Below are 143,946 nucleotides of genomic sequence, written 5' to 3' on the forward strand. Positions count from 1 at the left end.
AAATACTAAGTATTGAATAATTTTGTAAAATTTTTCTTAACACTTGTTATTTACTCTCTTAGATGAGATAAAGGATAGTTAAGTTAAATTAATAAATATTTTATTATAATTTATGTAATTTAATTACTTTTAAAAAAGTGGAAAGTGAAAGTATTTGATTAGAATTTAAATTTGAAATATCATAAACATGGAAAAATAATTTTAATATCATTAAATTATTATTTATTAATATTTAATGCATTAATTTAATTCTGCATTAATTATAAAAGTTATTTTCGTAATTTCATTTTTTTAAAAATAATAATATATAAATTAAATATTTACATATAAATTTGTGTATTATATATATATATATATTAATTAATTATGTACAAATCTTGATATAAATATTTAATCTAATTATTATTAAACTCATTCTTATACGGGTTCAAACTTATAATGCTAAAGAATATATATTTCTTAAAGTTTATTTTATGTATATATGTAATATATAAATAAAATTATTTATATATTATTAATTTTACATTGAATCATAAATATTACATAGAAATATGTAATATTATATATATTTTAACAATTTTACTAATTAAAATTAATTTACTTCTTAAATTTTTGTCAATATCTAATCAGGACTAATTATTGGGCCTAATGAGAACACGATTTTTATTTTTTGGTTAAAATAATACTAATATCTAACATTAATGATAAAACTTATTCTTCTAAATTCCCCCTAATAAAAAAATTAACTGTCAAATCAAAGTTATAAAAATTAAAATTCCTAATAATAAACGAACCCACACGATATTCATTTTAATTACACAGGGAATGCCATATTGCCGATTAAAAATTCTTGTGAAACGCCGATATTGCCTTGTGACATTATAAATGGCAATGCTTGTGCTCATATTTCTCATCTCCACTTCCGTTTCATAATTTCCTTCAAAGAAAATGGGTTCGCTTGCTCGCTTTCTCAGCTTCCTTTTATTTCACTTGTATTTTCATGCTTCTTCTTCTCTATCTTTTTCTTTCAATTCCTCATTTTCAGCAATGTTGTGCCAACATGACCAGAGTCTTGCCTTGCTCCAATTCAAGAAAACCTTTTCCATTAGAAGTGATGCCTCTCCCCGGGAATCGGATTTCCCTTATCACCCTAAGCCTTATCCCAAGACAGAGTCTTGGAAAGAGGGCACAGATTGCTGCTCGTGGGATGGGATCACCTGTGACTTTGAAACTGGTAATGTAATTGGCCTTCACCTTTCTAATAGCTTGCTTTTTGGTACCATCTATTCTAACAATCCTCTTTTCTTCCTTCTTCATCTCCAAAGCCTCGACCTCTCCTACAATGATTTCAACAATTCTCACCTTTCACCTCAGTTTGGCCAGTTTTTGAATTTGACGTATCTTAACCTTAGCTCTTCTAATTTTGGGGGCGAATTCCCTTTCGAAATTTCTTATTTGTCAGGTTTGGTGTCTCTTGATCTTTCTCGGAACGATTTTTTGATACTAGAAACCACTATTTTCAACAAGCTTGCTCAAAACCTAACCCAATTGCAAGAATTGGACTTGAATTTTGTAAACATGTCTTTGGTCGCACCTAGTTCCTTGATGAATTTGTCTTCTTCTTTGACATCACTCAGACTTATCGATTGTGGATTGCACGGAAAATTCCCAGATATCAGTCATCTATCCAAATTGGTTACAATTGATCTGTCTTGGAATTTTGGTATTGATTCTTATGGTGGTTTTATAGAACCAATGATTTTTGAAAAGCTTGTTAGAAATCTAACCATGGTAAGAGACCTTGACTTGAGCATGGTAAACATGTCCATAGTTGCACCTAGTTCTTTGATGAATCTCTCTTCTTCTTTATCATCACTTGCTCTCGGGTTTTGTGAATTGCAAGGGAAATTCCCAGACAACATAATTCAACGACCAAACCTCCAATTGCTCGATTTATGGGGCAATGAACATCTCACTGGCTCCTTAACTCGGCATAATTGGAAAAATTCCCTCCGGCACTTGGATCTTTCATGGACAAAAATTCCAGTATATTTAGACTGATTTTATCGGAAATTTAAAGTCTTTAGAAACTTTGGGTCTCAGCGGCTGCAACTTTAGAGTTTCAAATTTGGAACTGCTAGGTGAGTTGACTCAACTCACTGAGCTGTACCTTTCCCATAATAGTTTCACTGGTCAAATTTCATCCTCATTTGGAAGCCTTAAGCAACTCTCCTCATTGTACCTCTCCTACAACAATTTTAATGGTCAGATTCCCTCTTCATTTGAAAACTTTAAACAACTTCGTTCCTTGCACCTCGATAACAACAATCTCAGTGGTGAAATTCCTAATTATTTTACGAACTTCACACAACTTTTATCGTTATCTTTATCAAATAATCGGTTTACAGGCCCCATCCCTGTCCAATTAGGCAGGCTTTCATGTCTAGATAACATGGATTTGTCCAATAACAAGTTGCATGTCCCAATTCCAAATTCAATTTTCAAACTTGTGGACTTGACTGTTCTCATTCTTTCATCCAATAACTTGACAGGAGAAGCCTCACCTGCAACTTGCAAGCTAAAATCTCTTCAAATTCTTGACTTGTCAAACAATATTTTGAACGGCTTCATCCCACAGTGTTTGGGAAATTTTAGCAACAATCTTTCAGTGTTGCATTTGGGCATGAACAAGTTTCATGGAACCATCCCCGAAACATTTTCAGTAGGCAGCAGCTTGAGATATTTGAACTTCAATGGCAATCAATTACAGAGGAAAATCCCTCTGTCCATCTCCAACTCAACTCAACTCAACTAAGCTTTTATCTCAAATTTTTTTGGTCGGCTATATGGATTCGCTTTTTCCACTCTGAACGATTAAATCCTCAGAAATTTGGAAATATTAGATCTTGGAAACAATAATATAGATGACTCATTCCCTCATTTTCTAGGAACTCTTTCGAAGCTGCAAATTCTAATTCTAAAATCTAATAAACTCCATGGTTTGGTGAAAGGGTCCACTGCCAATTATTCGTTCTCAAAGCTACGAATTTTTGATCTCTCCAGTAACATGTTTAGCGGACCTTTACCTGCAGAGTATTTCGATAATTTCAAAGCAATGGTGAACTCTGATGTGAAAATGGAATACATGCGGGATCCAAATAATTCTTATGATTATTCTGTGAGTCTGACACTCAAAGGATTGGAAATTGAGTTGGTGAAAATCCAAACGCTTCTTACAACCATTGATTTGTCTGGTAATAAATTCACAGGAAAAATCCCACAGTTGATTGGAAAGCTTAAAGCACTTAAGCAACTCAACTTATCTCACAATCAACTCACAGGCAATATTCAACCATCATTGGGCTATTTGAGCAATTTGGAATCACTAGACCTCTCTTCAAATCTTCTTGTTGGAAGGATTCCCATGCAATTGGTAGATTTGACCTTTCTACAAGTATTTCGGGTTTCACATAATCGACTTGAAGGATTCATACCTGAAGGAAATCAATTCAACACATTCGACAACACTTCATATGAAGGAAATTTGGGATTATGTGGATTTCCGCTAGAAAACTGTAACAGCAGGGAGAGCCAACAATCAGCAGCATCAAAAGAAGATGATTCTGAGTCTAAAATCGGATTTGGGTGGAAAGCTGTATTGGCAGGGTATGGATGTGGGGTAATATTTGGTATAGCAATGGGATATGTTGTGTTTAAAACAAGAAATCCTGCATGGTTTGTGGGGATGGTTGAAGGGATTCAAAAGCCAAGAAGGTTCAAAAATTAAAATAGTTCATACAAGAAAAACTTACTAATGGAATTAGCGTTTTCAGGTAATAGTTCATGATATTTCTTTTTTCATAATCTCTGCTTCATATATCAACATAATTTTTTCTTAATTATTCATATTAATTGTTAATTGGCACTATACTTGACCTTATTTTTCTGTTAAGAAGTAGAACTATGAGCTTGTGTCAATATAATTGTAAGTAATTATCCATTTGGCATAAAATTTATACATTTTTTATTTCTCTTGTGGTGAATTATCTACCTTGTCAGGTACGTGAAGAATAATTAGATGATGGACTTACTGCCAAATGGAGATGCAGTCTGAGATGAATTGTGCAGGAAGTCTATTTATAGCAATAGCATGGATCAGAATAGCAGCTCTGGAGTCAAGGACAAATCTGGAGTCAGAATTATTGATTGAAGTTTTTGTTGTTACTTCTTCCTTTCTGTTGTTTTCGTGATAAATAAAGATTTTCCACAATTATATTCCTTGGGAATTGGTGTGGAAACTCTGTCTAATTTGATGTTGTAATGTTTAGACTGAGTTCCTTTCAAAATTGGCCTAATGTATGGAAGTTTATTAGTAATCTTTTCTATTTAAATAATAATTAAACATGGCATAACTGAAAAATTAGAAATTAATTATCATTTCATTTAACTAATAAATATCTTTTCTTTTTTTCGCCACTTGGGTGGATAGGTTCGAATCAAAACCAAACCATTCCAAGATTTTTGCCTCAACCACTTGTCTTTACAGAAGCAATCAACTATATTATGTGCTTGTATACATTTGGTTGTTTTTGCGGACCCTTCGGGAAGTGATATTCCCAAACATTACATTCATGTTTGGTCTGAGTTCCATTTCCCATTGGCCTTAATTATATGTTGTTGATTATTTTTATACATTTCTTTTAGATTTACACATGGTGAGGCCGCAGAGCATTAGCAAGTGTCTTGAGTTTGTTGGGCTTGGCATGTTCTTGACCCTTTGGGGGTGTGCCTGAGAGTCCAACAGAGTCCAGCCTGTGTAGTTTAAATTGAAGGCTTCAATTGAAAATTGAGAGAGCCCAGACCATGTTTTGGTTTGGGGACAGCACTTTAAAAAGACATATTTTTCATCAATTGGAGCCCAGAATAGTTTGTTACTTACATAATTTGTTAATATTTTACTGATTCTCAATTCCCTCAATTAAGATCAATTTATTAATTTTAATACCATACTATAGTAAACCATTAGTTTTCTTTACTTTATAGTTATGGAGAAGATTAAAGAATTCTAAGTAGTACGAACTCTATACACATTTCTTTATGCATTACAAAGGTTTAAGCAACAGTATAATACCTATTAATTACTTTATTAAATTAAACATTATTTCTCTTCAAAAACATGACTTTATTACAAAACAGCCAATACATGGCTGTATGACATGAAATAATCAATTGCTTAAACTATATAATAAGCAGTATAAATGAGTGAAGTCATTGTTATTAGAATAGACGAGTCAAGAAATTGTTTAAAGGAAAAGAAAGACTAGAAACTAACATCTGATAATATGCAAATTCATCCATGGGATTATAAATAGCAATACTCAAACACATCTTTCTCATCTCAATTTTAAAATTTAGCTTTCCACTTCCACTTCTAAATTTCTCCACGAAAACGAGAAGTCTACCATGGCTTGCTCACTTTCTCAGCTTCCTTTTGTTTCAATTTCATTTTCATGCTTCTTTCTTCTCTATCTTTTTCTTTCAATTCCTCATCTTCAGCAATGTTGTGCCAACATGACCAGAGTCTTGCCTTGCTCCAATTCAAGAAAACCTTTTCCATTAGAACTGATGCCTCTCCCTGGGTATCGGATTTCCCTTACACCAAGCCATATCCCAAGACAGAGTCTTGGAAAGAGGGCACAGATTGCTGCTCGTGGGATGAGATCACCTGCGACTTTGAAACAGGTAATGTAATTAGCCTTCACCTTTCTCATAGCTTGCTCTATGGTACCATCTATTCTAACGATATAATAAGCACGCAAATCTAAGGCACACATAAATTGCATAATTACACAGTATAGAAAAGCAAAGAAAAATACACAGGATTTAACATGGTTCAACTGTAAGGTCCACATCCATGGGTAAAATAAGAGAAAAAGTTGCACCATGATAAAAAGAGCAAGATCCAATCACTCGAAACTCTCAAACCCTAACCTTGGTATGTTTCCCGAATATCTTATAACTCTACTGTAAATGGTAGAATATTACAATATTTATACTGGTCCATTTGGCCCTTTCCCTCTGCTACCACCACAGATCTCATTTTTTATGACAATCGGGTCGCAACACGAAACTTTTAGGTCATGTCACAATTCGAGTCCATGAAGACATATCTAAAATTCAAGCCACATAAAAATAACAATTCTTTCACTGGGCTTGAATTTCCCCCATTACCAACAAAATAACTATAAAACTCTCTGTCTTGCCATATGCCATCGCAAGGGCACTACTGAGTACTGCAAACACCTACCATGCCTAAACTTGCTGACTAGGACTCCCTTAATCATCATATTTGTTGGATTATCATGTGTAGAGACTTTTTGCTAACTACAGTCCCCTGAGATATAATATCTCGAATGAAGTGATATCTGACATCAATGTACTTAATTTGCTCATGGTACATCTGATTTTTTGTGAGATGTATTGTACTCTGGCTGTCACAAAACACTATTAGTTTGTTTTGTATCAATCCAAGATCACCCGCTGATGTTACTGTGAAATAGCTTTCGCAAGTGCACGAGTCACAGTAATATAGTTTTAAAAATATCGTTCCCACAGAGAATTGTGCTTAAATTGGAATTAAAGGAATAAGCTAATTAGAATTGTCAAAATTTAAAGATATTGGTAATTAAATTCAAAATTAAAATTGGTACTTGAGGAATTTAAGCCAAATCAAACAATTAATTAAACTAATTAAACTATATGACTAAAATTTGAATTGAAATTACTAATTATCAAATTGGGAGTAATTAAATCTAACTTCAATAAAAATTAAAGTGATTCTAGAAATAGGGTTTTCAATATTGTTTGCATGTGGTTTATCTTCAATTTAGCCAAACACATGAGAATTGCAATATTGAAGGAAATCAATTCTTAGTTCTTTGAAACCTTTCTCAAGCATTTCAAAGTTGGTATTCATCAAATCAAACCATGTTTTCACGTATTTCAAACTTGACAAAAACCCAATTAAAGCTCTAATTGATTTTAAAAGTCTCCTTAATCCTCTTAGCTTATCTCTAACACCAAGAAAACTAAGTTTATTGCAAGATTATCTATCTCAATTATTCACTTTTCAGTCCATTTGTTAAGGATTAAAACTTAACTTAATGAGGGCCCTTTCATCAAGTAAGGCAACAAGCTCATAAGCAATAAATGAAAATTCAGCAAATCTCATTTAAATGACTAAATCAGTTCAAAAATCACAATACATAGTAATATTTATAGACCCATCTCTAGAATCTCAAAGTTCTACTCACAAATCATGATTTCAAGACAAACTCAAGTAGAGAAATGAAGAAGAAATGAAAATCTAAGTTAAAGGACAGAAAACTCAGTGAAAATGGTGAAGAAACTGCTACTGCAACGTTGAAGGAGGCGTCCCCTTCAGCTGCTGCAACCCATTCTCACGTGCTCCTCTTTCTTCTTCTCTCTCTTACAAAATTTCCTAATTTTCTTCTTGTGGTAAGAGAGAGAAAAAGATGTTTATATATGGTTCAAAGGACTGCCCTATAATGGGTTAAAAGACAAAAGATTCTCGAGAAAATGATGTATTAAATCAGAGAGCAAAAGTGCCACATCAACAGTTTTCATTAAAACGTCACAAGCTGAATCGGTTGTGTTACGCCTTGTGTTGCAAATTGTGTAACTTTTTGCCTAAGAAAAGCTTCATATCTGACAACGACACAACTTGCGACACAGGTTGTGCCATAGGCTGTGCAACTTTCTATTTCTTTAACTCAACTTTAAAATTTTGCAATTCAATTCTAATTTCCTCCAAATGGCTGCTCTGATCAAAATATTATCAGAATTCTCTAAATTTAACCTATAAAACAAATAAATCCCAAAAATTAAACTAAGTGTTAAAAGACAAAATTAACTAAATATAGGTTAATATCTACAGTAAAAGCTATAAATAAGAGTAAATTAGGTGCAAAATTATACCTAAATGATGATATAAAATACATGCATCAAATTTCCCCATACTCAAACTCTTGCTTATTCCCAAGCAAAATTACATTAAAACTCATTTGGAAGGGAATAGAATCAGTGTAACGATCCGATCCTTCTCCAGTTAGTATTGTCCGCTTTGGCCCATGGGCCTCACGGATTTGTCCCTTGGGAGGTTTCATTCCCAAAAGCGCGCTGACCAGGTGAGGAAGGCTCCCACATATATGGCCCAAATCTTTTCTTCCGTTTAGATGTGGGACACGAAGTTTCCACCCCAGTGCGTAGCTGGTTGAACAAGCACGTCCCAACCCCATCCCTGGGTCGTGACAAGCCCACCAACTTCCGCTTGGTGCGTCCTCGCACCACACACCGTACTAGAGGGAGTCCAGCTCTGATACCAAATGTAACGATCCGATCCTTCTCCAGTTAGTATTGTCCGCTTTGGCCCATGGGCCTCACGGATTTGTCCCTTGGGAGGTTTCATTCCCAAAAGCGCGCTGACCAGGTGAGGAAGGCTCCCACATATATGGCCCAAATCTTTTCTTCCCGTTTCCGATGTGGGACACGAAGTTTCCACCCCAGTGCGTAGCTGGTTGAACAAGCACGTCCCAACCCCATCCCTGGGTCGTGACAAGCATTGTCACACCCCGGCTTAGGGGGCCCCAGCTCAAGCCCCTCTATGGGTGGCCTTCTTGCCAGCGTACCCTTCTAGAGGCCGGACCTGCGACTCACAAGGTACTGTCCGCTTTGTGGAATTAAATCCCTTCGCCCTGCAGAGCTAGGATTCGAACCCTTATCACTCACGGGTTTGCTTCGCCTCTCACCAATAAGGGTTCGAATCCTAGCTCTGCAGGGCGAAGGGATTTAATTCCACAAAGCGGATAGTACCTTGTGAGTCGCAGTCCACCTCTAGAAGGGCACGCTGCAAGAAGGCCACCCATAGAGGGGCTTGAGCTGGGCCTGGTGTGACAATAAAAAGGCGCAGCTCAATTGGTGAGAGGCGAAGCAAACCCGTGAGTGATAAGGGTTCGAATCCTAGCTCTGCAGGGCGAAGGGATTTAATTCCACAAAGCGGACAGTACCTTGTGAGTCAGTCAGGCCTCTAGAAGGGCACGGCAAGAAGGCCACCCATAGAGGGGCTTGGTGGGGCCCCTGCCGGTGTGACAATAAAAGGCGCCTTTTTGTTGTCACACCGGCAAGGCGCTCAAGCCTCTGGGTGACTTCTTCTGGTCTGAGTCTTGTCGCTGTGGATTAAATCCTTCGCCTGCTGAGATTCGAACCTTATCACTCGCGAGCTTCTCACCAATTGCTCAATTGGTGAGAGGCGAAGCAAACCCGTGAGTGATAAGGGTTCGAATCCTAGCTCTGCAGGGCGAAGGGATTTAATTCCACAAAGCGGACAGTACCTTGTGAGTCGCAGGTCCGGCCTCTAGAAGGGTACGCTGGCAAGAAGGCCACCCATAGAGGGGCTTGAGCTGGGGCCCCCTAAGCCGGGGTGTGACAATCAGTCTTTGAAAACACAAAAATCACTAATTCAAACCACTAACTTACTTCTAGCCACTAACATTCCAAATTCCCACAAGCAAAGCACAAAGAATGAAGCAATCACTCTAAATAATTACAGAAAAGCTAAAAATTAACCAATCATCCCAAGCAACAAATACCAACCAGCTACAAGAGTCAATTGTGCCTAAACAAACCTAAAAGAAATAGATAGCCAATATGTCTCAAATAGACGGTGAGTAATATATGGAGGATTATATTGCCAAACCCATATGCAAGCATAAAAGATCTAACTCCACTAATATAACAAGCATTTTTCAAAGAATCATTAGGTCTTTTTAAGGGTTGTAATGGGGTCAAATAGGGTAAAATTGTGGTTAACAAAGAAAGAGAATAAGGAAAATAAAATATGAGAATAATAATACTAATCATGAAACTTAAAGTGCATTAAATATTCTCTTTTTCTTCTTTTTTTATTTCAATTTTTTTTATATATAAATTTTTTAATAATATTTTTTTTAACTCAAGAGAAAAGAAATTCACGGTGAATATCAAGTGCTAGCTTACTTCTATGATTATATAGAGGGACTACTTTTTTTTTTTATTTTGTACTTATCCCTATTTCATGTCACACCCAAAATTACCTTTGGAATAATTTGGTGACTTTTTTTTTTAAATCAGCTTTTCACAATTACTCTAGCATTTTTCAAGATGTTTCAATCTTCTAAGTTTTTTTTTATCATATTTTATTTTTTATCTATCATCTTCAAAAAAAATTTTAAATGCACTTAATTGCTAAAATATTATTCTCATAAATGGGTGGTAGTGTTTAGGTTTATGGCTAGGTAAATGATTTGGGTTTCAAAGAAATTAGGGAATTAAGGTTCAAGGGGGTTTGCAAGGGTTGAAATGAAATTAAGGTAGGTTAAGGCTAAATATGAGATTTAAAATATAAAGGAATGCCTAAATCATATTCTTATCAAATGCAAGTTAAAAATTTCTTTTTGAAAGATCTAAGATGTTTGTTCTAGGAATGGTAAGATAGCAATAACCATTTTCTTCCTTAAAGAATTATTCAGACACTTAAGAACTCAAAATAACTAATTAGAATCTGGATACCTAGATGAATATATTAATTTTTAGCTATTAAATAAGAGAAAGAATAATGCTTAAGACTTTGTACCTAGCTGAAAACTTTCATTCCACTAACCATCTAGAGGCAAGTTAGATTGCTTGAATAAGCAACTTCTGAAATTCTAAAAACTAGTTTAAATCCAAAAATTTTTTTTAAATGAATAAATGAAATGCATGAATGTATGAATGTATAATGAACCTATATGCAACTAAGTGTGTATAGTTAAGTATATGAAGCTATATGCAGTGAATATGTATGAGTATGTACAAGTATGAATTAATGAATGAGTATGTCACTATATGCAAATGAAAAGGAAAAATAATTTTTGTAAAAAATTTACCCTCTCTCCCATACTCAGAATGGACATTGTCCTCAATGTCAAAAGAATGCAAGGAATGGGATAATTTGGCCATAAAATAAATTCAAGAGGCTCACTCAAATGCTGTTATTGGACTTAAGATGACACAGATTGGGATAGGGAGTGTTACCTCAGTGAAGATACAACCAATTTAATTAAATAAAATTTAGACAGCTGCTGCACTCATTGCAAAAGAAACAGGGGAATGGAATCCATGAAAGCAATTAAACTCAAAAGGTTGAAATATGGAGGTTAAGCTCAAAAATATAACCATGAGATATCCATTCATCAAGTGAAATTTCAAAGTAGCATATCAAAAGCGAGCAAAGCATTAAAGATTCAAAATAAAAAAGAAAAATGTACTTATAAGCAACTAAAAATACTGAATAAGCAAATATTTCAAATAAAAACACAAGCAAAATACTAACTAAACAAGTCGCTAAAAACACTAATTAATTAAGCATCTAAATAAAAACATGGAATATGTAAACTAAAACTAAAAGTTGTTCAGTCACGAATGACAACTCCTTTGCCCTTGCCATTTGGTAGAGGTGGTGGTTGCTGTGGGGAAATGATGCTCAGAATGAGTACCTAGTTAGTTTCTATCTGCTCTAGCTTAACTGACATGGCTTTCAACTCATCTTGCATTTCAGCACTCCTGTCCAAATAGATATCTGCTAAATCCCTTAATGTCTGAAAAGATACATCTATCATCTGGCGAAAGGAGTATATCTCATCATTGAGATTTTCTATGAATGTCAGGAGGATTGCCATGGAAGGACCATAAGCTGCTGATGAAGTAGATTGTGCAGCTGGTGGAGCTTGACGTGGAGGTTATGTAGAGGGCTGCTCAGTAGGTTGCTCAGATGGTGTAGAGGAACTAATTACAGTAGGGGAACCTGGTGGTGTTGCTGCTGGTGTTAGAATCTCATAAAGCTATGTGGTCTCATTTTAACAAAAATTTTTTGGTTGGCCAAGTGAGGTCCATCCAAATATAGCAATCTAGTTGTGATAGCGGCACACCTATGAACTTGAGGGTTAAAACCAAAATAGTGTGCAATGGGTGTGATCAAACCTCCAAACACAATCTTACCAGTACCCCTAGTAGCTTGGTGTAGCACATGGCAGCAAAAATAATAACCAGGTGAGACTTTTCTACCAGTTTTGGCACACCACAAGAAAAATAGGTCATCATAGGACATTGTGCCAACACTAACTCCTCTTCCTAAAATTGTGTTTGCAATTAACCTCTGAAGCAACCTCAAAGAGTGATTCTCAATTTTACAGGCCTTACTGTGCCCAAGTCTGAAAATTCCTCCTAAAGGGGCAATTTGTTTCCAGAATTCATGGCCATTATACTCCTGTTTACTGGTAGGCATTCTAATCAAACCATCAGTAGGGAACCCGAATATATGATGAAAGTCATCAATTGACAGTACCCTATCTTGACCCATACATCTAAAGTTCATTATCAACTTATGATCCAATTCATATTTATGTGCATTTGTAGACAATGAACACAAATTCTTGCACTAATGTGGGGTACACTAATTCCTGCTTGTGAACAAATCTGACCCAACCTAAAGTATCTAACAAAGTTTGCATTTCATCATAGATATTCAGATACTTAAGTGTATAAACATCCAAATACCGAGTCTGAATAATTTTTTTACTTTCAATTCTTTTCTTAATTTTCTTCATCTCAGCAGAAGGTAACACCCATTGTTTATCAGTAGTGACAGAGGAAGGAACAGAGTGTATACCTAAGAACTTCCCTAGTCGCTTTACAGCTAATTTCGGGATACCAATTCAAGCATCGGAGATGACAGAAGTAGGCTGCTGGGTTGATTGAGGTTGGGTGGTGGGTTCGGGTTCCTTTCTCTTCGTGCTACTTATGGTTTTGTGTGGCTTTATATTTTCATCTTTCTTCTTCTGGTACGTAGCAAGAGTAAGGGCAGAAGCGGCATCACCAGAATGGGCTGTCAGTGCGTCACCTGTTCCCATTGAGTGGGTGGGTGGAGGTTGTGGTGCGGGGTGGGAAGAATGGGGAGGTGAGTCTTTGAAAGATAATGGTGAATCAGCCATGGTGGAGAATAGGAATAGGGCATAGAAGAAAAGAAGTTAATAATAGAAAAGAAGAATGTGAAGAAGGAGGAGAAGAAATAATGGAAGAATGGTGGTCATGGGTGGCGGAGATTGTGGCATGAGGGAAGGAAAGGGAGTGGCGTGGGTTGTGTCGCCGGTTATAGTGAGAGAAAGAAGGGGGTAGTAGGGATTATGGGTGTCCGGTATGGGTTTCGGGTTAGGGATTAAAATTGAGGGGCTTTGGATATGGGTTATGGGGTTGGGCTTTGTTAATTAGGTGTAGGCTTTTGGTAAAAAAATGGTAATGGGCTTTGGGCTCTATTTTAGTAAGTATGGGTAAGGCCTTAAAATGAAAAGTAAAAATGGCTTAGAAATCAGGTGGGCTGAAGAGTTTAGACACGGGCTCATTCTGGTGAATTGGGTTGTCAACTTGCAAAACCCATTAAATAACACAAGTTAGAATATAGGTATGCAAGTTATGCAACTTTCTGTCCAAAATTGCGCCCAGTGAACATAAGCTGCGACATAAGCCAAAATCAATTATGCTGCAAGTTGTGAAACTTTTTGTCCAAATTGGTGTCCAGTAAACACAAGCTACGACACAAACCAAAATTGGTTGTGTTGGGGGTTGTGTAACTTTCTGTCCAAATTTGACAAAGTTGCACAATACCTGGAAAATTGAGACAAATTAAAGTTCAAGTGATCAGACCTTCATAACATGAGTTCTAATTCCTCAACCTGCTGTATTCATCAAACATTCATTAAAAATTTACAAAGCACCAATTCACACATCCACATTCAATTGATTTTCTTTTTAAACCAAGATGACAGAGTTTAGAAAAACTTCCTCTTAAGATCAATAAAATGAGCAATGAATCCTGCAAAACCAACCAGTAAATATTCAACCATAGAAAGATAAAAAGTACAAAGAAACAAATTTAAAACTAAAATTTAAAATTGAAATTTAAAACTAGAACAAAAACAGAATGACAAGTGCTTATTTGCTTGCAATGAATTGTATCCCATCTGCATAAGAAAATCAGAACAATGTCAAAATTTGAATAAAGAGTATAGAAAACTCAAAACAAAAATATGAAAGAAATAAAGAATCAATAAAAAATCGTGGGTTACACCTAGAAATGCTAAGTTTAGGACTTTAGCTTGACTTTACTCAACCAAAATCTCATGGAGAATGAGAAAGATAGCAGGTTGTTATCTTCTCAATTGATTCACCAACTGAATAATGCCTCAACCTTTGCCAATTTACTTTGAAATTAATAGATTTTTTACCAAAAATTTCCACAGCACCATGAGGGAAAACATTCACAACTTTAAATGCTCCTGACCACCTTGATTTTAGTTTTCCTAGAAAAAATTTCAACACCTTGAATTGAATAAGAGCACCGAATCTCCTTCTTTAAAGTATTTTTTCTTGATATGCTTATCATGCCATTTTTAGTTTTTTCTTTATATATCCTAGCATTTTCATAAGCATCAAGTCTCAATTCTTCTAACTCATCAAGTTGCAATAACTTTTTCTGTCCAGCAATTTATAAATCAAAATTGATTGCTCTTATGGCCCAATAAGCTTTATGTTCTAACTCTATGGGCAAATGGCATGATTTTCCAAAAACTAACCTATAAGGTGTAGTTCCTATGGGAGTTTTAAAGGTTGTTCTATATGCCCAAAGAGTGTCATCTAACTTAAAGGACCAACCTTTTTTAGACTTGCTGACAGTTTTCTCCAAGATTTGCTTAAGTTCTCTATTTGTAACTTCTACTTGGCCATTTGTTTGAGGATGATATGGTGTGGTAATCCTATGCTTTACCCCATACTTTCTCATTAGCTTTTCAAATTGGTGGTTGCAAAATGGCTACTACCATCACTGATTATGGCACGTGGGGCACCAAATCTAGTTAAAACAAATTTTTTCAGAAATTTCACCACAACTTTTGCATTATTGGTAGGTGTAGCAATAGCTTCTACCCATTTAGACACATAGTCTACCTCTACTAAGATATATTTATTTCCATATGTGGATGGAAATGGCCCCATGAAATCAATTCCCCACACATCAAATAATTCAACTTCTAATATGGATTGTTGGGGCATCTCATCTCTCTTTGAAATATTGCCTACCCTTTGACACCTATCATGTCACACCTTAACCCTCTGTAAGGCATAACATGATCCTGTAGTATACCTAATGAATTACCGACTCCATCTACCGATAACCCATTAAATATATTACAAGGGATTTTAAAACAATTTTTACTTTTTGGAAGTGGTGAGCATTTTTTGTAGGAATTAAAAACATTTAATTGAAGTTGAAAAGCTATGTAAAATTTTTAACCAATTTTATTTTTCTGCAAATTCTGAAAAAATTTCGGCAGAGTGCCGGCAGTATTTGTAAAAAAACGAAAATTTTACTTATAGAAAAACACTCCCAATAATGATACACTTCACCAATTCAACCACCAAAACTTTTAATCAATACAAGTCCATTCAATCTCCACAATTCGTAACATTTTCTAGTAGTATAGTTGAAAATAGCTTCCACAAGTGCACAGATCATAGTAGTATAGTTTTAAAAATATCATTCCCACAGGGAATTGTGCTTAACTTGGAATTAAAGGAATAAGCTAATTAGAATTGTTAAATTTCAAAGATATTGGTAATGAAATTCAAAATTAAAATTGGTACTTGAGGAATTTAAGCCAAATCAAATAATTAATTAAACTAGATGACTAAAATTTGAATTGAAATTACTAATTATCAAATTGGGAGGAATTAAATCTAACTTCAATAAAAATTAAAGTGATTCTAGAGATAAGGTTTTCAATATTGTTTGCATGTGGTTTATCCCCAATTTAGCCAAACACATAAGAATTGCAATATTGAGGGAAATCAATTCTTAGTTCTTTGAAACCTTTCTCAAACATTTCAAAGTTGGTATTCATCAAATCAAACCATATTTTCATGGTATTTCAAACTTCACAAAAATCCAATTAAAGCTCTAATTGATTTTAAAAGTCCCTTTAATCCTCTTAGCTTATCTCTAACACCAAGAAAACTAAGTTTATTGTAAGATTATCTATCCCAAATATTCACTTTTCAATCCATCTGTTAAGGATTAAAACTTAACTTAATGAGGACCCTTTTCATCAAGTAAGGCAACAAGCTCACAAGCAATAAATCAAAATATAGCAAATCTCATTTAAATGACTAAATCAGTTCAAAAACCACAATACCAAGCAATATTTATAGACCCATCTTTAGAATCTCAAAGTTCTACTCACAAATTATGATTTCAAGACAAACCCAAGCAGAGAAATGATGAAGAAATGAAAATTTAAGTTAAAGGATGGAAAACTTAGTGAAAATGGCATAGAAACTACTGCTGGAACATTGAAGAAGGCATCCCCTTCAGCTGCTGCAACCCGTTCTCACGTGCTCCTCTTTCTTCTTCTCTCTCTTGCAAAATTTCCTAATTTTCTTCTTGTGGTAAGAGAGAGAAAAAGATGTGTATATATGGTTCAGAGGTCTGCCCTAGAATGCGTTAAAAGACAGAAGATTCTGGAGAAATGATGTATTAAATCAAAGAAGCAAAAGTGCCACATCAACAGTTTTCATTAAAACGTCACAAGCTGAATCGGTTATGTTACGCCTTGTGTTGCATGTTGTGTAACTTTCTGCCTAAAAAAAGCTTCATATCTGACAATGACACAACCTGTGACACAGGTTGTGTCATAGGTTGTGCAACTTTCTGTTTCTTTAACTCAATTTCAAAATTTTGCAATTCAACCCTAATTTCCTTCAAATGGCTGTTCTGATCAAAATATCACCAGAATTCTCCAAATTTAACCTATAAAATAAATAAATCTCAAAAATTAAACTAAGAAGTGTAAAAAACCAAAATTAACTAAATATAGACTAATATCTACAGTAATTAATTAAACTAACTAAACTAGATGACTAAAATTTGAATTGAAATTACTAATTATCAAATTGGGAGGAATTAAATCTAACTTCAATAAAAATTAAAGTGATTCTAGAGATAGGGTTTTCAATATTGTTTGCATGTGGTTTATCCCCAATTTAGCCAAACACATGAGAATTGCAATATTGAGGGAAATCAATTCTTAGTTCTTTGAAACCTTTCTCAAGCATTTCAAAGTTGGTATTCATCAAATCAAACCCTATTTTCATGGTATTTCAAACTTCACAAAAATCCAATTAAAGCTCTAATTGATTTTAAAAGTCCCTTTAATCCTCTTAGCTTATCTCTAACACCAAGAAAACTAAGTTTATTGTAAGATTATCTATCCCAAATATTCACTTTTCAATCCATCTGTTAAGGATTAAAACTTAACTTAATGAGGACCCTTTCATCAAGTAAGGCAACAAGCTCACAAGCAATAAATAAAAATATAGCAAATCTCATTTAAATGATTAAATCAGTTCAAAAACCACAATACAAAGCAATATTTACAGACCCATCTTTAGAATCTCAAAGTTCTACTCACAAATCATGATTTCAAGACAAACCCAAGCAGAGAAATGATGAAGAAATGAAAATCTAAGTTAAAGGATGGAAAACTTAGTGAAAATGGCATAGAAACTGCTGCTGGAACATTGAAAAAGGCATCCCGTTCAGCTGCTGCAACCCGTTCTCACGTGCTCCTCTTTCTTCTTCTCTCTCTTGCAAAATTTCCTAATTTTCTTCTTGTGGTAAGAGAGAGAAAAAGATGTGTATATATAGTTCAGAGGTCTGCCCTAGAATGCGTTAAAAGACAGAAGATTCTGGAGAAATGATGTATTAAATCAAAGAAGCAAAAGTGCCACATCAATAGTTTTCGTTAAAATGTCACAAGCTGAATCGGTTATGTTACGCCTTGTGTTACATGTTGTGTAACTTTCTGCTTAAGAAAAGCTTCATATTTGACAATGACACAACCTGTGACACAGGTTGTGTCATAGGTTGTGCAACTTTCTATTTCTTTAACTCAACTTCAAAATTTTGCAATTCAACCCTAATTTCCTCCAAATGGCTGCTCTGATCAAAATATCACCAGAATTCTCCAAATTTAACCTATAAAATAAATAAATCTCAAAAATTAAACTAAGAAGTGTAAAAAACCAAAATTAACTAAATATAGACTAATATCTACAGTAAAAGATATAAACAAGAGTAAATTAGGTGCAAAATTATACCTAAATGATGATATAAAATGCATGCATCACCCGCCAAACCCTATAACCAGAAAACTTCCTTTACTGTCTTCACTAAAGCCATATATTTAGCCTCTATAGTAGACAAAGCAATTGTAGCTTGCAATGTTGCCTTCCAACTGAGAGCACTTCCAGAGAGAGTAAATAAATAACCTGTTAGAGATCTCCTCTTGTCTAAGTTCCCAGCAAAATCTAATTCATACAGCCAATAACTGAATCACTCATCTTGGCCCTATCAAATATCAAACCAACATCTGTAGTACCCTTTAAATACCTTAGAATCTATTTTACTGCTTGCCAATGCTCTTTCGTAGGACACGCCATATATCTACTCACAACACTAATTGCATGTGAAATGTCAGGTCGGGTGCAAACCATAACATACATGATGCTACCAACAGCACTTGAATAGGAAACACTGGACATGAGATCTATCTTCTTATCCGTTTTTGGTGACATATCTGTAGATAACTTGAAATGGATAGCAAACGAAATAGTCACAGGCTTAGCATTATTCATGTTGAAACGCTTAAGCACTTTCTCAATATAGGCCTGTTGAAACAAGAAAAGCTTCCTAACACTTTTATCTTTGGTAATTTTCATTTTCAATATCTTCTTTGCAGCACTCAAATCCTTTATCTCAAACTCATCACTCAACTACTTTTTCATAATGTTAATTTGTGACATGCTTTTAGCAGCAATAAGCATGTCATCCACATACGATAGTAAATAAACAAAGGAATCATTTGAAAGCTTCTTATGATACACACTATTGTCATATAAACTACAAATAAAACCATTACGAATCATGAATGTATCAAATCTTTTGTACCACTGCTTAAGGGACTGTTTCAGACCATACAAAGACTTCTTAAGCAAGCAAACATGGTTTTCCATTCCTGGAATGAAAAATTCCTCAGGCTAACTCATATAAATTTGCTCCTCCAACTCACCATGCAAAAATGTTGTCTTCACATCTAGTTGCTCAAGCTCTAAATCATGAAGAGTAACCATAACAAGTAAGAATCTGATAGAACTACACTTCATAACTAGAGAAAACACTTTATTAAAGTTAATCCCCTCCCTCTGAGTAAAGTTTTTTGCTACCAACCATGCCTTATATTGAGGCACTTCAACCCCTGGAGTGCCTTTTTCTTGAATACCCATTTGTAGCCTACCACTTTCTATCCCTTAGGCAATGTTACAAGCTTTTAAGTTTGATTCTTGTAAAGAGATTCAATTTCTTCACCCATAGCATTGACCCACTGATTTGCATTTAAACAAGAAATAGCTTCTCTATAATTGTTGGGTTCATGCACATCAACTGTCTCAGCAACTGACAAGGAAAACGCAACTAAATCTGTATATGCATATCTCTGTGGGGGTCTAATCTGTCTTCTTTATCTACCAGTTGCGATGCTATATGGTTCTTGTTGCTGTTGCTATGGTGCATCCTCTTGTTGATCAGGATCTTGCACCTCATCCTCTGAATCACTAGACTAAATTGATGAAGTATCAATGTCAAGCTCCACCTGTTCTCTAACACTGTGATCTAATTCTGCTATTTACTTCTCCCTCTGACTATCCAATAAAGCAGACTCATTAAATGTCACATCCCTGCTAATAATTAATAATGGAGACTTTGGATCATTGCACCACAACTTGTAGTGTTTCACTTCATATGCATACCCTAGAAATATGCATTTTCTTGCCCTCGGCTCAAGTTTACCATCTCTCACATAAGCATAAGTGGCAACCAAATACTCTTAACTGAGAGTAATCAACAGGTGAACCAGACTAAATCTCAAAAGGAGTTTTGCACTCAATAGCTGTAAATGGAGATCTATTAATCAAGAAATAGGCTGTATTAATTACTTCGATCCAAAAATCTTTTTCTAATCTTGAATATGAGAGCATGCTTTGTGCTTTGTCACAAAGTGTTATGTTCATACATTCTACAATACCATTCTGTTGTGGTGTCCCTACATAAGTGCGATGTCTTACTATTCCTTCATTGTTATAGAATGCATCAAACTCACAATTGTAACATTCCAACCCATTATTAGTTCTAAGACACTTGACCTTCTTTTTTATCTGTTTCTCAATCATCGTCTTCCACTTTACAAAGGTTGAAAATGCCTCTTTTTTTGTTTTCAGAAAATACACCCACACCATCCAAGAGTAATCCTCAATTAAAGTCATGAAGTACCTAGCACTGCTCTTGGAAGGGATTCTGTTAGGACCCCATAGATCTGAATGGATATAATCCACCATACCTCTAGTTTTATGCACTGCCTTTTTGTTGAACTTTACCCTAATCTATTTGCCAAATACATAGTGTTCACAAAAGCCCATAGATTCTATTTTTTACCCTTCCAACAAATCCTGCTTGCTCAATACAGATAATCCTCTTTCGCTCATATGACCAAGATACAGATGCCATAATTGAGTCTGATTCTGATTATTACTTCTAGATACTATTGCAGCTTTTCCTAAAACCGTACTGCCCTGAAGAAAATATAATCCTAAAACTAAACTACTTTTTATGAGTACCATAAAGCCCTTGCACACTTTGAGAACTCCATTCTCTGCATGGTATCTGAATCCATGAGAGTCAAGTATCCTAAGAGAAATTAGGTTCCTCTTCAGTCCTGAAACATGCAAACACTCTATAGTTCTGACAATGCCATAAAACAGCCTCAATCTGATGTTACCAATTCCTTCTATAGATAATGCACGATCATTGCCTACAAACACCTTACCACTCATCTTTTTGTAAGTGACAAACTAGTTTTTGTGTGGACACATGTTATAAATAGCACCAGTATCAAGAATTTAAGAATTTTGTCTATGATCTGAACTCACGAATAAAATTTCCCCAACATTGTTATCACCATCAGAATCGATAAAACTATCAACAACATTTGCAAAACTTTCTGGTTGCTTTCCCTTTTTATTTTTTAATTTGGGACAGTCTCTCTTGTAGTGACCTTGCTCCCCGCACTCAAAATAGTTAGCATTTTTCATTCTTGACTTAGATCTGGTCTTAGATTTCTTTCTGCTGGAAGAACCCTCCCTTGCATGTGTTCTTCCCCTGCTTACCAAACCTTCCCCCTGAAATCTTTCTCTATTATCTGGAAAATTTCTTTTTTAACTCTTTCGATTTTAGAGAATTACTAACATTGTATAGTGAAATACTGTCTTTTCTATACAACAGAGTATCAACAAAAGTCTCATAGAAGGGTGGCAAAGAACATAACACAATAAGGACCTGATCCTCACTATTAATCTCAATGTCAATATTCTTTAGGTCTATAATGATTGAATTAAATTCATCCAGATATTCTTTAATTGGCATACCTTCACTCATTCTCATATTGTAAAGCCTTTTCTTCATATACAAGTAGTTGGTCAGCGATTTGGCAGAGTACAACTCCTCCAATTTCTTTCACGCCGCAGACGTTGAGCTTTTACCAACAATTTCGCATAGGACATTATCAGTTACGCTCATGAAAATCACACTCAAGGCTCTTTCCTTCAGATCAACCTTCTCTGTCTCTTTCATAATCTCTGAAAAGTTATCATCGATTGCCTTTTATAGACTTTGTAGGATCAAGGAAGATTTGATTTTAATCTTACATATACTGAAACTCGATCCACCATCAAACTTCTCCATCTCGTCTTCATTAAAGACGACCCCAACTGTAAACCCCAGGTTTTACGCACAAAGCTCTAATACCAGTTTGTTATAAGAATTACGCAAATCTAAGATACACACACAAATCTCATAATCACACAGTATAAAAAAGAGAAGAAGAATAACACAGGATTTAACGTAGTTCAACTGTAAGATCTACGTCCACGGGCAAAATAAGAGAAAAAAAGTTTTACTATGATAAAAAGAGCAAGATGCAATTACTCAGAACTCTCAAACCCTAACCCCAGTGTATTTCCCGAATATCTCATAACTCTACCACAAAGGGCATATTATTACAATATTTATCTCAATCGGGTAGCAACATAAAACTTTTAGGTTGGGTCACAATTCGAGTCCATAAAGACATATCCAAAATTTAAGCCACATAAGAATAACACTAACAATCCTCTTTTCTTCCTTCATCATCTCCAAAGCCTCGACCTCTCCTACAATGATTTCAACAATTCTCAAGTTTCACCTCAGTTTGGCCAATTTTTGAATTTAACATATCTTAACCTTAGCTCTTCTAATTTTGTGGGCCAATTTCCTTTAGAAATTTCTTATCTTCAGGTTTGGTATCTCTTGCTCTTTCTTGGAATGATGATTTGACACTAGAAACCACTATTTTTAATAAGCTTGCTCAAAACCTAAGCCAATTGCAGGAATTGGACATGACTAGGTCGCACCTAGTTCCTTGATGAATTTGTCTTCTTCTTTGACATCACTCAAACCTTTCTATTATGGATTGCAAGGAAAAATGCCAGATATCAGTCATCTATCCATATTGGTTACACTTTATCTGTTCCCTTTGAATTCCTATGGTGGTTTGATGATAGAACCAATGACCTTTGACCGGCTTGATAGAAATCTTACCAAGATAAGAGACTTTCAATTGCGCGGAGTAAACCTGTCTATGGTGGCACCTAGTTCTTTGATGAATCTCTCTTCTTCTTTATCATCACTCCCTCTCAAGTTTTGTGAATTGAAAGGCAAATTCCCAGACAACATAATTTAATGACCGAACCTCCAATTGCTCAATTTATGGGGCAATGAAGATCTCACTGGTTCCTTACCTCAGTATAATTAGAATAACTCCCTCCAGTACTTGGATCTTTCTAGGACAAAAATTCCAGTATATTTAGACTATGATTTTATCAGAATGTGAAGTCGTTAGAAACTCTGTATCTCCGTGGCTGCAACTTTAGAGTTTCAAATTTGGAATTGGTAGGTGAGTTGGCTCAACTCACTAGGTTGGACCTTTCCAATAATAGTTTCGGTGGTCAAATTTCATCCTCATTTGGAAGCCTTAAGCAACTCTTCATTTTGGACCTCTCCTACAACAATTTCAATGATCATATTCCCTCTTCATTTTAAAACCTTAAACAACTTCGTCTTTTGTTCCTCGATACCAATAATCTCAGTGGTCAAATTCCCATCTATTTTATGAACTTCACACAACTTTCGTATTTATCTTTATCAAATAATCGGTTTATAGGCCCCATCCCCTTCCAATTAGGTAGGCTTTCAAGTCTACACGATCCGGATTTGTCCAATAACTTATTAAATGCAACAATACCATCCTCTCTATTTACCTTACCTTAATTCCAGGATAATCTGACGAGTTATATTGATTTGAGCAATAACAGGTTACATGGCCTAATGCCAAGTTCAATTTCTAAACTCGTGAACTTGAAAGTTCTCATTCTTTCATCCAATGAATTGATAGGAGAAGTCTCTTCTGCAGCTTGCAAACTAGAATCTCTTTAAATTCTTGACTTGTCAAATATTTTTGAATGGTTCCATCCCACAATGTTTGGCAAATTTTAGCAACTATCTTTCAGTGTTGCATTTGGGTATGAACAAGTTCCATGGAACCATCCCTGAAAAATTTTCACTAGGCTTCAGCTTGAGATATTTTAACTTCAATGGCAATCGATTGCAAAGGAGAATCCCACCGTCCATCTCCAACTGTAGAAATTTGGAAATTTTAGATCTTGGAAACAATAATATGGATGACTTGCTCCCCCATTTTCTAGGAACTCTCCCGTAGTTGCAAATTCTAGTGCTAGAATCCAACAAACTCCATGGTTTGTTGAAAGGGTCCATTGCCAATTATTCGTTCTCAAAGCTAAGAATTTTTTATCTCTCCAACAACATGTTTAGCGGACCTTTACCTATGGAGTATTTTAATAATTTCAAAGCAATGGTGAACTGTGATGTGAAAATGGAATACATGAGGGATCTAGCTAATTCTTATGATTATTCTGTGAGTTTGACACTCAAAGGATTGGAGATTGAGTTCGTGAAAATCCAAAGACTTTTTACAACTATTAATTTGTCTTGCAATAAATTCACTGGAAAAATCCCACGGTTGATTGGAAAGCTTAAATCACTAAAGCAACTCAACTTATCTCACAATCAACTCACAGGCAATATTCAACAATCATTGGGGAATTTGAGCAATTTGGAGTCACTAAACCTATCTTCAAATCTTCTTGTGGGACGGATTCCCATGCAGTTAGTAGATTTGACTTTTATACAAGTATTTTGGGTTTCACATAATCAACTTGAAGTACCCATACCTGAAGGAAATCAATTCAAAACATTCGACAAATCTTCATATGAAGGAAAATTGGGAAATCTGTGGATTTCCACTAGAAAAATGTAATAGCAGGGAGAGCCAACAATCAGCAGCATCAAAAGAAGATGATTCTGAGTCTAAAAATCGGATTTGGGTGTATATTGGCAGGGTATAGATGTGGGGTAATATTTGGTATAGCAATGGAGCATGACGCGTTTAAAACAAGAAATCCTGTATGGTTTGAAAGGATGGTTGAAGGGTATCAAAAGCCAAAAAGGTTCAAAAATTAAGACAGTTCATATAAGCGAAACTTACTAATGGAAATAGCGTTTTCAGGGAATATTTCATGATATTTCTTGTTTCATAATCTCTGCTTAATTCGTATATCAACATAATTTTTTTCCAAATTATTCATATTGGTTGTTAATTGGCACTATACTTGATCATATTTTCCTGCTAAGAAGTAGAACTATGAGCTTGCGTGATTATAATTGTAAGTAAGTATCCATATGGCATAAAATTTATACAGTTTTTATTTCATTTGTGGTGAAATTATCTACCTTGTTGAAGAATAATTAGAAGATAGAGTTGCAGCCAAATGGAGATGCGGTCCGAGATGTATTGTGCCGGAAGTCCATACATAGCAATAGCATGGATAAGAATAGCAGCTCAGGAGTTAGGGACAAATCTCTAGTCAGAATTATAGATTAAAGTTTCTGTTGTTACTTCTTTCTTTCTGTTTTTTGGGTGACAAATAAAGATTTTCCACAATTATATTCCTTGGGAATTGGTGTGGAAACTCTGTATAATTTGATGTTGTAATGTTTAGACCGAGTTCCTTTCAAAATTGGCCTAATGTATGGAAGCTTATTAGTAATCTTTTCTATTTAAATAATAATTAAACATGGCATAACTAAAAAATTAGAAATTAATTATCATTTCATTTAACTAATAATTATCTTTCCTTTTTTTCACCACTTGGGTGGATAGGTTCGAATCAGAACCAAGCCACCCCACGATTTCTGCCTCAACCACTTGGCTTTATAGAAGCAAACAACTTTATTGGCCTTAGTTATATGTTGTTAGTTATTTTTATACAATTTTTTTTTCAATAATCTCCAAAATAATCAATTTATTTAAACTCTTATTTATAGATACTTACGATCAGAGACATTGGCCTTAACTCTTGTGCATTCAAACTGATGTCTGGATGATTTTAAAAATTCACATTATTTTAACAAATTTACTAATTTAAAATAACAAAATATTTTAAACTTGGCAAAAAAAAAAATTCCCCTAATGAAAAAAAAATTAACTGTCAAATCAAAAATTAAAATTAAAATCCCTAAACTTGAAAAATCATTTCAAATTTCATGAATACCTTGTCATTGTTAAATAGTATAGGATGGCATATTCATAGTGAGGCTGCAGAGCATTAGCATTGAAATTTATTTGTGCTAAACTCAAGTAAGATGATCATCTGTGAAATTTCCCAAATTTTATTTAGTTTTTTCTATACATCACATTATTTCACTGTCATGTTTGTTGGCTTTGGAAAAATAGAATGCAATTCCTTGACAAATAGAAGTTCTTTATTTGTTAATTTAATGGACAAGATTAAAGAATTCTAAGAAGTATGAACCCCAAACACATTTCTTTATGTATTCCAAAGGTTTAAGCAATAGTATAATACTTGCTAATTGTCAAAATCATTGACTACTGAAGACTAATCCTTAATTAAAAATACTAGTTGAATTGTCTTCATTCTTGATCAACTTGTGGAAGAAGTAAATTAAATATAAATTAAACATTTGTCTCTTCAAAAACATTACTTTATTACAAAACAACAAATACATACGAGCTATGTGACATGATAATCAATTGCTCAAACTATATAATAACTGAAATAAATGAGTCAAGCCATTGTTATTAGAAATTTAATGTTTTCTCATTTTCAGCATTATAGTATATATATTATATTATATTATTATTGTTGTTTTACTTTTTATAAGATTAGCATTGAAATTTATTTGTGCTAAACTCAAATAAGATGATCATCTGTGAAATTTCCCAAATTTTATTTAGTTTTTTCTATACATCACATTATTTCACTGTCATGTTTGTTGGCTTTGGAAAAATAGAATGCAATTCCTTGACAAATAGAAGTTCTTTACTTGTTAATTTAATGGACAAGATTAAAGAATTCTAAGAAGTATGAACCCCATACACATTTCTTTATGTATTCCAATGGTTTAAGCAATAGTATAATACTTATTAATTATCAAAATCATTGACTGCTGAAGACTAATCCTTAATTAAAAATACTAATAAGATTGTCTTCATTCTTGATCAACTTGTGGAAGAAGCAGTTTAAATATAAATTAAACATTATTTCTCTTCAAAAGCATGACTTTATTACAAAACAGCTAATACATGGCTATATGACATGAAATAATCAATTGCTTAAACTATATAATAACCAGTATAAATGAGTCAAGTCATTGTTAGTAGAATGGACGAGTCAAGAAATTGTTTTGAGGAAAAGAAAGACTAGAAACTAACATCTGATAATATGCAAATTCATTCATGGGATTATAAATAGCAATACTCATACACATCTTTCTTATCTCAACTTTTAAATTTAGCTTTCCACTTCTGCTTCTAAATATCTTCACAAAAATGGGGAGTCTACCATGGCTTGCTCACTTTCTCTGCTTCCTTCTGTTTCACTTGCATTTTCAAGCTTCTTCCTCACTATCTTTTTCTTTCAATTCCTCTACTTCAATGTTGTGCCAACATGACCAGAGTCTTGCCTTACTCCAGTTCAAGAAAACCTTTTCCAATTGGAATTCCCCTTATACCAAAACAAAGTCTTGGAAAGAGGGCACAGATTGCTGTTGGTGGGATGGGGTCATTTGTGACATAGGAACAGGTAATGTAATTGGCCTTAACCTTTCTGCCAGCTTGCTCTATGGTACCATCCATTCTAATAATAGTCTTTTCTCCCTTCATCATCTCCAAAAGCTTGACCTCTCTTTCAATGATTTTAACAACTCTCAAATTGTATCTCAATTTGGCCATTTTTCAAATTTAACATATCTTAGCCTATGTTCCTCGGATTTCGTGGGCCGAATTCCTTTAGAAATTTCTTATCTGTCTAAACTGGTATTTCTTGATCTTTCTGGGAACTATGATTTGATATTAGAAACCACTTCTTTTAAGAAGCTTCTTCAAAACATAACCCAGTTACAGGAGTTGGACTTGAGTTTTGTAAACATGTCTTTGGTCGCACCTAGTTCCTTGATGAATTTGTCTTCTTCTTTGGCATTTCTCAAACTCGTGTCATGTAAGTTGCAAGGGAAAATCCCAGATATGAGTCATTTATCTAAGTTGGCTTTGCTTGATCTCTCTAATAATCATCTGACACTAGAAACAATGACTTTTGAGAAGCTTTTTCAAAACCTATCCAAGCTGAGAGAAGTTAACTTGAATGATGTAAACATGTCTTTAGTTGCACCCAGTTCTTTGATGAATTTGTCTTCTTCTTTGGCATCTCTCAAACTTGAGCACTGTGGTCTGCAAGGAAAAATCCCAGACAACGTATTTCAACAACCAAACCTCCAATTGCTCGATTTATTGGGAAATGAAGGTCTCAATGGTTCCTTACCTAGGCATGATTGGAATAATTCTTTGCAGTCCCTATCTCTTTCTAGAACAAAGATTCAAATACATTTAGAACACGACTTTATCAATAATTTAAGGTCTGTGGAAACTTTGGATCTCAGTGCCTGCAACTTTGAAGGTTCAAATTTGGAATTGTTTGGTAGGTTGACTCAACTCATTGAGTTGCGCCTCTCTCATAATAATTTCAGCGGTCAAATTCCATCTTCACTTCAAAATCTTAAGAAACTCTTGGAATTAGACCTCTCTTATAACAATTTCAATGGTCAGATTCCCTCTTCATTTGAAAACCTCCAACAACTTCATGTTTTGTACCTTCAAAATAACAATCTCAGCGGTCAAATTCCAAATTACTTTTCAAACTTCACACAACTTTCTCTTTTCTCCTTAGCAAATAATCTGTTTACCGGCCCCATGTTCCAAGTAGACAGGCTTTTAAGTCTATACTACCTTGATTTGTCCAATAACTTATTAAACGCAACAATACCACCCTCTCTGTTTACCCTTCCTCAACTGTACACCTTAGTCCTCAACAATAACCAACTCACTGGTCATTTTGGTCCATTCAAGGATAATCAATTGGGTTACATTGATTTAGGAAATAACAAGTTGCATGGCCGAATACCAAGTTCAATTTCCAAACTTGTGTACTTGAGTTTTCTCATTCTTTCATCCAATAAATTGGTAGGAGAAGTTCCTTCTACAATTTGCAAGCTGAAATCTCTCCAAATTCTTGACTTGTCAAACAATAGTTTGAATGGTGTCATCCCACAATGTTTGGGAAATTTTAGCAATGCCCTTTCGGTATTGCATTTGGGCATGAACAATTTCCAAGGAACCATTCCTGAACCATTTTCAGTAGGCTGCAGCTTAAGATATTTGAATTTCAATGGCAATCAATTGCGAAGGAGAGTCCCACCGTCCATCTCTAATTGCAAAATTTTGGAAATCTTAGATCTTGGCAACAATAATATAGATGACACATTTCCTCATTTTCTGGAAACCCTTCCTGAGTTGCAAGTTCTAGTGCTCCAATCCAATAAACTCCATGGTTTGGTGAAAGGATCCTCTACCAATTATTCGTTCTCAAAGCTACGAATTTTTGACCTCTCCAATAACATGTTTAGTGGGCCTCTACCTGCAGAGTATTTCAATAATTTCAAAGCAATGATGAATGTTGGTGTGAATATGAAATACATGGGTTCACCAAACTATAATTATGATTATTCAGCGAGTCTGACGTTCAAAGGATTGGAGATTGAATTGGTGAAAATTCAAACACTTCTCACAACCATTGATTTGTCAAGCAACAAATTCACAGGGATAATTCCACAGTCAATTGGAAAGCTTAAATCACTTAAGCTGCTCAACTTATCTCACAATCGTCTCACAGGCAATATTCAACCTTCATTGGGGAATTTGAACAACTTGGAATCACTAGACCTCTCTTCAAATCTTCTTGTTGGAAGGATTCCTACGCAATTGGCAAATATGACATTTCTGCAAATATTTCAAGTTTCACATAATCGACTGGAAGGACCCATACCTGAAGGAAAGCAATTCAACACATTTGACTCCAGTTCATATGAAGCAAATTTGGGACTTTGTGGATTTCCGCTGAAAAATTGTAACAGTGAGAAGAGGCAACAACCAACAGCATCAAAAGAAGGTGATTCCGAATCTAAAATTGGATTTGGGTGGAAACCTGTTGTGGCAGGGTATGGATGTGGAGTAATATTTGGTGTTGCAATGGGATATGTTGTGTTCAAAACTAGAAAACCTATGTGGTTGGTGAGGATGGTTGAAGGTAAGAGACGTCGAAAGCCAAGAAGATCCAACAACTAAAGATTATTCACACAATAGAGACTTCTGAATGTGCACAAATGGTGTTTATAGGTAATATTTCCTGCCTCGCATATAATCTCATCATAATCAAGTTTCCTTTTTTTTTTTCTCTCTCTCTTTTTATTCAAATATTGTTTTTTAGAATATAAATTATTTTCATCTTTAATTAGCACTATTTTTGATGTCATTGTTGCAAGATTGTATTAATTTTGCGTAAATTTCTTACATATATTTTGGTGAATTTTCTACCTTGGTAGGCAGTGAGAATAAGTAAGGAGGTCCATAGTTGTTGGCAAATGAAGATACAGTTCGGCATATGAATGCAGGGGCAAATCTTGCACACTTGTCATGCTTCTTTCTTTCTTTCTGTTATTTAATAAAGAAAGTTTTTGTATGTCAAAAGTTGGAGTTGGTGTGGTGTCTGTATCTGTTTGATACTTCAATTTAATTTTCTGTCTTGTTTGGGCTGAGTTCCTTTCCTAATTGTCCTTAATTATATGTGGTTGCTATATATATATATACACTTGAAAACTCATTTCAAAATCCATGAGTTGTTGCCAATTTTTAGACATTTTAATAAGATTTTTCCCATAAGGTATATTCTATGTAATTTTCACTTTTTTCACTTAACAAAAAGAACCAATTACCGGAAACACTTCAAATGAAGTTCTTAACGGGAAAAAAAATTCTTAATGGCACAGGCTTACTAGAATTTCTCTGTGTTTGTACAAGAATCATTCCAGAAAATATGCAACAGGATGGTGCATCTGATATGGCTCACTCACTATTTCAGCTTCCTTTTTTTTCACTTGCATTTTCAAGCTGCTTCTTTATTTGCTAAGTTTTTCTCTGAATTCCTCCTCTTCAGCATCGTCGTGCAATCATGATCAGAATCTTGCCTTGCTCGAATTCAAGAAAACCTTTCCATTAAAAGTGCTCCTTCTAATTGGAATTCCCCTCACCACAAGACATAGCCTGAAAGGGAAAGAGAACGTCGTTTGGTATTTAAAAAATTAGCAGGTCACCTGCCTTGATTTCCCTGGCTAGCAGCCTATGATACATTTTTACTATCCAAAATTCATCATAGCATGAGAAGAAATTTAAGGACATTAATCGAATTACTTTAATCCCTTGCCATGGTCATCACTTCCATGGATAGGGGTGTCAATTGAAGGCCCTGCTATGATAAAGACAACCGACTAATTCATGTTTTACATGGTCCAAGATTCTACTAGCTAGGATAAAATTGTAAAGTAAAGCACTGCACTTTAGAAAAAAGATCTACAAGTTGACGTATTTGTGAAAATCCGTCATATTTTGATGCGTTTTGTTCGTTTTACAGAGATTTATATTATTTTAATCAGTTTATAAAATTCACACTAAATCTTACTTTCCAATTTGATTCTTCGTTAGATTTATAACTCAAAATTCTAATAAAATTTATGGAGATATCTTTTTCTAATTAGAAAATATTCCTCGAGTTGCAAAAAAATCCTCATTGATGAGGGGCTTGGTCCATTGTAATCTTAAAAAAAGCTTCGATAAATAGTGAAAAATAACATGCTAGTAGATGCACGTAAATAGTAATATTTTTGTGTGCACAACAATTCTCAACTCATAAAAGGAAGATTATTCAAATTTTGGTTTGAAAATTATGGTCTTAATATTGATACACATCTTATCCACAACTTTGTCACTGAAACAATAGGTCAGTGGTTGAACATGTTAAAACAGAAGTTTAAAGCAAAAAGGAAAGAAATCCAGCTCATTTTTATTCAAGGAAATTTCAAAATTTATACAAGAAGAGAATAACAAACTTTCCTATCTAGCTACCACTTACAAAGTGGGCAAAAACTGAAATGAGAATAATCAGTCACTAAAAGCTACTAACTTCAAAAAAATAAGCAACTATTTTTGGACGTGATTTTTTGCTTAAAAATAGGAAACAATAAATTGAAATAACAAAGAAACAATGAGCTAGAACTGAAATGCCAGCTTTCTAGCACTCCTCCTTGGCATTTCACTGACAAACACCAATTTTTTATCTCAAATCTTTGAACCTTTCTTTTGGTAGAGACTTAGTAAAAATGTCTGCTAACTGATTCTCAGATGAGCAATGAACAAGTAACACTTCATTAGATTGTTAAACTTCTCCAATAAAATGGAATTTGATCTTGATGTGCTTGGTCCGGCCATGAAACACTGGATTTTTTGAGATTGACACTGCTGAAATGTTGTCACATATAATTTTGGTAGCCTCTGTTTGTTCACACCCCAAGTCCTTCATCATCTTCCTTAGCCAGATAGCCTAGTTTACAGCAGAGGCAGTAGCAATATACTCTGCTTCTGTTGTTGATTGAGCTGTTGTTTCTTATTTCGTTGAACTCCAGCTGAAAAAACTTGAGCCTAAGGAAAATACATATCCAGAAGTGCTTTTTGAGTCTTCAACGCAGCCACCCCAATCACTGTCAGAGTAACCAACCAGCTTCAAGGTCTTTCCTGCAGATGCTGGAAAGAAAATCCCAAGTGTGTTGGTTCCTTTGATATACCTTAACACCCTTTTAGCAGCTGTAAGATGAGTTTCTTTAGTTGAATACATGAATCTAGAGAGCAAACTTACAGCAAATAGAATGTTAGGTTTGCTTGCTGTAAGATACAGAAGGCAGCCAATTAAACTTCTATAGATGCTTTCATCCACTTTTTCAGCATTCTCATCCTTGCCAAGCTTCAAACCAGTGGAGATTGGAGTGCTCACAGGTTTACAATCTTGCATTTTGAACCTGTGTAAAATATCAGACATGTATTTCTGCTGACATATAAAAAAACCATCATTAGGCTGCATCACTTCCATCCCAAGAAAGTACTTCATGACTCCAAGATCAGTCATTTCAAAGACTTTCTCCATTTCATACTTGAACTTTTGAATTAGTTCAATTTTGCTGCCTGTCACAAGCATGTCATCAACATAAATTGAAACGACTAAGGACTCACCATTTATGTTTTTCACATACAAGGTAGCTTTACTCTGACTTTTGCTAAAGCCAAGTTGGATGAGATGGCTGTCCATCCTTTCATACCAAGCTCTTGGAGCTTATTTTAAGCCATACAAGGCCTTCTTTAGACAATAAACTTGATCCTCTTTACCAAGAATTAAAAAACCATCAGGCTGTTCTACAAAAATCTCTTCAGTGAGCAAGCCATTCAAGAAGGTAGATTTGACATCAAGTTGATGAATCTGCCATGAGTTGTGAGCTGCAAGTGCAAGAAGAAGTTTGATTGTGTCATACCTTGCTACTGGAGCAAATGTTTCCTGGTAGTCCACACCATATTGTTATGCATAGCCTTTCACCACCAATCTAGCTTTGTGTTTGTATATCGAGCCATCAGGATTGAGTTTTGTCTTGAAAACCCATTTTACACCAATCACCTTGTGATTTGCTGGCCTATCCACCAGCTGTCAGGTCTCATTCTTGTTGATCATGTCTAGTTCAGCTTGCATAGCTCTCCTCCATGGTTGAGAGTCTTGTGCTTCAGCATAGCTTGTTGGTTCATTGACAACCAAGCTGCACCTCTGATAAATGTCCTCCAAGGTTCTGGTACCCTTCAAAGGAAAATCATCCCCCAATTCATCTGCTGCAAGTTGAGGCAGCACTTTTGGATAGAGAGGAGTATGAGCATCCTTTTGATTCTCCCAATCCCAAGCAACTACCTCATCAAACTTCACATCTCTACTCAAAATTATTTTTTCTATTCTCAAACAGAAAATCTTGTAGCCTTTGGATGATGAACCATAGCCCATGAAAATACCTTTTTGGGCCTTATTGTCTAGCTTGCTTCTTTTGGGTTCTGGTACTTGATAATAACATATACATCTAAGATTCTGAGATGGTGTATTGATGGTTTGCTGTCATACCAAGCTTCATATGGAGTCTTGTCTTGTAAATCCTTTGTGGGTAGTCTATTTAATAAATAGACAGATGTATTAACTGCCTCTACCCAGAATTGGTTTGGCATTTATTTTTCAATCAAAAGACACCTGGCCATCTTTATTATTGTCCTATTCTTCCTTTCAGACACCCCATTTTGTTGTGGGGTGTATGGTAAGGTCAATTGATGTTCAACGCCTGCACTTTTACAAAATTCAACAAACTGACAAGAAGTATATTCTCCACCATTGTCAGATCTTAAAGCTTTAATTTTAAGATTACATTGATTCTCTACTAAAGCTTTAAATTGTTTAAAAACATCAAAGACTTCACTTTTGAGTTTAATGAAATAAACCCAACACATCTTGGTGCAGTCATCAATAAATAGGAGAAAATAATTGTTACCATTCAAGGACTTGGTTTTCATTGGGCCACACACATCAATGTGGATGAGTTGAAGTTTCTGGTTGGCTCTCCATGCTTGATTAGTTTGAAATGGTAGCTTTGTTTGCTTACCCTGCCGACAGATCTCACAAACTTGAGCATCATAAGAAATTTCAGGCATATTTTCCACTAGCCCCTTCTTGTTCATCTCATCAATGCTTCTCTGATTGACATGACCAAGCCTTCTGTGCCACAAGTTTGTAACTGATTGTGAAGCACTTATATAGGCCTGCTCAGTTGCTTTTTCAAAATTTACCACAAACTTATGTTATTCATCTTGACATAGAATAGTTCTATTCCAGAAGGATCAAAAATAGAGCATGTTCGATCCTTAAAAAATAGTGAGTAGTTCTTTTCAAGCATCTGTCCAACACTCAACAAATTTTGGCTAATACCAGGTATTTACAAAACATCTGGAATAGTTTTGATACTTGAGATTGTTGAAACAGCCACTGACCCTCTTCCTTTGACTTTCAGGAACTCTCCATTTCCCACCTTTACTCGAGAATTGTAAGTATCATCAAGGATCCTGAAAATCTCAGCATTATTGCACAAATGATGTGTGCAACCACTGTCAATGAGCCAAGCATCAGAGGGGTCATTCGTTGAGAAGCAAAAAACTGCAAAGAGTTGCTCCTCCTGTGCCTCAGTTGCATCTACCAATTGAGCTTGTGAAGATTTGGAGGCTTTGTTTTTGGATTTGCAGACCTTGGATATGTGCTCCATCTGCTTATAATTGCCACATACGGCATCAGGCCTCCACCAACAGTACTTTTCCAGGTGTGTTATTTTTTTGCAGTATTTGCAAGGAGGGAATGACTTCTTTGACCCTTCACTAACGTTTCCTCCATCATGCTTGCTCTTATTTTTTTGGTTAGGCAGCTGCTTTCCCTTACCAGAATATTGCTTTTGCATAGAAAAAGCTCCTTCAGTGATCCTCTCCTATCTCATAGTCCTTCTTTGTTCTTGTGCTTGAAGAGCACTCATCAGCTCACCTAATGAGATTTTGTTTAGGTCCTTGGACTCTTCAAGAGAGGAGATCTTGGATTTAAACCTCTCAGGAAGAGTTACAAGAACTTTCTCTAAAATCCTTTAGTCTGCAAATTCCTCACCAAGCAGTCTAATGTTATTAACAATTAAGGAGATTCGATCAACATACTTACCAATTGTTTCATCCTCCTGCATATTTAGGGACTCAAATTCTCTTTTCAGATTCAACACTTGCATTTGGCGTGCTCTATCACTGCCTTGGTATTCTTCTTTCAGCCTCTCCCAAGCCTCCTTTGCTGTGTTGCAAGCCATGATCCTGTAAAACACAGAATCAAACACTGAATTCTGAATGAGTGACTTGGCCCTGGATTTCTTTGCATTTTCTTCACTGTTGAATTTAATCTAGGCTAAGGTGGGGTTTGCTGGTAGAGGAGGTATTGGTTTCTCTTCAATCACAGTTTCCCAGAGGTCATAGGCTTCCAAAAAAGCTTGCATCTTTACTGACCAAATGTGATAATTTTGACCGGTGAAGATGATAGGTGGGTTTAAAGATTGGCTGCTGGATGCCATTTGATTTTTGGGTTGAAAAGCTTTTGTTTTTGGTCCTGTAAGATCAAATAGTGCTCTAATACCACTATTAAAACAGAAGTTTAAAGCAAAAAGGAAAGAAATCCAGCTCATTTTTATTCAAGGAAATTTCAGAATTTATACAAGAAGAGAATAACAAACTTTCCTATCTAGCTGCCACTTATAAAGTGGGCAAAAACTGAAATGAGAATAATCAGCCACTAACAACTACTAACTTCAGAAAAATAAGTAACTGGACGTGATTTTTTGCTTAAAAATAGGAAACAATAAATTGAAATAACAAAGAAACAATGAGCTGGAACTGAAATGCCAGCTTTCTAGCAGGACAATTAGAAAAACAAATATCCCTACAAATAAACCTTGAGTTGTACTGTTATTTTGATTTGCTTATGTAGTTTAAGTTTGTGAACCTTTCCCTTCTACAGGGCAGGTCTATCAATGAAAAAGAAATTTCTCTCTTGATTTTGTCTGGGAAATATATTGCAATTGCTTTAGTGTGTTAATGCCAACTTATATTGCTCCCTTGACTTTTGTGCATTTCTCCTATTTTCCTTATTTATTTGTGTGATTTAAACTAAAGTGTAATGCATGACTTCTTATATTGTAACAATAGCATACTATTTTCTGTTTCTGGTAAAATTTCATGTCAGTCAATCTTGGATGGATATGATGTTATCTTATCAGGCTTGAATGGCAGCAACTCAAACTCTACTGGTGAGCAGCAGATTTTTTTTTTTCTCTTTCTTTTTCTCATTTGTTGTTTTCATCTGATCATAATAGAGGATGACTTTCGTGTAATGTTAAAATTACTTATTATTTCATCTGTGACATAAAGGTCATGGGAATGCTTCAAACTATATTGTTACTTGGATTGGGGTGCAAATACCCAAATGGGTACATTAGTTTTCTTATAAAAAAAAATCCATAGTTTCTCCCATCAATTTATAGTGTCAAGTGGAAATCCAAGTCCAGGTTTCCTTATCCAACACTGGTGATTAAGGATAAGATGAAGAGTTCAACAACTCTTGCAAGAAAATGTATAACCTCAACAAAGAATTATAATGTGTAAATTCATGCTGGAGTAATATACTGAATGATTTGTTGATGATCTTCAAACCAGACTGCAAAAGTATAAGATTCTTCTAACTGTTAGTGGGCTTCCATCCATCAGAAATTTCATCTCTTGTGCATGTCTAGCGCGCCATGGTTAACTTGTGCTATCCTTGACTAGTTTAACATTATTGACTCTGATTGATATCAGGTCACTGGTTAACTTGAGTTTTAGTTCAAATGTTGCAAAAATTTGCAATTTTATTGTGCTCTTGTTGTTGGGAATATTTGGTTATTGAAGATCAAACTTCCCTTCTTTTATAGGCATGCTAACTGAGATTTACAAATTAAGTTTTACTCTGTAGTGGAAGAATGAATTTTGGGGAAAATGCAGGAAAAGTCAAGAGGATCTCATTAAAATGCCTAGAAGAAGCACTCGAATCCTTTGGTACTGACGAAGATCTTATATATCCTGGTGTACTAGTACTTTCGCTTGTAATATTGCATCAAAATATACCAACCACAAAACTTCATTTGAAGATATGGATGCAATTAGTTAATTCTTATTCATCAGCAGCTCTTCTAACTATCACCTTTTGGTTTCAATGTGTAAATGCAGATATCTCTGAAGAAGAGTGGCAAGCAAAACAGCTGTTCAGTGCAACCATCACCAAATGTCAATGTTTCTCCTTGACATCATACTTCAATCAAGCACAGCTTGTCTTTGCATGATTCATTTGCATATAATTGTGCGTAATATGTTTAAAGGTAATAATATTCTGCTGTTGACAACATGCATTGGTTCATAAATAGTTCAAGCCATATTTTCATTTTCAGCTTTTGCATACATCCTTTGCTTCAGCTTGCTCTTTATCTGCTAGTTGTAAAATTGCATGTCCAGCTACTTGGAATTATATGTGGTGATGAATTAGTGATTGATTTCAAAAACAGTGTGCAGAGAGCATTATGATCCAAGATTCAATACCTAATTCTAGAAATTGGAGGCAAGTAGGGTCTCAAACAGTTTGAAATAGGAATGGGGAGCTCCCAAGTGGTCCCTATACTTTGATGAAGCTTTGATTTTTAGTTCATGAGTTTTTGTATAGGAAATTAAATGTAAGCTTCTACATAGTCAAAACCCAGAATAGAAGCTGTCAAGCTGGGAGTCATTTTGGTGGGGACTTCAGGACTAGAACTCTGAAGACCTTAAGTTTTATTTCTGTGTGTAAAGCCCGTGAAAAGGCTTAAATGCATCATCTGTACATGTTTGCAACTGGCAAGTTTCTGGTGCAATGTCTTAATATTGAGTTATAGTCACAGGCTTGTAATATCATTGTAATTGGAGGATAGTGCTTACAATAGGAAAGCATAAACATTCACAAGAGCCGCTTACAATTAGACATGGGCCGGTTCAGGTGGGGACTGGAACTGAAGCCAGTCAAATACAGAACCGGAATTGGTCACCGGTTCTTGGGATCAAACTCGTAGTAACACAAGGTTGGTTCTAGTTTGATGGGTTCTCTGAACCTTGAATCAGACTGAAATCATCAGTTTAACTTGCCGATTCGATCAAATTCACACCAAAAAATTGAAAAAAAAAAAAAGTTGAATCATAAAAAATGGAGGGGCCATGTGACACCAAGATCATATCAGACCAAAATCATTCAAATTCGAAACTGCATAAAACCAAACCTATAAAATTCAATTTCCATTTAACTTAAAAGAATAAACCAAAACTTGACTGGAACCCGGCCGGACTCGCGTCTGTTTTTTCGCCAACAAAAAATGAGAGATTTCTAATGAGATAAAGAAAAAATACAAAATTTGTCCTGCTATTACAAGCAAAATAATCATTTCAGAGTATCTTTCTAATAAAAATATGAACACAACTGTTACAAAAACGATATATATAAGTAAAGAAATATCAGTTAAAAGAGAATTATTTACCAAAATAGTATTATCATTCGCTACACGAATAACTAATTGAGCATCACCTCGTCTCTACCTACTATTACCCAATATTCTATGATACTGGATTAAATATTTTGACATTTTTCTTAATTTTATTATTATTTATTTTATATATATATATATATATATATATATATATATATATATATATATATATATATATATATCAATTATGGCTCGAAATCACAACCTCACAACTCTAAGTACTACTTTAACATCATTAAGTTAAAACTCCTTGATATCTTTCAATTATATTTGATAAAATGTAATAAAATATAATGTAATTAAATATTGTATTATGTGTTTTCAAATATAAATTTTTAAATTTCTTTCAAACAGAAAACATATGACTGATTAAGAAATCTTTTTTATATTGATAAGCATATTAAAATATCATTAATACATTAAAAATAGTGTTTTCATTTATATTATGCACATCTAGATAATATCTACTGTGGAAGATAAGAAAGTAGATATATCATAATTTTGATTTAAAGGTTCGAAAGATATAAACATTTTTTGAGTTGAAATACTAACAAAATGTAGCCAAAGGAAATGCAACAACTTTACTTAAACATAGATTAATCATTTTTTTGTTTAATTTTTCCTTAGTTTTCATTTAAATAATGGAAGGATTAGTAAATCTTTACAAACATATTAATGATGAATTTCTTTTTACATATTACAAAATAAACTTGTAATTCAAATAAAAATTATTATAATCGACAAAAATTAGCATTAAAATTGATTTTTTTTTTATTTTAAAAGAATGAAGACTTGAACTATCATTGTATCAAGCTAAGTTAGGCTCTAAAATTGATAGTTAATCAACCCAATAAATGAAAGGAAATAAAATGGCTCAACTATTAATCTAATGCCCAAAGCCCTAATCTAGGCCAACAAGCTTTAGTTGATTTTATTGTTATCTTAAGACTGAAGAAGTTGGATGAAGGTTGATGGTGGTGACATGGAGGAAGGTATCAAGTCAAAAGTGATGACAAAGAGAAGCAAAAGTAGTGGAAGGCAAGTTCGAAGAATCTCCCCAAACAAGGCATTATCCGACACATTAAACTCCTTTCTCGCAGAACAATGAAACATGTCTCTCCTCCATTCCTTCTTCTAGTATGTATCATGCCTTGTTATTGCATCATTATTTTGTCTTTTTTCTTGCTTTTTCTTTCCTTGTTTTCTTGCTTTTTCTTTCCATTTACAAGGTTTTCTTGCACTTTCTCTGTTGCCAATCGCAAGAACATCTTTTTCTCTCTTTTTTTTATATATTTAATTTGGTAGGAAATTTATTCTTTCTGCGTCAGTATTTGATATGAATCGAACAATCTTTTGTCTTTCTATCTTCTTAGCGTTTCTTTTGAGGTCGCTTTTTTGGTTTTTACATGGAGGATTAATCAAGAGATCTTGAGTTCTTATATAATCTAATCTTGCTTCCAAATTACTATTATTATATCATGAATTAAAAGATTATAAAATTAATTTTATTTGTAAAATTTTTATTGATAAAATGATTTGTAATATCATCTCATTTATGAAGACACAAAATTATACTTTTTTTTTTTACAACAAAATTACACTTTCTAAATTTTTTGAATTTTCAAAAGAATTAATAAATTTAATTTTATAAATTTGCTTTGCAAAATTTATTTATTATTTTTTAAAAATATTATTCTGCATTTATTTGAAATAAGATATTGAGGAATACTAACTACAATCACTTAAAAAATTGACTATCCAACGATCTCTTCCTTATTGATAGAAGAGTATTTATTAAATTTTTAGGCAACCTGTTACTTATCATCAAGATAATCAAAAAATCATTAATTCTTTTTTTTTTCTTTTTCTTTTAGTTAATTATTCTTTCTCTCTCTTTAATTAATTACTTTCTATGACTCTAATTTTTTCATTCTTTTTTTTTAATTAGACCTTTCAAATCTTAATTTAAATTAAATTAATACAATGTGTTTATTAAAGTTCAAACAGATCACAAATTATTGCACTCTATTTTGAGATTTTTTTTTATGAGTTTAAAATTTTATAGAAATTAAGAGGATTAAGCGTATTTATTATTAAAAAAAAAAACAAATTGCCCAATAAATTTTTGCCTAAATTTACAATATACAATGGATTTAAAATTCATTATGAGTTTTTTCAAATTACAGACATTTATAAATTGTATACAAGTAACTGTGGATATACAACAGTGCCTAGAATAATCAATTTAAAAAAAAAATGCCCAACATAATTCATTAGGAGTTCTTTAAAAAAAATCAATTTATACCCAGAATAATCAATTAAAAAAAAGAGTATAAATTATATATGTACCTATCAAAAAGTTTTTTTTATTAAAATCCTTACCCTTTAGCAAAAGAATAGCCCCTAAAACAAAAAAAATTGATGGTAAAAGACTAGCACAACAGATGAAAATGGTAAAATATTTTAAGAAAAAAGAAAATGAAACAAAAGAAACGAGAACAATGGGAGAAAAAAAAAAAGTGCAACGTTTTGTTTTGTATGAGGTGAACGGAAAGTGAATAAATTAGAGATTAGGATAGAGAGAATAATAATTAATTATAGAAAAGAGAAAAAAAAATAATTTGTGATAATAAATAACAAATTACCTAAAATTTATAAAATACTCTTCTGATCAATAAGAAAAGTCGTTGGATAGTCACTTTTTTAATTAACTGTAGCTATCATTTCTAACAAAATATTTGTGCTAAATATAATAATTTGGACAAATCTTTTTTTTGTCTTATAAGTTAAACTTGACTCATTTTAAAATAAAGTAGAATCTATTCGTTTCAATGTTGGATATCCATAAATATACAAAATAAATAAAAAGAAGTGATAAAACATAATTTTTTAAAAGTGTTGATGGGTCATTCATTCTGAAGTAACATGTATAATCTTTTGATTTCAATTGAATAAAAATGAATATTGAGATAATTAATTATCCAAACTATAATAGTCTTCCATAGAAAATTAAGAAGAGAGAAAGACCAAAACTCCTTCAATCATACAGCATAATCATAGTATGTTAGCGCATAGTATTTTGTTCTTACATTCCTCACAAACCTATTCAAAGATTATCATATGCTTCTTCCAATCCATTTGGCAGCAAACCCCTATCCATAAAATTTGCATGTAAAAAAGGTACAAAAAACAACATGGGTGGCATGTGAATCCATATTTAATCCTAGTGCATGCCCATGAGAGCTATTAATCAATTAAAAAGGCTGAAAGCATCTTTTGCTCTTTGAATATCATGGCTTTATTTGATTAAGTAAATGATTTAGAAAATTTTAAGTTTTTATAAAGTCATTTGACACATTCACATTAAGTTACATTTTTGTGTTTATCAATTACAATAGCTAGATGATTACACCTTTATAATGTTAAGTGTTAAATTGAATGCAACTGAAGGTGAAATACTAAGGGACTTTTCAAATGATGATCGTAAAAAGATGCTTTTAACTAATTGAAAAAAATTGCTCATAAAATATTAAATACTGTTAAAATTAAACAGTAGAAAAAATATTTAATTATTTTAATATTTTAAAATTAAGATGTGTTAATTAATTTAATTTTAAATTAATTTTAATATTCTCTAATTAACATATTTAAAGATTTTTTTTTTAATAACTCTAACAATAATATTATAAAAAAAAAATCTTAAAATGGATAGCATGTGTATCCATTCGGAATCCTAATGCATGCCCATGACAGCCACATAGAACATTTCATAAATATATAATAAATCAAATTTCCATCTACATATGGTTTTGATTGAACATTACATAACATAGTGTTACAAAACGTGGAGACATATTGATGTTCTTCTAATAACCTAATCAATTAGCCTACTCTAATTTGATTCAATAACGGAAAGCATATAATTCATCTAACAGAGTAAGATTCGAGTCTCCAACTCCTTAATATCCTATTCAAAAATAAATGAATAAATAAACTAAGAGAGATTTATTTTTATTTTTTTTTTTTTTTATCTATGGATGATGTGCATGTTCTTTGTGTATGGTCCAAAATCTAATTAGGGTCAAGGTCTGGGTCACCAAATTTGGATCTGTTAATCACATGGATAAGCTTATTATAAATAAAGATCAATTATCTTTATTGGATGTTTAATTTGTAGTCCTAGGAATCTTATTATTGCTTTTGCAGATAAGATTCTAAGTTTTATTATTGTAATATTTTGGAGTGTATATTTGATGGCATATTATAATTAAATACTTTCTAATACAATCTAACTTTATATCTTAAATAACAAAGAAAGATTTTTTTATTATTAAATTCAATAAAATATGAAATAAATAAAAAGAATTAAATAAAAGCATTTTCTCCTTTTTTTAATATTTTTTATTATATTCATCAATATAAAAACACTTAATATCGTTTGTGAAACTTCCAAAGTATATATGTCATGAATTTTATTGTGTAAATATGAAATAATGCCTTTTTTTCACATGAAAAGGAATATTATCGATGAAAATTTTAATAATTGATAAAACTTTAATTTTTTATATTTATCTTTATTTTATTATTAAATTAATAAGGCGACATTACATAGATTAAATCACTAATTTTAATTTTTTATGCTTGTAATATATTTTATTCGTTGATTTTTATCTATCTCATTTTGAATTTTTCTTAAAAAATTATTTATCATATTTGAAAATTAAAAATATTAATTATTTATTTTTAATTTTACCCTTTATTTTTATTAAATACAATAAATATTTATAAAAAAAATTAATTTCTCTATTTATCATTAAATTGAAATATTTTAATGGGAATTTTTTTTGCCCCCTTTTGTTGCAAGATGTTCAGCATCCAAATTAACACACCAACATGTAAGCATGTCTTGTGAATAGACTGCCAATTGTCTGACAAATAAAAAAAAAAATCCATTTTTGGGTATATAAAAATATTGCATGAAGAATGTCACGACCCAACCTATGGGCCGGACCGGCACTAGGACCTGGGCCAGCCTAAAGCCCCCGAGGCCCGTAGTAAATCTAACTATTCATTAATTCAACTCTAAGGCCCATTTGGGCCCAATTTCAAGAAATCAACTGGACAGAGTCCGGCCATAAAGTGGACCTTTCAACGGGGAGTTTTTGACTCACCCGACCTGTAAACAAAATATATCATCAGTTGGGGAGCTCAGCTCACCCTCCACATACTCAAATCAACATAAAGATAAATAGGAGCTCAGCTCCCTCATCCAGTCCATCAAACATGCATATAATAATTTTACAGGTCCACATGATAATTTATATTACAGACCCGAATCATTTAAATATTTCTAACACATGCGGAAATTCTAGGAGTAAATAAAATTACACAAATATTGATAAAACAACCTGTGAAGGAGAAAAGCAGGTTAACCACAATAAAATCCTCCTGTAGCCTGAAAAAATATTGAACAGGAGTGAGCGTTCGACTCAGAGAGTAAAATATCAATTTTAACCATAATCTCTATAACTATCTAAAACTAATGCACCCTGTAGAGTGAAATGCAACATCAATAAAATTTTCACATCATAACATCAAAAAGATAATTTGGAGCACTCACACACCCAGTAATATCAATCATAATATATGGGAGCTGGTCCCCTGTCTCACTTAAATCCAACCTGTGCCAGTGAAGAACTCAAGCTGGACTTTCGCTTAATAAACCAAATCGGGGTCCCAAATGAAGAACTCAAGCGTGACTACGCCGAAGGATCGGGTCAATGAAAATCTCAAGCCGTGACTACCCGTCCTATCCATAGTCCACACCACATCACACGCACGCCAACGCACGCTGCTGCTCCAAATTACCACAACAACATCCATGGCACTTTACTTGATTATGAATGCAACATAAATCATGCCTAGAGTTTAACTACATAAATATATGCATATAAGTGATGCATGGGCATGCTTGAACATATAATAATATCGAAATTACAATTAAAATTAATATTTTACTCACAGACTTGACGGCAATCACTGTGGCGCCTGGGCGGACGAAGAAGGCTGTCCCGGCTCACTTGACAATTACATTACAATTATTTAATACAAATGACTCAATACAAATCAAGAAAAGACTAAATACGTCCTAAGTCGTGTCGAAAATCCGGCAGAGTCTCCCCTATACCTAAGACCTATCCAACCTGCAAAAGGGCTCAAAACACACTTTTATATTCACAATCTATATATCAACAACTCAATCACATCACACAGCCCCTCCTGGGTCCATCAAATCAGTCATTCATCACAATATGTAAAATTTCAATTTAGTCCTTATAATTGATCATTTTTGCAAAAACTGCCCAAATAAGCTCTAAAAATTCTAAAACTTTTCCCCGCGGTCCTTAGCAATATTACTAGGCTATTGCAAAAAGAATCATAATTTTATGAGCTACCACGAATATTTTATGAATTTTTAATCCTATTTAAGCACTAGAAAATTACGAAAAAGCAAGGTTCGGGTTTACCTTTGCCGATTCCGACTTCGGGGACGCCTCGGGACGTCTGACAATGGTGGGGTAGCCAAAACCTCAATCCAATTCGAAGACTTTTCTGGTAGCCGGTCTGTCGGGCCGGAAATTCACAGACCCGGACAACTGTCGAATTTCCGCGAATTGAGGATACCTACACGAAGCCCACAACACGGGGGTTAGTATAAAATTTTTACGAAATTTTCTAAGCTCATTTAATGCTCGGAAAACACTGCGAAGTTCCGTGGGACCCACCGAAAACGGTGTCGGAAAATTTTGAAATTTATATCCCCGCGAAGCTCTCGACGAGTGGAGCGCTCTGGTACTCTCGGTTTTCTCGTGGGGTTCACGGTTTGCCAGAAATCTAGCCCAAAAGTCGAAATGGGCTAAAAACTTCCCGGGCACAAATTGGACAAACCACTTGACGGATTTCGGTATTCTTGGTGTCTATGGAAAGCTCTCGACGAGTAGATGAGTTTAGACACAAGACCCAGTCCGATTGGTGGCCGGATCGGCCGGATTTTGGCCGGGAATACGAACGGTCGCGCTGCGTCTTGTGTCGCGAGGCCGTTCCGGCGTTCAGGCGTGGGGCCGTGGGAGAGGTGAGGCGGCCGGTGAGTGGCAGGGGAGGTGGCGGTGCGGCAAGGGGAGGAGGGAGGAGAGAGAAAAAGAAAGAGAAGGGGAGGAAGGTCGGGACGCGCGGAAGAAAAGAGAAGAATAAAAAGGAGCCGGTCCGGTTCGATTCGGCCTGTTCGATTCGAAATACAAAATTTTGAATTTTTACTCTGCATTGGGACCGAAAACGAGGTCCAAAAATTCCGAAAAAATTTCAGAAAACTCAGAAAATTTCATAGACTCCAAATATATTTTTAGTTTTGCCACGTGGTCTTTAAATTAATTTTTAAAAATATCAAAGTTTATGTTTTCGGAAAATCGAACCCGATTTCTAAAATTCGAAAAATTTCAAATAATTTTCTTAAAATTTAAATAAAATTAAAATATCAATAATACTCATAAAATAATAAAATTTAAAATTTTGGGTGTTACAAAGAGTTAATAATCAAATAATGAAAAATTATGTAATTACTTGATTTCTAGCTAACAAAAAAATAAATAAAAGAAATTAAAAGATAAAATAATATAAAAGCCATCTTCAATAATAATAATAATAATATATCTATTAATTTAAAATTAATTTTTAGACAATATATATATATATATATATATATATATATATATATATATATATATATATATATATATATATATATATATATATATATATTCATGAAAATTTAATTGTTAAAAAATAAAAATTAATAGTATATGAAATAAATTAATAATAGTCGATTATAAAGTAATAAAGAATAAATAAAATAATTATATAATATAAAGTGCATAATATAAAGTGTCTTTTATATAAATTTAATTTCATATAAAAATTAGTTTATTAATTCTTAAATAAAATAAATGTATTGATATTTGTAGAAAGTTACTCTGTTTATCGTTTTTATATTTTTATATTTTATATGGTGATTAAAAATAATTAAATAAATTTATTTTTATAAAAATATATTAATAATTAAGTAAATTACTTTTAGCTAATTACTATTTATGTAAATATATGTTGTACTTAGAAGATAAAGGATAAAATTAAAAAAAAAATAATACTCTTCAATTTTTTAAATATAATGAATAATTTTAAATAAAAAATAAATACAATATTTTAGATGAATAAAATATATAAAAATTATTTATTTAATAATTATTAAATTTATTTTTTATCAAAATTAATAAATTTTTTAAAAGTGTAACATTACACTTATTAATATTTATTAAATATTTTTATTTTATTATTTATGTGTCCTTTTCAATGGAATATTATACATTCTATATAATATTAATAATTTCTAATATAAATTTTATAGTAAATGAATATATTTACTTATTAAAAAAATCGTAAAATTAATTTTGTAATAGGTGGAGATACAACCTTAAACCATAAATTAATTCTTAATTAATTAAAAAAGTTAAAATTAACTATGCATAAATGAATCATAAGAGCACTTGTTCCAAGATGTTGACCGTTGACCACTTCATTTATGATGATGGGTTGCCCGTTGTCCCATGTGATGAGTCTGTTGTAGGACGAGCTACCCTACATGCACCTAAATCCAATGGTATCCTATGTACGTGTCAGAGGGACCCACCCCTCAAATCTTGAAAAATTCTGAAATTAGGTGGCATGGCAAAATCTCAAAGACGAAATCACGGCTAAAGGTTCTATAAGATCACTGGTCACCTTTTCAGGTTGTAAAATCAGTGGAATAAACCCAGCACTACCAGATTAGATAATCTTTTAAGTTTTATTTATTATGTGCTTATTATATTAAATGTTTATAATTAAATTTGAGTATTTATTATATAAATTTTAATTAATTTTGTATATATTTTAATATAAATATTTAATTTAATAAATAATAATTTTATTTTTATATAATTGAATGCTTTTTTTTTTAATATTATAGGTCCCACCATAAAATCAAAGGGATTCCTAGGAAATCCACAAAAGTCATTTGGTTGGGTAAAAGGAAGGTGACCTAACAAGAAGACAGTAGAGACTACACACGAAAAATATTTATAATGGAAAGTAACTTGAGACCTACTCAATTTTCTCATGTCCCATTCACCACCTTCGCTTTCCTCTATGTTTTTAAAAAATAATAAAAAAATAATATGGCTTTTTTTATAATAATTTCTGTACAAAAAAAATTAAATAAGCTATTGTATTTTCAATTAAAGGCTATATAAGATTAAAATCAAAATTTTGAATTAAATAAGTGAAAAATCAATTTTTAGTTAAATAAAAATATAATTTTTTAATTAAAGTCAAATAGACTCTTTTTAAAAATATCTATTTTTTAATTTTAATAATAAAATATTAAAATGATAATTTTAATATTAAATAATTTTTATTTATCATGTTTTTTATTTTTTTTAAATTTCTTTTAATTTAAAATAATAAATAATTTTTATTATTTAAAATTAAGAAAAATAATATTTAAATTATTAAAAAAATAATATTTTATTAAATATTGACTTAATTTTACCTAAGTTTATTTATCCAAACCTTAATTTTAAATTTGTTTTGCTCTCGAGTAAAAGTGTAAGGGTTTATTTGATATGTTTCTATTTTTTTAATTAAGTCACAATTATAACTTATCAAAAATATATTTCCTTAAATGATTTATTCACATTATTTCCTTAAACTTTATTTTCTTCAATTATTTAAAGCCTAACTACCATTAATTATATATAAATTTAATTAATTTAAATGAGCTAAATTTTTTCCATTTAAAATTGAATAGAATTTTTTGTTTTGATTCGATTTTCACTTAAATTTATACAAATAAAAAAATATATTAAAAATCATAAAATCTTTGATTGATTTTGAGCCAAAAACGATTAATGGCTAAGCCTATATAAGTTTAAAGAAAATTTATCTAAATATACTTGGGATTTCCACGATTAATCAAATGAGTTTCACTCTTAATTTTTATCTTTTAGAGTTCTAAATTTGAATTCATCGTATTTATTTATTGAAAAATTTTTAAATTTCAACTAATAAATATATTAGTTTGAGCAATATTACAAAATTCAATTTCAGTGATTAACCGTAAAAACTCTATTTTCCTTCTATTGCTAATTGTTAGCCATTAAAAATTAATAATTTAATTAATTACCAATCATCTATATCCTACAAAGGATATTTTTTTTTTTTTAGTTTTGATTTGAACATAATTTTTTTTGCATTTGTTATGAGAGATAAATTAATAAATAATAAGAGTCTGTTTGGTAATACTAATTATTTTAGGGTCTATTTGGTAATATTAATGTTATAATAGTTATTAATTGTTCTAATAACTGTTAACTATTTTATTAATAATTAACTGTTAAATATTAGCCGTTAATAGTTAATTATTTTTATGGTGATTTAAATCAGAAGTGTTCAATAAAATAATTGCTGGATTAACTGTTAAATATAAAAATAATAGTATTATCTTTTTAACCTTAGTCAAAACGCTCTCTTAATATCTTAAAGTGGGCTAATGTTTCACGAATCACTTTATCAACCTTTAAACGTTAGTATAAATACCATGCCATTAAATAGTATAAATAAGAGGGATAATATTTTTATTAATGTCAAAATACTAAACGTTATTTTAAAAATTATTGCCGAATATGTCCCTAATAGTAAATAGCTATTCTAATAGCTGTTAGATGTTTAACTAGCTATTAATTATTAATAATTAATTATTTATATGGTGATTTAAAGTAAAATTATTTAATAAAAATAATTATTGAATTAGCTATTAAATATAAAAATAATAATATTATATTTTTTATCATAGTTAAAACACAAAATTTTATATTAAAAACTAAAAAATTGAGATGTCTAACTTTTTATGATCCACTTATTTAACTTTTAGTATTAATATAAATATCTGTGCCATCTAATAATATAAATAAAAAATATAGCATTTTGATTATGATTAAAAATACTAAGTGGGATTTTATGAAATGGGTTTGACAAGTCAGTCACAAAAATCGTAAACTAAGCTGAAGGAACCTATATAATTGAAAGTGTCACACTACGAAGACCAAAATTCAAATGTGATATAAAATATAGCTTAGTGGGGCTTCGATACGAGAACCAATTTGACCTAATGAAATCAAATGTGGCATACCATAGTGGGGCTTGGACACAAGAACCAATTTGACTTAATGAAATCAAATGTAGCTTTAGGTTGCAACTCAATTACTTGCATGAATATATATAGGGTTGACATAAACATCAAGTTATATCAATCAATTGTTTTATTTCCAATGACATTCAAATTTATTAATTAAAAAGATTTTAATATTATTAAATTATAATTTACTAATCATTAAATTCTTACAGACAAGTAGGAGTTTTAACTTTTCAAAATATTATGGTATATGTTCAATTAAATAAGTAAAAATTTTATTATTTTTTAAAATTTGAAATTATTGAATTGAATTATCTCTAACTAAACAAGATGGGCTAGAAATTGTGACCGTTGAGTTCAAATTTCGAACGGGGGAGAAGGGGAAGGAGAAGGACACCGTTGATGGTTGATTTTTTTGAAAAATAAAATGCAGTTTGATGAGATATGTGGAAAACGACACTTGAAATAAGAGATGGGTCAGTCCGTGCCTTTCGGCGGGAATTTTGAAAGGAAATTTGCGGGAAACTGAAGCAAAAGTAAACCCCAAAACCCAAGGCCCCAGTAGTAGGATAGCACTGGTAGCCCACTCTTTTTATCTATTGTTTATTCATTATTCTTTTAAATTTGATTCTACGGCTAACAACTGGAGAAGTGGAAGTAGTTTGTGCAGGCTGGCCTGCAGACAAAGACCCCACTCTTCTCATCATCCAAATTGCTGTTTGTGTCCGCATCTGCATGTGTTGCCCCTCCGCCCTTCATTTTGCTCTCCATTCAATCTCCTATAATTTATTTTTAAATTTGACCATTTACTAGTAGCTTAGTCAGTCACGGATCCATTTCAATCCCTATACAATCTTTTTCTTTTTTTAGCAGAAGAATACAAGTAATTCCATTTAAATTGCTTTCTAACTAGAGAAGCTAGGCGTAGCCATAATAATAATAATATCACTATAAGCTATAAAAGAAAGGCACGCTCGAACTCGATTGAGTGAGGAAGAAGAGATATCTCCTTTCATGCTTTATTTTGACCACCCCAAGCAAATGATCTCTACCACCGCTAAAAATTCACATCATTTTCAATTGACTATTCTACCCTCCCTAACACTCTCTATTTCCATCTCCCACCTTATCATATACACACCAATTTTGGATTTTCTCACTACCCCTACAGGAAAATTAAAAGAATTCGGCATATATTTAACATGACATTCCCATCAAATCAACTTATATCAAAATCATATCAAAGTTTCTAATTTTTCTTTTTTGCTTTTTGATTTTTTTTTTAATTTTCTTAAAACAACTTTTATTTTTTATTATTATTTTTAATTTCCTGACATTTTTTGACCAAATGGTGTGGTGGGTCCCTTTCTACTGGTGAATTGTGAGTCACGTCCCCACCACATATCCTCTTTTGCTTCCCTCCCGAAATTTCTTCAAATCTTATATTATATACATTTTTATTTTGTTTTATCCACGTCATCATTATTTTTAATAAATTTAATATTCACTTCCCTTTTGGCGGGAAAATTATCAATTCTAGTTCATAGTGGTCGTTGGGTCCGGGCCCCATTTTTTTTTTTTTTAAAGCCAACGGCCTTCAAATAAAGTTTAGCGGACGGCCGTTTGAAGTTCTAACACTTGTACAAATTCTGCATTTTTATATTTTAACAAATTCTAAGAGTTTAAAAAAACGGAGGATAACGGCGTTATAACGGCAAAAAGAAACGGAGAGGATCAGGCATTAAAAAAGGCGGGGAGAGTGGAGAGAGAGAGAGAGAGAGAGAGAGAGAGAGAGTAAAAGACAAACGACAGTTAAGCTGCCGAATCTGTACTATAGCCACGTAAGCAAAGATTCAGATTCCAAGGCAGGCAAAGATATTACACGGAGGATAAAGATAAGGTCACAATACAAATCACGGGATTTCTATGACAACGGAGGAGAAATTATATGGTACCCCGCTATTCCATGTAGGGAGGGTAAGCTAAGCCAAGCTGTGCTGTATCTGCTGTAACCATACACTATTATTAAGGCTTCTTGTAGCAATTTTGGCCAAGCAAAGCCTGTCCACCGCATCCAATTTTGGAACCTTCACTGCTTTTAGCTTTCTTTCTTTGATTTTACGTAACCATGCTTTTACCAAATCTCATCAAAATTATTATTATTATTATTATTATTATTATTAATTAAAAAAAATTATTAATTAATCACCCAAAATCTCATCACTGGCCTCTAAGTTTAGATGTGATACACCTTGTGCTGATTTATAGCTTTCAGTTTAAATGTTGCATTTGTATCGTAATCACAGTGATATGTCAAATTTGATTTATTAGTTTAATTTCATTTCATCGGTCATTAATTTTCTGTTTTTTTTTTTTAATTTTGATTTGATTAATATCTAATTAATCAAGTCTATGATTATTAAAATTGAAATTCCTATAAAAAAGAGTTGAATAATTCTTCATTAAAAGATTTATTTGGATGGTTATTGGTATGAATGGTTTTTTAATTATTACTTTAGTCGTGATTTTTTGAATAATTACAATATTATTGAATTAAAATTATTTTAATAACTAAAATTAGTTAGATATATTTATGGATTTTGATATATTTATTTGAAAGCCAAATATATCATTTCACATTTAAACTTTACAAAAAAAAAATAATCTCATAGCATCTTAAACTTTTAAAACGTATTATTATATATCTCAACTCCTATAAAATATAATTAAAATATTTTTAAGATTCCCAAATTAAATAGTGTAAACTTCAATCGCACTGACGTGATGATTTGTTGATTAAGATCTGCATGATAACTTAGTTATATTTTTACAATAATTGAAATATACTATGAAACGTTTTAAAAGTTAATTATAGAACGGATATGTTTTTGATAAAATTTATAGGTGAAATTATGTATTCAACCTCTATTTGAAAATATATATATATATACCCGCGAATGATAGGTTCAACGGTTAAGAATTCAACTCTTAATGCATCCATTTTAATTTTGCATTTGTTGAAGTTCTTGGTAAGTGGATAATGCATAAATCCAATTGTAAATCTCTAGTGGTTCGTAGACTCTTTTTGACTTAGAGTTATGATACTACTCTCTTATCTCCAAACTTTTCCTTTAAGAAAAAAAAAATTAAAAGAGGTTGATTTTGTAGAAGGTGTGAATTGGTAGAACAAGGCTGGAAATAAGAAAGAATAGAGTAGAAAGTGTGAGTGAGTGGGTGGTGGAAGTGTTTGACCAAAGGCATTAGGGATGCAAGGAAACCAAGCAACAATGATAACAAATAATGCAAGAGATGTCCCAAATGATTATGTCTTTGCTTTAATCACTGAGACAAAGGTAATTAAAGCAGTTGTTAATGTTCTCAGAATGTGCTGCCATTTCTGCGCTATTATGCAAACCAATTTCAATAAGTGCCTTCCATGCACTAATAATCTCTCTTTATGCACAGCAAAAACAATTATATGCAACTTCAAAACCATTTTCTTTTATTTTATCCAACATATTTTCAAATATATTTCATAATTTTAACCAATAATTGACTAATGTTTTTGGTTGTTGGGTATGACCAAATTTAGGATTAATTATATTATGTAGTACTCTTGTAATTTTACATTATATAAATCATTTTACCATTAATTGGAATTAGATTTTTAGTAAAATAATTTTGAAGGATACAAATATAAAGAATGGTTGAGTTAATTTTTTATTAAAAAAAAATTAACCATTGATTCACTCCTAACCATTAATTGAAATTATTATTACCCTCACATTTTTCTTTAAGTTTTAACCGTTAATAATTATTAATATATTTTATTTATCAAAAACATCATTAATTTAATTATTAAGATTTTGCTAATCAGGATAACTCTATATAAAAAGTGGGGAGATTTAAAGTTCGAATCTTTTTATCTACTTATTTAGAAATTATTCATTTTTACACTAAAAAAAAGAAAATAATTACATTTCATTATATATTCTATTAATTATTACTCAACTTATTATATACTAATTGAATAAAAAAAGGATATCAAGATTGAAATTGTTATTAACTAGTTAACAATATCTAAAGCAATTTAAAAGTTTTTTTTTATGACATTTTAAATTTAGATACTTTAAGGTATTGATATATGTCATTTATCACTTATATCATGCATTATATTACATTATCATTTGCTTCAACTCTAATTTACAATTCCCATTTGAGATAAAATACTACTTAAGGCTTTTAAACCTCTCTTTTGCACCTTTCACCCCATTCATCTTAGTTGGTTCATGATATTGACACCATAGCCAACCATATAGAGGTATAGTTGGGGTAACCACTTGTAATTTTTCCATGATTAAACTAAACACATCTATTAACCTCAATATAAATAATAAACATTAGAAAAAAAAAGGATGCAAATAATTAAAATTTGAAACCATGTGTTTGTTATTGTTTTGTGAGAGTTTAGAATTTAAAACTTCAATATTTTTATATCATATATGTCTTTTTTTTTTTATTAAATTATTATTAGGATTCAAATTTGAAATTATTATAATATTATTAAATTAAGATTTTTTATTATATTTACTATAAAATTAAAATATAAAAATATAAATCTAAAAACAAAGCCATTTGGCTATTACAGATTTTTGAGACCCACTATATATATTTTTGTTTATTGTTATTAGTTTGTCATTTGATGTAAAACAACTGATATAATATATAATTTTTCTACTCATGATAGTCTAAAATTTTGACATACAAAAGGTCACATGTTCTAAAATTAACTCTTGAATTTTATAGATAATTCTTATTAACTTCTTACAATATAACACTTAATCTAATTTAATATTTAATTTCGTATTCAAGTTAATAAGAAGCTCTAATACCATATTACGATTGAAAAATATTTGAATTATTAGTCTAATAATTCAAACGAAATTAAAGCTAATTGCATTATTCAAAAATCAACACTTGAAAATATTAATAATAATTTGTTAAAAGGTTTTTTCTTTTTGATGGGAGACTTAATTAAAGATGTTACATAATCCTAATAATTGTTACCATTTGACTTAGAAACAAAACTTTATATTAATCTAGGCAAAGTAACATGGGCATGCTTAAACATATATTGGTAAATAAATTATATCTAGTGCTTGTTGCATAATTTTTTAATTGCATAAGATCATAATAGTGGGACCATTGTTCATTATGATAAAATGGTAAAAGTTGCAACATAATTGGGTGGATTACCACCCTTTAAATCCTCAATAATGATAGACATATGTAAAATTTTATGAGAATTTAATTTAATTAAATTTTTATTTTTTTATTTTATAATAAATGAAATCAAGGATAATATTTTTAAAATTTAATTAATTTTTTTTTAATATAAATAATTTATTCCAAAGAAAATCAATGAAATCTCAATACATTTTGTATGATTTTCTAAATATATTGGTCATGCGGATGGGACCGTCATACTAAAATGTTTTTATTTTTACAATGAGATTGAAGGAGCGAATACTAAAACCTAATACCTGTTAGGTGAGTGATATATTTTTAACCACTATATTAAAATACTAATAGTAACTATAGACCCTTATTTTGTGATGAGTATGTGCATTGAGGCCGTGGAAAACCCGATGATAAAAAATTGTATGACTGTAAGATATAATTGAAGGCATGAAACTGAATTATTAATTCCGTGGCATGATCTTAAAAAAAAATAATAATAATAATATGCTTTTTGGGAAATTAATTTAATTTAAATAAAATTTTATTTTGTTTAAATTTAATACGAGTAGTTCTTAAATAGACCTAATTGAGTTTAATTGGGCGCCATGGGCCTAAGAAAGCCTAGTTATGAATTTTAAATAAGACATATTTAATTTATTTTTTGAAAATTAAAATAAGAAAATATCTTTTTCTCTATCCTTCTCTTTCTATTGGTTTGAACACCTCACCCATATCACAGTCTCACCCAAATTCCTCGATCCTAGTTGTTTGAGTTATATCACACTAGGACTTCAAACCCTATCACACATCTTCCTCACTCTCTACTGTTGCCTTCCCCTTTCCTTCTCTTCCCATTGGTTGAAACACCCCATCCATATTTCAGTCTCAACCAAATTTTGCAATTCGAGTTGTTTAAGTTATCTGAACTTTATCACGCTAGGACTCCAAACCCTATTACATCTCTCTCCAAAAACCCTATAAATACCCCATTGATAAAAAAAAAAAAAGGAAAATGAGAAAAAAAAAAGAAAGGAAAAAAAAAGGGTGGAGGAGAAGACAAAAAAAAAGAAAAAAAAATTAAAGAGAGGAATAGCAAAAATTCTTTCAGTTCTTCTTTTTTATAGCGATATTTCTTAAAGGTTAATTCTTTTATTTTCTTTTCAAGATCTATGCCATGTAATGTTTAATTTTATGTTCCTTATTTTTAATTTATTTGATATGTTCATATAGATCATGTAATCATGTTTAATTTGAGAGGATACACAACTCTGCATATATTCAGTTTGCTGTCTCTTGTATTTTTATTATTTTTCATTATTTTCTGAATCTGTAAAAAATTTGTAAAAATTATATTTATATTATACACGAAAATCTATTAATTTTAGGCTCAAGAATAACTAAAAAAGCTTTAATATTTTATAAGTTATACCTATTTGAAGTTAGGGTTTCTGTAAAATCCGATTTGTAGGATACCCGACTTGTGGAGCCCATATCTCCCTTGTTTCTTAATATTTTTGTGTAAATCTAGTGTCTAAAATTAATTTCAGAATCTCATGAATCTTTTCCAATTGGTTTTGCATTCATATCTGTTGTGTTTAATTGGTTATGAATTTTACAAAAAAATAGTATGATTATGTCACTTATAAAAGTTATGATTTATGTAGACCATTTGGCTAGAATTTTGTTTGATTTATAAATTTTACGATCTCGTATGATATGTAGGTTGTCTTCTGTAATTTTTTTTAGGATTTTTAGGCATGTTTAATTATTTTTAAAAAATCGGATTTCTTGCTACCGTTAATCTGTCAAAATTTAGAAATTATATATTTATGCATGTTCTTGTATTTTCTTGGGTTTTAATTGATATTTGATCTATTTTTCTTTGTTCTTTTAGTTCAATAAGTGTTATGAAGTGTTTGGATAATGTTAGAAGACTTATACCATTAGGTAGTTGTAACTAATTAGGAATTTTAATCATTTAGGAGACTAGAGTTATAATACAATGTAAATTGTTATTAATATTTTCTTTATTTCTTTTATTTTCTTTAGTTTCTTTATTTTTTTATTACAAACAAAATTGGTAAGTAGCTCTAAGGTAAGTACAAAATAGGACATTTGCGTGGAGTTTATGTGGAGCTAAATGGGAGTAAGTCAAGGATATCATTGCCATACTAGAAGAGAAGACCCTTTTTTAAGGGTAGCTTGCCCAAATGTCAACTGCATTTATTAACAGGTAAGTAGCTCTAAACTCCTCGAATAACCATTGGCATGAAATTATAGTAATAATAGAAATTTTATTTGGTAAATTAAAATTAACTTTGTTTTTAATTTAACTGACTTTTGCATGTAATTAATTTAAATAAATATTTTGTAAATTAAAATTAATTTTGTTTGTAAATTAAACTAACATTGGCATGTAAAATAAATTTAATTTAACACTTGGTAATTATAAAATAAATTTGCATGATAGATGTAACACCCCAAATTTTATTATTTATGAGTATTTTTGATATTTTAATTTTATTTAAATTTTAGGAATTTTTTTGAGATTTTTCGGATTTTAAAAATCGGGTTCGATTTTCCGAAAATATAAACTTTGATGATTTTTAAAAATTAATTTAAAGACCACGTGGCAAAACTAAAAATATATTTGGAGTCTACGTATTTTTCTGAGTTTTACGGAATTTTTTCGGAATTTTTGGACCTCGTTTTCGGTCCCGAGGCAGAGTAAAAATTCAAAATTTTATATTTCGAATCGAACCGGCCGAATCGAACCGGACCGGATCGGACCGGTCGAATCGAACCGGCTCCTTTCCTTTTTCTTCTCCGCGCCGTCCCTCTCTTTTCTCTTTCTTTTCTCTCTCCTCCTCCGCTGCCGCTTCCAGTTTCTCCGGCCAACCGCCGATCCGCCACCGATTGGACCGGTCTTGTGTCCAAAATCATCTACTCGCGAGAGCTTTCCATAGACACCAAGAACGCCAAATCCATCGAGCGGATTGTCCAATTTTTGCTCGGGAAGATTTTAGCCCATTTCGACTTTTGGGCTAGATTTCAAAACCGTGAATTCCACGAGGAAACCGAGGCCACCAAAGACGCTCCATTCGCCGAGAGCTTCGCAACGACATAAATTTCGAATTTTTCAGACACCGCTTTTTGGTGGGTCCCACGAACTTCGCAGTTGTAATTTCGAGCATTAAATGAGCTTAGAAAATTCTGAAAAATTTATGTGCTAACCCCGTGTTATGGGCTTCGTAGGTATCCTCGATTCGCGAAATTCGGCGATTGACCGGTTTGCAAATTTCGCCGCATGCACTGCGGACCTAAAAGTTCCGAATTGGGCCGAGGTTTTGGCTAGCCCCATTGTCGATCGTCGGCGCGTCCCGAAGTCGGAATCGGCAAAGGTAAACCCAACCTAGTTTTTACGTAATTTTCTAGTGCTTAAATAGGATTAAAAATCCATAAAATATTCGTGGTAGCTTAGAAAATTACGATTCTTTTGCAATAGCTTAGTAATATTGCTAAGGACCGCGGCAAAGTTTTATAATTTTTAGAGCTTGTTTGGCGCTTTTGCAAAAATGATCAATAATAAGGACTAAATTGAAATTTTGCGTATTGTGATGGATGATTGATTTGATGGGCCCAGAGGGGCCGTGTGTGATATGATTGAACTGTTGATGTATGGATTGTGAGTATAGAAGTGCGTTTTTAGCCCTTTGCGAGTTGGGTAGGTCCTAGGTATAGAGGAGACTCACGGATTTTCTGCACGACTTAGGGACGTAATTGGTCTCTTTTCTTTATTTGTATTGAGTCGATTGTATTAAATAAATGTAATATGATTGTCGGTGAGCCGATGCCTTTCTTCCTCTCGCTACCGCCACAAGTAATTTGTCGTCAAGTCCGTGAGTAAAATATTAATTTTAATTATAATTTCGATATTATTATATGTTCAGATGCCCATGCATCACTTATATGCATATATTTATGTAGTTAAACTCTAGGCACGATTTATGTTGCATTCATAATCGTTAACGTGCCATGAGTGTTGTTGTGGTAATTTGGAGCGGTGTCGTGAGTTTGCGTCGCGTGTGATGTGGTGTGGACTATGGACGGGGCCAGGCGATCCACGCTTGAGTAATTGGGACCCGATCCTTCGAGGGGTAGTCACGGCTTGAGTAATTCAGGGACCCTCGATTTGGTTATTAAGTGGAAGTCCGAGCTTGAGTAATTCACGGCACGAGTTGGATTTAAGAGAGTCAGATAGGGATCAGCTCCCATATGTTATGATTGATACTACAGGTGTGTGAGTGCTCCAAATTACCTTTTGATGTTATGATGTGAAAATGTTGTGTATGTTGCATTTCACTCTACAAAGTTGCATTAGTTTGAGATAGTTATAGAGATTATAGTTAAGATTGATATTTTACTCTCTGAGTCGAACGCTCACTCTGTTCAAAAATTTTTACAAAGCCACAGGAGGATATTTTGTTCAGGTTAACTCGCTTTTTACCTCGCAGTTGTTTATCAATATTGTGTAATTTTAATTACTCCTAGAATTTCCGCATGTGTTAGCGAGAATTATTTGAAATTGGTCTGTAATATTATATTCATGTTGGACCTGTAAACTTAATATTTTAAGTCTGTTTGATGGATTGGATGAGGGAGCTGAGCTCCCATTTATTATTATGTTGATGAGTATGTGGAGGGTGAGCTGAGCTCCCCAATGGATTGTTTATTGTGTTTACAGGTCGGGTGAGTCGAAAACTCCCCGTTGGAAAGTCCATTTTATGGCCGGACTCTGTCCGTTTGTTTTCTTGATATTGGGCCCAAATGGGCCTTAGAGTTGGGTTAATGAATAGTTAAGGCTTACTACGGGCCTCGGGGGCTTTAGGCTGGCCCAGGTCCTAGTGCCGGTCCGGCCCATAGGTTGGGTCGTGACAAATGTGGTATCAGAGCTTAGGCTCCAGATTCCTAGGGAAAAGTTGTCTAAAGTGTTGGGAAAAGTCTAATAGGAGTCACATGCGGAAAAATAGGGTCCATATTCGTCTTGCATTGTCGTCTTTGCTTCTAGTTTCTGCTTCATATATTATGTATAAATATGAGTCTATAGAGCTATGTAATGAGCAGTTTTCAATTTTTGTGGGCTAATGCTGCTGAATTTCAGGAAAATGCGTAGAAGGTGAGAGCCGCCATCGCACTGCAACTGCATGTGACTGACGAGGTGTCGGCACAGGATGAGGCGCCTGTCCCGAGGAGGCGGGGTAGGAGGCCTAGAGCTGCTCAAGTAGAAGAGCAGCTACCCACAGTTCAAGAACAGTCTTTCATGGCACAGGGTCCCATGGACCCCATGGCAGCTACTCTAGCTGGTCTACAGAGAACCATCGACATGATGGCGCAGTATATGGTCCACCCTCCACAGCAGCAGCAGTCCACCGCACCAAGAGGGGAACCTTACAAACAGATCATAAATTTTAAGAAGTTGGTGCCTGGTACCTATGATGTGTCAGACGATGCATATCGGTTTTGGATTCTGCGCAGACAGCAGAATCTGATTGGACTGATAGAAGATTGAGAGAATGTATGCAGCACGTCATGGGGCCCATGCCTAGGCAATGGATGAATGACTACGTGTTACCCCGGATGGAGGGTTTGACATGGGCTCGATTTGTAGAACTTTTATCAATCGGTTTGTGCGTAAAGCTTCAGAGATCGAAGCGGTGGGCCTTTGAGGCCTTAAGACAGAATGGCAGTGTCCAGAGATGAATATGCTCTGCAATTTACGAATTGAGCAGATATGCCCCTACAGCAGTATCTACAGAGACTATGAAGGTGAAAAGATTCCTAAAGGGGCTTGACAGGAGGTATGCGAACCTGGCCATGATGTCGGATCAGTCTTTTGATGTGGTGGTTGATCGAGCCAGACAGATTGAGATTAGCTATGCTGTGGATGACAGCGGAAGAGCAAAGAAAAACAGAGCAGAGGGTTCTCGTGTGCCCCTTCCATGGGTACTCCGGACGGTGGTGGCGTGGTAATTACAGAGGAAAGGGTAGGAGCAAGAGAAGTGGTTTGATACACCGACCACGAGGATTCGCACTGTGGTACGGATCCAAAGCAGGGTAACAGCCGGGTACGAGTTCTGGTCCGTTCAGATCCTCCTTGGCACCTTGTGCATAGTGTGGAAGAGGACATTTAGGACCTTGTTTGATGGGATCGAGTATGCTTGAGTGTGGCCAACCGGTCACTTTGCTAGAGAATGCCCCATGTTCAATGAGCCACGATGGGGTCACGTGGTTCTCATGCGAATGTTCCTCGGCTTGTATCCGGCGCTTCCAACATGGCAGTGGCCAACAGGGCCGAGGACCAGGGGGACGTGGAGTTGGAGGCGGTCAGAGGTAGAAGTCGATCGTGGTTCGCCACTCGGTAGGGGTCAAGCTCGGGTTTTCACCACGACCCACCGGGATGCTCAAGCTTCAAATGCGGTTGTGGCGTGTATTCTTACAGTCCGCATTCTTATGAGGCTCGTGTTTTGATAGATCCGGGTGCTACGCACTCATTTGTCTCCCCTGTGTTTGCCATGAGGTTGGGTAGAAACCCTACAACCTTAGAATGCCCTTTGTCGGTAGCTACCCCACTTAGTGACAACATAGATGTAGACATGGTATTTCCGGGTAGCCCAGTGGTAGTGGATGGAAAGATCCTCCCAGCAGACTTGGTTCCTCTACCAGTAATGGATTTCGATGTAATCCTGGGGATGGACTGGTTGGCAACTCATTATGCCACCTTAGACTGCAGGAACAAAAAGGTATACTTCCACATACCTGGTGTGGAAGAGTTTAGCTTTGATGGTGACAGGAGCGTGGCTCCATATAATTTGGTGTCAGCAATTAGTTCTAGAAAAATGTTGAGGCGTGGATGCCAAGGGTATTTGGCATTGGTGAGAGATACATCTGTAGAAGGTGTCGAGATGGAAAATGTTCTGTTGTCGAGAATACATGGATGTCTTCCTGAAGAGCTTCCAGGTTGCCACCGTAAAGGGAATAGAGTTCTGCATTGTTTTTATTCCGTGTACAAACCCCATATCAATGCCAGCTTACATGATGGCACGAGCATATTTGACAGAGCTGAAGGAGCAACTAGAGGAGCTTTTTGACTAGGTTTTCAGTCGTCCGAGCACTTCACCACAGGGTGCTCTGCTCTATTCGTGAGAAAGAAGGATGGGTCATTAAGGTTGTGTATCGACTACGAATTTGAACAAGGTGATCGTGAAGAACAAGTATCCACTTCCTCGGATCGATGATTTGTTTGATCACCCAAGGAGCTAGATTCTTTTCAAGATAGACTGCGGTCGCTACCATCAATTGAGAATCGGGAATGAGGACGTGTCCAAAACGGCTTCGTGACAAGATATGGTCATTATGAGTTCTTGGTGATGTCTTTTGGACTCACTAATGCACCAAAGACCTTCATGGACTTGATGAACAGGGTGTTCAAGCCATTTTTGGACCGTTTTGTCATCGTATTCATAGATGACATTCTGGTATACTCTCGGACCGAGGAAGAACACGTGTGGCACTTGAGGATGGTGTTGCAGACTTTGAGGGAGCACCAGCTATACGCCAAATTTTCGAAATGTGAATTTTGGCTAGAAAGCATCTCATTCTTGGGACACGTGGTTTCTAGTGACGGTATTCAAGTGGATCCCAAGAAAATTGAAGCTGTAACTGATTGGCTTAGGCCTACAACAGTCACTGAGGTGCGAAGTTTTCTGGGTTTAGCTGGTTACTACAGGCGTTTTGTACAAGATTTATCCAGGATAGCGGCTCCCCTAACTAAGTTGACCAGGAAGAATGTTCCATTCATTTGGACAGATGACTGTGAGGTGAGTTTCCAGAAGCTTAAGGATTATCTAACCACTGCCCCTGTGTTGACACTACCTGTGAGTGGTGAAGGATACACCGTGTATTGTGACGCCTCCAGAGTTGGCCTAGGGTGTGTTTTGATGCAGAATGGAAAGGTAGTGGCTTATGCTTCAAGGCAGCTGAAGAGGCATGAGCAGAACTACCCCACCCATGATTTGGAAATGGCGGCTGTAGTCTTTGCACTTAAAATCTGGAGACACTACATGTACGGTGAAGTGTGCGACATATACACCGACCACAAGAGTTTAAAGTACATCTTCCAACAGAGGGATTTAAACTTGAGACAGAGGAGATGGATGGAGCTTCTGAAAGACTATGATTGCACCATCCAGTACCACCCTGGGAAGGCCAATGTTGTGGCAGATGCCTTGAGCAGAAAATCTTCTGGCAGTTTGGCGCACATTTCAGCAGAGAAAAGATCATTGATTTAGGAAGTACATGAGTTGATGGATCAAGGTTTAATCCTAGATCTTTCAGATGAGGGGGTATTGTTGGCTCACTTTTCAGTGAGGCCAGACTTGAGGGACAGAGTTAGAGTTTCCCAGCACAGAGACCAACAATTGATGAAGATCATAGAAAGAGTACAGCAAGGTGAAGGTGGTGAGTTTGGATTTGCCAATGATGGAGCCCTAGTGCAAGGTTCTAGGATATGTGTGCCCGATGTGGACAACCTCAGGAATGAAATCATGCAAGAGGCACACTATACATCGTCAAGATCCACCTGTGTTCCACCAAGATGTACCATGATGTGAAAGATAGCTACTGGTGGAATGGCATGAAGAGAGACATAGCAGACTTTGTGTCCAAGTGCTTGACTTGTCAGAAGGTGAAGTTTGAACACCAGAGACCGTCGTGAAGCTGCAAGAGCTCCCTATCCCGTAATGGAAGTGGGAAATGATTACTATGGATTTTGTGGATCAAGGTTGCCTCGTACCACGCGAGGATATGACTCGATATGGGTAATTATAGACCGCCTAACCAATCAGCTCACTTCTTGCCTGTGAAGACTACATATTCTGTGGCACAGTATGCCCGGCTCTACATTCGAGAAATAGTCAGATTGCATGGAGTTCCGGCTTCCATAATATCTGACAGAGGGCCCCAGTTCATTTCTGCTTTGGAGAAAGTTGCAGGAGGCACTTGGCACACGATTGAACTTCAAGACGGCTTTCCACCCTCGACAGACGGACAAATTAAAGGACAATCCAAACATCGAAGACATGCTTCGCATGAGTGTTTTGGATTTTGGAGGTCAATGGGATGAGCGGCTAGCTTTGGTGGAGTTTGCCTACAACAGATTATCACTCCAAAGATAGGATGCCACCCTATGAGGCACTATATGGAAGAAAGTGTAGGTCTCCTCCGTGTTGGACGGAAATGGGGAAGCGAAGGTGCATGATGTAGACCTAGTGCAAGACACTTGAGGTAGTTCCTTTAATCGAGAACGATCAAAACAATTTTCGAGGCAGAAGAGTTATGCAGACCCCAGACGGAGGGATGTGGAGTTTGCAGTGGGCGACTATGTATTCCTGAAGGTTTCTCCAATGAAGGGAGTCATGAGATTTGGAAAGAAGGGCAAGTTGGCACCTCGGTATATCGTACCTTTTGAGGTTACTGATAGAGCTGGAGCAGTTGCCTACCGGTTGGAGCTACCACCCAACCTTTCTCACGTTCATCCCGTGTTTCACATCTCCATGCTCCGGAAATACATTCCCGATCCTTCTCATGTACTGCAGCCGGATGTGATAGAGATAAAAGAGAACTTGACATTTGAGGAGCAACCTGTAGCCATAGTGGACTACCAAGTAAGACAGCTAAGATCAAAACAGATCCCTATGGTTAAGGTTTTGTGGAGGAGTCAGTCAGTGGAAGAGTGCACCTGGGAGTCAGAACGGGACATGCGTAGCAAGTACCCTTACTTGTTCAATGCATAATCATGTGTTTTATTCTGCCTTGTGTAAAAAATTCGAGGACGAATTTTCTGTAAGGGGGGAAGAATGTAACACCCCAAATTTTATTATTTATGAGTATTTTTGATATTTTAATTTTATTTAAATTTTAGGAATTTTTTTGAGATTTTTCGGATTTTAAAAATCGGGTTCGATTTTCCGAAAATATAAACTTTGATGATTTTTAAAAATTAATTTAAAGACCACGTGGCAAAACTAAAAATATATTTGGAGTCTACGTATTTTTCTGAGTTTTACGAAATTTTTCGAATTTTTGGACCTCGCTTTTGGTCCCGAGGCGAGTAAAAATTCAAAATTTTGTATTTCGAATCGAACCAGACCGAATCAGATCGGATCGGACGGTCGAATCGAACCGCTCCCTTTCCTTTTTCTTCTCCGCGCGTCGTCCCTCTCTTTCTCTTTTCTTTCTCTCTCCTCCTCCCTGCTGCCGCTTTCTCCGGCCAACCGCCGATCCGCCACCGATTGGACCGGTCTTGTGTCCAAAATCATCTACTCGGCGAGAGCTTTCCATAGACACCAAGAACGCCAAATCCATCGAGCGGATTGTCCGATTTTTGCTCGGGAAGATTTTAGCCCATTTCGACTTTTGGGCTAGATTTCTAAAATCGCGAATCCCACGAGGAATCCGAGGCCACCAAAGACGCTCCATTCGCCGAGAGCTTCGCAACGACATAAATTTCGAATTTTTCCGACACCGCTTTTGGTGGGTCCCACTAACCGCAGTTGTAATTTCGAGCATTAAATGAGCTTAGAAAATTCTCAAAATTTATGTGCTAACCCCGTGTTATGGGCTTCGTAGGTATCCTCGATTCACGGAAATTCGGCGATTGACCGGTTCGCAAATTTCGCCGCATGGACTGTGACCGAAAAGTCTCCGAATTGGGCCGAGGTTTTGGCTAGCCCCATTGTCGACGCCCCGAGCGCCCTCAAGTCGGAATCGCAAAGGTAAACCCAACCTAGTTTTTACGTAATTTTCTAGTGCTTAAATAGGATTAAAAATCCATAAAATATTCGTGGTAGCTTAGAAAATAACGATTCTTTTGCAATAGCTTAGTAATATTGCTCAGGACCGCGGGGCAAAGAATAATAATTTTTAGAGCTTGTTTGAGCAGTTTTTGTAAAAATGATCAATAATAAGGACTAAATTGAAATTTTGCGTATTGTGATGGATGATTGATTTGATGGGCCGGGAGGGGGTGTGTGATATGATTGAACCGTTGATGTATGGATAGTGAGTATAGAAGTGCGTTTTTAGCCCTTTTGCGAGTTGGGTAGGTCCTAGGTATAGGGAGACTCTACGGATTTTCTACGACTTATGACGTAATTGGTCTTTTTCTTTATTTGTATTGAGTCGATTGTATTAAATAAATGTAATATGATTGTCGTGAGCCGATGACCTTCTTCCTCCGCCACCGCCACAAGAATTTATCGTCAAGTCCGTGAGTAAAATATTAATTTTAATTATAATTTCGATATTATTATATGTTCGGATGTCCATGCATCACTTATATGCATATATTTATGTAGTTAAACTCTAGGCACGATTTATGTTGCATTCATAATCATAACGTGCCATGAGTGTTGTTGTGGTAATTTGGAGCGCAGCGTGAGTTTGCGTGCGTGTGATGTGGTGTGGACTATGGATGGACAGGCGATCCACGCTTGAGTAATTCGGGACCCGATCCTTCGAGGGGTAGTCACGGCTTGAGTAATTCTGGGACCTCGATTTGGTTATTAAGTGGAAGTCCGAGCTTGAGTAATTGGCACCAAAGTTGGATTTAAGAGAGTCAGATAGGGATCGGCTCCCATATGTTATGATTGATACTACAGGGTGTGTGAGTGCTCCAAATTACCTTTTTAATGTTATGATGTGAAAATGTTGTGTATGTTGCATTTCACTCTACAGGTTGCATTAGTTTCAGATAGTTATAGAGATTATAGTTAAGATTGATATTTTACTCTCTGAGTCGAACGCCACTCTGTTCAAAAATTTTTACAGCCACAGGAGGATATTTTGTTCAGGTTAACTCGCTTTTTACCTCGCAGGTTGTTTATCAATATTGTGTAATTTTAATTACTCCTAGAATTTCCGCATGTGTTAGCAGTAATTATTTGAAATTGGTCTGTAATATTATATTCATGTTGGACCTGTAAACTTAATATTTTAAGTTTGTTTGATGGATTGGATGAGGGAGCTGAGCTCCCATTTATTATTATGTTGATGAGTATGTGGAGGGTGAGCTGAGCTCCCCAATGGATTGTTTATTGTGTTTACAGGTCGGGTGAGTCGAAAACTCCTCGTTGGAAAGTCCATTTTATGGCCGGACTCTGTCCGTTTGTTTTCTTGATATTGGGCCCAAATGGGCCTTAGAGTTGGGTTAATGAATAGTTAAGGCTTACTACGGGCCTCGGGGGCTTTAGGCTGGCCCAGGTCCTAGTGCCGGTTCGGCCCATAGGTTGGGTCGTGACAATAGAAATCTTTATTAAGTTGTAATTGTTTGGGCCTCATGTGATATTAGAATAAATTACACATGTACATAATTAACTAAGTTCAATTATTCTTAGGGTAACTTGGTGAAAATTAATTAATTAGGTTAAATAGAAACGTAGAGTTATTTAAAATTGAATTTATTTGTAAATTAAATTCTCAATAATAAATTAATTTTAGTCATTTGGTAAATATCATTTAAATAATTAGCAACCCCATAGATAGAAATTACTTGTGTATGAAAATTGTGTGTAAACAACAACAATTTTGTGAATTACTTGCGTGTGTAGGATTAGAATTGCATTCTTTATGATGAAGTTTAATAAAGGAATAATAAACAATACTTTTAGAAACATTAGTAGAGGACCGACACTTGAATTAACGAGGTTAAACCAGGCGTAAGGAGTGCCTAATACCTTCCCGTTACGTACCCACTATCCCGAACCTAGACATTGGGCTATGATAATGACGGTTGCAAGGAGTAAGTTGCCATCCATGACCCTCGAAAGAAACATTGAATATGTCCCGGTTATTACCCGGGTGGCGACTCCTGTCTATCTATGCCTTCGTGGCATAAATCCTTAGTACCGTGGTAGTGTCATGGGAAGACGTTGTTTACCAGTGGTTTGATTCTATTAGGATTGTATGAAGTGCATGTCTAGAAAATGCTGTCTAAGGAGGTGGTACTTAAGTGAGACTATTGTGACTCCACCATCTTTCCTAAGTATTAGCTGGTGTATTTTATATCATTTTAATGGATGATATTTCGTCTCATGCCCCTTCTATGGTAACATATTATGATGAATTTGGAATTGTTGCTTTAAAAAAATAACGTAGATGAATTTTTTTCCTTTGCTTTGTGAATTCACATGTGATTTACGATCAATCCATTTTTTTAATGAAATATAAATTTAGAAAAATAAAATGAAATTGATTCCAAATACCCTAAATAATATACATATGGCCCTAATATTTGCTCACCATGGATTATGATTATATTTGATTATGACCCCTTTGTATAGAATATTACAGATTTATGAGTGTTATATTTACTTTGCATTGTCTATGGTAATTGATTATAATTTACAATTAGAGATTGTTCAAATAAATTTACACAATAAAATTTAAAAAATAAATAAATAATTAAATATATTAATATAATAATTTAATAATAGTAAAAATAAAATATGATATCTCTTATTTTTCAAGATCTTAACAAGTCCTTTTGTTGATAGATCTCATTAATCATATCAATGAAGTTTGAGAAGTAGCAATGAAGTTTCTCAAAAATAAATGATTTAGGCTAAATAATTTTGGCTTAATTAAAAATGTTTTCAAAATTATAAGATATTAACTTAAATACTATTTGAAATTCAATAAATTATAAATAATAAAGAATTTACAAGAAAATAAAAAATTTATTTGAAAACAAAAATTGTTAAGTGACAAGATTTTTAAATATATTATAATGATGTAATTCAAATGGATGAATTTGAAATTTCAATTTAAAAAAAAAAAATTCAATTATTAGATTTTAAAGAGATGGTTTAGAAAATTTAAGTTTAAATATTCAAAGCTTCAATCATTGGACTATCACAAACAACAATTTATCAAGTGGTTAATAATTTGTTATAAATTATAACGAAATATAATTTTTGTGTTTGCCCTCCTTCATACATTATCCAATTTTCACATTGTGAAAGGTAAGATTTAATAAGTATTAAGTGTAATGGTAAGATTTATTACACTTTTAATAAGAATATTTAAGTTTAATCATTACAAAATACATTATTATAAAGAATAGTTAAGAATTCCAAAAAGAATTCATATTTTGTGTTTAAAAAACTAAATAGAATTTGAACTTAAAAGGAAATTAAATAGAATTTGATTAAAAAATAAGGTACCCAAAATAGGAGAAAGAGACAAAAGTGGGGATGAGGAAAGAAAATTCCACAATTCCCCAATTTGGTATTATTTGTTATTACAAATACAAACTCAAAATCATCCATATGATTAACAAAAGAATCTACAGAGTTACATTAACCCACTGAACCAGTTAAAAACCCCAATATCCCCAAAAAAAACCAAAGGCCAATCCCATATATTGCTCCGCATCATTTATTTTTAACACTTATTATTTTATTGGTTCACATAATTTATTTTTAAAATTTTTTTCTCTACTATTTATTATTAAAAAATAAATTATAATTATTCTTTCTCTGCCTATCACTTATTTATATGCCTATTTATAATTAACTATTAAAAAAATAAATAATATGAACTAATATTATAATAAAAAAGTAATTATTATTATAAATGCTATAACTATAAAGAATTTGAATTCACATACGAATAAAACTAAATAAAATATTTATATATAAATTTATATATTATATATATATATTTTAATTATTTATATATATATTTGAATTTATAAATTTAATTTAAATATTTATGCAAACTCAACATACTATTAAAATTATGATCAATTTTAATATAATTTTTATTTATATATAATTCATATAGTATATATATCTCGTGTATATATATGTATACTTTATAATAATTTGTTCTTATTATTAATTCATATATATAAGTATTTTATTTAAAAAAAAATATAAATGCAATATTATAGTAAATGCAATATATTGAAAATGGTGGCTATCATTTATATGAGGTATATTACCGCTAAGTTAAAATAACAACCAAACATTAGCACATAATTATGTACCAATAGCTCAAGTTATGGACAAATGGCAGGTGGGCTGCACAGCAGGACAATGGTTTCCAACCACTGGCCCTTTCCTCCAGTTGTTTGCATATCCTTCCAATTTATATTTATATTTTCATTTATTTATTTATTTTATTCTTTGAAAATCTTGTCTCAATGAGGCCCTGAAACCTTAATAAAGGCATGTTGTCTTCTACATTCTCTACTGACCCTCTCCCTCTCTCTCTCCCTCTCTCTCTCACACTTCTTTTTCACTTTCCCTTCTTCCCTGGTTGGTCCCATCAGCCTGCAAATCTAGCAAACTCTTCTGGGTCATTATTAAATCTTCCTCTACCAGCAACTTTCATTTCCATCTCTACCTCTTCTTTCTTTCTTCTTCTTTCTTCCTCTGAAGCTTTCTTTTTATATATACATATCATGGCTGTGTTTCTTCAAGACGTAGAATCTTGGCTTCCTACTGAGTTTCTTTCTGAGAAAGAGCTGCTCATGGATAAAGAGAACTTTAACAATAATGGGTTGAGCTCTGAGTTCAAGCCTGGCTTCAGTTTTCCTACTGAGTTTCCTTATGAATTTGAGTCCTTTGGCTCCTCTGCTTCTCTTAGCTCGCCAGATGAGTCCGTTGTTGGCTCTATTGAAACAGAGAGCATTGACGAGGACGATTTTCTAGCTGGGTTGACTCGCCGACTCACTCAACAACTCACTGTCAAACCCGAGGTACGGTTTCCAGTTTCGCTTTCTTTTCTGTTTTTATGTATTATTCGTACAAGATTCTCTGCTTTTCAGTTGTAGCGATTGGATCGAAGTAGGTTTTTGACGTTTTCCTTTGTGCTTTTTGCCTTTTCTTTTACTCAATAGACGTGGGTCATAACCGGGTCGCCCGAGTCGACACTTAGTGGAATCGGAAGCTGGTCGTTCTCGAGCAACGGGAGCCCTAATGGTGTTCTGTCGCCGCCAACGACGCCTTTCAGGACCAAAAATGATACGTGGGATCTCATATACGCGGCCGCCGGGCAAGTCGCTAGGTTGAAGATGAGCAATGAAGGCAACAAGTACCATAACCATCAAGAGAGGGGGTTACTGGGTCCTGTAAGGAGCCAAAATCCAGGCACTACCCTTAAAAATCAGAATCCTGGGCTCTATTCGAGCCAGAGCTTTAGCCACTCTGTTTCACAAATGAATCAGGTAATATACACGGGTGAAAACAGGGGAAATGCTCTGTTTCAATTTCTAGAGCAGGAGGCGAAAATGAATAGAGGGATTTGTATTTTTCTTGGCATGAAAAAAAAGATGAAATGTGAATCTTATTTAGCTTGGCTTTTCAAGTGGGTAGTAGCTAAGCAATTGGATTTGCTCTGTTTGGTTACCAAGAAAATAAGAAAATGGAAGTATCAGCTCATATTTTTGTGCTAGGCTCTAAGCTTACTCGAGTGAAGTGGGTTTTTGATTTGTAACCAAAATAGAGTATTTGGTTCTTCTTAACTCTTTGGGTGGGCTAATGGGTCTTACTATCTCTGTTTACTGCAGTACCATTCTCCAGTGAGACAAGAGCAGCAGCTAAAGCCGCGGTGCCCCTCAGTCTGGGGAAGACAGCAAGTGAAGGTGGAGTGGCAAGCTCAGCCACAAACCCAGCTCCAGCAGCACCATCCTCAACCTCAGATCCAGACGCAGTCCCAGTCCCACTACCAGCACCAGCAACAACAGATCCAGAGCAGAGGCAGAAGTCTAGTTGGCTATGAAAATGGGAGGTGCATGCGTCCTCTGGGTCTACCACAGTCTGCCTGGCCACCTCTTCAAGTTCAATCAAATCAAAACGATCAACCACAGCAGCACTCCAGCACAGGCATGAGAGCTGTTTTTCTTGGTGGATCTGGTGTTAAAAGAGAATGTGCTGGTACTGGTGTTTTCTTACCTCGAAGATATGGCAACCCTCCTGACTCCAAGAAGAAGTCAGGTACTTTCTACTACTACAACAAACACAATCCTCTTTTCCAATTCATTTTATCATTTTTTTGAACCTTAATCTGAAACCCTTTTTGGCTTCTCAGCTTGCTCAACTGTACTACTCCCAGCAAAGGTGGTTCATGCTCTAAATTTGAGTTTTGAGGACATGAACATGAACGGCCAAGTCCAGCCACGCATTAAATGTTCTTTTGCCTCTGATTATGGTAAGCAAGCCCTTTTAATTAATTCAATAAATCAATGTGATAAATTAACTAGCAGTCCTCAAATCTAAGCTTGGAGGATCTTGTTCTTCTGCAGATGTTTTAATGGCAAGAAGGAATGCTCTTTTGGCACAGCAGAAGAGAAATTTGAGAGCTGAGGGTGTCCTCAACCATGAAGTAGGCTTGCCTCAAGAGTGGACATACTGATCCAAGAATTAATCCTTCTCATGATATATAGTGTTGTTTTTGTTGGACAAAAAGAAAGCAGGTATAGAGGTAGAAGTATCAATTAGGGTTTTTATGGGATATTTGGTTTTTACATAGGAAAAGGAATTGAAGAAGGGAAATAAGAAATTAAGACAGCTAGGGTTTTTTTTTTTTTGAGGAAAGTTTGCAGTCAGCTTTTTAGATGAAAAGCAGCGAAAGGAATGAAGCAATAGACTAGTAGAAAAGGTATTTTATTTTTATTTTTATTATAATAAATGGGTTATGTCTTGAAATTGAGGTTCTTTTGTAAGGGACAGGGATGGATTAGGTCTTGTGTTTTGATTTTCTAGGCATAATCTGTGCTTGTGTTATTTATTTAGGGGAAGATTTTGCTGGGAAATAGAAGGTTGGGCATGAGCTTTTTGAGGGATTCATCCGCAAACCTTCAAGTCTTGTAATGTCCCTTTGCAGCTAAAAGATTCTATAATAAGAACAGCTCTTGTTAATATTCTTGCAGTATTTATTATTATTATTATTTTTAACAATTTTCCTGTTATTTAATTAAAAATAAGAATTTTAAATTAAAATATATTAAATGTAATTTTGAAATAAATTTTAATATTTTTCAAATAATATATTAATAACAGCTGTAACATCATTAACAAAGTGGACTCCAAACGGATAAGTGAACTTGATTCATCTGTGCAAAGGCTATGGGACGAGAGACGGTTGTAGCGCATCAACTGTAGGTGGTGTTCCTTCAAGAAATGTGTCAATTTTGAACTTATAATTTCTAAATGGCAAATCTAATTTTAAAAATAACTATAATAAAAAAATTAAATTAAATTTAAAACATAAAGAACACATGGATATTTAATAGTCACTATTACCTCAATGATTTTATTACTTTAATTGAGTTTTTATTCAAATTTAAATTGTTAAATTTTTTTTGTGATAAAATGAATTGAATCTAATACATTTTGAAAGGAGCATAACATAATTAAAATCTTTCTATCAATAAATAAATTTATTTAATTTATTAAATGAATATAAAAAATTGGATGATTCAAATAATATTATTATTTTTTTCTTATTTAAATTTGGTATATCATAAATTTTAGAAAAAAAAAAACAATATGTTTCAATTATATAGTCACATTATAATAAAATAAAAAATAGAATTTTAGATAATAATATGTCTCATTATGTTATTGTCAGGTAATTTGAACAGATCTTTTCAGTATAATAAAATAAAAAATAGAATTTTAGATAATAATAATAAAATTTTAAACAATAATTTTAAATTTTTTTTAAGAATAAATTAAAGAATAATAATATTAATAAATTTTTGTTCAAATTATTATTTTTAAAGAGTTGGAATCTTTTTCAAACAGATGCAATAGTTCACTTTATATCTATTCTATCTGTTCATTTACTCCTTTTAGAATAGATATAACTATTCACTTTATGTCTTTTAGAATAATTACATCTATTCACTTATATCTCTTAGAATGATTATATCTATTTACTTATATCTTTTAGAACAGATATAATTATTGATAATAAATAATTTATTTTGATATCTTTTAATAAATAAATATAATTTTTTCAATACAAGATAATTTTGTTTTATCACTAATTATTTAATAATAAATTTAATATAATATATATAATAAAATTTATTTATTAAATATATAAATTTTATATATTTATATTTTAAATTAATAATTATCTTATCTACATAAGGATTATTTTAAATAAGAGAGAAAACACCATGCATGCATGGTCTCAAATACAGAAAAGCAGAAAATATGACGTGCCTCCCACATGAACATACGTGGACTTCCACAATAAAATTTTTAACTAATTTTTTTATTCACTTTCTTTTGCTTCTTTGGGCCGCCGTCCTGCAAAACCCAGCAAGGCTCAGCCGGAGCAAATTATTATATATCTACCACCGTTCACAACCCCCTTGTTTCCCCTCTCTCTATATATCTACCTGTGTGCTTGTGCTTGCATCTAATGCTTCAACACCTATAGGTCTATTGGTTTCCAACTGAGTTTTCTTATACAGAGGCGAAGAAGAACTACCATGGACAAAGAAAACGCCTATAGTACTGATTTTAATTCCAGTTTCTGTTTCCCCGCTGAGTTCCCTTATGAGTTTGATTCGTTTGGTTCTTGTGCTTTAAGCTTCCCGGTTGAATCCGTTGAGGGTTCCACCGAGACGGAGAGCAGTGACGAGGATGATTTCCTAGTTGGCTTGACTCGACGCATGACTCAGCAACTCGCTGTTGAGCCTAACAAGGTAGTTATCGAAACAGATTTACTTTGCTTTTGAGATTTATAAGGCAAAGAAGAATTGGGTTTGATGTGTTTTTGTTTGTATAACTCAATAGAAAAAGTGGGTCATGGCCGGGTCACCTGAATCTACACTCGGTGGAATTGGAAGTTGGTCGCTTTCAAGCAACGGCAGTTCAAACGGTGAGATTTCCCCTCCGAAGACGCCCTTTGGGGTGAAAGGTGATCTGGGGGACCTGATATATGCGGCTGCTGGTCCTGTATCGAGGTTAAAGATGACTAATGAAAGCATCAGGAACAGTTGTTATCAAGGGAGGGAATTGCTGGGTCCTGCAAGGCGCCAAAATCCAGATACTGTAGGGGAAAATAGGAGTACTGGGTTTTTGTCGAGCCAAAGTTTTGGTCACAGTATTTGGGCGTTGAATCAGGTAAAATAGCATACCGTGTTTGGCTACCAAGAAAGGAAAAGAGAAGACAATCCTAATTGGGGAAATTTTGAAATTTAGTCAAATAGAGAAGTCATTTTAATGTGTAGGCTAATGGGTCTTCTTGTTTTCTCTTTTTTCAGTATCAATTGAAGCAAGAACAAGTGCCAAAGCCCTTGTGCCCCGCAGTTTGGGGAAGGCAGCAAGTGAAGGAAGGCTGGCAAGATGAGCATCAGCACCAGCAACAATACCAAATCCAGAGGACAGGGAGAAGCATTATGGGCTATGACAATGAGAGACGTATGTGTCCTCTGGGTCTGCCTCAGTCTGCTTGGCCTCCTCTTCAAGTGCGATCAAATCAGCACCCACACCAACACCATCAGCAATCACAGTATGGTTCAGGCAAGAGAGCTGTTTTTCTCAGTGGCTCTAATGCTACAAGAGAATGTGCTGGTACTGGTGTTTTCTTGCCTCGCGGATACACCAATCCCTCTGCTTGTAAGAAGAAATCAGGTATAACTAGCAACTGCTATCTTCTTGTTGCATATTTGGGGGATTTTTTTGGGGCATCTATAGTTTAATTATACCATTTGACATCATTTTAGACCTACATTTGATTCTATTTTGGAATCCTACGTTACCTTGTAGGCTTTTGGTGGTTTTTGAATTTTGAATTCCATATATTGACATCAAGTGTCTAACTTTTCTTGTATCCTCAGCTTGCTCCACAGTTCTGGTCCCAACCAAGGTTGCTCAGTCTCTAGATGTGAGCCTTGAGGACTTGAAGAAGCATGGTCATACCAAGCCACGCTTTAATGGTGCTTTTGGCTCTGATTGTGGTATGCAAAGAAAAGTCCTTGAATTTGATCCTTTAACATGTTGATTTTCTATATTTGAAAGTTCATGTACGACATTTTTTTGGTGTTGTTTTGCAGATGCTTTGATGGAAAGAAATGGCCTATTGGCACCGCAGAAGGGAAATTTAGGCGCAGAGAGTGTTCGCGATCATGAAATATGCCTGCCTCAAGAGTGGATGTATTGACCCAAGAATTCAACTCACAGAAGCTTACAAGAAACAAGAATTGTTATAGAGGTAGCAGATTCAATTAAAGAAATTCAAGATTGCAAGTTTAAAAGAAATAAAAGCAATAAGAAATCCTGGTATTTTTTCAAGGGAGAAGTCTGCAGCAATTACTGGGCATAGTGTGTTAGATAAGAAAATAGCAGCAAGAAAGAAAAGTAGCAATAGAAGAAGAAATTATATTTTAATCCTCAAAAATACTAAAAAGAACAGGTTATGGTTATTGTTATTGGTGGGTATTTTATTTTATTGAAATTATGGTGAATAATATGTATTTATTTTTATTTATTTTGGGGGATCTTATTAAGGATTTGTTTTTTCTTAGAAAAAGAATTGTGATGCTATAGATTCAATGGGTTTTCAACACTTATTTTAATATAGTGATGAACTTATTTAAATTATTTCTGTATTGAGCTTTTTATTTTAGAGGGTGTTTGTCTTTATTTATAATATTGTCTTTAATTTTTTATTTTAATTTTTATAAATTTTATTTATTTTTTTTTAAATTTTATTATAAATTCTATTTAATATCTTGTTTATTAAATATATTAATTAATTATAAACACTTTTGACTTAAAATCATAGTTTAAAGTAAAACACCTTAATCTTGCAATGCTAATAGTATAATAGTATGTTTTAAATAGTTTATAATTAAGATGAGTGGTTGAGAATGAGTTATGAAAATTGATTTCATCCACTAATTGATCTGCTTGGTAAAATTGTAATCAAAATGTTGTTTGGTTAAAAGATTTAAATATCAAATATTTTATTTAATTTTTTTTTTAAAAGCCTATAGATTTGACAAATGGCATGTTACAGTTGTGAGCCACTAGAGTAGACTTTAAAGAAAGGATAAAAATTTGCAACTACCAAATTGAACATGTGGAGTGCACAAATTGGCTGACACTTGTAGAGTTTCAATTTGTCCTTCGATATCTTAAATTTATTTTTAAAACTTAAATTCAATTAAAATTTGTTTTCAAAATATGAATATATTTTAAATTTCATTATTATTATCTGAAAATATTTATTTATTTAAATTTATACACTTTAATTAATAATTTTTATAAAAATTATTTTTATTAATAATTCATATTTAAAAATTTAATAATTTTATAAAATATTTAAATTTAATATGTTTGATAAATATAACTTTTAATTAATAAACTTTTAAATTTATATTATTAATTTTAATCACTAATAATATGATAAATATTTAATGGTTGATAAGATTATAGAAGCTGAATCAAACATATCTTAAATTAAACATGCTATTATATCTGTTAAGTGGTATGAATTATTATCTTTTATCAATATTATTATAAAAAAAAAATAGAGAAAAGTGAAAAACACTAATGTTGCTTTGCTTTATTCAAGAAAGTTGAAAGTGGCAGCACTGCTGCCGGTGGTGGTGGTGTGACAGGATAAAAATAGTTATTTTTTTAAAATTTATTTATTAAATATATAAATTTTATATATTTATATTTATATTTATAATGAATGGTTCCTTAGTTAAATTTGGTAATGCCTTTAATTGGGTTTTATTTTTTTAAATTTTTTTAATAAATTATAAGATGAACACTCAACTTTAACTTTATTTAAAAAATATAATATTTTATCATTTATTTTAATATGTAAATTATTATTTTGTGTTAAAAAAATATAAAATGGTGTTTAAGATTTAAAAGCATAATATTATCTTTTTTCATTAAAAAAAAGAAAAAAAGTAAAATTAAGGATTCATTTGAGATTATTATTGGAGACTGAAAAAATTAAAATTATATTTAAATCAATATTTTTTAATGTTTTTAGAAAATAATTCTGAAAAATTATGATTAAAATATATTAAATCAAAATTAAAATTCAAATTTATCATAAAAGTTATTACTTTATTACGTAAAAAGTATTATGAGAGTTTCAAACAAATACATCCTGCCAAAGCAAAGACCAAACCTTCAAAAGACAAACTCATGCACGCTTTCTTACACATCCTCTGCATGTGAGCTGAGTTGGCATCCATCATTCCATCGCATGAAAATAAAACAATTTCCCCTTTTTTTTTAATACTAAAAATATTATTTATTTTTAAAAAAATTAATTTTATAGATTTAATTTTAGCAAAAATACGCATTAATTAAATAGTTTAAATGAATTAATTTTTTATATTTTGCATTTATATATAAAATTTTTTTTTTTTTTATTAATGGATGAAGGTTGATATTTTCCACAAGCAAACAACAGAGAGACTGTTGGGATTTGGCGCGCAAACTAAAAATCTTTGTCCTATTTCTCAAACTGAGGCAGGCTTTATCACGAGGCCTAATTTTGATTTCTTATTTGCTAAGGATTTCAATAACATTAAACTTACACAAGCAAACAATTAAAAAATGTTCATAATTTTACCCCCCAAGGGATAAGAAGGAATGATAAAGATTCATTTTATCTTAAGTATGAGTTTTTAAAACTTAGGAGGGAGTGTTGTGTCTTTCTTTATAGGCCTACCCGGCGTGAATTCGAATTAATCAGGCCAATAGATTTTAGATACTAAGTGATTTAAAAAAAAATATTCACAATTTTTGTTATCATTCTTAATTAAAATTCTACTAATTAATTTACATCCTTTTTATAAAGAGATTTTTAAATACAAAATTTCTATAAATGTGCATGAAATTATTTGATATTCGAAACTTAATTGCATTATGAAAGACCTTCGAATCAAACAATGGTAGATTTTCATCGAGTGAAGTGTATTTTTTATTGACTAACTTAAATGTTATATGCAATACGATTAGATCATTTAAATTAAAATAATTGCTAATATATTTTGTATAAGTAAATTATAAAATTTCGTATTTTAGATTTAGATTATGTTTTATGATTTTTTTTAAGAAAAATAAAAATGACACTTAATTATCAGATAATTAACTCAATAATGAAAAAAATATATATTTTAATATTTTTTTTACATTTAATAATGATAGAAAAAGCTAGAGATTTCTTCATCAAATCAATTGAACATGTCATGCAGTGCGCTCTCATCTTCAATTATTGCAAGACTAATTACAATTAGAAAAACCTTAGTGGTTATCACTTCATGAACAAGTATGAATTTAGAAAAATAAATAAATAAATAAAATTAGTGAGAGTAGGTAGATGGTTGTTAAATAATTAATGGGTTCCAATTAAAATGTGAAGTCAGCTACATTTTCATTGGTTTATTTAGTAAGAGAGGAAGCCTTTATTTATTATCTAAGGAAGTGAAATCTTTCTGTCTATGTATTACATGAAATTGGGGTTCTAATTAAGCAAGAAAAATTAATTAATTACCAATTAATCAAGAATTAATTAATGGCAGCACATGGGTGCTCTCAAAATTCTTTAAAACAGTCATGACCTCATGAATGATGGTTGCAGAGATTCTTTCTTCCAAGTTTTTATTGTTGTTCTGCTGCATCAATCTTGATTTTAGGTTGTTGTTGTTATGATCTTCTAATCAATGAACTGAAATTCACATGTTGTACTTTGTGCAATTGCACGTTACATTCATTTCTTCCTTGTAGCTGTTGGTCCCCTTATTCTTTAATTGAATTCTCTTAAACTTAAGTTCTGTTTGTTTTGTGAAATTTCATATCTTTTAGTAATTGAAATAATTTAAAAATAAATTAATAGAAAATATTTTCTAATTAAAAAAAATTAAGTTATTTAAAAAAATAATTTTTTTTTAAAATTTTAATAATTGTATTAAAAATATAAAAATACTTATCCATGTAAGACATAAAAACTTATTATTAATTTAATATTATTACCGAATAATGAAAAATAATTTTTTAAAAAATAATTTTTATAAAAAATACTTTTTGCATATATTAATCTAAATAGAAAATATTTAGTCAATTTCAAAATTTTGTAAAATATATATAGCATAAATTTAGAGGTTACAATTTTCTATTTTATCTTAATTGGTAATTCATTTCAATTCATATAAAATTTATAAAGATTAAATGATTCGTCAGAACCTAACAACCTAAATTATTCAACTTGAAATTAACCATTTGAGTTAGTTTGATCATTTGAAATTTAATTTTAATGTGAAAATAAACTAATTAAAATTAATTTTTAAGATAAAAATTATTATTTTTTAATATAAAACATTTATTTTTAACTTTAATGATTTAATTTAACATTAATCATTCAATTAAATTAGAGTAAATTAAAGTCTCGATAGTGTGCTATCTAAATGAGATCATTATTTCATATCTGAAGAAAAATGAATAAATTATAATATTGCTACTAAATGATTATCATCCATTTTTGTTAATAAAATAGGAAAGTGATTAATGGTTTTGGGTGCATTTATGAATCTTGAAACATGCCTCAGTTTGATTATTATTTTGTTTCTATTGTGCATGTATGTGAAGCAAGCCAAATGATCACATGTTGTTAAAATAGTACAAATTTATCATTAAAAAAAAAAATAGAGGGCTAGTTTTCAGATTAAATAATATTATTCTACACTATGCTCCTCAATTATGCCTGCCATGATGCTCACCATTCTGGTCAGCATGCTTTCTAGTAATCATGCGCCTTCCTTCTCTTTTTTTGAGTAATTAATAATGTTGGCATATGTAACTCAACAGAAAATTAGAAAATAATTGTTCGGAACATTGGGCTGTACATGATTATGCTCCACGATTGCTTAGAACATTAATTGGGCCAATATCGATCAGGAACTGGAAGCCTGGAAACCGGCCCTGGCCGCAAGCGGGCTCAGTTTTCGTTTTGAGCAGAGACAGGCTCCAAGCTTTCGAGCACATACTGAGCCCAGAAATTCTCACAGCGCCATTTTGTTTTTTTCCAAGGGGCATGATTACAAAATTAGGGAGTGAAGTCAACGGATTGATCACGGAGGCACCTCCTAGCCTGACAATAAGGTATGCTATTGTTTTCCGGCTCCACTTTGCGTGGACAAACAGACATAACTGGTAATCTCTATATAGTAGAAAACCATAGAAAATAGAAAACCAGAAGCTTAAATCTTTATTAACAAAGAAAACTTGTGTAGTAGTACATTAAAAGCTGAACTCCATTCAAACAAGCCCATAAAACCCCATTACATTGCAGATTACACACATCTACTTATTTATTCGGCAAACTGTATAACACACCAAAGATCGAGTTTGCGTAGCATTTCACTCAACCGGAGATCTCAATGGCCTTGACATCTGGTTGCTTGACCTCCTCTTTGGGCACAGTCACTGTCAAGACTCCATTCTCCATGCTTGCCTTAACCTGATCAACTTTCGCATTCTCTGGCAGCCTGAACCTCCTCAAAAATCTCCCACTTGATCTCTCAACTCTATGCCACTTGTCGTTCTTCTCTTCCTTCTCTTTGCTTCTCTCTCCACTTATCTGCAAAACCCTGCCTTCTTCTATCTCCACCTTCACTTCCTCTTTCTTTAATCCTGGAAGATCAGCCTTGAAAACGTGAGCCTCAGGGGTCTCCTTCCAGTCCATGCGTGTGTTGGCAAAAGCCGAAGTTTCGCTTGCCAACTCAGAGCGAGGAGCTGATACAGCTGTGCTTGGGAATGGGAAGTCGTGGAAAGGATCCCAGACGTCGAGAGAGAAGGGATCGAAGATGTTGGTTCTCCGGCCACCGAAGAAGCTGCTTGGAATAAGAGACATTTTTCTTTTCTTGGTTTTGAGATGTGAATTGGAAGAAGAACAAGATTACTCGGTGAATACTTATGGTATTTCTTAGCTTGAAATGGGTTAGCTCTGCGATTTGAATGGATAAAGGAAGGAGGTATTTATAGGGTGGATTCTTGACTGTGTTGTGATGGATCTTGAAGGTTCTGTACTATATGGTGAGTTCTTGAGTTTTCATGAAGAAAGGGACCGAAGAGCTCTCTGGAATGTGGAAGAAATTGGAGAAAAGCGACGTACACGTGTACGGTGTATCGCAGGGAGAATATGAGCCCATGCCCCATGGGCTCCACTGGTGGGTCAGCAGCGTGATGAAACCTGAAGGTCACTTGCGCACTGGGCTTGTAAAATGAGGGAGTGAATATGAAAATTCTAGAATTAAAAAGCCAAAATAAACTTTTTTAGGTCTGACTTATAATTATTTAAAAATATAAATATAAATATAAATTTTATTTATTTTATATATAAATTTTATTATATATATATTACATCTAAAATTTATAAAGAACTGAATTTAAATAATTTTTTAAAACTTTTTTTTAAGTGCATGTGGTCGAAAATTTGAGCTTAATTTTCTTTATTTATTTATTTTATAAATTAATAATTATTTTGAGTTGAATTATTTAAGTGAGACATGGGACCAGTATGAGTTTGGACTGGAATTATATCAAAACTAGCCTGGTCAAAATAACATCGGAATCGATTAAAATTAATTAAAAAAATATTTTATATTTAGTCAATTTTGATTGGTTTGATCCAGGGTGGAATCAAAATTAAAATTTTCACTTCAGAAAAAATAAAAAATTTTAAAAAATTATGACTTATCAAATTAAATAAAATTAAATCAAATTAAGTAAATCGAATTGAAATAAATTGAAATCAAAATCAAGGGATATCCTTCAATTTGATATCAAATTCGAAACTCATACGATATGTTTGCATAAAAAATAGGATCAAAACTTTTAGTCTGGAATAATCTAAATCAGACCATACTCAAATTTAATTTGAATCATCAAATCCACTCTAATTAATTTTTTAAGTCATTTTAAATTTATACGACAGGACATTGCAATGAATATATATATATATATATTGGCAAGAAGGGGAAGAGCCAACAACACGACTACACCACGCAGAGCCTGGGGTAGGAAACCCTACAGGTATCTTGCAAAAGAATGTTTATTTAAACCAGGAGGAGGCACCATTAACATATGCAGACCCACAGGCTGCATTGCCCCAAGATGAGCTAACCAATCCACACAACTATTAGACTCTATGAGCACACTTGGCAGTCCCTACTCATAAGATCCTTAATTTTGCCAACAAGAGGCTGGGTATCTTGCTCCAACAACATGAAAACATCTTTACTATCAACTTCATTAACATGTATTAATCTTCCATTAAAAGATAACACATCTAAATGAATGAGTGAAGTAGGAGCATTTCATCAAACACGTTATAGATCAAACATACCAAGTAATAGGTCTTTAAAAATATATGCAAAATCTAAAGGGATTTTAGCCTTCTATACTGCAAATAAATTGACAAATATTTGCACACATGAGCACGTGAGATTCACAAGTTCAAGAAATTGTATAATGCTCATGTCGAGGCATCGCAGTAGCAGTACTATTATTCTACACAATGAAAGCTCAGAAGCTCAGGGAAGGGGAGAACCTAATCAAGCAGAATGCAAATGAAGCAAAGGAAGGGAAGGAGATTGGTTCTTTTCCCATTGCCATTGCAAGGCCACATTAACCCTATGATTCAACTAGCAAACATTCTCCACTCCAAAGTCTTCTCTATCACTATAATCCACACCACCTTCAACTCTCCAGACTCTTCAAAATATCCCCACTTCATCTTCCATTTCATTAAAGAAAACTTGACAGAGACTGAGGCCTCAACAACGGATGTCTTAGCTCTACTTTCACTTCTTAACATTAAATGTGTTGGCCCATTTCAAGATTGCTTGTCAAGATTGTTATCTGATGTTTCTGAGGAACCTGTTTCTTGCTTGATCTCAGATGCTGTCTTTCACTTCACACAATCTGTTTCCAATAGCCTTAGGCTTCCAAGGATTGTGTTGAGGACTGGTGGGGCTTCATTTTCTTATTTTTTCTGTCTTCCCATTTCTAAGGAAAAAAGGGTACCTTCCTATTCAAGGTAAATATGGTCTTTCTGATGATCACTTGATTGGTATATATAGCTAATGTTTATATATTTGCTTTTAACACTTCTCCTACCATATGTAAGGCTTGTCATTTTTGTTTTGATCAGAATCTCAATTAGAAGAGCCAGTGGTAGAGTTTCCACTATTGAAAGTGAAGGACCTTCCAGTGATCAACACATGCCACCCAGAATCACTCTAGCAATTAGTGGTCAACATGGTTAGTGAAACCAAGGCATCTTCAGGATTCATTTGGAACACCTTTTGAAGAACTTGAGCAATCTGCATTATACACCCTTCGTCATGAATTTCACATCCCAATATTCCCAACAGGACCATTTCACAAGTGCTCTCCTGCCTTGTCAAGTAGCTTGTTAGCCCAAGATCAAAGTTGCATATCTTGGCTACATAAACAAGCACCAAGACCAGTAATATATGTGAGTTTTGGTAGTATTGCTGCAATAACTGAAGCTGAGTTTTTGGAGATAGCTTGGGGGCTAGCTAACAGCAAGCAACCATTCTTGTGGGTGCTTCTACCCGGATTAGTCCGAGGCAAGGAATGGCTCGAACGTCTGCCTAATGGGTTGCTAGAGCATTTAAAAGAGAGAGGACACATGGTGAAATGGGCTCCTCAATTACAAGTGTTAGCTCATCAAGCTGTTAGTGCATTCTGGACACACAATGGGTGGAATTCCACATTGGAGAGTATATGTGAAGGGATTCCTATGATATGTATGCCCTGCTTCACTGACCAAAGAGTCAATGCAAGATATGTAAGTGATGTCTAGAGACTTGGGGTGCAGACAGAGAGTGTACTGGACAGAAAGTGTCACGACCCAACCTATGGGCCGGACCGGCACTAGGACCTGGGCCAGCTTAAAGCCCCCGAGGCCCGTAGTAAGCCTAACTGTTCATTAACCCAACTCTAAGGCCCATTTGGGCCCAATATCAAGAAAACAAATGGACAGAGTCCGGCCATAAAATGGACTTACCAACGGGGAGTTTTCGACTCACCCGACCTGTAAACACAATATATAGTCAATTGGGGAGCTCTGCTCACCCTCCACATACTCATCAACATAATAATAAATGGGAGCTCAGCTCCCTCATCCAATCCATCAAACATGCATAGCATATTAAGTTTACAGGTCCCAAAATAATAATTTAGTTTACAGACCCAAATCAAATAACATTTCTAACACATGCGGAAATTCTAAGATTTAACAAGTTTATACAAACAGTAATAATTGACCTGCGAGGGAGAAAAGCAGGTTAACCGAAATAAAATCCTCCTGTAGCCTGAAAAAAAATATTGAACAGGAGTGAGCGTTCGACTCAGAGAGTAAAATATCAATTTTAACCATAATCTCTATAACTATCTAGAACTAATGCACCATGTAGAGTGAAATGCAACATCAACAACATTTTCACCTCATAACATCAAAAAGGTAATTTGGAGCACTCACACACCCTGTAGTATCAATCATAACATATGGGAGCTGATACCCTATACAGCTCTCTTAAATCCAACCTGGTGCCAGCGAATTACTCAAGCTCGGACTTCCACTTAATAACCAAATCGAGGGTCCCAGCGAATTACTCAAGCCGTGACTACCCCTCGAAGGAACGGGTCCCAGCGAATTACTCAAGCCGTGACTACCCCGTCCTATCCATAGTCCACACCACATCACACGCACGCCAACGCACGCACACTGCTCCAAATTACCACAACAACATCCATGGCATATTAACAGTTATGAATGCAACATAAATCGTGCCTAGAGTTTAACTAAATAAATATATGCATATAAGTGATGCATGGGCATGCTGAACATATAATAATATCGAAATTACAATTAAAATTAATATTTTACTCACAAACTGGATGACAAATTACTGTGGCGGCTGGGCGGAGGAAGAAGGTCATCGGCTCACCGACAATCATATTACATTTATTTAATACAATCGACTCAATACAAACAAAGAAAAGACCAATTACGCCCTAAGTCGTGCGAAAATCCGGCGAGTCTCCCTATACCTAGGACCTACCCAACTCGCAAAAGGGTTCAAAACACACTTCTATACTCACAATCCATATATCAGCTCAATCATATCACACCCCTCCCGCCCATCAAATCAGTCATCCATCACAATATGCAAAATTTTAATTTAGTCCTTATTATTGATCATTTTTGCAAAAACTGCCCAAACAAGCTCTAAAAATTATAAAACTTTGCCCCGCGGTCCTTAGCAATATTACTAAGCTATTGCAAAAAGAATCGTAATTTTCTAAGCTACCACGAATATTTTATGGATTTTTAATCCTATTTAAGCACTAGAAAATTACGTAAAAACAAGGTTCGGGTTTACCTTTGCCGATTCCGACTTCGGGAACGCGCTCGGAACGTCTGACAATGGGGGGCTAGCCAAAACTTCGGTCCAATCCGGAGACTTTTCCGGTAACGGGTCTGGCCCGAAATTTGCAGACCCGGTCAACTGTCGAATTTTCCGCGAATCGAGGATACCTACACGAAGCCCATAACACGGGGGTTAGTACATAAATTTTTCAGAATTTTCTAAGCTCATTTAATGCTCGAGAATACACTGCGAAGTTCCGTGGGACCCACCGAAAAACGGTGTCGGAAAAATTTGAAATTTATGTCGCTAAGCCCTCGACGAATGGAGCGTCTTTGGTGGCCTCGGTTTTCGTGGATTCACGGCCGAGAAATCTAGCCCAAAAGTCGAAATGGGCAAAAATCTTCCCGAGCAAAAATCGGACAATCCGCTCGATGGATTTCGGCGTTCTTGGTGTCTATGGAAAGCTCACGAGTAGATGATTTTGGACACAAGACCCGGCCCAATCGGTGGCGGATCGGCCGGATTTGGCCGAGGAAGCGGAGCGGCCAGGGCGCCGCAGGCGCGCTTTTTCCGCGCTCGGCCGCGGCCGGCTGGCCGGGTGGCGCCGCTGGGCCGGGCTGGCGTATCGGCCGGTACCGGGGCGGGGAGGAGAGAGAAACGAGAGAGAGAAGGGGAGAGGGACGACGCGCGCGGGGAAAGAAAAAGGAAAGGAGAAGAGGGCCGGTCCGATTCGGTCGGTCCGATCCGGTCCGGTTCGATTCGGCCGGTTCGATTCAGAATACAAAATTTTGAATTTTTACTCTTCCTCGGGACCGAAAACGAGGTCCAAAAATTCCGAAAAAATTCCAGAAAACTCAGAAAAATACGTAGACTCCAAATATATTTTTAGTTTTGCCACGTGGTCTTTAAATAAATTTTTAAAAATCATTAAAGTTTATATTTTCGGAAAATCGAACCCGATTTTTAAAATCCGAAAAAATCTCAAAAAAATTCCTAAAATTTAAATAAAATTGAAATACCAAAAATACTCATAAATAATAAAATTTTGGGGTGTTACATTCTTCCCCCCTTACAGAAAATTCGTCCTCGAATTTTACACAAGGCAGAATAAAGCACATGATTATACATTGAACAAGTAAGGGTACTTGCTACGCATGTCCCGCTCTGACTCCCAGGTGCACTCTTCCACTGACTGACTCCTCCACAAAACCTTAACCATAGGGATCTGTTTGGATCTTAGCTGTCTTACTTGGTAGTCCACTATGGCTACAGGTTGCTCCTCAAATGTCAAGTTCTCTTTTAGCTCTATCACATCCATTGCGAGACATGAGAAGGATCGGGAATGTATTTCCTGAGCATGGAGATGTGAAACACGGGATGAACGTGAGAAAGGTTGGGTGGTAGCTCCAACCGGTAAGCAACTGCTCCAACTCTATCCGTAACCTCAAAAGGTCCAATATACCGAGGTGCTAACTTGCCCTTCTTTCCAAATCTCATGACTCCCTTCATTGGAGAAACCTTCAGGAATACATAGTCGCCCACTGCAAACTCCACATCCCTCCTTCTAGGGTCTGCATAACTCTTACATCATCTGAAAGCCGCCCTCGATGCTCCTGATTAAAGGAACTACCTCTGAAGTGTACTGCACCAGGTCTACATCATGCACCTTCGCTTCCCCCATTTCTGTCCAACACAGAGGAGACCTACACTTTCTTCCATATAATGCCTCATAGGGTGCCATCCCTATGCTGGAGTGGTAACTGTTGTTGTAGGCAAACTCCACCAAAGCTAGCTGCTCATCCCATTGACCTCCAAAATCCAAGACACTCATGCGAAGCATGTCTTCCAGTGTTTGGATTGTCCTTTCGGACTGTCCGTCTGTCTGAGGGTGGAAAGCCGTACTGAAGTTCAACTGCGTGCCAAGTGCCTCCTGCAACTTTTTCCAAAACCGAGAAGTGAACTAGGGCCCTCTGTCAGATATTATGGAAGCCGGAACTCCATGCAATCTGACTATTTCTCGAATGTAGAGCCGGGCATACTGTGCCACAGAGTATGTAGTCTTTACAGGCAAGAAATGAGCTGATTTGGTCAAGCGGTCTACAATTACCCATATCGAATCATATCCTCGCGTGGTACGAGGCAACCCAGTCACAAAATCCATAGTGATCATTTCCCACTTCCATTCTGGGATAGGGAGCTCTTGCAGCTTCCCTGACGGTCTCTGGTGTTCAAACTTCGCTTTCTGACAAGTCAAGCACTTGGACACAAAGTCTGCTATGTCTCTCTTCATGCCATTCCACCAATAGCTATCTTTCACATCATGGTACATCTTGGTGGAACCTGGGTGGACACTGTACAGTGTGTAGTGTGCCTCTCGCATGATTTCATTCCTGAGATTGTCCACATCGGGCACACATATCCTAGAACCTTGCACTAGGGCGCCATCATTGGCAAATCCAAACTCACCACCTTCACCTTGCTGTACTCTCTCTATAATCTTCATCAATTGTTGGTCTCTGTGCTGGGAAACTCTAACTCTGTCCCTCAAGTCTGGCCTCACTGAAAAGTGAGCCAACAATGCCCCCTCATCTGAAAGATCTAGGATTAAACCTTGATCCCTCAACTCATGTACCTCCCGAATCAACGGTCTCTTCTCTACTGAAATGTGCGCCAAACTGCCAGAAGATTTTCTGCTCAAGGCATCTGCTACAACATTGGCCTTCCCAGGGTGGTACTGGATGGTGCAATCATAGTCTTTCAGAAGCTCCATCCATCTCCTCTGTCTCAAGTTTAAGTCCCTCTGTTGGAAGATGTACTTTAAACTCTTGTGGTCGGTGTATATCTCGCACACTTCACCATACAGGTAGTGTCTCCAGATTTTAAGTGCAAAGATTACAGCCGCCATTTCCAAATCATGGGTGGGGTAGTTCTGCTCATGCCTCTTCAGCTGCCTTGAAGCATAAGCCACTACCTTTCCATTCTGCATCAAGACACACCCTAGACCAACTCTGGAGGCGTCACAATACACAGTGTATCCTTCACCACTCACAGGTAGTGTCAACACAGGGGCAGTAGTTAGACACTCCTTAAGCTTCTGGAAACCCACCTCACAGTCGTCTGTCCAAATGAATGGAACATTCTTCCTGGTCAACTTAGTTAGGGGAGCCGCTATCCTGGAGAAATCTTGTACAAAACGCCTATAGTAGCGCCGCCTAAACCCGAAAACTTCGCACCTCGGATCGTTGTAGGCCTAAGCCAATCGATTCTGACTTCAATTTTCTTGGGATCCACTTGAATGCCGTCACTAGAAACCACGTGTCCCAAGAATGAGATGCTTTCTAGCCAAAATTCACATTTTGAAAATTTGGCATATAGCTGGTGCTCCCTCAACGTCTGCAACACCATCCTCAAGTGCCACACGTGTTCTTCCTCGGTCCGAGAATATACCAGAATGTCATCTATGAATACGATGACAAAACGGTCCAAAAATGGCTTGAACACCCTGTTCATCAAGTCCATGAAGGCTGCTGGTGCATTAGTGAGTCCAAAAGACATCACCAAGAACTCATAATGACCATATCTTGTCCTGAAAGCCGTTTTGGACACGTCCTCGTTCCTGATTCTCAACTGATGGTAGCCTGATCGCAGGTCTATCTTGGAAAAAAATCTAGCTCCTTGGAGCTGATCAAACAAATCATCGATCCGAGGAAGTGGATACTTGTTCTTCACAGTCACCTTGTTCAGTTGTCTGTAGTCGATACACAACCTCAATGACCCATCCTTCTTTCTCACAAATAGAACAGGAGCACCCCAGGGTGAAGTGCTCAGACGTATAAAACCCTTGTCCAAAAGCTCCTGTAGCTGCTCCTTTAGCTCTTTCAATTCTGCTGGTGCCATCCTGTAAGGTGGCATTGATATGGGGTTTGTACCCGGCACAACATCAATGCAAAACTCTATTTCCCTTCCTAGTGGCAACCCTGGAAGCTCCTCAGGGAAGACATCCATGAATTCTCTGACAACAGGAACATTTTCCATGCTGACACCTTCTACAGATGTATCTCTCACCAATGCCAAATACCCTTGGCATCCACGCCTCAACATTTTTCTGGCACTAATTGCTGACACCAAGTTATATGGAGCTACGCTCCTGTCACCATCAAAGCTAAACTCTTCCACACCAGGTATGTGGAAATACACCTTTTTGTTCCTGCAGTCTAAAGTGGCATAGTGAGTTGCCAACCAATCCATCCCCAAAATTACATCAAAGTCCATTACTGGTAGAGGAACCAAGTCTGCTGGGAGGATCTTTCCATCCACTACTACTGGGCTACCCAGAAAAATCATATCTACATCTATGTTGTCACTAAGTGGGGTAGCTACTGACAAAGGGCACTCTAAAGTTGTAGGGTTTCTACCCAACCTCATGGCAAATACAGGGGAGACAAATGAGTGCGTAGCACCCGGATCTATCAAAACACGAGCCTCATAAGAATGACGGAAGAATACACCGCCACAACGCATTTGAAGCTTGAGCATCCTGGTGGGTCGGTGAAAACCAGCTTGACCCCTACCCGAGTGGCGTAACCGACATCGACTTCTACCTCCTGATCTGCCTCCAAATCCACGTCCCCCTTGTCCTCGGCCCTGTTGGCCACTGAACTGACTGCCTGCCATGTTGGAAGCGCCCGGATACAACTGTCGAGGAACATTCGCAACAGAACCCTGTGACCCCATCTGTGGCTCGCTGAACATGGGGCATTCTCTAGCAAAGTGACCCGGTTGGCCACACCTGAAGCATACTCCTGATCCCATCAAACAAGGTCCTGAATGTCCTCTTCCACACTGTGCACAAGGTGCCAAGGAGGATCCTGAACCAGACCCAGAACTGCTGTACCCCGAACTGTGACCACTGCTGGATCCGTACCCTGGTCTGAATCCTCGTGGTCTGTGTCTGAAACCACTTCTCTTGCTCCTACCCTTTCCTCTGTAATTACCCTGGCCACCACTGTCCGGAGTACCCATGGAAGGGACACCTGAGGAACCCTCTGCTCTGTTTTTCTTTGCTCTTCCACTGTCATCCGCAGCATAGCTAATCTCAATCTGTCTGGCTCGATCAACCACTACATCAAAAGACTGATCCGACATCATGGCCAGGTTCGCATACCTCCTGTCAAGCCCCTTTAGAAACCTCTTCACCTTTATAGTTTCTGTAGCTACTGCTGTAGGGGCATATCTGCTCAATTCCAGAAATTCTGTAGCATATTCATCTACAGACCTGCCATTCTGTCTTAGGGCCTCAAAGGCCCACTGTTTCTGATCTCTGAAGCTTTCTGGCACAAACCGATTGATGAAAAGTTCTACAAACTGAGCCCATGTCAAACCCTCCATCCGGGGTAACACGTAGTCATTCATCCATTGTCTAGGCATAGGCCCCATGACATGCTGCACACACTCTATCAGTCTCCTGTCAGTCAACTGTAATTACATTTCTGCACATGCGGGAATCCATAAACCGATATGCATCGTCTGACACATCATAAGTACCAGGCACCAACTTCTTAAAATTTATGATCTGTTTGTAAGGTTCCCCTCTTGGTGCGGTGGACTGCTGCTGCTGTGGAGGGTGGACCATATACTGCGCCATCATATCAATGGTCCTCTGCAACCCAGCTAGAGTAGCTGCCATGGGGTCCATGGGACCCTGTGCCATGAAAGACTGTTCCTGAACTGTGGGTAGCTGCTCTTCTACTTGAGCAGCTCTAGGCCTCCTACCCCGCCTCCTCGTGGCAGGCGCCTCATCCTGTGCTGACACCTCGTCAGGCACATCCGCTCGTGCGATGGCGGCTCTCACCTTCTACGCATTTTCCTGAAATTCAGCAGCATTAGCCCACAAAAATTCAAAACTGCTCATTGCACAGCTCTATAGACTCATATTTACACACAATATATGAAGCAGAAACTAGAAGCAAAAACAACAATGCAAGACGAATATGGACCCTATTTTTCCGCATGTGACTCCTATTAGACTTTCCCCAACACTTTAGACAACATTCCCTAAGAATCTGGAGCCTAAGCTCTGATACCACATCTGTCACGACCCAACCTATGGGCCGGACCGGCACTAGGACACAGGCGACCCTAAAGCCCCGAGGCCCGTAGTAAGCCTAACTGTTCATTAACCCAACTCTAAGGCCCATTTGGGCCCAATATCAAGAAAACAAACGGACAGAGTCCGGCCATAAAATGGACTTACCAACGGGGAGTTTTCGACTCACCCGACCTGTAAACACAATATATAGTCAATTGGGGAGCTCTGCTCACCCTCCACATACTCATCAACATAATAATAAATGGGAGCTCAGCTCCCTCATCCAATCCATCAAACATGCATAGCATATTAAGTTTACAGGTCCCAAAATAATAATTTAGTTTATAGACCCAAATCAAATAACATTTCTAACACATGCGGAAATTCTAAGATTTAACAAGTTTATACAAACAGTAATAATTGACCTGCGAGGGAGAAAAGCAGGTTAACCGAAATAAAATCCTCCTGTGCTTTGAAAAAATATTGAGCAGAGTGAGCGTTAGACTCGAGAGAGTAAAATATCAATTTTAACCATAATCTCTATAACTATCTAGAACTAATGCACCCTGTAGAGTGAAATGCAACATCAACAACATTTTCACCTCATAACATCAAAAAGGTAATTTGGAGCACTCACACACCCTGTAGTATCAATCATAACATATGGGAGCGATACCTATCTGACTCTCTTAAATCCAACTGGTGCCGGTAATTACTCAAGCTCGGACTTCCACTTAATAACCAAATCGAGGGTCCCAGCGAATTACTCAAGCCGTGACTACCCCTCGAAGGAACGGGTCCCAGCGAATTACTCAAGCCGTGACTACCCCGTCCTATCCATAGTCCACACCACATCACACGCACGCCAACGCACGCTGCTGCTCCAAATTACCACAACAACATCCATGGCATATTAACAGTTATGAATGCAACATAAATCGTGCCTAGAGTTTAACTAAATAAATATATGCATATAAGTGATGCATGGGCATGCTGAACATATAATAATATCGAAATTACAATTAAAATTAATATTTTACTCACAAACTGGACGACAAATTACTGTGGCGGCTGGGCGGAGGAAGAAGGCTGTCCCGGCTCACCTGACAATCATATTACATTTATTTAATACAATCTGACTCAATACAAACAAAGAAAAAGACCAATTACGTCCTAAGTCGTGCCGAAAATCCGGCAGAGTCTCCCCTATACCTAGGACCTACCCAACCTGCAAAAGGGTTCAAAACACACTTCTATACTCACAATCCATATATCAACAGTTCAATCATATCACACAGCCCCTCCTGGGCCCATCAAATCAGTCATCCATCACAATACGCAAAATTTCAATTTAGTCCTTATTATTGATCATTTTTGCAAAAACTGCCCAAACAAGCTCTAAAAATTATAAAACTTTGCCCCGCGGTCCTTAGCAATATTACTAAGCTATTGCAAAAAGAATCGTAATTTTCTAAGCTACCACGAATATTTTATGGATTTTTAATCCTATTTAAGCACTAGAAAATTACGTAAAAACAAGGTTCGGGTTTACCTTTGCCGATTCCGACTTCGGGAACGCGCTCGGGACGTCTGACAATGGGGGGCTAGCCAAAACTTCGGTCCAATCCGGAGACTTTTCCGATAGCAGTGCATGCGGCCCGAAATTTGCGAACTTGGCCAATCACAAATTTTCTGCGAATCGAGGATACCTACACGAAGCCCATAACACGGGGGTTAGTACATAAATTTTTCAGAATTTTCTAAGCTCATTTAATGCTCGAGAATACACTGCGAAGTTCCGTGGGACCCACCGAAAAACGGTGTCGGAAAAATTTGAAATTTATGTCGTTGCGAAGCCCTCGACGAATGGAGCGTGCTGGTGGCCTCGGTTTTCTCGTGGGATTCACGGTTTTCGAGAAATCTAGCCCAAAAGTCGAAATGGGCAAAAATCTTCCCGAGCAAAAATCGGACAATCCGCTCGATGGATTTCGGCGTTCTTGGTGTCTATGGAAAGCTCTCGCCGAGTAGATGATTTTGGACACAAGACCCGGTCCAATCGGTGGCCGGATCGGCCGGATTTGGCCGAGGAAGCTGGAGCGGCCTTGTGCAGCGTTTCGCGCGCATTTTCCGTGGTTCGGGCGTGCCGGCTGGGTGGGTGGCGTGTGGCCAGTCTTTGGGCGGTGGTGGCCGTGGTGAGGCGGGAGGAGAGAGAAACGAGAGAGAGAAGGGGAGAGGGACGACGCGCGCGGGGAAAGAAAAAGGAAAGGAGAAGAGGGCCGGTCCGATTCGGCCGGTCCGATCCGGTCCGGTTCGATTCAGCCGGTTCGATTCAGAATACAAAATTTTGAATTTTTACTCTGCCTCGGGATCGAAAACGAGGTCCAAAAATTCCGAAAAAATTCCAGAAAACTCAGAAAAATACGTAGACTCCAAATATATTTTTAGTTTTGCCACGTGGTCTTTAAATAAATTTTTAAAAATCATTAAAGTTTATATTTTCGGAAAATCGAACCCGATTTTTAAAATCCGAAAAAAATCTCAAAAAAATTCCTAAAATTTAAATAAAATTGAAATACCAAAAATACTCATAAATAATAAAATTTTGGGGTGTTACAGAAAGCAGATAGAGAGGACCATCAGATGAGGTGGAGGAAGAAGGAGAGAAGATCAGAAACAGAATCTTGTGTTTGAAGGAGAAGGCATATCTTTGTCTGTGCAAAGATGGCTCTTCAAGCCAATCTTTGGATAGCTTGGTTACTCATATTTTATCATTAGAGTCTTTTATTTTCCAGGCTTAATAACACCTTTTTGTTAGACATTCAATAAGCCAACAAGGCATAATTAAACTGTGATGGTTTGTGAGACTTCTAAGTTTAAATTTATGCAAAAACTAATGAAAGTAAAAGGCTGTTATGATGTTGTATCTATCACAAGTAGAATTTCAAATACTGTGAAATTAATAACTTGGGGTGGTAGTTTGGTGCTAAACTTGAAGGCAGAGTATGATTCTAATTCTGATTTAGATTAATAACAGATTAATGTGATTTTGATGTAACGTTAATAGGATGAAATAAGTGAATCTGGAATTACATTTAGCAGAATTCAACTTTGTACTGGGCTGTTTGCCTTAATTTTGAATGAATATCATGTGTTCATGCAAGACTACAGACAGAACAACCCCATGGGTCACATCGGTTCGGTGGTGATCACTTTGCATCAACAAATGGGAAATGCCCAGTACACGCTTGTGCTTTTGTTACAGTCAAATTTATTGTCGGTGGAAAAGTGTGTAAGTGCTTTTCCTTTAATATTGCTATCTAAAATTTGTTGGTAGAATAAAAATAATAAATAAAAATCATATAATATTTTATATTCTTTTAATATGATGGGGCTATGTTCATAAAACCATAGGGTCAACATTACTTGGTAAAAACTGAATAAACACTCTGACTCGTTTTAAATTTGATAATTTAGTTTGATTTATATGATAATTTAGTTTGATTTTAATTTTTAGAGTTTTAATTATTTTTTTTCATTTGATTTAAAAAAAATTTAATAAAATAAAATAAAATTAGATAAAAAATATCTAAATCAAAATAAAAAATATGAAATAAAGTGAAAATTAGATCAAATTTAAAAATAAAAATTATGAAATAAAGTGAAAATTAGATCAAATTTAAAAATAAAAATTATGAAATAAAGTAAAAATTAAATCCAAATAAAAAGTTCATTTAAAAGTCTAAATCAATCGATTCAAACCAAACTGAATAGAACTATATCAGTTTAATTTCATAATAAATATGTTAATTTATTCATCTTATTTTTTTAGCATATATTTACTATTTTAATATTATAATACACAATAAAAGTTATCTTCATTATGTGATCAATGGTTCACTCAATAATGAAGACTTCGTCTATTTTATAAAATTTAATTTATATATAAAATATATTTTTAAGAGAATATTTTCTAAAAAAATTATTTTTTAGATTGATTTTCATATTAAATTAATAATATATTTTTATATCATATATTTACAAATATTTTTATATTTTAACAAAATTATCAAATTCTTGAAAATGATTTCATTTTTTTAAAAGAATAAATCATTTTTTCTAAAAATATATTAATTTTTTATTTGATTAGAAAAATAATTTATTTTGACTTTTTTTTAAATGTCCTAAATAATAAAAAAATATGAAAATAAACGGAATTATACGTCATTTCTTGATTCATGGGTTAAGTTCAACTATTTATTTTACAATACTCTACTTATAGTATTAATTTTTTTAATCTTAATTTTAATAAAAATTCCACTGAAATAGAAATAACACTAAAATAAATATCTTGATATAATCTTTTAACTATTTGCGGAATATTAATAAAACAATGTGGATAACTACAATTTGGTTTTATTTTTATCTTTATTTATAATGTTTCTATCTATAAAATGAAGTGTCCTGTGGAATGACCTCACCGTGTGCGTCATTGAAATGAGAATAAAGACTATATTCATGCAACTTCCAGATAGTAATACTGATAATCACAAGAAAATAACACCCTTCTCCGTCCACACATTTAGCTTTACGCCTGCAGAGTACCATAGGACAACAGCCTTCCAGTAAGTTAGATGTCGTGACTGGTTACTTTGATTTACGAACGGTTCACTTCTGCTAATTGTATACCTTAGTGTTTCTGCCAATGGTTCCCTGTTTTTGCCATTTTTACCCTATTGGCATAGTTGTTAACGGTGCTTAATTGAGTTTTCATTCAGCAAACTGCATGGAGAACATAAGAGAATCGCATATGCAGCTAAAGAAGGGTCACAGATTAATACTCTTCCCATTGCCTTTGCAAGGTCACATAAATCCTATGATTCAACTTGCCAATATCCTCTACTCTAAAGGCTTTTCCATCACCATCATCCACACTAATTTCAACCCTCTCAACCCATCAAACTACCCATACTTCACTTTTCATTCAATCCCAGATGGCTTATTGGAATGTGAAGCCTCAACAGAAGATTTGACACTACTTATTTCAAACCTCAATGTGAAATGTGTTGAGCCTTTCAGGAATTGCTTGGCTAAGTTGTTATTAGATGCTTTGGATGAGCCTATTTCTTGCTTAATCTCAGATGTTGTCTGGTGGTTCACTGAAGAGGTAGCTAAAGGCCTTAAGCTCCCAACAATTGTTCTCAGGACCAACAGTATCTGCTCTTTTCTTGCATTTGCTGCCTTGCAACTCCTGCTGGACAAGGGCTACCTCCCAATTCAAGGTGAATCAAAGTAGTTTCTGATTGCCTTTTTGCTTTTCTAATTTATATAGGATTTTAGGCATTTCCCAGGAGAAATTTTTGATTTTTTAATAGGCAATTACACATTTCTAACATTTTTGTAACTACTTGCATTTTTCTTCTCTCCAAGCTTGTCGATTGGAGGAGCCAGTTCACGAGCTCCATCCATTAAAAGTGAAAGATATTCCAGTGATCAAAACAAGCAAACCAGAGGTTCTTCAAGAAACAATAAACAAGATGGCTAAGCAAGCAAAAGCCTGTTCAGGGATTATATGGAATTCATTTGAAGAACTTGAGCGAGATGCACTGACCACATTAGCCAAAGACTTTGTTGTTCCCATGTTTCTCATAGGTCCATTTCATAAGCACTTTCCAGCTTCTTCTAGTAGTTTAGTAACACAAGACCGAAACTGCATTTCCTGGCTAGACACCCAGGCTCCTAATTCAGTACTCTACGTGAGTTTTGGGAGTATTGCAGCTATAAATGAGGCTGAATTTCAAGAGATAGCTTGGGGGCTAGCCAACAGCAAGCAACCCTTCTTGTGGGTGGTTCGACCTGGATTAGTCAATAGCTCTGAATGGCTTGAACCATTGCCTGATGGGTTCTTGGAGATGACTGGAGGAAGAGGACTTATTGTGAAATGGGCTCCCCAGCAGGAAGTGCTTGCACACCCTGCCATTGGAGGGTTTTGGACACACAATGGCTGGAATTCAACATTGGAAGGTCTCTGTGAAGGGGTCCCCATGATATGTCTGCCTAATTTTGGTGACCAATTGATAAATGCAAGATATGTGAGCAATGTTTGGAGAGTTGGAATACATCTAGAGAACAATTTGGATAGAGGAAATATAGAAAGTGCAATTAAAAGGCTAATGGTGGAGGCAGAGGGGCAGGAATTGAGAATAAGAACTCTAAATTTGAAGGGTAGAGTGGATCTTTGTCTAAGGGGAAAGGGATCTTCTTGCCAAAATCTTGAGCATTTGATCAACTACATTTTATCATTCTAGTATGCAAGGTTGCAACTTGTGTTCAATGATTTTGAGAAATAAATATTTGTTTATGCCATTAATTAAGCTTGTGGTTTAAGGTTAATTTATTATAAAATTGAGCTTACTCAATGTGCTCAGTCAAAAAAAAAAAAGAAAATTTTTTGGGTCCAGAAAAATAGAATTTGATTTGATTGATTATTCATTCCACAACACCAAATTTCTTTTAAATATCTCTAGGTATGTAGAGCATCTATTCAACTGAGGTTGACATAAATCCTTCTATGTCCCTGCCTATAAATGTTGCTAATAATAGATGAAGAGTTTTCATGGTTTGGATAAATTTGATTAAAAAAAAATTATAAACTAAAACCAAACTGTTGATTATAAAGATCAAATTCAACTAAACTATATTATCAATATATATCAATATATAAAGTTGAGCTTAGTTTATTTTTTGAAAAATATTTTTTATATTTTTTTAGTGTTTAAGGCACTCATAAAAATAAGTTAACAGAAAATATTTTTTCTATCAAAGGGAAATTGAACTATTTTTTAAAAAAATAACTTTTTCTTAAGAAAAAATAAAATCATTCTTTGGATTTTGATAATCTTATTAAAATATATGACAAAAACATATAACATCAGTTCTGTGTTGTAACAAAATAATAAAAAATATTTTTATGAAAAATATTTTATTAGAAAACAATTTTTGTGAAAAATATTTTCCATATAAGGCTCCATTTGTTTTATGAAAAATATATATTTTTCTAAGAAATATTTTTTATATTTTTTAGGGCACATAGAAAAATGAGTTAACAGAAAATATTTTTTTTAGTCAAATAGAAAACTAAGTTATTTTTAAGAAAAATGATATTTTCTTTTTTAAAAAAAAAACTATTTTCCATTTTCTAAATTTTGATAATTTTATTGAAATATGAAAATACTTTATATATATATATATATATATATAAACACAAATCATTAATTTAATATTGCAACTAAACAATAGAAAATATTTTACATATACAAATTATTTTCTGTAAAACAAATGAAATCTAAAAGTTAAATTATTTTCTACAAAATAAATGAATTTTTAGTATGTTAAATGAATTTTTAGTATGTTACATGAGATGTCATTCTTTTAGCACGCGATTTATTAATTTATTAATTTTATAAATGAGATTATTTGGGAGGAAATTTAGTCACAATGTGCATAAATTTATTTAAAATGAATGATTGTAAGTAAAAAAAAAATAATTTACATTGAATAATAAATAATCTAGTGATAAGTGAACCTTGTAGCATTATATATAGTATGTAGTTAGAAGTATGCAAAGTATAGCAACTACACTACATATGGAGAAGCCAAGAGAGTCTCGCATGCAACAAAGGAAGGGCGTCACTCTATTACTCTTTCCACTACCACTGCAAGGCCACATAAACCCTATGCTTCAACTTGCCAACATACTCTACTCTAAAGGGTTCTCCATCATCATAATTCATACCAAATTCAACTCTCCAAATCCTTCCAAATACCCTCATTTCACCTTCCGTTCCATCCCAGATGGCTTGTTCGAACACGAAACTTCCACTGCAGATGTTGTGCATTTAGTTACACTGCTCAATATCAAGTGTATTAGATCATTTCATGATAGTTTGATTAAATTGTTGTTGGATGTTAAGGAGGAGCCTATTGCTTGCTTGATCACAGATGCTGACTGGTACTTCACTCAAGCTGTTGCTGATAGTATGAAGCTCCCAAGGCTTGTGTTACGCACCAGCAATATTTCTTCCTTTCTTGTTTATGCTGCTTTGCCACTTCTGCTGGAAAAGGGTTATATCCCCATCAAAGGTTTGTGCATATAATTATTAATACTTTTGCAAGTTACAATAAGAACATCAATACGATATTAATTATCATAAGATGCATGGCTCCGCTCTGTTACGATATTAATTACCTTCTGACGAGGACTTCATGGCTCTGTTCTGTTTTGGTTTCGCTTCTCTGCCCGTGGTCTTCTTTTTGCTGCTGCGTATGATTTTGAAAGGTTGTTAACTGCTTCCGCTCTTCTTTTTGTCTTTTTTTTTTTTACCCTTCTGAGTTGCTTTGGAGCAGTTATTTTGTTCTATAGTTCGCTTCTCCTAGCTCTGGCTCCTGGTCATTTGCAGTCCATTCTCTGTGTGAAGCAGGGTCTTCTATTAGTTCTGGCTCCTGGTCATTTGTCATGCCGGTGGTCCCCTTCTTGCTGGGTAGAATGGCTATTGTTGTCAATCTATTTCGTGTCCATGTGGTTGTCTTTGTCGTGGTCCTGCAATTATTTTTCTTATTCAATAGAAGCCCGAGTGAGTACCGAATAATATCAGATGGGTCTCTTAAAATTAGTAACGTAAGAGACTTGAACTCGAGGTCTCCCACTCCCTACTTTTACAATCCTTATGTCTATTCAATTTGGTGATTTTTAAGTCTCTCTTTTATTGTCTAGGTGTTTTAGCTGTAGCAGTTCAGACTTTTGATTTTGAGATCCTTTTGTTGCTTTTGGGCCTTGTACTCTGAACTCATTTTAATAAATTACTTTTGCTTATAAAACAAATTATCATAAGATGCATGAATTTTCAATGTCACCATGAAAAAATTTATCTAAATTTGATTTATTATAGATCAAAATGCAAAGATGTAGATTTCATAATACATATTGTATTTTAAGTCTATAATAAATCGAGTTTAGAGAATAATTTCTTATTATAATTTGCATAATATTTTTATAAAGACCATTAATTAATAAATATTTTGTTAAACTAAGCAAGAATTGATTAGATTTCCCCCCTTTTTGGAATCTAGAATTCTAAAAGAATTCAATTCAATTGTTTTTTAGTTAATTATCATATTTGGAATTAAAAAATTTAATTTTTTTTAATTTAAAAAAATCATTTTCGAAAAAATAGAATAAGCATAACTTTGTGAGAATTCAATTGAATTCTTTTCTTACAAATGATTTATATCAAATGAAACCATTTGATTGGCAATAATTTAATTTGTTTGCTTCTGTTTGCATATGCTAGCAGCTTTATTCTTCTCTAAAAATTTAATCAATCAAATGCTAATCAACTTGATTGGTATGCAATATGATAAATTAACTTGAATAATTGAGAACCAATAAATTAACTTTAATTTGATATAATTTTTTGAGTGTGCTAAAGATGAATTATTATTGCAATTCATGAAGGAATTAATCTCTACTTAATCAAAATCATGCTTAGTTCTTATTATTTCTTACGGTTTCTGCCCTCTCTTTCTTTTTTTCGCTTGCTTGTCCTCTTCATTTAGATTCTCAATTAGAAGAGCCAGTGCCAGAGCTTCCCCCACTTAAGGTGAAAGATCTTCCAGGAGTCAAAACAAGGGATGTGGAGGATTTTTATCATTTACTAGCAGAATTAGTGAATGAAACCAAGGCCTCTTCAGGATTAATTTGGAACTCTTTTGAAGACCTTGAGCAAGTTGAACTAAGTGCACTATGTAAGGACTTTCCGATTCCAATCTTCACAATAGGTCCATTTCACAAGTACTTTCCAGCCACTTCAAGTAGCTTACTAACACAAGACAAAAGTTGCATTTCTTGGCTGGACAAGAAAGCCCCAAACTCTGTACTCTATGTGAGCTTTGGGAGTATTGCAGATATAAATGAGGCTGAATTTCTGGAGATAGCTTGGGGACTAGCCAATAGCAATCAGCCCTTCTTGTGGGTGGTTCGACCTGGATTAGTCCTTGGGTCAGAATGGATTGAACCATTGCCTCATGGATTCCTGGAGAAGTTAGGTGGAAGAGGGTGTATTGTCAAATGGGCTCCTCAGCAGGAAGTGCTAGCACATCCTGCCATTGGAGGGTTTTGGACACATAATGGGTGGAATTCTACATTGGAGGGTATATGTGAGGGTGTTCCTATGATTTGTCACCCTATATTTGGAGACCAAAGGATAAATGCAAGGTATGTGGCAGACATTTGGAGAATTGGGTTGCATTTAGAGTATAAACTAGAACGAGGGGTGATAGAGAGAGCTATTAAAAGATTACTGGTAGAAGCAGAGGGACAGGAAATGAGAAAGAGAATAATGACTTTGAAGGAGAAGGTGGAGCATTGCCTGAAACAAGGAGGTTCTTCATATGAATCTCTAGAGAGATTGACAAGTTATATTCTGTCATTGCAGCCTTTGAGTTCTCATTGAGCTAGCTTGCTTTGATTATGCCCATAAGAAATAAATGTATGATCAATTTGGTTGTAGACTTATCATTGTAAGGGAAGGAAATGTTAGCTGCGTGGTGTTCATTTTGCTTGTTCAGTAATTAATGCGCTTCATCATTCTCTATATTATTAATTATTTGGTATTAAATTCTTTGATTATCAAATCGGTATTACCCCTTAAATTCAAGTCCACAGTTACGATTTCATTACCTGTGATTTAACCCACCCACAAGATCTACTACCGAGTCCCAAATGGATCCAATGAATCACATATAAGATTAGCCGTCGTCGATCCACATCACACATTGAATAAACACAATATTTAGCCATTATGTTCATGTGAGATCCAACTGGGGTAGGGACCTTTCCCCCAAACCAAGCTTACATCCTTAGATCGATTATTTTAGCATTCATACGGGTCGATAATGAGACCACAAAGTGTCAATTTCTCCCTTAATGTTACGTGTCGAGCCATATCGCAATTGCTTGGCTAATTAAGTTGTCATCGGATGATTTTGGTGCCTATCGCTTGTCTAATCACGGATGTTGTTTGGCATCTTACTCAAGCTATTGCATTGCAGATAGTTTCAGTCTCCCTAGGATTGTACTTCCTATGAGTAATGCCTCTTCAATCCTTGTTTGTGATGCTTCTCCACTTATGCACGATAATGGGTACGTGCCCATCAAAGGTGTGCACTTGTTAATTTCTACCTTCAATTACAGAATCGCATCTTATTATTTAGGAATGACTTTTGATTTTTATTATGGTCCACCAAGTGTTTGTTGTTTTGTCTCAGTGAAGATCACGTAGGCCTACTATAATTTGCTCAAGGATTTCAATTGACTTTAACAATACCATTTTCATTGCTTACCCAATAAAAGAAAAAAGTTAGCTTGTCTAATCACGGATGTTGTTTGGCATCTTACTCAAGCTATTGTAGATAGTTTCAGTCTCCCTAGGATTGTACTTCCTATGAGTAATGCCTCTTCAATCCTTGTTTGTGATGCGTCTCTACTTATGCACGATAATGGGTACGTGTCCATCAAAGGTGTGCACTTGTTAATTTCTACCCTTCAATTGCAGAATCGCATCTTATTATTTAGGAGTGACTTTTGATTTTTATTATGGTCCACCAAGTGTTTGTTGTTTTGTCTCAGTGAAGACCATGTAGGCCTACTATAATTTGCTCAAGGATTTCAATTGACTTTAGCAATACCATTTTCATTGCTTACTCAATAAAAGAAAAAAAGTTAGCTTGTCTAATCACGGATGTTGTTTGGCATCTTACTCAAGTTACGAGAGGGGAATCGACTGACCGATTAGAGCAGCGCCGCCATCGCATCAGACGAACCAGAATAAGAACTCATCTCGGCGGAGATGAGGAAAACCAGAGGAAGCGCAAGGGGAGCCATGCATGGCCGTAGCCAACAGATCAAGAAGAGTCCTTAACAATACATCAGCCTCATGATGTTAAGCAAGCCGAAAGAAGATCCAAGAGAAGCTATTAAAGACACACCAGAACCATTGTTAGAAGCACAATCTCACTGAGAGGTCAATAAGTTTTTAGCCATCCCCTGCAAGGCCATTTTCAAGAAATGAATTATATTTAAGTGGTATATTTCTATTCAACCTTAACAACTTGTGGTCCACAACGGTTCATATCACAAACAAAGCCGACGAAGCTTGGCAGAGCTCCAACACTCTCAATCTCTTATACCATTTTCATTGCTTATCCAATAAAAATGAAAAAAGTTCATAACAATAAAAGAAAATTTGTCTATTCAGTGATCCATAATATCTAATATATGTTAGCTGAATTAGGTTAATAATTTTTAATTCGAAGATTAAATAGATAAAATTAATTTTTTTAGAAGATTAACATTTTAATGTAAAAATAAGCCACAATTAATCATTTGATTTGAAATTAACTTAAAATCTTTTCCATATAATAAATCGATTGATAATCTAAATTAAACTACAATCTAAAATGGTCTAACACAAATTGACTGAAAAAATGAAAACTGGGTAGTATTGGATTCAAAAAACCTGAACTCAAGACTTGAGCTATGTCTAATTATGCATATATAAATATATTTTATTTATTTAATTCTGATTAAAGTTTAAATTTAACATCTCAAAACTCTAAAAAATTATCTTAATGCATGAGTGATTGTTTTCTCTAGTTCGTTTGTTTGGTTTTTTTTAACCTGTGGGGGAGAGCCCCGGAGAGATTTTAAAGTGCGAAAGATTTTGAAGGTTGTGGCTTGTTCTTATTGCTTTTTTTCATTTCATTTATGATTAATTAATAATTCATAATTGGTATGTGTTTTGTATTCTAAGTAGCCTATTTTTAATTTTGGGAAATTATTATGTAGACCCATTTAACATAGATCACATAAATATACGAGATCCATATATTTAATAGGTAGAGTTAAATCCGATTTATTTTCTCATCACGATATTAGGGTCAAAGTCATGTATTCGAATCCTTGATAGGTACTAAAAGGGATTGTTGGCACTATCTGGAGATAATCAACATCTTGTTTATATCCTTTCAGCCCATAGTGCTTGGGCTGCTACACTATAATGGTTAAAGTTACGCCTCTACTAACAGTTAAGTTTTTGGTATGGTGGTAAATATTCGATCTTACAATTGACATAGAACTTACCCTGTTTTAATGTTTGGTCACCTGTTATATGTATTTGTTTGCAAACTTCACATTCTAAATGTTTATGCCTAAACGTGAGGAGTGTATTATTCTAAATTGATTTGTAATAAGATATTTGTGCTATATATAAGATATAGGTAAATCTCCCCTCATTGAGTTAGCTTTTGGAATAGAGTTAGATAAGGTTTTTTTTTTTTTTTTTTCATCATACATCTTACATCTTGTATTTGAAAAATTCTCAATTTTATTATATTACAGTTTGATACTCTTGCAATTATGATTAGAAATTTTATTATTTCTCCACTGGTAGATTGTCTGTCACATGAAACCAGCTCCAGTTCAAGACCTACCACTCGCATCAGTGTCATTTTAATTTTTTTCATGGTGAAAAAAATTAAAATCTCTGTTTCTGCTCAGTTGCTGCAATCAACTCGCAATTATATGGGGATGATAAAGGAATTTAACAATAAGCAACTGAAAGCCAAGCTTCTGTTTATCATATAATTGTCACCAAACAGTAAAACATCAACAAAGTGGAGTGTATTATCATATAATTGAGCTAACTACAAACACAAATTTCAAAACTTGTTAAAGACCGGATGCCTAAAATTTGTGTCGCTTTCAGGACAAATATGAGATACCCAACTAGTAATGGAGCTCCTATGTATATAGTTCTCTTGTGTATCTCATTGTAGAGGTTAACTTGATGGGAAGATGACTGATGTTAGGAGAGAAGGAACAATAGAAGAGGTCGAAGAGGAAGCAAGGGCTAGGAAGAATGACATGGTTGCGGGTGGTTGTTTTAGTCAAAGAACAGCTCTGATTCCATAAATAGCTCTGATACCATAAAAAATCTAAACAAGACTGATACAACAGGAAGATTATAGTAATGCTCTTTTACAGCAATAAAACACAATAGCAGATATAACAGTACTTACGTGGAAATGAAACACTTGAACAGATAAGATAAATACAAAGAGATACACAAGAGATCTATATACAAAGCATTAACCAGGAGCTTCAACTTTCAGCACACCATTCAATTCAATCCAATTTTATCTGCTGTGGTTTAACTAGTACTAACTTGTTTTATTCTTGAATTCTGAAACATAAAAATAAAGCTCCACAGTTCAGGGGAAGAAACAGCTCTCTGTCAATTATCATGTGCTTGCCTGCTACTCATCAACCTTATATCTTCAATCAAACGATTCAGATTGCAAGAAGAGGACCCACCTTCACTCACACTCTTCCTTGCCAACTCTGCCATCCTAGCCGTTGATCTCACAAACTCTTCCCTCCTATCCACCATCAGATCATTCGCCATCTTCTCCACAACCCCTCTCACACACATCCTTCATGTCCAATCCTAGCTTCCAAACCTCACTCACATACCTGCTATTCACTTGCTGGTCTGCAAAATAAGGCCAGCAAATCATAGGCACGCCAGCCACTATACTCTCCAAGGTGGAATTCCATCCATTGTGTTTTAGAAACCCACCAACAGCTTCATGTGCCAAAACCTCTTCATGGGGTGCCCATTTCACAATGTATTCTCTTTCCTTTGGTCCGTCCTGAAGCTCCTCAGGAATTTTTTCAACATCACCATCCTTATTAGTAACAGAGTCAGGCCTTATAACCCACAAGAATCGTTTCTTGCTATTAACAATACCATGCCAAAATTCCATGAGTTGTTCTCTTGTCATCACCGTAATGCTTCCAAAGCTTATGTAAAGTACAGATTGAGAAGGTTGAGTATCCAGCCATGTGATGCAGCTTCTGTCCACTTCACAGAGACTATTCGAGGATTGATACGATGATTCTTGTGTCTTTATGCTTCTATGTTTAGTTTTCAAGAGCTCGTGGAGGAGTCCAATGGTATAGGTTTTGGGGCGGTGATTGCGGATTTGAGATAGTATTGGTGCTTCCGGGTCTTCGAACGTGTTGAGGATGAGGGCTTGTGCTCGAGGGGATTGCGTTGCCTCGTTCACCATCATTAGGAGATAAGGATCCGTTGTGTCGCTGACTCTGCAGCAACTTGGAAGATCTCGGCACCGGAGAAACTTCTCCATGCCTGGCACTTTTGTTATGAGTCTGTCCATGTCTTCTTCTACTTCAATTTCAACAAACACTCCTTCATTAATACAATTAGAATAATTATCAAATATATTTTAACAAGTCAAACTCAACTTTCCTTCCAGCAGAAAGCAACGTTAGAGATATGGGCAGATTATTACCTTTTATAGGAAGTTCGCAGGCTTCAATCACATCAGGAATACAAAAATAACTCCAGAAAGAACATGTACTAATTGTACGGAAACGAAAATTTGGAATTCCAAGCTCAAATGCAGCATCAAGAGGAGATCCTAGGATCCCATCTCCTATGATAAAGTTGACCGGTGGCCTAGTTTCAATCAGAAGTCGCTTGAGAATTGGTTTGCTCTTCACTTCCAATGACTTGATCACTTCCAATTTATTATGCTTTTGCCGGTAATCTTCAGGCAGGCAGTCAGGTATGGTGATGAATCGGAATCCTGGATACTTGGCGAAACGGGCTTCAACGTCTGCGAAATGTGTCAGACGTTCCTGGATACGATTTGTGTTCAGGAAGAAAAGTTTAAGACCAGCAAGGCTTAGAAGCTCGGCTAGCTTGAGCATAGAATTCACACGGCCTTGGGCAGGGCAAGGGAAGATTAATATACATGAGGAGTAGTAGCAGAAGCAGGATTTGATGAGCTTTGTTCCATTTTTGCCTTTGGAAGTTTGCCTTTTTCGGTGCTTCAATTTTGCAAAACTGTTGCGCCCAAACATATGAAAGTTGGCGGATGTAAATAAATATTATTTCCCCAAGAAAATGTTAGGTCACATGGTGAGACTCACGGGGACTCGTTACAAGGCTTAGTTGAGTTGAGTTGAGTTGAGTTGGTATTTGCGTGCAGATACAGTTCGTAACGAGAGTATTAGAGAAAAAGTAGGAGTGGTACTAATTGAGAATAAGTTGAGAAAGAAGAGATTGTGGTGGTTTGATCATGTGAAGTGTAAACATACGGATACTCCAGTTGGACAAGTAGTGCACACTAAGTTAGATGATAGAAAGAAAAAAATGGATAGACCTAAATTGATCTGGAGGAGAGTAGTACAACATGACCTAGAAGTATTACATATTTCCGAAAATTTAATCCAAAATTATTTATGGTAGGGAAAGACAATTCATATAGCTGATCCTAAATTTTTGAGATAAAAACTTAGTTGAGTTGAGTTGAGATTGTCCCATGTGTGCGCTATCATAACTCTACCAACCCATGTGTGCAATTAAAAATTGCTTGATTAATATGGAATCCAGGAATTAATTAATTATTTATTAAAAAAAAAACTCCAAGATCAAGTTCAGCTTAAAGAAGCTTTAATTATTAATTTTCAAATATAAGATGCACTGACTTTACTTGTCTCAAGACGGTATTTTGGCCATGAATTCCAGAAACATATCGTAACCTGGCAACTCTCTCTGTCTTTCCTCTCCTGGTAACTCTCCACTCTTGGGAGATTGGGTATTTAAGATTTTGGGTGGACTTGACATTTCAGAATCAAAATAAGTAGAGGATATGGAAATGAGGATGTTAGCCACATTTAATACTTATTCCAGGCTTGATATTTCGGGTCAAATAAAATTATGTGGCTGTACTACATACAGTCATGTTGGATTTTGAGGAAACCCATATACATTTATTATTTTATTTTAATTAGCTAACAATAATTTAATATATTTATAAAAAATATATATATTTTTTTGGATAGTCTGCTTATTTATATATATATATATTATTTTTGAAATTAAATATATATATCTATAATCTGAACAACCCATTTTACACCTAATAGAACTCTTGAAATATATATATACCCTAATCATCTCTTCTGCTAAACTTTGCTCTCAAAACCTGTTTGTCACCTCCTTTTTCTATCAAATACTCTCAACAAAGAATCCATAAATTTTTACTTCTCTATTCATCACATTCGATTCTGTTTTCAAGATAAAAATTCTCATTCTTTATTCAATAATGGGTGAATTTGATTTTTTTTTTTTCATTGATTTGTTACAACTACTCTAGAAATTTATTTATTTATTTTTTTCTCTTTGATCATTAGTATTGAATTGGGTTGATCATAATTGATGTTGGATAATAATTGATTATATATATATATATATATATATATATATATATATATATATATAAGTTATTATATTTTATTATTATTTGATATTTTTCTTTAATATTTTGAGTGTGTAGGAGATTTGAATATTCAATCAGTCAGTTGAAATTGTCTCTCTTCCATTGAAATAACTATTGTCTTGAAGATTTCAGGTAAGTGGTAATTATAGTACATGACACCGTTTTAGTCCCTTTTAAAATTTCTTAGCATTAAGTTTGTTATTAAATGAAATTTTAAATCAATATTTTAACAATTATTTTATATGTGATTTTCTAGAGTTTATTTTATTATTGAATTTTATTTCGATTTTGATTAAATAATTGATTTTGTCAACTATCTCTGCATTAGACCCATTAGGATTCCGGGAACAGGCCTTTAATATATTTATATTGATTGATATTTGACTATAAAAATTACCGATGTGTTACTGAATTGATTTGAGATTGATTTAATTTTATTGACTCTCTGAAACTATTGAAATACACTATTAGAATTGCACTATCAATTATTATTTGCTATCTGAAATTTTTTTATTGATTTTGATTGATTTGTACAAATTGATTTTCTATTTTGAATTGGTACCTGTGCCCAGTATCTGTTTCTGTTATTTGGCCCCGCCGTGTGGACTATCACGGTATTAGGTTGCATTGTCGAGTCATGTATCATTGCAGTTTATGGTTTGCATTAGTATTATATGCATTGATATCTGTGAAGGAGGAGGAAGGTATCTAATATCTGATAGCGCGCTTACCATCTGGCCTTTGGTGATGTGGGGTACCATCACCCTGGTGCACTGTACCATAAAATTTTTATTAAATGAATTTCTTTTATTTATATGTTTTATGAAGTTATTTTATTAATAATTTTGACAGCATGAGCATGATGTTATTGAATAGAAAATTTATTGTGAAATTAATCAAGCGTCTGCCTGTTCCTATTCCGTTGTGTGCTATAATTATCATTCACTGAGCATCTATCTCAAACCACGTTTTTTCTGTTTGTTATCTGTTTCAGATCAGTAGAATTCTGCAGCTGATCCAAATATTCAGTTCATTTTCTGAAGAGGGACAACTTTGATTTGTTCTCATGGTATGCCCGAATTCATGTTTTCTCGGACTAATAATTAGTTTAGTTTATTGAACAGTTTAAGTTTTTATTGAAATCTGTAGAGACTCTGCAGTTTACCTATGGGATATTTATGATGTTTATTCAATATTTTGTTTATTTAGATTTTGGCTATTTTTGGGATTAGTAAGTGACAATATATTCATTCAAGATACTCTGATAAGGCTTGCATGATTTAAGAATACTTAAATTATGCGCCGGTCACGGTTCAGAATTTTGGGTCATGACAAAGTTGGTATCAGAGCTCGGTTGAGGTCTAGTAAACTTGCGGAGCATAGGATCCTTAACATCTTTTCAGTTTATCATTGCTTTAGATGTCTGCGTACTTCGTACCTTTTCACCTGTCTTAATTTGGCTCACATTTTCAAATTTAATGCTTGTTTACTAAAATGAATAGGTGCCTGGGTCTGTTAGATGTAAGAGGAGAACTAGGGCTAAGGGTCTTAATGGTGCAAACCTTGATCCAACAAGGGAGGTACCCCCTCAAACTATTAATCAGACATCTGAATAGACGCCTATGGCTAAGATTGGGGCACAACCATTCCTTTGTTTCTCCATACTTTTCCATGATATTTAGTACACCACCTACTTTGTTAGAGTATCCTGTTGCAAGGTGTTTTGCGGTCGCCTGGACGAACACTCACCAGAGTGGGAAAGAGTGAGGAGTCACCACTTTAATTTTGAGGAAAATTAAAGAAAACCATTTGTGAAAATAAATTAAAATGAAACCACTTCAAAACAGAGATTCTAGGTTCGGGGTCCGTAAACGGGTGGGGAAGGTGTTAGGCACCCCACCTCGTCCCTCAATAAGGGTAAGCAGATTTAACTTCGCGTTCTTTATAAATTAGAATTGGTAGTTAGGAGGGCTTGAATGGAAATGTTAATCCTTTTGACAAAAGGAGTATTTGATTTTTCACTAATTCGGATTACCCAGATACATAAGTAAATGAGACAACCTTAGTGAGTTACTGTTGTATGTTAGTTTTGTTTGAAGGGCTATTTTATTAGAATTCAATTTGAGAATCGGATAAGAACTCTTCTCCGATCTCTTTTAGAATTTTTAAGTGAGAATCGGATAAGAACTCTCCTCCGATCTCTTTTTGATATTTATTAAAATTTTAAGCTTGAGGATCGGATAAGAACTCTCCTCCGACCTCTTTTAAATTATTTGTTAAAATTTTATGTGAGAATCGGATAAGAACTCTCCTCTGATCTCTTTTTAATATTTATTAAAATTTTTTAGCTTGAGGATCGGATAAGAACTCTCCTCCGACCTCTTTTAAATTATTTGTTAAAATTTTAGGTGAGAATCGGATAAGAACTCTCCTCCGATCTCTTATATTTTAATGGGGGTCGGATAAGGACTTTTCCGACCGATTGAAGTTTGATTACAGCTACACATTATGAGAGCTTAAGACTAAGGGTTCTGATATTCACGGGTGCCAGGGATCGGAATAAGACTTCTTTTAACTCCTTGGTACCTCGTGACTAGACAGGGGATACTGAACTGGATTTTACCGACCTCCTAAGTGGTTGCCTAGCCAATACCTTTTTGATACCCGATCTGTTCTATTAATTTAGCTAAGATTTAGTTTTATTTCGCTTTGTGACGTTTTACCCAATTGTCTTTTGTGTTATTCCAGTGATTCGGCCAAACTATTTTCCTGATTTATTACTCAGACCTTTCATTATTTTTAAAGAGACCCTTAAGATACCATTACTTACATTATACCCGACCTTTTATACACTAGACTTACATTCAGAAATAACAAAAATTAACAAAAAGGACATACTGATCAACAAAGAAGTAAACCCGAGAGTAACCTTCTTCGTATTCTTTAGCGCAATATAAACTTAGAGAAAACTACGTACGTAAAAGAACAAAGGAAATACGTAAAATAAGAACGAGCAATTAATGAAATGGCAATATGAGCACTCACCTGTAGGGAGCCGAATCTACTAAACTAAGTATGGAATGACCAAAATGTAATAGGATTGCAGATCAATAACCGGAAGGTTAAGGTTCGCCTTGAAACGAAAGATGCTTTGCTAAAATGCCATCGGGTCGAAATAATGACCGAGTTTAAATGAGGTTGAGCCTGAACAATGGGAGTGGAAATAAAGAAAACAAAGAGCTGAAAATGAGAGCACCACAGGATAATGAACGAACTGAAAATAGAGAGTTTCAGTATTCAAGAATCCCTTTGCAAGAAAACACTCTAAAAAACTGGTTTCAAAAGTTTTTCTTATGAAAGTTGAAAAAATAGCAGAGTAATGAACTGAATTAAGTTTCAGAGTTCTTCCATTATAGTCACCGCCTTTTTTTTCGTTCCTTGAACAGTTTTTCATGCAAGTATTTATAGGAACCGGGTGCTTCCCCTGAAGGGTCAGGATTTCAAAGAACATGATCTGAGGCTCATGAATTAAAGAGAATCAGAACAGACGGCCAAGATCCCCTTTAGAATATTTGTCCTTTTCCTCTTCTAATCTGACGGTCTCAAATTCTCTTGTCCGGGGCGATCTGAGGGCTAGGAGTGAAAGGCGCTGGTCTTGTCATCTTCTTCTTCGATCCAAGGGCCCCGGGCTCGTCCTTACAAGTCGGATCAACGGTGGAGATTGGAAGGTACAGCGCTGTCATGACATATTCTGGAACCTGTCAGTAATGCGGGCGATTCTGGGGCGTGCGGTTGAGATTTCACCTGCAATGCTTTAACTACCTCGGCTCTTATTATGACGATAGTGGTAGGCATCTTATTCTCTTTATTTTCCGCTCTCTCCTCCTTTCCGGTCTTTTCAACATGCTGCTTTTCCGATCTCTCATACCGGACTTTTCTTTTCCGATCTCTCTTACTCCAGTCCTTTCATCCGATTCAATTGAGTCAAAGCATTAATTTCCCTCAATTCCCGAAGCGACCGCTTTGTTTTCTGCTTAGCAATAAATGCTCGGATTTTCCTATATATATACCTTCAACCGGGAAGCCCTCCGTATTTGATTTTCTCCTCTTCCTTCTCACACGTCCTGTTCTAATTGCTCCGGCAGTAATCCCGGCCATGATGGTGGCTTTTGATCTTTTCCTGATCGTCCTTTTTATCCCCAGACTGAAAATTTATGATCCCGGTGATCAGAGAATTATGATAACCTAATTTGATGACAGTAAGAGAACCGGACTAACTTACCGACCTGGATCGAGGACTTCGATCGTGTCGATCTCAAATCGTTCAACCGGTACAATCGGCGAACTGATTTCGGGCGAGAAGACTGCTAATATTCCCCTTAACACCGCTGACTGCTCCTTGGCGTTCATCTGGCTCCTCACCACACTGGGTGTTCCGACAGCGGCTCGGTTTCGAGCGGTAACTTTGATGACGACCTCTCTCATTCTCATGAGAGTCATAGTCCCCCCATCTAAGCTGTACATCTATCAGATGTCAACAGCCGGTCTCCTGGTCAAACACATCTTTTGACTCAGCCACGAGACTAGGCTTTGACATAGGCCTTTTAGATGGGATGTTCCACCAATCTCCAAAGATCGCTCTTATGATGTAATCAGATTATTAATGTAATCCGATCTCTAGAGATCGCCCAAATGATGTAGTTAGACCTTTAATGTAATCCGATCTTTAGAGATCGCCCAAATGATGTAATCAGATCTTTTCGGAAATAAAATTTATTTTGACAGCTGTCATTTTATTATTATTGCATTGATTATTTTCTGATCTCTGATGTGTTTATCCGATCTGGTTCCTAACTGAACAACCCTTAACTGATCCGTACTTCCAAACATTCTCCTTAATTAGCCGATCCCTAACTAGCCGGTCTCTCCTTATGGAATTTTTGGAATATTCATGAGACGTGTCAGAACAGCTGGCGAGTCCCGCTAACCGATGCGTTGCCTGGAACATCATGAGCATTAAATGCTCAGACGAGTATAAATAGGGGTGGGGTTAGCCAGTTGCTCCCTTATGTCATTTTCAGTCTCTCGCGAACAACTTCAAAATTCTCTCGTTTTCTCAAGTTCTTCCGACACCGATCAAGCTCCGGTAAGGGTTTTGATCCTTCTTTTAGTTTAAATTCTTTATTTCCTTTGAAAATGAGCGGCGCCGAGGGTCAGAGAGTGACGAGCCCTCCTTCCATTCAGTTCTCGTGGTTGTCTGATGAAGTAAAGGTGGTCGGGTTAAGCGCGCGACCCGAACCTCCTAGGGTCTCTGTTCCAGCTCGGGGGCAAGCAGCATCATCAAGGCATGTACCTTCTTCAGGGAGGGAAAATCTTCCCATGGACGAGTTGCCATCGGTCCTTCAAAAAATCGATCTGCAGTCGTTCATCCAGGAGTATAACATTCGGCCTGATTCCTACAAACTTATCCGGTGTCACGGCGATCACCGAGCTGATCACTTCTTTGAAGAGAATGACATAATTATGGTATACGAGGAACAGTTAAAGGTCGGTCTACGGTTCCCTTTGGATGACTTCTTCAAGGAAGTTTTAAAATATCACCAAGTGTGCATCGCCCAAGTTCACCCGAACTCTTGGCGGATCTTAGTAGCCTTCCGAGGCCTATGCAGAGCTAAGGGGCTCCGACCTACAGCTAAGGTGTTCGCTAAACTGCACAGGCTAACTCGTTGAAAGGACGACGAGTATTGGTTCTTTCAGGCGAAACCCCATTATGGGCTTTTTACCGACCTGCCTTCCTCCCTGAAGAATTGGAAGAACCGCTTCTTCATTCTGAGGAGCAAAATTCTGAATGGTTTTGAGGGCTTCCCTCGGAGCTGGCTGCATCAGGGTCCCTTGCTTACGAAGCACATCGCCCTAAATAGGGAAGAGGGTGCAATGGTGATGGAGTTGAAGGAACAGGCGTCCAGAGAGAAGTTCTCTTATTTGGATGCAGTGACGGCCGAGCTGCACCATTGGACTATGCAGCTTGTCACCGGCCAAGATCGCGGGCTTCAGCTCTCTGACCTCGTGTCCCACCTTACCCCTCTGTAAGGCATCACATGATCCCGTAGAATACCTAATGAACTACCGCACTTCATCTACCGATAATTCATTAAGTACCCTATAAGGGATTTTAAAACAATTTTCTTATTTTTGATAAGTGGTGAGCAATTTCTAATAAGTGCTTAAAACATGTAGTTAAACTAAAACTAGTTAATATTTTTGGCCCATTTAATTTTTACGCAAATTTTATAAAAATTTTGACAGAGTTCCCTCTGTATTTTGAGAAACCAGTTCAAATACCTGAAATAAAAGCACTTCCAATAATTTTCTAACCACTGCTTCAAATTCATACTCAATCTCAACCAATTTCTCAAATTCACAAGTTCAATAATTCTCAAAATACTGTCAATCAATATCATTCATATTTCAGTTGAAACAAAACAATTTAGATACATTATTACAATATTTACATATTTTATACAAACTGCTCAAGACCCACTTTTACATGCTCATACATTCATGTGCAATATACATATCAAAAGGAGTATTTACAGTTAGGGTATAAATTATACCCGAAGACTTCAAGCTGATAACTCCATACACCTCAAGAAACTCGATCTGCTCCTCTAATCTCTCAGATCTGCGATGAATAAAAGCTATCGCTGAGTACTAGGACTCAGTGGTGCACAATATACTAAAATAATCTTTATGCAAAACTTAAAGCACATTTATTCAAAGATTTGGCTAAACATGAAAATTAAATACAATTCATGCATTGTGAGATTTTAAATGTAAACCAAGTTCATTTCAAAATATCAAAACACATTTCACAAAACCCACAGCTAGATCATGCCATTCGAAACAAATAGAATCTCAATAGCCAGAAGCTAAAGAGAAATCACATGAATCTCAATAGCCAGAGGCTAAAGAGAAATCATATCACAAGGCTAGCTAGCTCAAATATATGGATATCCATTCACATCCTCTTCTACTGGCACACCTCAACACTTCTCCAGAGAAGGAATCAAAATTCGAAACTAATTACCCCCACTAGTCGTGCTAGTGAGGTGTTCAAATATATGGTCATGACACTGTGGTTTCAAAACTTATCTTAACAATTTGCTAAACATTGTCATTTCAAATATACACAATAACTTTCACAATTTAAATCAAACATCATAAGAATGCTATAATCCAATATTTCACATTATTCAAAACAATATGCAAAAGATGATTATAAAAGTATATGTTGTGCACAAACCTCAAATGAGTCGCCTGTTGGCCTTGACTCTATTCTTCGGGTTTTGTCCCGGTATTCTTTTCCACTGAAACACGTAATTTTTACAATGTTTCAGTACTAGAACTTAAAATAAATCCAAAATAAACTTAGCTCCACATTTACCTAGCTCTAACGTGTTAAATTCGACGTTCTCGAAATTTTGTGTTTTGGGTTACTATTCACTACACTATTCCAGTCAAATAGTTGACTTTTTAAGGCTTACTAGGTATGGGAACTCTAACTTACCCACATACTACATTTTTGTCATTAAACTTGTTGGTTTTGGTCATTTTCTCAAAGCTTAGGTCATTTTGGCAAAATTGCCAATTTTCGATTTTGGTTCTCCGAAGTTGCACTGTTCCATTGGTCGATCTACTGTTGGAATTTGATAAAACTTCCTTCATAGAAAATGTTCCTTATTGTCTTAAGTGTATTCTCATTTTTGGATCACCCCAATCGGAGTTTTGTAGCTCAAGTTATAGCCAAAATAAAATTACTGTTCACGTGCACTATTCATGCTGCAATTTTTATGCTGGCAGATTTTTGATCCAAATTTGCTCAGTAATTTGATCAAGTTAAGTCCATAATTTGGTCTAACTTTTTTCATATGAAATGTTCTACTATGTCTTATGTTTCCATAGATTCAAGAATTGCCTAAATTCGAGTTTTCTAGAGAGAGTTATAGCCCTTCAAACATTACTGCTCAATGGTAATTCTGCAGAGTTACAGGTTTGATAAGTCAACTTTGCTCAATAATCTGACTAGGTTAGTGGCATAATTTTGGGTGACGTTCTTCATGAAAATTTTAGATCTATATCTTATCTAATCACGGTTAAAATTTCAGGTCAATTTGACCTACCTAGCTCGAGTTATGACCAAATGAACAGTTACTATTTATTTGGTCAGTTTGGTGCAGTGGCAGCCTGCTCTCATTTCACTTTGGTCAATTGTTTCACTAAGTTTTGGTAAGTTTTTGGCCATGGTTCCTTAATGAAAATTATGCTATTTTATGTCTATTTTCATCCCCAATTAGTGGCATATCAATTGGACTTGTAAAATTTGAGTTTCGGTCCTTCAAAGTGGATTTGGTCATGCTGCCAGCAACATGACCATTGGACCTACGAATTTGGTTTTCATTCCTATCATTCCCACACAAGTTACTTGGTCATAATTGACCATTATTTCACTTCACAATAGGTCCAACATGCTATTTATGCATTTCTCCAAATTTTGGTTCACAAACCCTAGCATTCAAAACCCTAACTCATCACTTTCATGCATTTAACTACTTCTAATGGTTTTAATGTTAATCATTTAACTAAGTAAGGTTTCTAAACTCATTCAATTGCATCATATTCATGCAAATCATACTCCTTTCAAGCTGCCCGAATTTCAGTTTGTTCCTTCTCCCATGTTTTTATTTCATTTCATAACTTCTAAGCTCATGTCAACCATTGCATATGCATTTAAAGAAGTAATATAATAAGTTAACACACTAACCTTTCTTAAATCTTCAAAACCCTAACTTTTGTTCTTCTTTCTTCTTGTAATCTCCTTCTTAAGTTGTAAGAACAAGCTTTAGGGAAGTTTTTAGGGAAGTTATGTGAATTGAGTGAAGCAAATTCAAGCTTAGATGTAAGCTTAGATGAAGAGAATTCATGGAGGTTTTTGGGAAGGGAATGGGGTGGCACAATGGAAGAAGGAAATGAGGTTTTTAATATTTTCTTTTCTTTTCTTATCTTTATCTTATGGAAGACCACAAATCCCAATTTAATAATTCACTTAATTAATTTGTTTATGACATCATTCATGATGTCATCAACTTTGACTTTTCCATCTTCTTTCTCTTTTTTTTTTATTTATTATTTTTTTTCTATTAGTTCTTTAATTTAATTCTCTATTCTGAAATTTTCTTTTCTCTGATTTTATTTGACAGTTAGGTCAGGAGTCAGCTCTCGGGGTCAATTGACCAAATTGCCCCTCGCCGGTTCATCCCAGTTTGCAAATAATCCAATATATCTTCCGGCTCCCTGACCTAATTATTTGACTGGCTTAACAGTTCTTTTTCATGATTTTCTCTTTTCCACTGTGTTCATAAGGGTCCTAAGGACCGCAGCGTCACTTTTTACGGTTCAAAATTTGAGTTTAAAATGACTTCGCAGTCGTTCCCGAGGAGGTCACTCATCGCTATGACTCTCGGCTCGTTTAACCTCTTATGTTCTGTTTTTCTTATTTATAGTTAACTAATTAAACATTACTAATTATTTGTGTTTATGGCTTCTCAAATTGTCTTAAGTGTGGCCCTAATCCCATTAATTGTCCGGACCAACACCGGTCACCGGAACAGGGAAATATACCAGGCTATGCAACGGGGGTGTTACACCTCGGCATCGGTATTTTCTATATCTCAGATCTTTGGACCTTAGCAATCTCACTGACCTCTTCTTTGTGCAGGTATGGCAAGCGGCGAAGCCTCCAAGGAGAGCCCGAAGCGGAAGAGAGAGATCTCCCGGAAGGTACGGGAGATGAAGCGTTCCGAGCTGCTTCAAACGCCCGGTCATGAACCCAGGGAAATACAAGAAGGTTCGTCTCGACCTTCTGGACCGCCGATCATAGAAGTGATTCGGTCTCCTCCTCATCAAGAAGAGCCGCCTCCACCTCCTCCAGTCGTTTCAAGTGCGGAAGGGGGTCCTTTTCAACCTACCCCAAGGACTCTCTTCCGTGGTGCACAAGTGCTGATCCATTCCTTGGAGAAGAACCGGACTGTTCAGGAGAATCTGGGTTTGGCTAAGGTCCTGGGGGCTTCTATCTGCCTTCGGGAGGATCGGGACAGGCTGTCCTCAGACAACCATGATGACATCCTGACCCGAGCTATGAGCTTGAACGTGGAGTGCTTGGTGAACCAGCACATCGTCTGGGAGAAGGCTCATCGCCTGGGTATGGAGGTCGAGAAGATGGGTCATGAAGTGGCTTCCCTCCGATCCCAACTCTCATCCGCTCAGAACTACATATCTGAAATTGAGGGGCGGATGAAGTTTTATGAGGATAAGCTGGCCGAGCAAGCTCATGTTCTGGCCTAGCGAACTCGTGTCCTTGAAGAAGTTCAGGCGCTCCGGGCCGATGAAGTTGCTCACCTCACTGAGGAACTCAAAGCGAAGGAAGAAGAGATAGTGACAAGAGAAGCCGGCGCTTATGTGAATGCCCACAGGGATCTCTTGGCCGAGCTCAGGAAGCGATACCCCGAGGAGGACTTCACTTGGATGGTAGACCTGGCTCCCCAAGACGAAGAAGAAAGCGAGGAGGAGGCTGAGGGTGAGAGAGGGAGTGAGCAGAATGTAGATCAGGCTGGGGGTGATCCTCCAGCCGAATGACTTGTATAAATTCTGAAATGAAATGAAAAAAAATGCCTCTTTTGTTTAATGAATGGATGGGATTGGAAAGTATCTGAATTGTCTAAGCACTCATTTACAACCATAACTAAAAGTGATTTTCAATCTAAGTGTAAGAGGTCGGAAAACACAATAAGCATGAGATTGGCAGGGGACCAACGCTAAACGGGACTTGACTAAAATTGGAAATTTGGCTTGAGCACTTAAGATCGGGATTCTCATTAAACCGGATTGGAACCTTAACTTGATTATTCCTAAACTTTTAAAATGAAGATTTAGTGTGGGCTTAGTTTCATCTAACAAGAGAAATCGGGAATGTAATTGATTAATCGGGGGACTTGACAATTGGTTTGAGAGATCGCCAAGGCTTTAAATGACATGGGGACTTAGTATTGATTCGATTCCCTGAGGAGAGATCGGAAGTGTGGTGGTTAAAGAAAGATCGGAAATGTACTTGGCTGGCATAAGGAGACTTAGTGGTGGGGATCAGTTTCGAAATTTATTGATTCTAGGGATCGGTTTCAAAGTTTATTGATTTTGGTGATCGGCCAAAATATGGTGTCAACAGCTGCCCCTCTTTACATAATTTCTATTAAAGGGAAAAATTTTCCCGTGTAGGAATTATGTAAAGATTCAGACCCATATTTTGGGTGATCAGCCGTTCAAGGTTAGGAGACTAAACCCTACTTAAGTTAGTGACCTAGAGATTGGTAACATGAGTTAAAATGCTAGAAAATTAAAATCAACTTAGACCAAGGATCCAGAGGTTAATAGCAGGAAATTTAAAATGCTAAAAATTAAAATAAACTTAGATCAAGGAACCAGAGGTTGATTAACAGGAAATTTAAAATGCAGGAAAAATTAAAATCAACGTAGATCAAGGAACCAAAGGTTGATAAGAGGAAATTTAAAATGCAGGAAAATGAAAATCAACTTAGATCAAGGAACCAGAGGTTGATAACAGGAAATTTAAAATGCAGGAAATTAAAATCAACTTAGATCAAGGAACCAGAGGTTGATAACAGGAAATTTAAATGCAGGAAATTAAAATCAACTTAGATCAAGGAACCAGAGGTTGATAACAGGAAATTTAAAGTGTAGGAAAATTAAAATCAACTTAGATCAAGGAACCAGAGGTTGATAACAGGAAATTTAAATGCTGGAAATTAAAATCAACTTAGATCAAGGAACCAGAGGTTGATAACAGGAAATTTAAATTGCAGGAAATTAAAATCAACTTAGATCAAGGAACCAGAGGTTGATAACAGGAAATTTAAATTGCAGGAAAATTAAAATCAACTTAGATCAAGGAACAAGAGGTTGATAACAGGAAATTTAAAATGCTGGAAAATTAAAATCAACTTAGATCAAGGAACTAGAGGTTGATAACAGGAAATTTAAAATGCTGAAAAATTAAAATCAACTTAGATCAAGGAACCAGAGGTTGATAACAGGAAATTTAAAATGCTGGAAAATTAAAATCAACTTAGATCAAGGAACCAGAGGTTGATAATAGGAAATTTAAAGTGCTGGAAAATTAAAATCAACTTAGATCAAGGAACCAGAGGTTGATAACAGGAAATTTAAATTGCAGGAAATTAAAATCAACTTAGATCAAGGAACCAGAGGTTGATTGACAGGAAATTTAAATTGCAGGAAATTAAAATCAACTTAGATCAAGGAACCAGAGGTTGATTGACAGGAAATTTAAATACAAAAAAATTAAAAATCAACTTACATCAAGTCTAATCTTGGCATCAGAAGTTCTTCCCTGATGAAGTGTACTTAACATGATCCCGAAGGCCAATGATTAATGGAGGACGAGTTACAAGACTTGACCTACGACCTCCTTTATCCGGATGCTCCTTTTCAGTTCTTGACTTTCTCCTTATTTTGCGAAAAGCGCCCTTACGGGTTTTCACTTTCCTTTTGTCCATTTGACTAGAAGCGCCTTTCCAGGTTTTCACCTCTAGTTTTTTTTTTTCCCTGCAAATCTCATAGCAAAGTACGTGAGGTTATCAATTGTCAAATCCTAATCTTATGGCAAAAATTTTAACTGATTAATAGCGCATCAAATAACGAGATTGCAGAAGGATAATGTTAAAGAATGAGTATAAGGGAAAGAGAAAAGTATAGGGAATAAAGTATGACTTTATTATGGTTTTAATAAAAACAAATATAAAGTTTCAAAGAAAAAGGGTACAAAGATAGATCTCACATATTTCTTGTGGTTAACTTTGAAGTCCCTTAACTGCCATTATTTCTAGTACTCTGAAGTCTCATGCCATGACGGTTTGTTTCCCTTCTCGGTTTCATGCTTCTTTCCTTATTTCTCCCTTTTGGTTCTTGGGATGCCCTTTCGGGTTTTCACCTCTAGATCTTGATTTTTTTTTGGCTCGCTCTTTTAGGACGCCCTTTCGGGTTTTCATCCCTCACTTATTTTACAGAAAGCGCCCTTCCAGGGTTTTCGCCTTCTTTCCCACATTTTGCTAGTAGCGCCCTTTCGGGTTTTCACCCCTATTTTTTTTTTTTTAGGCATAGTATCTCTTGACGGTGTCGGCATTCACAGGTCTTGGAAATTCTTCGCCGTCCATGTGGGTCAAAATCAAGGCCCCACCAGAAAATGCCTTTTTAACCACATAGAGTCCCTCGTAGTTTGGTGACCATTTGCCCCGGGGATCGTTTTGATTTGGCAGCACTTTCTTCAGAACTAGGTCCCCTGGTTGGAACTCGTGTGGGCGAATGCTTTTGTCAAATGCCCTGGCCATTCTCCTCTGGTATAACTGCCCATGACATGCTGTTGCTAGCCTTTTCTCGTCCAGCAAGTTTAATTGATCTAACCTCGACTGGATCCATTCTGACTCATCAATCCCCGACTCCTTCAGAATCCTTAGGGAAGGAATTTCAACTTTAATAGGTAATACCGCCTCCATCCCATAAACCAGCGAATAAGGAGTTGCACCAGTTGAGGTCCTTACAGAAGTCTGGTATGCGTGAAGAGCGTAGGGAAGCATATCATGCCAATCCCTATATGTGACCGTCATTTTCCGGATTATCCTCTTGAGATTTTTGTTTGTGGCTTCCACCGCTCCATTCATCTGGGGGCGGTATGGGGAGGAATTGAGATGTTGGATCTTGTATTGATCGCATAACTTCTGAATCTTCGGACCATTCAAATTCTTGGCATTGTCAGTGACGATTTCGTTGGGGAGACTGTGTCTGCAGATGATATTATTTCTGAGGAATTTGAGAAATGTGTTCTGTGTAATGTGGGCATAGGATGTCGCTTCGACCCATTTAGAGAAATAGTCGATAGCTACTAGGATAAATCTGTGCCCATTAGACGCCTTAGGGTTGATGGGACCAATCACATCGATGCCCCACATTACAAAAGGCCATGGTGAGATGGGTTGAACAATTTGTGAGGTGGCACATTTATCGGATCCGCATAGATCTGACACTTATGGCACTTTCAAAAATACTTGATGCAATCCTTTTCCATTGTAGTCCAAAAATATCCTCGTCGCATGATTTGCTTAGCCATCATATGCCCATTGGCATGGGTTGCACAATTTCCTTCATGAGTTTCGAAAAGGATTCTCTTCGCCTCTTTTGCACCCACACATCTCAACAATTCGCCATTGGAGCTCCTCTTGTATAGGGTTTCTCCACTGGGGAAGTATCCTAATGCTAATCTCCGAATTATCCTCTTTTCGTTTTTGCTTGCCCCCGAAGGGAATTCTCTGGTTCTGTAGTAAAGCAAGATGTCATGGTACCAAGGTTTACCATCAGGTTCTTCTTCAATCATGAAGCAATAAGCTGGCTCATTCCTCGCCTTAATCTTCAATATCTGAGTTGTCTGCCCTTCTTCCATTTGAGCCATAACAGCCAGGGTAGCTAAGGCGTCAGCAAATTGATTCTTATCTCGACTAAGATGAGTGAAAGAGATTTCTTCGAATTTCTTAATCAGCTCCAGTAAGTACTTCTGATAGGGGATTAGCTTCGGATCCTTGGTTTGCCATTCTCCTTTGATTTGATAAATAATCAGGGCTGAGTCTCCATATACCTCCAACTTTCTGATTTTCATTTCGATAGCAGCTTGTAGACTCATTACGCAAGCTTCATATTCTGCGACATTGTTGGTACAGTCAAACCTCAACTTGATAGCTATCGGAAAGTGTTCCCCATCCGGGGATATCAATACAGCTCCGATTCCATTACCGGACAAATTGACAGCTCTGTCGAAATACATTTCCCATACATCATTTGGTTTTTCTTCTCCGAAGTCTATTTCGTTAATATGCTCATCGGGAAACTCAAAATCCAGAGCTTCATAATACTGGATAGGATTTTCTGCTAGGAGATCAGCGATTACGCTACCTTTCACCGCTTTCTGGGTCATATAGACAATGTCATATTGGGAAAGTATGACCTGCCATTTAGCTATCCTTCCTGGCACGAATGGGCTTTCGAATACATATTTGATAGGATCCATCCTGGAGATAAGCCATGTCTTGTGATTCAACATGTAGTGTTTGAAGCGATTTACTGTCCAGGCTAATGCGCAGCAAGTTTTTTCTAGGAAAGAGTACCTTGACTCACAATCATTGAACTTTTTGCTCAGGTAATAGATAGCCCTCTTCTTTCGGCCGGTATCATCATGTTGCCCCAAAACACATCCCATTGAGCTTTGTTGGACCGCCATATACAGAATCAGAGGCCTTCCCGCCACTGGTGGAACCAATACTGGTGGGTTAGACAGGTACTGCTTGATTTTCTCAAAAGCCTCTTGACAGACCGAATCCCATTGATTGGTGTTGTTCTTTCGGAGTAGTCTAAAAATAGGCTCAGCCTTAGCGGTGAGATTGGAAATAAATCTCGAGATGTAATTCAATTTTCCTAAGAAACTGTGCACCTCCCTTTCTGTTCTTGGGGATGGCATCTCTTGAATAGTTCAAACTTTATCGGGATCTACTTCTATTCCCTTCTCACTTACTATGAATCCCAACAATTTCCCAGATCTAGCTCCAAATATGCATTTGGCAGGGTTCAGTTTCAGTTGATATTTCCTGAGCCTCTCGAATACTTTCCTCAGCACCTGCACATGGCTCTCCTCTCCCCTGGATTTGATGATCATATCATCCACGTACACCTCCACTTTTTTATGCATCATATCGTGGAATAATGTGACCATAGCACGTTGGTAAGTGGCTCCAGCATTCTTTAACCCGAAAGGCATGACCCGATAACAAAACACCCCCCATTGAGTGATAAAAGCAGTTTTCTCCTTGTCTTCCTCATCCATTGGGATTTGATTGTACCCCGATGCCCCATCGATACACGAACACCTGCCCAATCCCGCAGCATTATCTACTAACACATCAATGTGAGGGAGAGGAAAGTCATCTTTCAGGCTTGTTTTATTGAGATCTCTGTAATCAACACACACCCTGACTCTCCCATCCTTTTTCATTACCGGGACTACGTTAGCTATCCATTGGGGATATTTAACCACTTCCAGAAACCCAGCATCATACTGCTTCTTGACCTCATCCCTAACTTTGAGCAGCGTGTTAGGATTTATTCTTCTTAATTTTTGCTTTACCGGGATTGTCCCAGGAATTAGAAGAATTTTATGCGTCACTATTTGGGGGTCCAAACCAATCATGTCGTCATAGCTCCAGGAAAGCAAGTCCAGGAATTCTTTGAGCAAACTGATCATATCTCCCAATTCATCATTCTCCACCACCTTAAGTTCCCTTTTCTCTTCTTCCGTGCCTAAGTTTATGGTGCATGTTTTGTCTCCACAAGGCACTAGGGAAGGTTCATCCTTCTCATCTCTTTCTTCTGTATGCTCTACCTCAGAATCACTTGAAGTAATGGCAGTTATGGGGATTTCAAAATTAACCAGAGGAATTTCTGAGTCTATTGAATTATTAGGTGTTAATTGACGAAGGGTCCTGAATGAATGAAAATAGAACATATTATAAGAATGGAATTCAAAAGGAAAGAAAGAGAGAGTTGGATATAAAATGCGCTATTAATTCGTTAACATTTATGACATAAAAAAAAGATCCATTTACAATATTACACTTGCCACCATGGACAAAATGATCAAGTGTAGATAACCAAAAGTACTTTACTCGAAATTAAGTACAGGGATGTCCTCTGCTGTCCAGTTGTCTAGTTCTTGCCCCTCAGCCATTGACTAGACCAGAGCCCCATACAAGGAATCCAAGTGGATGACATTGATGGATGGTTCATCGGGTGATTCTTCTACTTCTGTCGGATTTTTAATGACCAGTTTAGTGAAGACTTCCGTGATTCTCGGGAATACCTTGATCTTCCCGATTTTCTGATCGAATCTCTGATCCTGAAGTCTGTTCCTCATCCAGAATAGCCCATCCATGAGGGCATCTTCCTCATAACCCAAACCGCAATGGCCCACCTTCTGGATAGCCGGTATAGGTTCAACAATTCCTTGTAATGTGGCGCCTAGGCCTTTGCCTTCTTCATACCCATTCCTCGACATTATCTTGGCAACCATAGCCATAGCCCTTTCATTTCTTATTTCTTGTAATTCGAGGGCCTGGAAGGAGCTTTCCAACGACTCCTCAGCAGCTTCCACATAAGGAAGTGATTGTGGCTTGGTGACCAATATGGCTTCCTCCCCTTTCACAGTGATGATTTTGCTGTCCATAACGTACTTTATCTTCTGATGCAAAGTTGAAGGAACGGCATTCGCTGAATGGATCCAAGGCCTCCCAAGCAACATAGTGTAGGCCGGTTCAATGTTCATCACCTGGAATGTGACGTTGAAGGTGCATGCGCCAATTTGGAGGGGCAAGTCAATATCTCCCAACACTTCTCTTCTTGTACCGTTAAAGGCTCTTACCACCATAACACTCTGACGTATTTTCGATTGGTCAATAGGCAGTCTGGCCAAAGTGGCACTGGGCAGTACGTTGAGTGCTGATCCATTATCAATAAGGACCTTGGCCACTATACAACTTTTACATTTCACTGTTACATGGAGGGCTTTAGTGTGTGCCAAGCCTGCAGGATCTTTCTCTTCTTCAAAAAAGGTGACAAAAATGGATGCCTGGATTTGTCCCACTATCTTCTCGAACTGCCCCGGTGTGATGTCGGGGTTCACAAAGGCCTGATCTAGGATCTTTTGCAAGGCTTTACGGTGCACCTCAGAGCTCAAAATCAGCGATAACAGTGAAATTTGGGCAGGTGTCTTTCTCAACTGTTCCACCACATCATACTCACTCTGCTTCGGTATTTGGAGCAACAGCTCTTCCTCTTTTTTAGGTCCGGCGGGTTCTACCTCCTCCGTTTTCTCAACCTCCTCTTCTGTACTTTTCTGTAACTCTCCCATTTTTACTTTCCCTCTCTTCTTTTCTTTCTCTTCGTTCCCGTAACACCTCCCACTTCGAGTTATAAACTTGACTTCTTGCTCAGGTGGAGAGGATCTTGTGGCAGTGATGGGCTGAGGATTGGATTGGGGATTAGTATTGCTGGTAGGTCCGGCATAAGTCATTTTGAAATGCTCATGAGGGGTGAAGCACGGTTTTGGAGGTGCTGAGGATGAAGCATAGGCGAGGTTAGGAGTTGAAGTACTGCTGGATGCCTCTTGAGTAAAGACTTGGAAATTGTAGTTCCAAGGCACAACATGAGTATTGGTGACAGGGAGCTAAGGCGGGGTTCGGATGACTATTACTGGCGGTGGTGGTACTGGGGCATTAGGAGCAGAGAAAGTTAGTTTAGGATTGGGGGTTGAGGTATTCTGGCCAAACCTGGCGGTATTTACTTCGCCTTCCACTTTCGACCTCCTTTGGCATCTTAAAATTTTAAGGACAGCAAGTTCTGGACCTCTTGTCGGAATCCCTCACAGTCTCGCAGCTCATGATCAGCTGCCCCCCCATGGTAAGGACATCCCGTACCCTTTACTGATTCTGATACCTGAGGGCAAAGGTAACCTTCCCTCATCGCCATGGCAAAAATTTCCTCAAAGTGAGGAATCAGCTCGTCTACCTCTAGTGTCGACCTCTCTCCGTCAGACTCTGTGATATTTACACCGTTGCCCGCATTATGGTTGGGCAATGGGTTTGAGGTAACATTGGGGAGGGAACCATTTCCCTCAATCTTCAACCACCCGTTCCGAATTAAAGCGTGCACTCTCCCTCTGAGTGCCCCGCAGTTATCAGTTGAATGCCCTTGTGCCCCTCCATGGTATTCACAACGGGCAGTAGCATCATACCACCTGGGGTATGGTGGCTGAATTGGGTCAAGGGGAACCGGTACTATTTGGTTTATACCGACGAGGTATCGGTATATTTCACTGAGCGGGAGGGGAAGGGGTGAATCGGGGTTTCTTGGTGGTCTGGGGTTATTTTGAGGTGGTCTGGGTTGGGTAGGTGGAGGAGGAGGTCTGGGTTGGTAATTTGTAGGTGGTAGGTATTGTGGGTGCGGGTGTGGATAATTTGGGAAAGGAGGTGGAATGTTTGCAACTGTTTGGCCATGAGGGGGAGGATATGGCCGATAGTTATTTTGAGGTAATGGAGAATAATTATTCTGCCGGGTGATGGAATGCACATCCTCTTCCTTTTTCTTGCCAAAACTGGCAGTCTTCTTCGCAGGATTCTCAGTCAACTCCTGCAGTCGCCCCATCCTTAAATTAGCTTCTATCCTCTTGCCAGCTTGGATAATATCTGAGAAGCTGTTGGAAGTGTTTCCAATCATCAAATTGAAGTAAGGAGCCTTCAATGTCTCGATGAACAGAGAACATAGTTCATTGTCGGTCACTGGAGGATATAATTCTGCAGCCTTCTCTCTCCATCTTTAGGCATATTCCTTGAAACTTTCTCTGTCCCTCTGTACCAGGTTTTGGAGGTCTCTCCTTGTGGGGTCCACATCGCAGTTAAATTTATACTACTTCAAAAAGGCATCAGCTAAATCCTTCCAGGAACGCAGCTTGCTCCTGTCTAATTGTATACACCATCTCAGGGCTGCGCCGGAGAGACTCTCGTGAAAGAAATGGACGAGAAGTCTGTCATCTTCTGTTAAGGCAGACATTTTGGCAATGTAGGTTGCCAAGTGAATGCGGGGGTCTGAGTTCCCGGTGTATTTGTTAAAGTCCGGGACCTTGAACTTAGGCGGCACCACTACGTCCGACACTAGTCTCAGTGACACCACGTCGACTGAACCATACATGTTCAGCCCCTCTATTGCTCTCAATCTTTCCTCAAGAGCAGACAGCTTCTCATTTTCCCTGGTCTTATTTTCTCCTATTGCATGAAATACTCCCCCAGTTGGGAGATGAGGGGTGGAGTGGACTGGAGGGGCTAGGACTGAAGGGTATGGTTCGGGATTAAAAACAGCTGGATAGTAGGAGAAAGGTGGGTCATTATTTATGGTAGCCGGATTGACAGTAATTGTCGGGTCCAGGATAGGTGACTGAAAGGTAAAAGAAGTTGAAGCTTGGTGCGGATCATTTGTTGTAGGTGGTGGAGGAGGTAGTGGTAAGTTTGGTTCTGAAGCAGGTTTATTCTGGGACATCTCCCTCATTAGTCTCATAAGTTCTGAGACCTGATCTTTCAGCTCGGACACTTGCCCTTGTAGGTTCTGTACTTGTTCCTGATCTTCCATTATCTTCTTTGTTCGGAATCTTGTTAAGTACACTCGCTTAGGTTGAACCGTGTGCTTGGTCAGACTTGCTTTGTTTGAAGCAATGTTGATTTTCTGTAGGGAAGTAAAAAAACTTTTAATAAATTTTGAATTTCGTAAAAAACTAAAGGTCTTGGTTCGGACAAAGGATACAGTGGCATTCGGGAGCCAAAATGGAGTTTGTAGAAGGATAATTGTATCAATTTTATCATGGCATTGTTCGATAGTCTGACTGTGAATGACTGGATTGAATGCGCATCTATGATACCTGTCCATATGGCACATCCAATTTTTCGCATAACCCTAGCGAGGGGGTTCCTATGGGAGTTATACTATTCATTCACAATTTTGCTGAACAATGGCCCAAAAATCATTCTATTAACTGAATTATTTGTACACAACATTCTTTACATCGGTCTAGGCTCAGGGAGGTTCTTTATAATGAGATGACATTTTCTGAGATACTCATATAACCTTTCTTCTTGTCTGGCAGGGTTGAACATTTTCAGAGCATACTCGGATTCAGGTAGGAGTTCTTGTTTTCCCTGAGCTATCGTTTTCTCCAGCTGGTCAACATTTTCTTTCGGCTCTTGATAGAGAGCGGCTTGTCTTTCTTTTTCCTTCCTTTCCTTAGCACATTCTTTTAGAATATCGTTGATGAGCAGTGCCTGTTCCTTCAATTTGAGCTTCTTCTTTTTGTTTTCTTGTTTGTACTCCTCTACGAGTATCTCTTGGTATTTCATTTTTTCCTTAAGCTTACTATTCAGTACTTTTACTTCTTTTACCACAGCTTGGAGAGAGCCTTTTTCATTTTCCCACCGTGCCTCTTACTTTTCGAAGCCCATCTTCTCGGCCCTTGCCTCTTCCCTGAGTCTTCTTACTTTTCTTTTAAGGTTCTGCTGTTGATCCTCCAACTGTTTTATTTGTTCTTACAGTTGCGAGTTTTCGGTGTTTGCCTTTTGCAGGGAATCGGCCAAATGATTACTAGCTTCTTCTGATAAAACGTTTCGGCGAGGGTCGCTGTCTTCGAAAATTGTTGAATCTGCAGTTAAGCGTTCTTGGTCCCTGTTAGCCCTCCATTTAAGATAATCGCCCGTGGCACTTGGACCTTTAGGCGACCTCTCTGTCAGAGTGATGTTTTCCCAAGATTTGCGAGCTATTTTCAACCCTTCTTCTTCCTTGAGCTCATGGTAGAAATGACCTTGGTGGTATTCTTCAATGTTGATTCTGGATTATGTTGAGCCAAACTGTCTCATTACTAACGCCGGAGTGTAACTCGTGTATCCAGTCACTCCGATTAGGGATACCGATTGATTACCTCCCGTGCTAATCAAAATGGATTGACTCGACGTCCATAGTTTCCTCCAACAGTAGTCATGGCTATTGAAGCTCAAAATCTGTTCTTGCCACTGCTGTTCATTCTTCGGACTGATTACTAATCGGGTCATTTTCTCGATGAAAGGCTGGTCAAGGTACCAAGTTAGTCCCTTCGTCTCCACAGGACACATATGACTGATAATCCAGAGATGCAATAATTGAGAACAACACTTAATGGACCCCTTGCCTTATTGTCTGTAGTAAGTAAGGGTTAAGAAAGTCTCGGCAAGAATTGCCGGTACTGGATTGACCTTCTGTTTCTCCACTGCCCAAAACATTTCTACAACACCACAGGTTATGATTCCGGAAGGTCCAGGGAACAAGATCAGGCCGTAGACTGCTAAAGCGAATATCAATGAAGCTCGATCCCACTGTCCATCTTGGATGCATTGATCTAACCCCTTCTTGAGATAAGTCCAATACCATCCATGCGTGTTTCCTTTGATAATTTCCCTTGCCTTTGCTTCTTCTGGTGGAATCCCCAGCATATGTACGAACCGTTTCTAGGTCTGCCTATGCTCGAGGTGTAGATAAATCCAATTCTGCGCCGCATAAGGGACTTCTAGCAATGCTTGATAGTCTTCCATAGTGGGAGCAGTATCGATGTCGTTGAAAGAGAACACCCCAAACTTAGGGTTCCAAACTGGCAACATGGCCTTTAGTGCTGGGACTTGAACTTTAACTTGCATCAAGGTTGCAATCCTCCCATATTTCTTCTCAAATTGTGCTTTGACCTGATCGGGGAATGACTTCCAACCATTGACCAGACCTTCGAGACTGTTCATTCTGACTTCAATCTTGCTTAGGTCCAATAGAGGAAATGAGCTGGTGTCTCTTTGTAGGGGCACTGAACAATTTTTGGGCCATGGTTTAGCATTCGGTCCTGATTTAAGAACTTCTTCTGCCGACTGACTCGAGGATGCCATGTTAAAATGATGCTTATCCTTTTACAGACCTTATTTTGGTGATGCCTGCAGGAAAAACTTGTTAGCGTGATAATTCAGGTGATCTTGAATTATACTGTTGACAGAGTGACACCTACACATTTATCAAAGTAGGAAAGTGTGTAGGTTTTCTAAACAGTATGATCCAAGATTACCCTCAAAATAAGAACTAAAGAGAACACAAGAAGAATAGGGTAAGAGTAAGTATGCCCCTTTTGTCCTAAAATAAGGAGAATCCTAGTACCGACTGGGTGCTACCTAATTAGGTAGTTCTATCTTACAGGGTAGCTTGCTACGGCTTCCAACTATCGTGATAGTTTAGCTCAAGGTCTAATTTTCTAAAAGCCACAGGTTCCCAAATTGCCCCTACTGTAAACAGTAGAGCCCCATTCTATCCCCCATGATACTGTCGGGAAAATTCCACGGGTATCACAGTGAATAGGACGAGTTTTAATTTGAGCAGAAGCCTTCACGGATACTAACGGGGTAAAACCCACGGGTACCGCTACATGACTCCCTCCTACTTTCCTAAAAGGGTAAGAAAGCCTGGGTATAGGGCTGAAGTGTGTGAGGATATCGTGTGAGTGTTCAGTGTGTGAAGGGACACCTTTACCTCTTCCCAATTCAGGGGGATTTTATTTTTCCTTTTTTTTCTTTTAAATGAAAAGCGCTGTAGAAAGTAAAACAAGCAAGACAAACAAAATGGTTAGCAGGAATAACAATAATTAACGTGTAGAATTTTTGCGGAGTGAGCCCACCTAACTATGATTTGATCGCAAAATTAAATCTACTTTTGGACCTCTAGACCAAGGTTAAGTTTTAAATGTCCCTAGTGGAGTCGCCAAAGCTGTCGCAAGGTGTTTTGCGGTCGCCTGAACGAACACTCACCGAAGTGGGAAAGAGTGAGGAGTCGCTACTTTAATTTTGAGGGAAATTAAAGAAAACCATTTGTGAAAATAAATTAAAATGAAACCACTTCAAAATAGAGATTCTAGGTTCGGGGTCCGTAAATGGGTGGGGAAGGTGTTAGGCACCCCACCTCGTCCCTCAATAAGGGTAAGCAGATTTAACTTCGCGTTCTTTATAAATTAGAATTGGTAGTTAGGAGGGCTTGAATGGAAATGTTAATCCTTTTGACAAAAGGAGTATTTGATTTTTCACTAATTCGGATTACCCAGATACATAAGTAAATGAGACAACCTTAGTGAGTTACTGTTGTATGTTAGTTTTGTTTGAAGGGCTATTTTATTAGAATTCAATTTGAGAATCGGATAAGAACTCTCCTCCGATCTCTTTTAGAATTTTTAAGTGAGAATCGGATAAGAACTCTCCTCCGATCTCTTTTTGATATTTATTAAAATTTTAAGCTTGAGGATCGGATAAGAACTCTCCTCCGACCTCTTTTAAATTATTTGTTAAAATTTTAGGTGAGAATCGGATAAGAACTCTCCTCCGATCTCTTTTTAATATTTATTAAAATTTTTAAGCTTGAGGATCGGATAAGAACTCTCCTTCGACCTCTTTTAAATTATTTGTTAAAATTTTAGGTGAGAATCGGATAAGAACTCTTCTCCGATCTCTTATATTTTAATGGGGGTCGGATAAGGACTTTTCCGACCGATTGAAGTTTGATTATAGCTACACATTATGAGAGCTTAAGACTAAGGGTTCTGATATTCATGGGTGCCAGAGATCGGAATAAGACTTCTTTTAACTCCTTGGTACCTTGTGAATAGACAGGGGATACTGAACTGAATTTTACCGACCTCCTAAGTGGTCGCCTAGCCAATACCTTTTTGATACTCGATCTGTTCTATTCATTTAGCTAAGATTTAGTTTTATTTCGCTTTGTGACGTTTTACCCGATTGTCTTTTGTGTTATTCCAGTGATTCGGCCTAACTATTTTCCTGACTTATTACTCAGACCTTTCATTATTTTTAAAGAGACCCTTAAGATACCATTACCTACATTATACCCGACCTTTTATACACTACTCGAGACTAGAAGACTTACATTCAGAAATAACAAAGATTAACAAACAGGACGGACTGATCAACAAAGAAGTAAACCCAAGAGTAACCTTCTTCGGATTCTTTAGCGCAATATAAACTTAGAGAAAACTACGTACGTAAAAGAACAAAGGAAATACGTAAAATAAGAATGAGCAATTAATGAAATGGCAATATGAGCACTCACCTGTAGGGAGCCGAATCTACTAAACTAAGTATGGAATGACCAAAACGTAATAGGACTGCAGATTGATAACCGGAAGGTTAAGGTTCACCTTGAAACGAAAGATGCTTTGCTAAAATGCCATCGGGTCGAAATAATGACCGAGTTTAAATGAGGTTGAGCCTGAACAATGGGAGTGAAATAAAGAAAACAAAAAGCTGAAAATGAGAGCACCACAGGATAATGAACGAACTGAAAATAGAGAGTTTCAGTATTCAAGAATCCCTTTGCAAGAAAACACTCTAGAAAACTGGTTTCAAAAGTTTTTCTTATGAAAGTTGAAAAAATAGCAGAGTAACGAACTGAATTAAGTTTCAGAGTTCTTCCACTACAGTCACCGCCTTTTTTTTCGTTCCTTGAACAGTTTTTCATGCAGGTATTTATAGGAACCGGGTGCTTCCCCTGAAGGGTCAGGATCTATTTTGAGGGAGATGGAGGGTCAGGATTTCAAAGAACATGATCTGAGGCTCATGAATTAAAGAGAATCAAAACAGACGGCCGACATCCCCTTCAGAATATTTGTCCTTTTCCTCTTCTAATCTGACGGTCTCAAATTCTCTTGTCCGGGGCGATCCGAGGGCTAGGAGTGAAAGGCGCTGGTCTTGTCGTCTTCTTCTTCGATCCAAGGGCCCCGGGCTCGTCCTTACAAGTCGGATCAACGGTGGAGATTGGAAGGTACAGCGCTGTCATGACATATTCTGGCACCTGTCAGTAATGCGGGCGATTCTGGGGCGTGCGGTTGAGATTTCACCTGCAACGCTTTAACTACCTCGGCTCTGATTATGACGACAGCGGTAGGCGTCTTATTCTCTTTGTTTTTCGCTCTCTCCTCCTTTTCGGTCTTTTTAACATGCTGCTTTTCCGATCTCTCATACCGGACTTTTCTTTTCCGATCTCTCCTATTCCAGTCCTTTCATCCGATTCAGTTGAGTCAAAGCATTAATTTCCCTCAATTCCCGAAGCGACCGCTTCGTTTTCTGCTTAGCAATAAATGCTCGGATTTTCCTATATATATACCTTCAACCGGGAAGCCCTCTGTATTTGATTTTCTCCTCTTCCTTCTCACACGTCTTGTTCTAATTGATCCGGCAGTAATCCCGGCCATGATGGTGGCTTTTGATCTTTTCCCGATCGTCCTTTTTATCCGCCGACTGAAAATTTACGATCCCGGTGATCAGAGAATTATGATAACCTAATTTGATGACAGTAAGAGAGTCGGACTAACTTACCGACCTGGATTGAGGACTTTGATTGTGTCGATCTCAAATCGTTCAATCGGTACAATCGACGAACTGATTTCGGGCGAGAAGACTGCTAATATTCCCTTTAACACTGGTGACTGCTCCTTGGCATTCATCTGGCTCCTCACCACACTGGGTGTTTCGACAGCGGCTCGACTTCGAGCGGTAACTTTGATGACGACCTCTCTCATTCTCATGAGAGTCATAGTCCCCCCATCTAAGCTGTACATCTATCACATGTCAACAGCCGGTCTCCTGGTCAAACACATCTTTTGACTCAGCCACGAGACTAGGCTTTGACATAGGCCTTTTAGATGGGATGTTCCACCGATCTCCAAAGATCGCTCTTATGATGTAATCAGATTGTTAATGTAATCCGATCTCTAGAAATCGCCCAAATGATGTAGTTAGACCTTTAATGTAATCCAATCTCTAGAGATCGCCCAAATGATATAATCAGATCTTTTCGGAAATAAAATTTATTTTGACAACTGTCATTTTATTATTATTGTATTGATTATTTTTTGATCTCTGATGTGTTTATCCGATCTGGTTCCTAACTGAACAACCCTTAACTGATCCTTACTTCCAAACATTCGCCTTAATTAGCCGATCCCTAACTAACCGGTCTCTCCTTATGGAATTTTTGGAATATTCGTGAGACGTGTCAGAACAGCTGGCGAGTCCCGCTAACCGATGCGTTGCCTGGAACATCGTGAGCATTAAATGCTCGGATGAGTATAAATAGGGGTGGGGTTAGCCAGTTGCTCCCTTATGTCATTTTCAGTCTCTCACGAACAACTTCAAAATTCTCTCGTTTTCTCAAGTTCTTCGGACACCGATCAAGCTCCGATAAGGGTTTTGATCCTTTTTTTAGTTTAAATTCTTTATTTCCTTTGAAAATGAGCGGCGCCGAGGGTCAGAGAGCGATGAGCCCTCCTTCCATTCAGTTCTCGTGGTCGTCTGATGAAGTAGAGGTGGTCGGGCCAAGCGCACAACCCGAACCTCCTAGGGTCTCTGTTCTAGCTCTGGGGCAAGCAGCTTCATCAAGGCATGTACCTTCTTCAGGGAGGGAAAATCTTCCCATGGACAAGTTGCCATCTGTCCTTCAAGAAATTGATCTGCAGTCGTTCAGCCAGGAGTATAACATTCGGCCTGATTCCTATGAACTTATTCGGTGTCACGTCGATCACCGAGCTGATCACTTCTTTGAAGAGAATGACATGATTATGGTATATGAGGAACAGTTAAAGGCCGGTCTACGGTTCCCTTTGGACGACTTCTTCAAGGAAGTTTTAAAATATCACCAAGTGTGCATCGCCCAAGTTCACCCGAACTCGTGGCGGATCTTAGTAGCCTTCCGAGGCCTATGCCGAGCTAAGGGGCTCCGACCTACAGCTAAGGTGTTCGCTGAACTGCATAGGCTAACTCGTCGAAAGGACGACGAGTATTGGTTCTTCCAGGCGAAACCCCATTGTGGGCTTTTTACCGACCTGCCTTCCTCCCTGAAGAATTGGAAGAATCGCTTCTTCATTCTAAGGAGCAAAATTTCGAATGGTTTTGAGGGCTTCCCTCGGAACTGGCTGCATCAGGGTCCCTTGCTTACGAAGCACATTGCCCTAAATAGGGAAGAGGGTGCAATGGTGATGGAGTTGAAGGAACAGGAGTCCAGAGAGAAGTTCTCTTGTTTGGATGCAGTGACGGCCGAGCTGCAACATTGGACTATGCAGCTGGTCACTGGCCAAGATCGCGGGCTTCAGCTCTCTGACCTCGACATCGGTATTTTCTATATCTCAGATCTTTGGACCTTAGTGATCTCACTAACCTCTTTTTTGTGCAGGTATGGCAAGCGGCGAAGCCTCCAAGGAGAGCTAGAAGCGGAAGAGAGAGATCTCCAGGAAGGTACGGGAGATGAAGCATTCCGAGCTGCTTCAAACGCCCGGTCATGAACCCGGGAAAATACAAAAAGGTTCGTCTCGACCTTCTGGACCGCCGATCATAGAAGTGGTCCGGTCTCCTCCTCGTCAAGAAGAGCAGCCTCCACCTCCTCCAGTCGTTTCAAGTGTGGAAGGGGGTCCTTCTCAACCTACCCCAAGGACTCTCTCCCGTGGTGCACAAGTGCTGATCCATTCTTTGGAGAAGAACCGGACTGTTCGGGAGAATCCGGGTTTGGCTAAGGTCCTGGGGGCTTCTATCTGCCTTCGGGAGGATCGGGACAGGCTGTCCTCAGACAACCTTGATGACATCCTGACCCGATCTATGAGCTTAAACGTGGAGTGCTTGGCGAACCAGCACATCGTCCGGGAGAAGGCTCATTGCCTGGGTATGGAGGTCGAGAAGATGGGTCATGAAGTGGCTTCCCTCTGATCCCAACTCTCATCCGCTCAGAACTACATATCTGAAATTGAGGGGCGAATGAAGTTTTACGAGGATAAGCTGGCCGAGCAAGCTCATGTTCTGGCCGAGCGAACTCGTGTCCTTGAAGAAGTTCAGGCGCTCCGGGCCGATGAAATTGCTCACCTCATTGAGGAACTCAAAGCGAAGGAAGAAGAGATAGTGACAAGAGAAGCCGGCGCTTATGTGAATGCCCATAGGGATCTCTTGGCCGAGCTCAGGAAGCGATACCCCGAGGAGGACTTCACTTGGATGGTAGACTTGGCTCCCCAAGACGAAGAAGAAAGCGAGGAGGAGGCTGAGGGTGAGAGAGGGAGTGAGCAGAATGTAGATCAGGCTGGGGGTGATCCTCCAACCGAATGACTTGTATAAATTCTGAAATGAAATGAAAAGAAATGCCTCTTTTGTTTAATGAATGGATGGGATCGGAAAGTATCTGAATTGTCTAAGCACTCATTTACAACCATAACTAAAAGTGATTTTCAATCTAAGTGTAAGAGGTCAGAAAACACAATAAGCATGAGATCGGCAGGGGACCAACGCTAAACGGGACTTGACTAAAATTGGAAATTTGGCTTGAGCACTTAAGATCGGGATTCTCATTAAACCGGATTGGAACCTTAACTTGATTATTCCGAAACTTTTAAAATGAAGATTTAGTGTGGGCTTAGTTTCGTCTAACAAGAGAAATCAGGAATGTAATTGATTAATCGGGGGACTTGACAATTGGTTTGAGAGATCGGCAAGGCTTTAAATGACATGGGGACTTAGTATTGATTCGATTCCCTGAGGAGAGATCGGAAGTGTGGTGGTTAAAGAAAGATCAGAAATGTACTTGGCTGGCATAAGGAGACTTAGTGGTGGGGATTAGTTTCGAAATTTATTGATTCTAGGGATCTGTTTCAAAGTTTATTGATTTTGATGATCGGCCAAAATATGGTGTCAACATATCCTTTATCTGTATCAACACCTATGAGGAATGCAATAGATACTGATATGGTGTATAGGGGATGTATAGTTCACATTGGAGAAAGAAAATTAGCTACAGATCTTGTTTCTTTAGATATATTTGAGTTTGATGTGATTTTAGGCATAGATTGATTAGCCACTTATCACGTTTCATTGGATTGTCATAATAAAGTTGTACTCTTTAAAATTCCTGGAGAGGAAGAATTTCAATTTCAGGGAGATCATAGTATAGCCTCTAGTAATTTTATCTCAGTAGTGAGTGCTAGACGATTATTGCGAAAGAGGTGTAAGCGGTATCTAGCTTATGTTAGAGATGTTCAGGTAGAACGTGTAGATTTGGAGAATGTTGCAGTGGTTAAGGAGTTTCCTGATGTGTTTCCAGAAGATTTATCAGGTTTATCCCCAGAGCGAGAGGTAGAGTTTGGTATAGACTTAGTTCCTGGAACTGAGCCCATATCTATGCCACCTTATCGTATGGCACCCGCAGAACTTAAGGAGTTGAAGGAGCAACTATAGGACCTACTAGACAAGGGGTTTATTCGCCCTAGTGTTTCTCCATGGGGTGCTCCTGTGTTATTTGTACGGAAGAAGGATGGGTCTTTGAGAATGTGAATTGATTATAGGCAATTGAATAAGGTGACTGTGCATAATAAGTATCCTCTTCCACGCATAGATGACCTGTTTGACCAACTTCAAGGTGCAATGTATTTTTCCAAGATTGATCTTCGATCTGGGTATCATCAATTGAGGGTCAAGAAAGAAGACATACTCAAGACGGCCTTTAGGACTAGGTATGGACACTATGAATTTCTTGTAATGTCTTTTGGTCTTACCAATGCTCCGGCCGCTTTTATGGATCTCATGAATAGAGTTTTCAAGCCTTTCTTAGATCAATTTGTTATAGTGTTCATCGATGACATTCTAGTGTACTCAAAGAGTAAGGAAGAGCATGAGCAGCATTTGAGAATTGTCCTTCAGACCTTATGAGAACACAAGCTATATGCCAAGTTCTCAAAATGTGAGTTTTGGTTAGATAGTGTGGCTTTCCTAGGCCATACAGTATCTAAGGATGGGGTGTGCGTTGATAAGAAGAAAGTTGAGGTAGTGCTTCATTGGCCTAGACCCACAACTGTGTTAGAGATTCGTAGTTTCTTGGGTTTAGCAGGGTATTATAGACGGTTTGTTCAAGACTTCTCTCGTATTGCAACACCTTTAACTAAGTTAACACAGAAGAATGTGAAATTTCAGTGGTCTGAGGCTTGTGAAAAAAGTTTTCAGGAGCTTAAGACTCGTTTAACTACAGCACCAGTGTTAGCCCTTCCATCTGGATCAGGAGGTTATGTAGTATATTGTGATGCTTCTAGGATTGGTTTAGGATGTGTTTTGATGCAACATGGATGGGTTATTGCATATGCTTCTCGTCAGTTGAAAAGGCACGAGCAAAATTATCCAACTCATGATTTGGAAATGGCTGCAGTAATTTTTGCTTTGAAAATCTGGAGGCACTATCTGTGTGGTGAGACTTGTGAAATCTTCACTTACCACAAAAGTCTCAAATACATATTTGACCAACGTGATCTTAATCTTAGGCAAAGGAGATGGATAGAATTGTTGAAGGATTATGATTGCACCATATAGTATCATCCTGGAAAAGCTAATGTAGTGGCTGATGCTCTAAGTAAGAAGTCTTCTGGTAGTTTAGCCCATATATCTACCAAGATGAGGCCTCTGATTGGTGAATTACATGGGTTGCTAGATCAGGGAGTAGAGTTTAAAATCATAGCTGGATCATTCTTAGCACATTTTCGAGTTAGGCCTATCTTAATTGATCGAATTAAGGCTGCTCAGAAGAGGGATTCTCAGCTATGTGTGATTATAGATAGTATTCATCAAGGCCAAGCTCAAGGGTTCATGTTAAATGATGATGGAGTTCTCTGTTATGGCACTAGACTTTGTGTCCCCAATGTTGATGAGTTGAGAAGAGAAATCATGGAGGAGGCACACCATTCTGCTTACACAGTACACCCAGGTTCAACTAAGATGTACCATAATTTAAGGGAGCATTATTGGTGGGGTGGCATGAAGAGGGATGTTGCAGACTTTGTTGCTAAATGTTTGACTTGTCAGCAGGTTAAGGCAGAACATCAGAGACCATCTGGGTTACTTCAGACATTGCCTATTCCCGAGTGGAAGTGGGAGCATATTGCCATGGACTTTGTTGTGGGTTTACCTAGTACACGAGGTGGTTACAATGCAATCTGGGTGATAGTGGACAGATTGATAAAATCTGCTCATTTCTTTCCTGTGAAGACTATATATGACTTTGCTAAACTTGCACAGTTGTATATAAACAAGATTGTTAGTCTTCATAGAGTTCCAGTTTCCATTGTCTCTGATCATGGTACTCAGTTTACTTCTCGATTTTAGAAGAAATTCCAAGAAGCTTTAGGAACATGAGTAGACTTTAGTATTGCTTTTCACCCTCAGACGGATGGACAGTCAGAAAGGACCATACAGATATTAGAGGACATGCTTCGTGCATGCGTTATGGATTTTGGTGGCTGTTGGGATCATCATTTGCCTTTAGTGGAGTTTGCTTATAATAACAGTTATCAGGCAAGTATAGAGATGGCTCCATATGAGGCATTATATGGTCGAAAGTGTAGGTCACCGGTTTGTTGGGATGAAGTTGGAGAAAGAAGGCTTACTAGACCAGAGTTGATACAATTAACTTAAGAAAAGGTTCGACTAATTCGTGATCGACTTTTGACTGCTCAAAGTCGACAGAGAAGTTATGCCGACCCTAAGCGTAAAGATGTAGAATTTATGATTGGTGATCATGTATTTCTGAGAGTTTCCCCTATGAAAGGAATCATGAGGTTTGGGAAGAAAGGGAAGCTTAGCCCTCGTTTTGTTGGTCCATTTGAAATTTTGGAGAGAATTGGAGCAGTTGCTTACCGTTTAGCTTTTCCACCTAGTTTTGCACATGTACATCCAGTTTCCATATTTCTATGCTTGGGAAGTATGTACCAGATCCATCTCATGTTTTACAACCTCAAATCATGCAATTTAGGGATGATATGTTATATGAGGAACAACCAGTAAAGATTTTAGATCGACAAATTAGGAAACTCCGGTCTAAGGAAGTGGCTTTGATTAAAGTCTTGTGGCATAATCACTCAAGTAGTGAGGCCACATGGGAGGCAGAATCTGAAATACGAGCTAAATATCATCACTTATTTGATTCTTCAGGTTAGAATTTTGTCTATTCAAATTCGGGGACCGAATTTTTTTTAAGGGGGGAAGTATGTGGAAACCCATATACATTTATTATTTTATTTTAATTAGCTAACAATAATTTAATATATTTATAAAAAACATATATATTTTATTGGATGGTCTGCTTATTTATTTTTAGATATATATATATATATATATATATTATTTTTGAAATTAAATATATATATCTATAATCTGAACAACCTAGTTCAATAATAACTCTTATCCCATTCTACACCTAATAGAATTTTTGAAATATATATATGCCCTAATCATCTCTTCTGCTAAACTTTGCTCTCAAAACCTGTTTGTCACCTCCTTTTTCTATCAAATACTCTCAACAAAGAATCCCTAAATTTTTACTTCTCTATTCATCACATTCGATTCTGTTTTCAAGGTAAAAATTCTCATTCTTTATTCAATAATGGGTGAATTTGATTTTATTTTCTTTCATTGATTTGTTACAACTACCCTAGAAATGTATTTATTTATTTTTTTCTCTTT

General features: G+C 36.0%; 7 protein-coding genes, 1 long non-coding RNA gene and 3 pseudogenes across 8 annotated transcripts; 8 read left to right on the forward strand and 3 right to left on the reverse strand.

Moving 5' to 3' along the window:
- The first annotated feature begins 902 nt into the window (after positions 1-902).
- Positions 903-4,357, forward strand: LOC131172574 (receptor-like protein 9DC3; annotated as a pseudogene).
- Positions 4,358-27,130: 22,773 nt separating this feature from the next.
- Positions 27,131-30,592, forward strand: LOC110661270 (receptor-like protein 9DC3). Its single transcript, XM_021819865.2, has 2 exons — positions 27,131-30,173; positions 30,380-30,592. The coding sequence occupies exon 1, from the start codon at positions 27,276-27,278 to the stop codon at positions 30,120-30,122; it is 2,847 nt and encodes a 948-aa protein (XP_021675557.2). The 5' UTR covers positions 27,131-27,275; the 3' UTR covers positions 30,123-30,173; positions 30,380-30,592.
- Positions 30,593-32,493: 1,901 nt separating this feature from the next.
- LOC131173059 (uncharacterized mitochondrial protein AtMg00810-like) lies at positions 32,494-33,189 on the reverse strand. The gene has a single exon (XM_058134711.1). The coding sequence runs from the start codon at positions 33,187-33,189 to the stop codon at positions 32,494-32,496; it is 696 nt and encodes a 231-aa protein (XP_057990694.1).
- Positions 33,190-70,892: 37,703 nt separating this feature from the next.
- Positions 70,893-73,579, forward strand: LOC110661272 (uncharacterized). The gene is made up of 5 exons (XM_021819866.2): positions 70,893-71,418; positions 71,560-71,886; positions 72,229-72,655; positions 72,750-72,869; positions 72,964-73,579. The coding sequence occupies exons 1-5, from the start codon at positions 71,122-71,124 to the stop codon at positions 73,071-73,073; spliced, it is 1,281 nt and encodes a 426-aa protein (XP_021675558.2). The 5' UTR covers positions 70,893-71,121; the 3' UTR covers positions 73,074-73,579.
- A 1,306-nt stretch (positions 73,580-74,885) lies between these two features.
- Positions 74,886-77,164, forward strand: LOC110661273 (uncharacterized). The gene is made up of 5 exons (XM_021819867.2): positions 74,886-75,381; positions 75,473-75,802; positions 75,943-76,312; positions 76,519-76,638; positions 76,735-77,164. The coding sequence occupies exons 1-5, from the start codon at positions 75,166-75,168 to the stop codon at positions 76,839-76,841; spliced, it is 1,143 nt and encodes a 380-aa protein (XP_021675559.2). The 5' UTR covers positions 74,886-75,165; the 3' UTR covers positions 76,842-77,164.
- Positions 77,165-81,894: 4,730 nt separating this feature from the next.
- On the reverse strand, positions 81,895-82,737 carry LOC110661274 (17.3 kDa class I heat shock protein). Its single transcript, XM_021819868.2, has one exon. It carries the CDS (start codon positions 82,560-82,562, stop codon positions 82,074-82,076), a length of 489 nt encoding a protein of 162 aa, XP_021675560.1. The 5' UTR covers positions 82,563-82,737; the 3' UTR covers positions 81,895-82,073.
- A 1,536-nt stretch (positions 82,738-84,273) lies between these two features.
- On the forward strand, positions 84,274-86,036 carry LOC110661232 (UDP-glycosyltransferase 76B1-like; annotated as a pseudogene).
- Positions 86,037-97,728: 11,692 nt separating this feature from the next.
- Positions 97,729-99,566, forward strand: LOC110661275 (UDP-glycosyltransferase 76B1). The gene is made up of 2 exons (XM_021819870.2): positions 97,729-98,478; positions 98,627-99,566. The coding sequence occupies exons 1-2, from the start codon at positions 97,983-97,985 to the stop codon at positions 99,502-99,504; spliced, it is 1,374 nt and encodes a 457-aa protein (XP_021675562.2). The 5' UTR covers positions 97,729-97,982; the 3' UTR covers positions 99,505-99,566.
- A 1,241-nt stretch (positions 99,567-100,807) lies between these two features.
- LOC110661278 (UDP-glycosyltransferase 76B1) lies at positions 100,808-103,808 on the forward strand. Its single transcript, XM_021819873.2, has 2 exons — positions 100,808-101,338; positions 102,812-103,808. The coding sequence occupies exons 1-2, from the start codon at positions 100,816-100,818 to the stop codon at positions 103,705-103,707; spliced, it is 1,419 nt and encodes a 472-aa protein (XP_021675565.2). The 5' UTR covers positions 100,808-100,815; the 3' UTR covers positions 103,708-103,808.
- A 611-nt stretch (positions 103,809-104,419) lies between these two features.
- On the forward strand, positions 104,420-105,497 carry LOC131172575 (uncharacterized). Its single transcript, XR_009143095.1, has 2 exons — positions 104,420-104,773; positions 105,019-105,497. It is a non-coding gene; the product is annotated as an uncharacterized LOC131172575 (long non-coding RNA).
- Positions 105,498-107,432: 1,935 nt separating this feature from the next.
- Positions 107,433-109,138, reverse strand: LOC110661279 (7-deoxyloganetic acid glucosyltransferase-like; annotated as a pseudogene).
- Positions 109,139-143,946: the final 34,808 nt, after the last annotated feature.

This window comes from Hevea brasiliensis, chromosome 14 (genome assembly GCF_030052815.1).
Source record: "Hevea brasiliensis isolate MT/VB/25A 57/8 chromosome 14, ASM3005281v1, whole genome shotgun sequence".
Lineage (NCBI taxonomy): Eukaryota > Viridiplantae > Streptophyta > Magnoliopsida > Malpighiales > Euphorbiaceae > Hevea > Hevea brasiliensis.

Excerpts from the sequence above, each read along its gene's own strand:
- LOC110661270 (XM_021819865.2), top strand. The coding sequence starts at position 27,276 with ATGGGGAGTCTACCATGGCTTGCTCACTTTCTCTGCTTCCTTCTGTTT.
- LOC131173059 (XM_058134711.1), bottom strand. The coding sequence starts at position 33,189 with ATGGACAGCCATCTCATCCAACTTGGCTTTAGCAAAAGTCAGAGTAAA.
- LOC110661278 (XM_021819873.2), top strand. The coding sequence starts at position 100,816 with ATGCAAAGTATAGCAACTACACTACATATGGAGAAGCCAAGAGAGTCT. Across the intron at positions 101,339-102,811 it reads GGGTTATATCCCCATCAAAG|ATTCTCAATTAGAAGAGCCA; the intron begins GTTTGTGCATAT and ends CTCTTCATTTAG.
- LOC110661275 (XM_021819870.2), top strand. The coding sequence starts at position 97,983 with ATGGAGAACATAAGAGAATCGCATATGCAGCTAAAGAAGGGTCACAGA. Across the intron at positions 98,479-98,626 it reads GGGCTACCTCCCAATTCAAG|CTTGTCGATTGGAGGAGCCA; the intron begins GTGAATCAAAGT and ends CTTCTCTCCAAG.
- LOC110661272 (XM_021819866.2), top strand. The coding sequence starts at position 71,122 with ATGGCTGTGTTTCTTCAAGACGTAGAATCTTGGCTTCCTACTGAGTTT. Across the intron at positions 72,656-72,749 it reads TGACTCCAAGAAGAAGTCAG|CTTGCTCAACTGTACTACTC; the intron begins GTACTTTCTACT and ends TTGGCTTCTCAG. Across the intron at positions 72,870-72,963 it reads TTCTTTTGCCTCTGATTATG|ATGTTTTAATGGCAAGAAGG; the intron begins GTAAGCAAGCCC and ends GTTCTTCTGCAG.
- LOC110661273 (XM_021819867.2), top strand. The coding sequence starts at position 75,166 with ATGGACAAAGAAAACGCCTATAGTACTGATTTTAATTCCAGTTTCTGT. Across the intron at positions 75,382-75,472 it reads TCGCTGTTGAGCCTAACAAG|AAAAAGTGGGTCATGGCCGG; the intron begins GTAGTTATCGAA and ends ATAACTCAATAG. Across the intron at positions 75,803-75,942 it reads GTATTTGGGCGTTGAATCAG|TATCAATTGAAGCAAGAACA; the intron begins GTAAAATAGCAT and ends CTCTTTTTTCAG.
- LOC110661274 (XM_021819868.2), bottom strand. The coding sequence starts at position 82,562 with ATGTCTCTTATTCCAAGCAGCTTCTTCGGTGGCCGGAGAACCAACATC.